The sequence below is a fragment of the Theobroma cacao genome, chromosome 8 (genome assembly GCF_053813885.1).
Source record: "Theobroma cacao isolate CCN51 chromosome 8, ASM5381388v1, whole genome shotgun sequence".
NCBI lineage: Eukaryota > Viridiplantae > Streptophyta > Magnoliopsida > Malvales > Malvaceae > Theobroma > Theobroma cacao.
This window is the reverse complement of record NC_142646.1, coordinates 2,901,233-3,018,845: the sequence shown is the minus strand read 5'-3', so window position 1 is coordinate 3,018,845 and position 117,613 is coordinate 2,901,233. Positions and strand designations below refer to the sequence as shown.

The following is a 117,613-nucleotide window of genomic DNA, read 5'->3' as shown; positions in this document are numbered from 1 at the left end:
TATGGGATTTGCCCCCGCTGTTCTTGGGGATTGTTCTCTTTCCAGAGGCTTCAACCCTCTTGCTAACCAATTACTTGGGCACCAAAAAAAATGCTTCGTTATTGTCCCAGTTTTGGTCTTATTATAGCCTCTAATTGAAAAGGTACATTTTCATTTTACTTGTATATTCTTCTTTTTACTTCAATTCTCCTGCAGATATTAGTTTGCTGAAAAATAAATAAATGCAGCTCTTCCCTTGCAACCGCTCGAGGGCATTTTAATGGCATTATATTATAGTCCACATGATTGTAGCACAACGTTTCTCGCTCAGAGTATAGGATGATTTGAGAGTGTAGTGGCTGTTAGGAGATGCTGACAGCTTTTTCCTCGAGCTTGATCGGCCACTTGAATTTGTGACTGAAATTGTTGTTTTACTTTCTAAGAGGCATATCAAAGAGGTTTTTGATTGATATTATACAGGGACATTGATGCTATGGGGACATAAATGAAGAAATAGCCCCGCATTTCAATCAATTATCTAACAAATTAACATAGTAATAGTTTCTTAATAACTGTTTTCATTTCTATTTGAATGTTAATCTAAGCATAAGCAAAAAAACGTTAAAAGAATAACAGTACACACATACATGCATACGAAAATATAAGACATTCATGATTTATATATAGAACACCCTTACAAGAACATACGTACAAAGGATATTTCTTATTATCTAACTAGTAATCATACGAAGGACATTCGGGCCTGGGTGATTGTTCTTCTTTGTTTATATGTACTTGGGACATGTGTTGGATTCATTGGTTTTGGTTAAACAGAAGACAGTAGTTGAGCTGCTGGTTCTTTTTCTTTAAAAAATCTAACCAGTAAATATTTCTTGCTTCTTTCGCACAAATTTGCAGGAGCAATATTCCGAGCATTAGCCAAGCGAGCTTGGAATTGCTCGGATCGTCAATATTTTTTAAGCACTTTCCATACGATTGGGATCTGGTGGCATTTCTGTTTCAGGAGTTGATATCTTTTTCTTGCTTTGCTTCATCTCACCATAAAAGTATGAAACAAAGCCCCAGACTGAGAGTGCAAGAGCTACACCCTTCTCTGCTTGAAAATTTTCTTTGTAGAAAATTACTGCCAGAATCTCTATTACAGGTAATAGAACTGCAATTTAATACCTGATAGCAAAGATGAAGCACAAAAGATTACTCCTATTGCTCCCAAGAAGAAAAATGCCATATTATTGCACTCCAAATCGCAACAACATAATACATTGTTTCCCCAAGCTCGAATTCCCTTGCTTCCCTTGGAATTACCTACAAAGTATAACATTCCAACGTTGATCATAGCTTAGAATAACAGAAAATACTTTTCATTTCAGAATATGACTCTTCAGAATCAGTATCATGTCTTTAAAAACCCTTACTATCGTGATCAAGATTGATAAAGTTGGCTTTCAGTTTACAGTCCAAAAAGGGACTTCTTGAAAACCTAGAAAAGATCATTAGCTAGTCTGTAAAATTAAGTGGCTTTGAGAGAGAGAAGATTAATTAAGCAAAACTTGTATCTTTGTCATCATTAGATGGAATATTACACTTATTTTGGCAAATAATTAAGAGCAGGAAAAAGACAGACCTTGAAATCGTTGATAACCAGCATCCCAACAGTGCAAAAAACAGTAGCAAACAAACAATTCACCATCTCAATCTCCATGACAAGGGCGTAGCTCATTTCTTGCTTTGTCTTCTTGTACATTAACTCCACCAGGGGCAAAACAAATCCATACAAGGCCGCTGCAGCCAGAGTCATTATAAACCCCAAAGCGTATTTCCTGTTTGATTCATTATCAGGCCGGTCACTGCTTGCTCGCAAAGCTAGAACACCTGCTCCTATAGTTAACAAAAACACAGCGTTTACGGAATAAGAAGTGAACGTTACTTCACCAAAATGAAAGCAAACGCTGCTGTGAAAGCCAGCTGCGAGGCAATGATTAGAGAACAAGTTGAAACGGGGAGCAGGGCCACTCCATAGGCGTAGAGGTAGTCGTCAACGCCTGTAAGAATTCCGATGACTGCGGAGGCAATGAACAAGGGAGGTTTCATGAGGAAAAGCTTGTTTTTTGATGTGGGTTCGGTCCTGCAACGGTACATGTAAGCACAGGCGATGGGGAAAAGGATGATGGGCCAACCACCAGTTGTGAGCCAGCTGGAGAACCAGAATCGTTTCCCACCATGGATGAAGTAGGCGCGCATCAGAAATGGACCGCCGCAGTTGCCTATAGTTAGGACGATGCCGTTTATTACTAGGAGAGCTTTCCTCAGTACGGTGCTTGCCTGTAGTCAGGGGCGGAGCCTCCTTATGTGATGGCGCAAAACTTTTAAAATTTTTTTCATAACATATAAAAATTTTTAATTTTTTTTATATATTCTATTGCTAGCTCCCTCAAAATAATGTTTTATTTAATAATTAATATAAATAGAAAATAATAAAATGATTTCACTTATCTCACTCAATTTTAAATTTTTTTAATTTATATTATTATTATTATTTATATTTATTTATTTTTTTCATTTTTAGTTTATTTGTTCATATGTTATAAGTTTTTATAAATATTCTTTCTCAAATTTCTATAGACCATTAACTATATTCTTTTTTTTTTTTTTTGTTATGTAATATGTGGTATCTATCTTCTACTTGTTATGTTCTTCTTTTTTATATTACATAAATTTTATTTTCTAAGATTTTAATTTTTAAAAATTCATAAATTATTATATAGTTCTCAAATAAAAATTGTAATATTACATTGTTACTTAAAATTTCATCAACGTATCATTTTTTTTATTAATCTTAATTATGTAAGAGGAAATTAACTTGAGTATATTTTTTTTATATGCTTTACATTTTATATTTAGTTAAAATGAAATTCTCTTGAACATGTAGTATTTTAATAATTCTGATTATATAAAAAAATTATTAATCTTATATATTGTTTTTAACTATTTATATTTTATAAATTATAGTTTTATATTTCTATTATCAATATTTTTATTATTGATTGAATATAATATATTAGTTTTAAAAATTTTTAAGTCTTATTTAATTGTGTTTGGCCTCCCAATAAAATTTGACTAATTCCGCCCTTGCCTGTAGTTTAGGTTCCTCAAAGACCTCGATGATTAATTAGCAGAGAAAAATGTCTTGAAAATTTAGAGCATGAGAAAATATTTTTCAGTGGTACTCCTCAATGAATCTGTACAGTCCATATATAGACATGAGTCTAAGGTATAAACCCTATAATAAGCTCTACTCATAATGAACTTTCAACACTTAATGTACAGCTACGTTATCTAATAGGAAAGAATCACAAGATACCCAATATTTTATCAAAGTGAGTGCAGAGTGATCTTTCTCTATTGTCTGTACGTATATATGAAAGCAGAGAGCAAACTCGACGAAAAGATATATGAAAGCAGGTTTGTGTCCAAGTGTGTGACAAAAGGACAGATCGATTCTTTTTCTTTTTTTTTTTGAAAAGCATAATGAGAGGATTTCATTAATCAGGGCTGGAAAGATCACCTCCCAATCATCATACAAAAATCATCGAGAGTCAGGAAGAAGGTTTATGAATCAGTAAGTGAAAAGAGCCAAGCGAGGGTGAGACGAAATGGACAAAAAAAGTTTACATAGTTTTGTCTCGGAACAAGACCATCAATGTTTGAATGTTTGTTAAGCACAACATCAAAATGCCCCAGAGGTCGAGGACCAGGAGGATCAATGAACTTTTTCATAAAGATGAAAATAAATTGAACTCATCATAAATTATAAATTGATACAATAATTGTGTAATAGGGGAACTTACAGAATTAATTAACTATGCATGTGGCTTGGTAACCCAGATTCGTAGAGGAAAACAAAAGAGTGGCAAAGCGACCTGCCGTCTTATCACCTCATAAAGCTGAAAAACATAAGGCATTATGCTGATTGCCCAACGCCTATACATACTGGTATATTGAATACTAGATTCCCAATTGTACACGGCAACAGCAGAACAGAGTATTAGATTCTAACCGTTAAGACTAAGGATATCAACTTTAAAAATATTGGTATTTCTGATATTAGCTCTTCTCTTTAAAACCAAAATTTTTGATTAAATTTTTATAGTTTAGCTAGATTCTTCCATTACAAAGCTTATCGAGGAAAAATAATAGGTAAAGTAAGTTGTTTATTTAATGGGAATGAAGTTTGGAAGAGAAATTGATGAAAATTATTAGAAATAAGTGAAAATGAGATAAGAGTGAAAATGTGTATTTATTTATTATGATTTTCTAAAAGTAATTATGGTGATATTAATGATTGCTTGTTAAATTAGGTATTGTTGAATGTTCTAACTTGTCGTGTTAAGCGAGGTTTGATAAGTTGAAAGTGTTCGAAAAGTATTGTAAGTAGATACATGCTTTACAATTATTTTGGATATAATTAAGCATGTCTTAGAAACTTGAAAAAGTATGAGATTATGAATTATTGATTGGATATGTTTAATGCCAAAGGTTTTGAAGGAAAGTGTTTTGAATGCATATGTGTATCTAAATATGAATACTATATATGTATGTAGTTATGAGAAACAAGCATTTCAATGATTATAAAACGTCGTTTCAAAAAAACATAAAAAATGAAATGAAAATAGTTTAACTTGTCACAATAATTGTGAATATTAAGGATTGGAATAATTAGATGCTTTAACACGTTTGGAATTGTTTGATTCCTTGGCACCTTTGGAATTGTCCGATACCCACTCTCTTACATGCTCATGATCTGAAATTCCAACAGGTCCAGTTCATCAACACTCGTAATGTTGATTTAGCCTGCTAGGCTTTTAAGACTTTTAAGGGTCTATCCAATAAAAATGGAAGAGACCTGTTTCTATTGGTCGTAGAATTAAAAGGCATTAATACTTTAATGGAACCCGTATCTTTTCTATCTTTGACCTTTTTATCATAAAAGATTGTTTTGTATGGCACGTGTAGAATTCTCATTTTATTCAAAGCATCTCATTAATAAAAGGTTGTTTTGGACGATATAGGATATGCCCCCGCTGTTCTTGGGGATTGCTCTCTTTCCAGAGGCTTCAACCCTCTTGCTAACCAATTACTTGGGCACCAGAAAAAATGCTTCTTTTTTGTCCCAGTTTTGGTCTTACTATAGCTTCTAGTTTTTTCATCAATACAATAAATGAAAAGGTACATTTTCATTTTACTTCAATTCTCCTGCAGATTTTAGTTTACTGATAAATAAATAAATAAATAAATGGAGCTCTTCCCTTGCAACCGCTCGAGGGCATTTTAATGGCATTATATTATAGTCCACATGATTATAGCACAACGTTTCTCAGAGTATAGGATGATTTGAGAGTGTAGTGGCTGTTAGGAGATGCTACAACTTTTTCCTCGAGCTTGGTCGGCCACTTGAATTTGTGACTGAAATTCTTGTTTTACTTTCTAAGAGGCAAACGTACTAAAGAGGTTTTTGATTGATCTTATACAGGGGCATTGATGCTATGGGGACATAAATGAAGAAATAGCCCGCATATCAATTAATTATCTAACAAATTGACATGGTAATAGTTTCTTAATAACTGTTTTCATTTCGATTTGAATGTTAATCTAAGCATAAGCAAGAAAACGTTAAAAGAATAAGAGCGCACACATACATGCATAAGAAAATATAATACATTCATGATTTATATATAGAACACCCTTACAAAAACATACGTACAAAGGATATTTCTTATTATCTAACTAGTAAAAATACGAAGGACATTCGGGGTGATTGTTCTTCTTTGCTTATATGTAATTGGAACATTTGTTGGATTCATTGGTTTTGGTTAAACAGAAGACAGTAGTTGAGCTGCTGGCGCTTTGTCTTTAAAAAATCTAACTAGTAAATATTTCTTGCTTCTTTCGCACAAATTTGCAGGAGCAATATTCCGAGCATCAGCCAAGCGAGCTTGGAATTGCTCGGATCGTCAATATTTTTTAAGCACTTTCCATATGATTGGGATCTGGTGGCATTTCTGTTTCAGGAGTTGATATCTTTTTCTTGCTTTGCTTCATCTCACCATAAAAGTATGAAATGAAGCCCCAGACTGAGAGTGCAAGAGCTACACCCTTCTCTGCTTGAAAATTTTCTTTGTAGAAAATTACTGCCAGAATCTCTATTACAGGTAATACAACCGCAATTATAATACCCGATACCAAGGATGAAGCACAAAAGATTACTCCTGTTGCTCCCAAGAAGAAAAACTGCCACATTATTGCACTCCAAATCGCAACAACATAATACTTTGTTTCCCCAAGGTCGAATTCCCTTGCTTCCCTTGGAATTACCTACAAGGTATAACATTCCAATGTTGGTCATAGCTTAGAATAACAGAAAATACTTTTCATTTCAGCGTATGACTCTTCAGAATCAGTATCATGTCTTTCATGATCAAGTTTGATAAAGTTGGCTTTTAGTTTACAGTCCAAAAAGGGTCTTTTTGAAAACCTAGAAAAGATCATTAGCTAGTTTGTAAAATTAAGTGGCTTTGAGAGAGAGAAGAGTAATTAAGCAAAACTTGTATCTTTGTCATCATTAGATGGAATATTACACTTATTTTGGCAAATAATTAGGAGCAAGAAAAAGACAGACCTTGAAATCGTTGTTAACCAGCATCCCAACAGTGCAAAAACCAGTAGCAAACAAACAATTCACCATCTCAATCTCCATGACAAGGGCGTAGCTCATTTCTTGCTTTGTCTTCTTGTACATTAACTCCACCAGGGGCAAAACAAATCCATACAAGGCCGCTGCAGCCAGAGTCATTATAAACCCTAAAGCGTATTTCCTGTTTGATTCAGTATCAGGCCGGTCACTGCTCGCTCGTAAAGCTAGAACACCTGCTCCTACAGTTAACAAAAACACAGCGTTTACGGAATAAGAAGTGAACTTTTGCTTCACCAAAATGAAAGCAAACGCTGCTGTGAAAGCCAGCTGCGAGGCAATCACTATAGAACAAGTTGAAACGGGGAGCAGGGCCACGCCATAGGAGTAGAGGTAGTCGTCAACGCCTGTAAGAATTCCGATGACTGCGGAGGCAACGAACAAGGGAGGTCTCATGAGGAAAAGCTTGTTTTTTGATGTGGGTTCGGTCCTGCGACGGTACATGTAAGCACAGGCGATGGGGAAAAGGATGATGGGCCAACCACCAGTTGTGAGCCAGCTCGAGAACCAGAATCGTTTCCCACCATGGATGAAGTAGGCGCGCATCAGAAGTGGACCGCCGCATTTCCCTATAGCTAGGACGATACCGTTTATTACTAGGAGAGCTTTCCTCATTACGGTGCTTGCCTGTAGTTTAGGTTCCTCAAGGACCTCCGCGATAAATTAGCAGAGAAAAATGAGTGCAGATTGATCTTTCTGTATTGTCTGCACGAATATATAAAAGCAGAGGGTAAACTCGACAAAAAGATTTATGAAAGCAGGTTTGTGTTCAAGTGTGTGACAAAAGGACAGGTCAATTTTATGTATCAATGAGTGAAAAGAGCCAGGTGCAAATCGACAAATAGATTTGTCTCGGAACAAGACCATCGACATTTGAATGTTTGTAAGCCACAACATCAAAATGCCCCAGAAGTCGAGGACGAGGAGGATCAATGAACTTTTTCATAAAGATGAAAATAAATTGAACTCATCATAAATTATAAATTGATACAATAATTGTGTAATAGGGGAACTTACAGAATTGATTAACCATGCATGTGGCTTGGTAACCCAGATTCCATAGAGGAAAATAAAAGAGTGGCAAGGCAACCTGCTGTCTTATCACCTCATAAAGCTGAACAAAATAAAGCAATATGCTGATTGCCCAACGCCTACGCATACTGCTATATTGAATACTAGATTCCCACTTGTACACAGCAAGAGCAGAACAGAATATATCCTGAAACTGATATGATGATCAATACACTGATCTTGCAACTCAGAGATACCATAATTTCCACTTGTGCACAGCAGCCACAGGAAATATATATCATCAATCCACACCTTAACACTATATCACTAACACATCAACACCATAGCATTGACAGCGGATTCATAAGAAAAGCATCAGCTACAGCATGAAACAGGCTAATAGAAGAAGATTTTGATCTCAATTATTGAATTTTAGATTGTGTTAAATGGCTCAAAATCCAAAAAGAGGTTTTACAAATTTTGTTTGAATTTATTTTATAGGAAACTTTTTTCATACTCAAAGTTAATTAACTTTGACTAAGATGATACGCTTATTTCTATGGAAAGCTGATGGATTTGATGAGAGGTTAATGGTAGTAAAGCTTAAGAAACGTGTTTTCTTGGCCTTCATCAGGATAAGATTCATCATGGTTCATGTACGAATAGATTTGGACTGATTCATGCCCAAAGGGTGCTCGTCAACTCTTTTTCCTGACTGTAGTTTGCACCAATATGTACTTTGCTCTGCAAACCCATTATTTTCTCATCGTTCAAAATCTGACTAGCTACATTCAATAAAGACAAATTTCTTCACAATCTTATACCCACTAGAGAGTAGCAAGTCACTCAACATACTAATATCATTTCCCTTTTCCCCTTCAAATCAGATTCCAGGTACCATGAGACCAGTAAAGTTTAAAAAGAGTAGTGTGTTGAAGTCCACCACCCACTTCCCACTTCTCACTTCCCACATGCTCAAAATCTGAAAATATGAACAGGTTCCAGTTCATCAACACTCGTCATGTCGATGTTTCCCCGCTTTAAGCCTGCTAGGCTTGTACCTTCTCCTTTCGGTCGTAAAGTTATAGAGATTAATACCTTAATGAAACCAGTATCCTTTCACCTTCTCTATCGTAAAACGTTGTTTTGATGATGCATGGAAATGGCAATGTGTATAAAATAAATGCAAGTGCTTAGTTAATCATTATAAGAGGTTATGAAAATTAGAATGTAGAGAAAATTAATATTCTTTGAAATTTTAATTTTTAATTTTGACAAAAGTTACATGTATAATTATAAAAATTTGATACAGAGTTAGACCAAGCCCGCACTTGTTGGATTTGAACTAAAAATCTCAATATTTCAAACTCTCTTATTTATCATTGAGATAAGATCTGTTAGTTTCCAAATCTTAAATTAATTATGAATTTATATTTAATGCTTTTTATATATTATCAATTACCACAAAATGCCATTATATACTGTTATTATTCAACGTACATTTATTGATCCAAGCCCATTCCTCTATTTACATAAACATCAGGACGAGGTTTGTCCATCGTCCATGGGCCTGAAAGTTCATATTGCTGTGGAGTTCCGGACGAGGTCCAAATTTCTGAGATAGTTGACAGATGGTATGCATACTTAGGCCATAAGGAAGTTTGCCATCACCATTGTTCATCCACGGAACCCTCTCCTGATTCTTTTAAATTTTTCTTTATGGTGGAAATTTCGGGCAAATACCTTATTCTGACGATAATGGCAATTGTTTTATGCTAACCAAGTTGCATAAGCAAATGCAATCTGATCAAGGGACAGATATATTTCCCTAGTTATGCAAGTAATGAAATATCTACTTTGTTAGACTTATGTAAGGTAATAAAAAATTCAGATGGGTTAACTTGTGAAAGCAGATATGGGCATGTTTTAATGATAACTAAAATAGACAAAGATTGGGATTCAAGTTACTTTCTTCGACGTTTTCAATTGGTTTCTTATACACGAAACCTTACAAGTCATGCTCTAACTTCATATGAATCATATATATATATATATATATATATATATATACAAAGGCTTGATCACTCTCCCCCAAGTTACCTTTTTTTTTTAATATTTGGTGCGGAATCTAGCTGGTGCTTGGTTTTTTATGCTAGCCAAAGATATCATGAAGCTAGTTGAGAAATTGACAAAAGAAAATGATCCGTTAAATTATCCTGAGGTAACTAAATAGATTCAATACTAATTCTGCCTCCAACTGGCACTGCGGGACTTTGGAATGATACAGCACTTGATTCAGGAAAATGCTTCCTTTGCCTATGTTAGACACCATCTCGGTACTAGGAGGATGACCATCTTCACTTTAGCATTATCGATGCCTCAGTCCTCACAACTTATCAACAAACTTGCCACTGATCTCTCAAACCATTAACTTAATAAGCAACCGAAAAGAATTAATGCTTAATCGCACGCCATACCAATAGGGCTTGGACCATTAGCTAGTTACAATCAGAGCTGGATGAGTTGATTCTTAGTGCTTCTTATTTTGCTCGATATATCCTGAAATACTGAACCGGGTCAAATCACAATGTGAGAATAAGTGAAACATGGTATAATGACAACGTCGTCCCCTGTCAAGGTAAGAAGCACTGGATCGGAGTTTGGGGAAGGTCATATCTAGCTAAAACCTACTTGTCGTGGAAGCAAATATCGATCTTGTCCCTGTTTCAGATTACAGTTAATTAGAGACTATCTTGTTTTTTTTTTTCCCTTATTAGTAAGTACTTGCGATGCAAAAAATTCTGTACTGACAACTGGAGGTGGGGGGGAATTACAGTTGAAACCTATGCTTTTTTATAAGGAGAACTGTGGCCATTGGGTAAACTTACATGTCAGACCTTAGGAGAAACAGTTGCTTTTAACATATAAGAAATGGCCAAATAACCTTAGGAAAAAAGTTAGTATAATGCAAATTGACATAGTTTTTGAGAGGATGAAAAAGATGTTAGATTTATTCAACAAGAAATTTTTCTGATATATATATATATATACATATGCAATTGAGAATTTGCTATAATTTGAATCACGTGTGTTTGTATATTTACAGTTGACTGCCCTTTTGCACCAACCAAAACTATCCATGGATTGCACCACAGGGTAGTACTTAAACACTAGTATTATTAAAAATGTAATTTAATACTTGTCCAGCAATACATTTTGTCCTTAATGACTAATTAACTGTTCTGCCCTAATCAATGGAATTCTAAATATTTATTGAAACAGTCTTTATATATATATATATAAAGAATTTAAGAGCTTGAAACAAGGACAGTTTATCAAATAGATTCATAAAATGGGTTGAGTTTGTTCTGTTGTTCATGAGCATGATGCTTATTGTGTGGTAAATTAGTCTATTTAATGACACTAAAGTTTGTAACTTGTCAGATTAATTAAGCTTTAATTTTAATAAACCCATTTTTCAACATTAAGTTGAAAACCCATGCAAGTTATCTAGATTCCCTTTTTTTCTTATACATTGTGAATATTTCAATACATTCAATTATCACATTTTTCTTGACAAAAAAATCAACTTAACTTTTTTAGTATAAATACATATAACTATTATTGAGTTAAATGTTTAAATTCTATGATTATTGATGATATGATAGTACTTAATTTAATGATGACGGCCAATACATATATATATATATAAGTTATTTTGCTTTTGTTTTTTTATACAAAAGGAATTATTATAACTCAAATCTAAAATATTTATCCAAATTCTACTATATCTTAAACTTAAATTTTGTTGTTTACGAGCTGCTTTCATTAATTTAATTTCCATAATTCCTAAAAAACTAAGGTCTTCCAACAACACAGGCCAAGAAATGTGAAGTGAAGCTCATATAAGATTTTGTCAATGAACACAAATCAATAAGAAAATAGTTGTGCTCATATATATATTACACTATAGATTGTCGGGCAATAGAATGATATATAAATGGAAAGTTGGCATTAATAATGTCATCAAACCGATATAAGCAGCAACAAAGCGTTTCTTCTCATCATTCATAAGTGACAAGACCGTAAATTTGAGATGTGAACACGCGTTTGCTTACTTTCAAAGTGATGTGTAATCTGCGTTGGATTAACTCCTTGTTAATGGATGATGCTTCGAAGGTGGGGAGAGCGAAATATGAATATGTCAGCATAATTAAGAAGTTAAATGTTAATATTAAGACTTTGAATACTCAACTCAATTCCAGACAATCCTACTAGTATAAATACTGCACACCCTTATAGCCATTTTATCCAAGCTTAGTGCATTTAACTCTTCTTTAGTTTTCCTTATACAATGACTGGCTACCTATATTACTCCCCACCACCACCACCGCCGCCTCCTAAATGCAACCATACCATGACGCCACCTCCACCTCCACCACCACCACCGCCTCCACCTCAATGCAACCATACCATGCTGCCGCCGCCACCACCCCCACCCCCACCCCCACCCCCACCCAATTGTAACCATACTATACCACCTCTTCCACCTCCAACACCACCGCCATGTTGCGTAAGCCCCCCAATTGAACCTCCAATGGCACCTCCACCGCATTATGGGCCTCCAACACTAGGACCACAACCACCTCCGGGTCCACCTGACCACACGGTTATTATAGCTGTATTCGTCTCACTAGGCGGCGCCTTCTTCCTCGCATTCCTAGCAGTTGGTCTCTTCTGCTTGGCTAAGAAGAAGAAGAGGCCGATTCCTCCCCCTTGCGTTGAGGAACATCGACATGTCGAAGAGACCATCACCACTGGTCCATGCGGGGATCAGACCGTAACTGTCACCATAGACGACGATATTCGAGTTCACGAAGCTGCTGAGGTTGGAGCTGCTGCTGTTGGTTCGCATGCTGAACCACCCGATTGTGATAGGCCGGCGGGCTCTCATGCTGAAGGCCATTTCAGGACTGGCTAGCAAACAAACATATACCTCCTCAAAAGGTTGAACCTATTTAAAACTTCAAACTCCTTGGTTTTCCATAAAAATATATTTATTGTTGTCTTGATTTGCATAAAAGTTTGATGGGATTGGGCTTTATTTGATTGTTTGTTGTTGTTTTTACTTCATGTAAATTGTTTGGAAAATGGTTCAAGGTCGAAACATGGCGGGGTTAATGAGGTTAAGATTGAGCAAGAGCAAAGCCAGGAAATTTCCATCTCATGCAACGGAGTGACGACCTTTTGCTTAGGCTATTGCAACTTACAGTTGGCTGCAGTGATACAAAATTACAAATTGATGTTTCATTTGTGATGATGAAGAATAAATAAATGTTCCATGCAAGAGTTTTTTTCTGTATAATTTTATGTCTATTTTCCTAAACCTATGCCTTATTATAAATTAAGTTGCAACTACCCATAACTCTGATGACAATTTACACAGTAACAGTGACCCAAAGTAGAAAAATGAATATAAATCCATGTCCCTTGCTAGTAATATATATTTTAATGAGTTCAAGTGATAACTGATAAAGATGAGTGGGGTCTAATTGTGTAGAACAATTAGATTCCATTGATAGTACTTTTTGAGATGGCGGCTTGACTAAAGAGCCATCGGCCAATGCTGCCGCAGCAGTGACCTTTGTACATTACTCCCAGTGGCTAATGATGCAGCCTCCCATGCACAAAAAACTTATTACAGACTCATTTCAACAGACATGAATTTACATCCCGACTCATCCCAAGCATCGCAATTATTACTTCATGTTATTATAAGAGATTCCAGAAAGTAGGGACCTGGAAACAGAGCATTATAGGACAGTGTTTCAAGCTCTTACACAGTCTGTCCTGCAATGACCCGCCCCATTTGCAGCCCAACAACCAACATAGTGATGCATACAGCACCTAGCAAATTCTACGCAGATCCCAGTCCTCCTTTATCCAGCAGCCAGACTTAGCACCCAGAAATTACAACAGCTTGTAAGACCTGGAAAATAAAGCATCGCAAGGCTCTGTTTCCCACTCTTACACAGCCTGTTTCAGCAACAACACAAACCACCCTTACAGCACAAAATTGACTTTGCTTTTTAGCCGGAGCACACCCATGTCCCAAAACCTAACATAGAGCCAGCAATCATCCCAACACAAATGTTCCACAGCGCTAATAAACAAGCTAGCTCACACACAACCAACCTACACAGATAAGTTCTACCCGAGATCAGCCATTACCAGCACCACCTTGACATCTAGAGCTCTTTGATTAGAAACTGCAACAGGAGACTTTGTTGTTAATAGATTATATCCTTAGGGTGGTTGGAAACTAAAAAAAAAATTCAAATTAAGACACAACCCCAACTTATTCAACTTTAAGAATTTAAGATACCGTAACAAAGTATACATATAATTGATCCTATATGTTAAAGTGTTTTTTTTTTTTTTTTGAAGGGCATGAACATTTCATTGAAAGAGCTGGCAAGGGGGTTGCCAGAAAAAAGCTGAGAGGGTAGAGAGAATCCCTTCAGCTGTGAATCCCCTGTTACAAAGAGACCAAATGGGTCACAACATTCAGTCATGAAAAAACAAGTAGTCCCTTGGGTCCTAAATGGCAACACAGTTCAGCCACAAAATACGTGAAAAAGGCAAAGGGACATAAAATAGAGAAAATTACAAAGAATAACCTTTCTTGATAAAGGTATTTCAATAGTAACTATCAAAATAAATTTAACTGTTTTTAATTATATTTAGTCATAATTTGATAAAAACATTCTTGAAATTATTTTAAATAAATTAAACCATTCATCATAATTTCTCTCCATTTATGCTTTTGATTTCTCTCTTTCACCATCTCACTCTCTCTAATTTTATCGATTTATCTTTTCGGCATTCGTCTGCTTCTCGATTTCTCTTTCCCGTACTTTTAGATTTTTTTTCCAAGCTTTTAAGATACCAAGTGATGGTTTTGATGTGCTTAGGTAAGTGGTTATTTGAAAATTTTGATTTTTAGGTATTTTAAATAACATTAAAATGGTAGAATTGGTCACAGATGATTGAAAAAACACTTTTAATTGGATTAATTCGGGACCTAGACACCAATAAATTCAAGAATTTGAAATTTATAAACCTAGATTTTCAAAGAATTTTTTTTTTATTTTTAGTCGAAATAGGTGTTTTAGACAAGAAAATTTATGTTTTGATAGAAAATTTGTGTTTTGATAGAAAATTTGTATTTTGATTTATGAATATATGTTAAAAACACTTTAATCGGTGTCAAATTGTAAAAAAAAAAACCAAAAAGAAATGAAGAGAGTTGAGAGGATTTGAAGTTTTGGTTTGCAAGTAACAATAACATTTTAGACATTAGAGTGTAATAAAAATATTTTTGAATATGGTATGTAACAATAATATTTTTTTAACATGACGTGTAACAATAATATTTTTTTAACATGACATGTAATAATGATATTTTTTTTTTCAACATAGCGTGTAACAACTTTTTTTAATAATGACGTGTAATATGTTTTTGTACATGACGTGTCACAATAGTATTTTTTTTCAACATGGAGTGTAACAACCTAACTATGGCATGCCACATGTTTTTGTACATAGCGCGTAACAACCTAACTATGGTGTGTAACATGTTTTTATACATAGCGTATAATATCATAGCGTGTAATTTCATTAAGGGTAATTTTATCCAATTTGATTAAAAATAATTAAAATTATAAAGAGTGTTATTTTTGAAAACATCTTATCTTTAAGGTTTATTTTTAAAATTACTCCCAAAAAATATGCATGCCCACCTGAACATGCAAAAATACCTCAAAATGAATATCCATCATCCATACTAAAAAAAGGAAAAGGTAGGAATGAACGGGAAACAATCATAGATAATTATCATCAAACTAGTGGCAAACAAAGCATTAAAAAACTGCAGAGAATTTACCCAATCGCATAACAGCTGCTTTGGTTAGACTATTAGCCAAGTTGTTGTCTTCTCTAAAAATGTGCTTGAATAAAATAGCTTTGACATCACATTTGAGAACTTCAATGTTGTCAAATAAACTCTTCATACGCCAAGGAGCTGAACTGTGGTTACTCACCTAATTGATGGCATTTCGAGAATCACTTTCTACAATGAAAGAGTGGCTGCTAGACCATGGAGTGGAAAGAAAGAAGTTGATTCCCCTTTTAATGGCAACCAATTCTGCGTAGTTGGAATCCTCAATCCCAATTGGATGAGAGAAGGTACCTTTAATGAAACCTTAGTGACCTCTTAAGGCGCCTCCTATACCTGCAAGTCCAAGCTTCCCCAATGTTGATCCATCAACATTCAGTTTCATAAATCCTTGGGGTGGTCTTGACCAACCTCTATTGTGCCTTTCTTTTTTGTTAACCTTACCACTGATTACTCAACAAGGGTCCGAAAGCATGAGGTTGATCTGCAAGTGATCCAAGGACCATTTTCCTTTGCACTAGTGAGTAAGTCTAACATGGATGATATCTTGGAGTTGGCAAACATCAAGAATCTTGTCTTGGAAGAGAATTTTATTTCTACACAACCAGAGAAACCAAATCGTAGCATAAAACAACATCTTCCATATGTCACTAGTGAGAGGAGGGGCAACATTAATCCATGCCAAGAAAACGCTAGTAGCATTACCCGGAGGGACCCAGTCAATGCCTCAACAGTTGCAATTGTACATTCACACTCTCCAAGCATAATTGCAATTAAAAAATAAGTGTTGAGGGGTTTCAAAACATTACCACAGAGAGTGCAGTTGGCAGAGTCAATATTGAGAAGTTCTCTTTTGTGTAGTTCAAATTTGGTTGCCACTTTCCATTGAGAATTTGCCAACAAAGAACCTCAACTTTTGGAGGGGCGAGTCCTGACCATAAAAGTTACCAAACATTACTTGAGAGCCAAAGAACAAATTGGTGAGTTTTAATAAAGGAGGAAGGAGAGTAAAGCCCACTCGAGGTTTTTTTCCATATAGCTTTATCCTGATCAGTGGGGTGTGGTTGGCTTTTGTTAATTTTTGTAGGAAGGCTACCACTGGTCTGTTTCCCAATCAAAAGGAGGCCTTCTAAGATTGATATTCCACCTCCATTTGTTGCCTTGCCAATGCCCGAAGTCAGCAACAACCCTTGTTTTGCTGGTAGACAATGCAAAAATTCTCGAAAATTGAAGGAAAAAGGGCTGAGTATCGATCCAAATATCATACCAAAAAAAGATTGAGTTACCTTGGCCAAGAGAAAATATGAGATTAGAGACAATCATGCCATGAAGCGGATCACTAGAATTCATAGGACGACATATATTTCTCCAAATGATAGAGCGCTTGGACATTCGACTGAAAGGAAAGAGAGCTTGCTGGTCAAGCTTATTTTTGGAGGCCACTACTTGTCGCCACATGCAATGTGGCTCATTGGCATAACGCCAAATCCACTTGTTAAGAAGGGTTTGATTTTTTAGACCCAAGTCAATGATGTCGAGCCCTCCGCATTCTTTAGGTCTAGTAACCAAGGGCCAATTAGCATGGTGAAATTTCTTTTTAGCAACACCTCCTGACCATAGGAAGTCTCTTTGAATTTTTTCAAGCTTGTTTTTAACCTCCACAGGAATTTTAAGGATGGAAAGGTAATAAAGTGGAAGGCTTTCAAGAATCGATTTGATAAGAGTTAATCTACCACCAATCGAAAGCTATCTTCCCTTCCAACTAGTCAGCCACGTATGGAATTTTTCAATAATCAGTTGCCAGAGTGCAACAAAATTATTTCTAATGCCAAGAGGAAGTTCGAGGTAATTAATAGGAAGGATGCCTGACTTGCAGCCAATAGTCGAGGCCCATTAAGAGGCTATGTGGTGGTCTAGATTGATACCAATGAGATTGCTTTTGAAGATGTTGATTTTTAGTCCAAAGATGGCTTGAAACCCTTTAAGGATTCTGGTAACATTTTGAAGTTGCTCAAGATAGGGTTGGCAGAAGACAAATGTGTCATCTGCAAATTGAATGTGAGAGATAGAGATATCACTGCCATGTAAACCTAAGGCAAGATATTGCGAACATTTGCATTTTTGCATAGAACACTAAAGGACTCAACAATAATGTTCAAAAGTAGAGGAGAGAGGGGACACCTTTGTCTAAGGCATATCTGCATGTGAAATTGTGTTGTGGGTGACCCATTAATGAACACTGAGATTGAGGTTGTGGAGATACACTGATGGATCCCGCCATCTGCTACTAAAGCCCATCAGTTGCATAATGAGATCAAAATAGTCCCAGTCGACACAATCAAAAGTCTTTTCAAAATCGACTTAAAAAAGGATCCCGCTCTGCTTGTTTTTCGTTTGGAATCAATAACTTCGTTTGTAATAAGAGAGCAGTCAAGGATTTGCCTTCCTTTAACAAAAATAAATTGTTTGTTCTTGTATTATTGTTGTTGATATTAATAAATAAAATATTACGTCCGCACACCTGATTTTAACGTCAACTTATGCTTCAATGAGCTATAGTGTTGTCTTACTCTAGTCGCCTAAGTAACAATAAGAATGTGTTTGGTCTTGTTTGAAATGCAAAACCTGTTACTTTAAAGATCAATGCATGAGTACTTAAACCGAAATCTTGATTGAGACGAAGGAAGAAATCCTTATTTATTTATCACTTTGAATTTACTTAGAACCCAAGTATGAAACGGAAGTCACAGTCTGTAATATACTGTGGAAGTCATATATTTTGGCTCCTGTCAAGGTGCTCCCCAGCTTTACTGCTATGGTTAGCACTAGCAGAAGGTCAACAAACACGTTGTAAACAATTAATCAAATTAATAAATTCATGAAACTTATTATTACAAATGCCAACAAACGACAATGAACTGGCACAAAGACAAATTAAGTAGCTAGGGCTACATGCAAGTAGCAATTCAATTATTACAAACCTTGAATAACTAATTAATTTAATAGTTAGCTCGGTGATGAGAAGAACAGCCATCGAGCCCTGGTTCACAATGAGGGCTACCCGAGGCCCCAACATGTGAACCAACAGCGGCGGTGCCTATAGCTTGGTGAATATGAGCGTCGTCCCCAATTGGTACTGCCACAGATTGTTCTGCATATGGGTTTGTTGGGGTTGTCTCGCAGGCTTGTTGATGTTCTTCGTCAGAGCAAGGTGCTGCTGCAGGAACCATCACCGGCTTCTTTTTCTTTTTCGCTAGACAAATGAGACCAACCAAAAGGAATGCGAGGAAAAAGGCACCACCGAGAGAAGCGCACACGACGATAATAGTTGTGTGGTTGCCTCCTGGTGTTGGTGGTGCTGCTGCGTTTGATGATGGTGGCAAAGAACTGAAAGGTGGGGTTGTCTCATAAAGAGCTGGTGATGGTGCGGGAGATAAGCCTCCCGGTGTTGGTTTTGGTGGTGGCACGTAATGAGTTGGTGGCGAGTATGGAGGTGATGAAGATTTTGGTGGTTTAGCTGGCGGTGCAGAGTGCGGTGGTGTTCCCTTGTGGGGAGTAGGAGGTGTTTTACCAATGTATGGGCCTGGTGCAGCTGCTGGCGGTGGCACTTTACATGGTGGCAATTTTGGTGGTGGGGTTGGACCTTTACCAGGGCTTGGTGGATGTGAGGGTTTAGGAGGTGATCCCTTACTTGGAGGAGTACCTGGGGTTGCAGGAGGCGGCAAGGGCACTGGAGCTGGACTAGAAGGGGTACTTGGAGTTGGTTTTGGCGGTGCACGGTAATGTGATGGTGGCGGTGCATTTGGAGCTGCTTTTCGAGGTGATACTGGGAGGGTTGTCGGGGTTGGTGGAGAAACTGGATAAGGTGGTGGCGGGGGCGGGGGTGGGGGTGGAGTCTTATGGTGGCCATGATGATGATGTGGTGGCGATGGCATGTGGTGATGGTGGTGGTGGTGTTTTGGTGGAGGTGGTGCCGTGATATGGTTGCATGGAAGAGGAGGAGGAGGAGGAGATGGTGACGGTGGTGGTGGAGAACTGTAATAATAGGCCATTTTGGTGGAAACGAGATGCTTCCTATCTCCCTATGCAGTACTTACAATTGCTACAAGGGATGAATACTTCGGCTGCGGAGGGCCTCTATTTGTACCACTTGTGGGCTCGGAAGTGTTCTAAGTTTAACATATCACATGCACATTGTGCATATTTTTTAGCTGTCCCTTGCGTTAACAATTGGATGACCTTCGCTTCCAAGGCCGAATTAAGATTTGAGAATCATAATATTTTGAGTAAGTTCCCATGAGGGTGCGCTCCATACCCATTATTATTGGTTGCTGTATATATCTATAGAATAAACCATGCATGACGATATGAAATTAAATACTAAATACTTTAAAATTGGAACCAAATAATCAACAACTCTGAAATTGTTTTTTATTTTTATTCTGGGTTCTTTCAATCTAATCCCTTTGTATTAAAACGTGCTTGCATATTTCTCTTACTAGTACTTATCAATGCCTGTTATTAATTAACAAAATCCATTGATTTTCAATATATATATATCTTCGACTCTTAGTTAGCCCACGTGGTTCAACGAATTTGTTATATATATATATATAAAAGTTTGCTGTGGCTGCTGGCTAGACACAGTTTTTTCCCCCTCAAGTGTTGTTTTTCTTATTTTTGTGGTTAGGTATAATCTTTCATGATTTCTATCATGAGAGCCAGAGCATGAAGTGCCTATTTCTGCTTGGAGGGAATGCTTTAAATCCTGTACATAGTACCTTTCATTAAAGGCAAACACTAATCCATTGCAAAAAAAACCAGAAGACCACAATATGTAATAAAAATTCAGGGTCATTTGCCATGGATGGGGGCTTTCTCCAATTAATCTGGGTTTCTCAATGGGAGAAACAGCACCCAGTTCATCCGGCGATAAGCAGGGCTTGGCCATTGCTGGCGCCAGACTAGTCAATTAGTTAAAGTAAACCGAATCTAATCATAATCATAATAATCAAATTAAATTAAGTTTGTTTCAGGAATATATTAATTTCCTTAATTGAAAATCAAGCCACCCAAACGTGGTGTTAGTTTGTCCGCATGCGTGGTCCAAAGTGTACAACTCCCATCATTTACTAACACCAAACATACCATAATAAAACACCAACTTGGAGGATTTTTGCACAGTATTAAAGAGAATCATGAGTCCTGTAAAGTGAACTGTTTGAAAAGCCCTAGGCATTTTGCATTTGGATATATATATATATATTCTGCTTGATAATGTTTAAAGGAATCAAACTACTGTCACAAAGAAATATGGGACTTTTTGAAAGCTTGCCTACCTGCACTTCACATGCTTAGCCATCACTTTCTCACGCAAAGAAAGCTAAGCTCTTTGCAAACATTTTTTTTTTTCCACTTGGAATTGTATTTTGACCACGCAATTTTGTTGACACTTAGAAGCTTAGCTGAAGGTTAATTTTAAGGATTTTTATTTGATGCATTGATAGGGTATAATTTCTATACACTATCAGTTCACTAAAATGTATCACCTCATTAATGAGGTAAAATAAAAAAGTTTTAAGGATTTCAAATTAAACATTAAAAAATTATAACGATTAATTAAAAAAATAAAATATTTTCATTTTCAATCTCTCTTAATTGTTCTTTTTCTTGTTCTCCTCTTTTCTATTTCTCTCTAACTGCATCATCTTCTTTTTCTCTTCTTCTTTCATTAAAATTAGGTTTTGCAAAATTTTGTAACTTCAAGAGTAATTTTTAGATTCTTTTTTTATTCTTTAGAGATTGAGTAAACAAGATTCAAATAAATAAATCTTATTAGTATAATTTTATTTAGTCAACAATTTTGCTTATAAATAAGACATTAAGTCCAAAATTGTTCTTTTTCCACAAGCATTAGGTTTTTTTTTTCCTTAGAATGCACTTATAAAACTCCAAATTCTTATCAAAACCAAAATTCTTTTGAGGTGTTATTTTACCATTTTACTAAAACCCAAAATGTTAATAAGTTTAAATATGAGATTTTAAAGAAAATCACATGTTTTTTGGTATTTAAACTAAAATCATTGTTCATATGATATCTTATGTAAATATTTTAATTTTTAACAAAACCACACATTTTCAAGATTTTAAATAAAAATCAGTCATATTTTGATGTGATGTTACAAACCATTTTACAAGGGTTTCAAAATTAACTACCTGAGTGAAAGTGAATTTCCCTTTACAACACCATGAGAAAGGAAGGTGTGATATGGCTTCTATAAAAAAGAACAATTTTTTATTTAATCTTGTTAATTAGAAGCAAAATTGTTAACTTAATAAAATTTTGCTTATAAGATTTGTATATTTAATCTTATTTTCTCATTTTTTTTAATATATGTTTTCACAATCTCTGTAAAAAAAAGAATAAGAAAAGAGTCTAAAAATTGCGTTTTGAAGTTATAGAATTTTGCAAAACTTAATTTTAATGGAAGAAGAGGAGAAGAAGATGATGGAGTTGAAGAGATAATAGAAGAAAAGGAGAAGAAGTTGATGGAGTAGGAGAGAGATAAAGATAGAGAATAGAAAAAGAATATAGGAGAGAGATAGAAAAGTGAAAAAAAAAATTGTTTAATTAATTATTATAAACTTTTTAATATTTAATGTTTAGTCCTTTAAGATTTTTTATCTTACCTCATTAATGAAGTGTCATATTTTAGTGAGTTGATAGTGTATAGAAGCTATACATTGTCAATGCATTAAATATTAACCTAATCTTAATACTATCAAATAGAGGAACTTATATTTAATAACATTTTCGTGATATTAATTTAATATTTAATGGGCTTGTAGATAAAATTCTCTTCAAAAGCCCAACCTAGGAGGTCCAGATTTGGCGTTGCAGTCTTCCCTCTGTGACTTGGTGTTGGAAGCAGACTGGCCCATTTTCCAGGATCAATAATTCCAGGCCCGTTAAGGCCACAAATTGAAAGAGGCCTGTTTGCAAAGTCCCTGAGCTACTTACTCAAAGCCTCTCCTTGTCGCATAGCGGCAGAGGCTGAGGTTCACTGCCAGACGCCCGAGACATGGGCACGACCCAGCAAGAACAAGAAGAACCTTTGATTCTTTCAACCACAGACCAAAGTCGACACTTCCACCGCCAACAGCAGGAACCCGAAGAGACAAATCTTATAAGCAAAATTTGGTTCGAGACAAAGAAGCTATGGCTAGTTGCAGGTCCCTCCATCTTCAGCCGTCTGGCCATGTTTTCCATGACTGTCATAACTCAAGCTTTCGCTGGCCACCTTGGTGACCTCAATCTCGCTGCCATTTCAATTGCTACCACTGTCATCATTGCCATCACTTTTGGCTTCTTGGTAACAACTAACAACCCTATAGGCATTTTCCTTATTTTTCTCGTCTCAAAATATCTCCTTGTATTTTGATTTAAAAAAAAAACCCCCAACTTTATAAGCTTGTAATTTTCTTATATAGTTAGGAATGGCCAGTGCATTAGAGACACTATGTGGACAAGCTTATGGAGCAAAACAACACCAAATGTTGGGTATATACATGCAACGTTCATGGATTGTTCTCTTCATTTGTTCCATTCTTTTACTTCCCTTATTCATTTATGCTGCTCCAATCTTAAAGCTAATTGGACAACCAACCAACGTGGCAGACCAAACAGGTTTAGTTGCAGTTTGGCTAATACCATTTCACTTAAGCTTCCCGTTTCAGTTCACATTGCAGAGATTCTTACAGAGCCAACTGAAGACTGCTGTGATTGCTTGGGTTTCTGCGATTGCTCTTGCAGTTCATGTGTTAGTGAGCTGGGCTTTTGTTTACAAGTTGAGAGTTGGGATTGTTGGGACTGCTATCACTCTTGATATCTCCTGGTGGTTGTCAGTTTTGGGACTATTTCTTTATGCTGTTTGCGGTGGATGTCCACTTTCTTGGAATGGTTTTTCTTCACAGGCTTTCGTTGGGCTTTGGGATTTCTTCAAACTCTCTCTGGCCTCTGGTGTCATGCTTTTGTACGTGATTGGTCTTTTATCTGTCCTGATTTATTGATAATTGAATTGGTTATAATGCGAAATAATCTGGGTTTGTGTTATTTTGATGTTTCAGGTTGGAGAATTTCTATTACAGAATATTAATTATAGTGTCTGGATATTTGCACAATACGGAAATTGCAATTGATGCTCTTTCAATTTGGTCGGTTCCACTTCCTTGGGTTGCCTTTTTTTTTTTTTCCAAAAGATTCTACTGCTTGCTTGTTGTTTTCATCTTTTGCTGCATCTTGTTGATAAATTTTCAATTTCCCATTTGGCAGCATATCAATCTTTGGCTGGGAATCCATGATTCCGCTGGGATTTTTGGCTGCAACTGGGTATGTTTCTGGTTGTAAGTCCCTCTCCCTATCTCACAGTACAAGTGCTAGTCAATTCAAATAGGAGTTTCAAAAAATTGGAAGGAGAAGAGGAAGATTTAAGTTGAATCTCAATCTACAGCTGATTAACTACAAAATCTTTAAGTTGTTCATCGTTAATGTGCAACGCAATGTGCAATAGATTTAGAGCTGAAAAGAGTGCCTATGCAGAAATGGTGGCTCATCATAACAAACAACTCCTATTGACTTTTAACTTAAATTTTAATAGAACATTTATCTCTCCTTTAAAACTGAATTGTTCTTATTGATGAATACTTGTGATTTCCTTTTTTATGGTCTGAAGCATTTTACTCTGTAATTTTGGTTTTGATGATGATCTTATTCATTGTAGCGTCTCCAGCAAAATGATGAATCACAATCGCACATTCATATGTTATAAAATATTGAAGCATCACCTATCCATACATCTGGCATTGGATGTACCAAATGCATCGGATTCCCACAGAATCAGTTTTAAGACTTTTTTCCAATTTTTGGTGTTAGTGTAAAGACTCTTTTGATCAGAAATAGAATGGATTCTAGTCTACATATAAAACAAAGATGTATTTCTGTGGAGCATTTGGATCGTGATACAACTGATTTTGAATTATTTATTGGCTTGATTGTTTTTCATCTCTCACCCCTATTTACTCTTTCATACATCCCTGTTTACTCTTTCTAACATGTAGGTTTTGTTAATATAGTGTGCGTGTAGCAAATGAGCTTGGTGCAGGCAATGCAAAAGGTGTCAAATTTGCGACTATAGTGTCTGTGATTACATCTCTAGCAGTCGGATTTTTTTTTTGGTCAATTATTATGGGCTTTCATGAGAAACTTGCAATGATCTTCACCTCAAGTTCTCCTGTTATTACAATGGTTAATAAGTTCTCAACCTTACTGGCATTCACCGTTCTTCTCAACTGTATTCAGCCAGTTCTTTCAGGTCAAAAGCTCAATAGCAAATTGCTATTTGAAATCACGAACAAAAGTTTGTCGTATTATTTTATCATTGTACTAAGTCTTTTCAGGCGTGGCAGTTGGATCTGGATGGCAAGCTGTAGTGGCATTTGTCAACATAGGTAGCTACTATATAGTTGGAGTGCCTCTTGGTATCTTCTTGGGACTGCTTCAATTTGGTATCACAGTAAGTAATCATAAAATGTGAGAAGTATTTGGTAAAAAAGTTCTCTTATGAAAATTATAAAAAATGGACATTACTGTTGAACTAGAGCATGAAACATGACTATATTTGTCCTATTAATCTACAGGACATTGAATATCTAGTGTTTAGAACTAAAGCATTTCAATTTGTTTAACCAGGGTATCTGGGCTGGTATGATCTGTGGAACTGTGGTCCAGACATTGATACTAACTATCATCACAATGAAATGCAAATGGGAAATAGAGGTATGTTGTGAAATTTTGAATACTCTTGGTTGTTTTTCTTTCCTATATAGAGTTATTAAGTTTCGTGTGTCTAAAATCTCATTTACAGGCACAAAAGGCTCAAATGCATATATCAAATGACACAGCTTCCTACTTATAACATCAGTTTGAGTGTGCTTACGTGTGTTGTATTATGATGCTGATTCTTCAAGCTGTGAGTGAATCAAGGTTCTGTCTGGACCTGTTTTGTGAAAATGAAGGAAAGGCATAGCTACAAGGTAGACATAACATAGCTACAGGGATATGTCTGGACCTGTTTCAATCTGTTTTTTATTGCTCCAAAATTTAGCACCCAGAACGTGAAAGAGGGTACTGTTGACCAATTGAAAATGAGTGAAATGCACCATATGCCCGGCTCATATCTACATCTTCCAAGTTTCCATGGATTGGTTCCATAGTTGAAACTAAAAAGGGATATTCTAGTCGGTGCAAGAGTGTCGTTGGAACTTTGAACTTGAGATATTTATTCGAACTTCCACCTCACTAAACCATTCAAGCTAAGCTCAGGTGCTTAGTTTTCTATTTTCATTAATTCCTTGTTTGCTAATTTCCTGGTTCTACAGTACTTGTAAAGCCTGTAAAAACAGTTACATACAGTTGCTGCAACAGGAAACCCGGAATGATAATAATGGATTATTTTGTGATGCACTGAAAGATTGAATACCAGAAAGAGTTCGTACTTCGGCCAAAATTCTTGGGCTGGATTGGGGACCCAAGGTAGTAACCCTGCCTGAAATTTGGAATAGCCATTTAAGCCCAATGAAAGGATATCAGATTTTGTGTTCGCAGGTCCCAGGAATGAGTTGATGTTTATCTTTTCAATCGTGGTCTTTCTTCTTATGCACTGCCCCATCCCCAGCTAATCGCCAATAAAATTATAGCTTCTATTGTACTTTCCCACCTAGTAGGTATAAACGACATACAACAAACTTCCAAAACCTATGATAAAATCATCTTGTAATTTGCTAGCTAAAGGCCGAAGTCACAAGCATTTCTTACCGAATACAACAATGTCTCTTTCATGAATGGCCGTAAATAATTAAATATGTATAAGCTTTGTTGATTAAAAGAATTTAATTTGTCTACCATCACTTTCCACCTCATTAATCTGCCGCTAGCTTCCAGCAGCAAGGAGTCGGAACCCAATTTGAGTTGTCAAATGTGAATTAGGGAGCCAGAAATGCTAGCTATCGCATCCTTTCATGGTTGGTTTTTCATTTCTTGATCGCGTCTTAAGACTCTTTACGCATTTTATCCAAAAGTAAAAAAGAAGAAAGCCCCATTGATGAGTTTACGACTAAGCCCACAGCTATGGTTGCTTTCTGAAAGCTAGAAAGCAAACAAAAAACAGTTTCGCTTTTAAAGTGCCATAAATTATTTTCTCGTACGTGCTTTTTTGTCCCTTTGTTTAGAGAAGTGAACGTACTAATTATGTCCATGGACGAGAGGGGAAAGGATAGAGCTTTGATCGTCCTTGCTTGTTATCTTCTTTTGCATGTAGGGATCGTTACCTTACCCAACATAACCTAGCTTTACAGCCTAGACCTAGCACTTTGCTCAACTTTTCTTCTACCCTTTGGCACGACTTCCTTCAAAGTGAACAGTTCTCCATTCCCATTGTCACCGACTTTTCTTTCCGGGCATTTAAAGCAATGATGACTGCTAATATGAACCTTCTCATAAAGTTGATGTAGTGTACTATAGAAACCTACGACCATTGGTGCACGTGTTGGGGTTTTACAGTGTTAGGTGGGTACCAAAATTGAATTAATTTACAGAAATTACAAGAAATTTTGAATTGTACATTGCATCAATTATTATAAATTAAACATAAAATCAATAGCTCCAAACCTAACATATGTACCATATGAATTAATACGCATTGAGAGAATTGGGTGCATGGATATATGTTAATATCACATTTCATACATGTAATGCACCAGAGTATAAACCCTTAACCCTCATATATGAACACAGGATACATCCCTTGGGTTGAACTCAAAAATCAGTGGGCATCAATTAATCATGGATCATGATGAACATTTATGACCTATTTACAAGTAAATTACGGGAATATGTTGATTCAGACTAGTTATGTTATGTATTTACAATTACATTTATTCATCAAAAAATAAAAAAATTAATTTTTCTTTACGTATGTACGTATGTATAGTTGGATGAAGTACTAGACATGTGACTGCTAATTAATTTGGCTTTCATCTCAAGCCACAAAAATAAATGCCACCTATTGCGGTTTGTGGTTCTTATATTCAACAAAAAAATATATATATATTGGTGTTTGAATATTGTACAAATCAGAAATCATATTTATATTCAATATATTGTTAATGCATAGTTTAATACATTGTCATAAAATCATAAATGGTCATTTATTGTCATCAACATTTTTTTAATTAAGAAATTTGTAGAGTTTGAAAATTCAATATAATTATACTATAGTTTTTGGATTGTGTATAGAAATAATTATACAAAGCACCATCAATTATGAATTATAGATAAAATCAGTGCCTCTAGCATATTAATTGATCTTGGTCTGAAAGGAATACGTACAAATTCAGACAGAGAGACGAAACAACATCATTTTTTACACAAATTCATCAAACTTTTCCCACCTAATTTTTCAACACATCCACGTGAACAGTTGGCCAAGCCAAGAATTGACCATCTTTCTTGTTTGTAACGACTACAAAGGAGCCAATCCCTTAGTCCTGTGGAGTCTCAATGCTAGCCATCCACGTTTTTTTCTATCAGGTACCGTATGTGTGTCCACCACTGCCACCCACTAAATGTCTCTCTCTCATAAAAGGGTCTGGAAGGAATACTGTTCAATAAATTAAATTCTACTATAATCTCTTCCTGTGCTTAGAGTTCGACAAACCCAAGATTCTCTCTAATGGATAGTATCCATAGGAACGGGGACGAGGTCCATCAACCTTTGTTAACAGAATCAAGACCAGAGGATGAATCAAAAGAAGAAGTGGTCATCAAAGATCTGGTACTAAAAAAGGACTTGACTACGAGACTTTGGATTGAAACACAGAAGCTATGGATCATAGTGGGACCCTCCATCATCAGCCGCGTTGCAGCCTACTCCATGAACATTATCACCCAAGCCTTTGCAGGCCACCTTGGTGATGTTGAGCTCGCTGCCATTTCCATAGCCAACACTGTCATAGTTGGCTTTAATTTTGGCCTCTTGGTAATCAATCTCTTCCTCTCTCAAAGCAAGAAAAGATTGTATTCTTTCAGTTTACATTTTACAATTTGTCTCTATTTTTTTTTTTTTTTTTGTGGGGGGGGTGTTGTGTGGTGTGTGGGGATTTTGACCAACAGCTAGGAATGGCAAGTGCATTAGAAACGCTTTGCGGTCAAGCTTTTGGTGCCAAGCAATATCACATGTTAGGGGTATACATGCAAAGATCATGGATTGTTCTATTTCTCTGCTGTTTCTTGCTATTGCCCTTCTACGTATTCGCCACCCCGCTTCTGAAGCTTCTAGGACAGCCAGACGACGTGGCGGAGATGTCAGGAATTGTGGCAGCTTGGATGATCCCTTTGCACTTTAGCTTCGCGTTTCAGTTCCCATTGCAAAGGTTCTTGCAAAGCCAGCTCAAGACTAGCGTGTTAGCCTACGTCTCTTTTGTTGCCTTGGGGGTCAATGTGTTGACGAGTTGGCTATTCGTAAACGTCTTGGATTGGGGTGTTATCGGTGCCTCTGTGGCGCTGGACATTTCGTGGTGGGTCGGGGTTTTGGGGCTTTACGGATACACTGTCCTTGGAGGCTGCCCTTTGTCATGGACAGGTTTCTCTATACAAGCATTTAATGGCCTCTGGGAGTTCCTTAAACTCTCTGCTGCTTCTGGAGTCATGCTATGGTATATCCACTAAAATCTCATTCTTCTAATTTGACCAATCAGTCATTTCTTTCTTCTGGTTCTTTTCCTTTGCAGCTTGGAGAATTGGTACTATAGGATACTGATATTGATGACTGGGTACCTGCAAAATGCCACCTTGGCTGTGGATGCCTTGTCTGTCTGGTATGTCATTACTCGTTAATTAATTCCTGATTCCTCCACTTTGGCTGTGGATGCCATGTCTGTCTGGTATGTCATTACTCACTAATTAATTCCTGATTCCTCCACTTCTTGGTGGTTCCCAGTCCACGCAATATACCTTCATAAATAGCAATTTTTTTGCTTTACTTTTCAGTCGAAGTGAGAGTATGATTAGTCACAAATAGGAATTCTTTCTAATATTAATTACTGATGAATTACATTACGTATTATTGTATCCGATTAAGTCCCTACTTCAACCAGAAAACTTTGGAGAAAATGATTCTGACTCTCGTGCCTTTTGTTATATTTTCTCTAAAACTATTCATTCATCAACGTCTAAATTGGACTCGGTTGTCCTTTGGTTGTTATGATTTGGCAGCATGAGTATCAATGGATGGGAGATGATGATTCCAATGGCGTTCTTGGCTGCTACAGGGTACGAAACAATTCTCAATCCCATTAATTATACACCCTAGTAATTAATATTATAGAGTATTACACACTAATAATATTTGACCATTTGTCACAAAAGTAGAACCCCTTCATCTTTTGGTCAATTCTCCAATCGACTTTCTAACTATCTTTTCATATCTTTGTAAAACTCTAATCTTTCACTTTGTTGACTAAGTTTGATAATAGTAATAGGTAAAGGGGCTAGCAGAAAATTTGACCTCTGTTAGAATGCCAAAAACGAATTTGTCTTCTAAGAGATAGAATTGCATATCTTCCTAGGACAAATACATTCTTCAAGTTCATAATGTCATTATGACTATGAGCACAACATCCGAATGTCAATCCACACCAAACTAGGATCAATAATTAGCATCTATAATGGAATATGACTTAGCCAAAACCAATTTCTCCTTTCACTCGCAAGTCTTTGATCTTAACAAATAAAATTTGAACCTGATAAAACTAATTGTAATTGATATTGGCAGAGTAAGGGTGGCTAATGAGCTTGGAGCAGGCAATGGCCAAGGAGCCAAATTTGCAACAAAGGTTTCCGTGGTGCAATCGACAATCATTGGTCTTTTCTTCTGCGTACTTATCTTCATCTTTCGTGACAAGGTGGCATTGATATTCACTTCGAGTTCTGATGTCCTCAAAGAGGTTGATAAGCTTTCATACCTCTTAGGCGTCACGATTCTCCTCAATAGTGTTCAACCTGTTTTATCAGGTGACTTTCCCTCCTAAGACGGGTCAACTAAGCATTCAATTGATTAATACTAAATTTTAGATACATGTTTTCTTTTCTTCACTGTTTCAGGAGTGGCAGTTGGATCCGGATGGCAAGCAACTGTAGCGTACGTAAACCTTGGTTGCTATTATATTATTGGACTCCCACTTGGATTTTTGATGGGATGGGTTTTCCACTTGGGTGTTAGGGTAAGGCTTATCCCTTCCTTCACCATTGGACTTTGAATATTTCTCTATCTACAAGTATTTGCTCCTAGTGAAATATCTGGGATTGATGTTAACTATTTGCATTGCCCTGGAAATGTTGACAATCTCTTTGTTTTGGTAAAACCAGGGCATTTGGGGTGGGATGATCTTTGGGGGAACTGCTGTTCAGACAGTGATTTTGGCCATATTAACAATGCGAAGCGACTGGGAAAAGGAGGTAGAACTCGACGTCCTGCAACATTGTTGATGTATTTATTTCATTTAAAGAGTGACATTGTCTCATTAGTCATTTGTTGGAATTAATTTTACAGGCTGAAACAGCCAAGCAGAGAGTACAGAGGTGGGGGGAATGATCAATCGGAGGACAAACATTGAAGGGAACTAGTCCCCCTCATGGTAGATGAAATCTTGCAAAGTTATTAGTGCCCTCCGAGTTTGGGAGCTTTTAATTGTTTATGCGAAATTTTGTTACATCACACTCCAAGAAATATATATCTTCCATATCATTGATCATTGTTTTCTTGAATGAAAATCTCCTGCCCCATTTGTGCCCCCTTTCCTACCCCTTCAATAATATTGTGTCATGTGTACTCCCACTAATAATGATTTCAAAACTCATTCAGTCTCATTCATTAGTTTTTTTCCTTACCTTCTCTTTTATATTTCCTCTTTCTCTCTCACAAAACATTACTGGTTAACAAGAGAAATCTTTTTGTGGGAGAGAAAGGAATATGAGAGAGAAAGGAAGGAAAAAAAAATTATGAATGAGAAAGAAAGTTTTGAAAACAAACAAGTTTTAGTATCATTACTAGTGAGAATACAAGAATCCCAATCCTCTACCCCAATCTGTGTTCCTTCTTTGACAAAGTGATATGTATTTATCTTTTTAATTATTAACTAATACATGTTTGGATTTAATCTTTTTGTCTCTTATTTCCTGTTTTCTTCCTCTATCAGCAGATGGTTCATAAATGGTGACCTTCTGCTTGTTTCTTTTGGCAAGAAAAACATGAATTTGTCTTTTTCTTATCCTCATCGATGCAAGATAAAAAAAAATTTTACTGTGAGAAAAACAACAAAAACTCAAATTCTACTCTCAAGATAACAAAAAAAGGAATCAAATTTTACTGTGAAACTAATAAAGGAAGGAAAATAAAGAAAGGGTAAAACCCAAATTCTGCTCTCAATATAACAAAGAAAGGGATCAAAATTTGTTAAAAGATGAATAAAAAGAGAAAAAAAAAAAAAGACAAAACCCAAATTCTACTCTCAAGCTTAGCGATCGCTTTCTCTTCTATTGTGCTGCTCATAAATCCTAAATAAATAAATTCTTTCTTCTCTCTTATCCTAATTCTCCACGCTTATTTCTTCCAAAACAGTTCATGAATCTCAAATTGGGTGGTCATAAGTGAGATTAGGAGGGAGGGATGATGATATAATTGCCTACTACTGTTGGTTTAATTAACAAACCCAATGGATGCCAAATTGTATCTTTTATCGCAATATCAACTAGTAAATTTTTTTTTTCTCAGAAAGGCATTATCCGGTTACTGCTATGCAGAAACAATAGTTTTGTGAGTAAAAAAAATATGAGAAAAAAAAGGATTAAAATCAAACATATATTAATTAATAATTAAAACAAAGACAAGTGTTACTTTGTCAAAGGAACACAGAATTGGGCATTGATTGGGGGCAGAGGATTTTGGATTCGAGAATGCACGTCACATAATATTATTGAAGGGACTGGAAAAGGGACACCCATTGGAGCAGGAGATTTTCATTTTGTTTTACATAAGCAGACCCTATATATTTAACATGATTGGGCTTTAAGACTTACAAATTCGGTTTCGATGGAAGTCTGAATATGGAATTAGACTTCTTTTTGAACACGGATTGGGCTTATGACTGCCAAATGAGCTTTCTGCTTTGCATGGAGTAACCAGGGTGCATGGTCTTTCAAGGTTAAGAAGCAAAAATGCATCCAGTTGTCCGATTCTGTGCCTAAAGGCCACTTTCGTAAACTACTGTATTACCTACTAGAGATCAAGTTACAAGCACAAGTATCTTACTATCAGTTTAAGTTTGATCTTAATTTAAGCATCTTTGCTTCTTACTTTCTGTCAAGAATCAGTTTTAGTTGATAAATATATATAGAAGCTAGTAACAGTGCAAGAGGATCTAGTGTGCCTAACTCTTTGCGGAGAATGTTTGGGCCAAGATCAGTTTGCCTCATTGTTTATGCATCAGCGACTCAAAGCTTCGTTGGCGGATGGTTGTACTATTTATTGGTCAGAGTTCAGTGTCTACAGTGAACTAAGGCACAAATAAAAGAGATCAAAACAAAAAGGAAAAAGACAAATGAACTCCACACACCCACTTCTACGATATTAAGTTCTCAACATTATCAACATGATTATGTGTTGTCATGGGCAATAACCATTCATTCCTATTGGTAGACTGCAAAATTGAAACTTCATTTTCCTATTTTATCCATCATAATCGATTCCAACTGATAATGCTTATTATGAATCTCAACAAAAAAAACAGAGACTTAGAGGTGCTTTCAATCAATCTCAATACTATACATATATCAGGAACCCAGTAGAAAGGATTAGCTGGTGTAAAAATGGCGATAGGAAAAGGGAGAGCTTTTTCAGTGTTCGTTAACAATCTGCCTTAGGAAGCCCACTGGACTTGAAGGCACCCAGATTTGCAAAATCGTTGCAAGAAATGATTGATCGATTCGAATCCATTACACCTGAAATGATTATGTACGCCATTTTAAAAGAAAAAAGAAAAACATATACAGCAAGGAAAAGTAATTAACGGCGAAAAACAGGGGAAGGGTCCCGGTCAAAACCCCACCACCCACCTCCCACGAGGCGCCAGCAGGGTCAAGTTGCTCGACCCGTCTCCGTCACCCATCGTAATCGATAACATTTTCCACTCTTTCTTCTCCTCCATGATTACCACGAGTTTTGCCTTGGTCTCTTGTACCAAATCCCTCAAGTCATCGTTCCTGTTTCTATTCACCAACAGCACAGATATTCTATCCTTGCAATCCTCGAACCTGTTGAACAAGTTTAGGAACCGAGTGCACTCGCCAAAGCTCAAACTCATCATTCTCAGTCCGAGTTCCGCAACTCGGAGAGAGATTTCATGCTGGACTAATCTATAGTTTTCACTGACCGATCTTACAACCTCGTACACCAAACTCTTCCGTTGCAGGTAAAGCGAATGGGGTGCGTTACCTACGTGTTCCGCGAAATCGACAAGAACATCTAACTCGTTTAGTAAATCGGAGTTCCACAAAGCCATAAGCTTGTCTTTTTTATTACCGTCATTCTTCGGGCTTGAAGAATAAAGGTGATAACCTAGGACTCCGGAAATCATCAAATTTAGTTCCAAGACTCCAGCGTACCATCGAACCCATGTTGACATTTCCCACATTTCCGGGTCGGAATCATCTCGAAACATCGATAAATTAAGAAAATTTCGACCCCCAGAGCAAGGATAAACAGAGAGCTGGTCTTTCAAGATAAACGACCCTCTCCCTATGATATTATGGATTGTGTAGAGGCATTTCAGGGCAACATACGCATTACTCGTGCGATGCAGTCGGTCCATGAGAGCTTGGATACAAGCGCATGCAGTGGCGCGTGATCCATGGCCAAGGGCAATAACAGCGGCGATACGGTTATCCGACGGTAAGGCGTAGGGGCCGTGGGTGGTGGCGCGTAGAATCACGCGGCGAACGGAAGATTTGTGGCCCTTCGTCGACAAGGTTGTTTTGATCAATGACGCCTTGTCTTTCAGAATTCCTAACACAATTCTTAGCTTTTTTTGGCACCCCATCGAAATCAGAAAAAAAAAAGATGACAGCACTAAAAAAATCTGGAGTGGAAGAAGATAAGAGAAACCGACCGTTAGGTTCATTAAAAGGACGATAATTTATGACAAACTATATACACATAAAATAGACACGCAAAGGTGTTGTTGATTAATTAAATAAAATAATTACATACTTTTATCGTCGACCCCCGCCCCCCTCTGCACGGTTTTTCTATTGTTATTATCCAATAAAGAAATTGTTTGTCAAATTTGGCCAAAAGGAAAGTCCCGCGATGGAGCGGTTTCACCGTGTTTAGGAATATTTGACATCCGCATAAGGTCTAATTCAACACTCTGAAAAAGAACGAAAAGTTGAGGAAAATTCGATTAATGCATGTTTTTATAATTAACTATAGCAATCTGGGCTAAGTCTATGATCACGAGTATGACGTAATTGTCAATAAAATTATCAGGAAAAAGGTAGTTCTTCACCATTTTTTTCCCCTTTGCTTGCTAATAATGTATCCATCTTGATGGGAAAAATGATTCATGCTACGATTCCTATCTCGCTAGTCGACCTCTCAAGTCTCAAATCTCAAATTTCAATTTTAGCGGCGTTGTTATTTCAATTATCCATCCATATTTCTTGATGGGAACAATCATCATGATGTTACATGAGCAATAATGAGGTTCTTATAAATGAATAGGATGGATATCCTATTCAAAGACGGAGGTGGTCCAAGCAGGATTTCCCATTGAGACTTTTACTTTGTTGAAGCTCCAAATACTCCTTATATTTGATTCCGCGATATGCCGGGGAGAATTGGCCGACAAACTCCGTCACCAGCTCTGCTGCGGGGCTTACAATTGTGTCAAGAGGAGGTCCATGTGCTGTCCCTATCGATATCCTTGTTGCTTTGTCATTCACCACAGCTCTATGCACCACGCTCTTATACTTCCCGTTGGTCAGTATCTGAAATTGACAGGCAGGCCAATGATAGTATCCATTAAACAACACCAGGATCAGCCTAAAATAACTCTCTCAAACCTAATGGTTTCCCCGAAAAAAGTCGTCAACTTTTTCTGTTTCAAATCATGAATACCTTTTTCATATTGGAAACGTATATCATGTTCACTTTCATCAACATAAAACTACAGGATTACTGTAATATAGTATAGTTTCTATGAGAACTCCCCTTCCCCCAACTTAAGTATTAAAAAGGTTAAAAATAAAAATAAACTCTAAAGTTTCTCTGGTATATATATATAGGAAGGCATACCTCCATATGATCTCCGGTGTTGACAAGAAAAGAGTTAGGCAGGGGATTGATGGGAACCCACTTGGCATTGTGCATTACTTGAAGGCCTGCAAGCTCATTTTGCATGAGGATGGTGAGGAGTCCATGATCCGAGTGGGGGGGTAGACCCATCGAAAGCTCCGGCTGTGGACAAGGCGGGTACATATTTGCAACAAGCAGCTGATGGGAGTCAGCAGATTCTACTGCCATTTTCTCATTTATGTAGCTTTCTTCCAATCCTAGGCTTTCAGAGATCCCTTTAAGCAGCTCACTGGCCATTTCTCGAGTTCTTTTGCAGTATTCCTTTAGAACCTTGCTGTTAAAAGCAAGCGAAACATCCGTCATTAAGAGTGACCACTCACTAAACAAAGTAATTAATACTTTGAAGTTTGAACACAAGTAAAAATTTAAGTATCTAAACTAACAAATATTTTTTTTTGCCAAAAAAATTGATAAATATTTTTGGATGTTGGATTGGCAAAACTTGCATGTAGATTAAGGAAGATCGGAGTGGCAATAATGGTTGGTAGCGTATGTGGCCACATGCCACGGGGACTAAACCCGACAACATCTTACCTTCACAAAGTTACAATGCAAAATGAGGCGTCAGAATCTATTGGTGAACAAGGATTTTTGTTTAACTAATTGAATCTTGGTGTGGTGGATGCCAGTTATGATATACTAGTAGTATCATTTAGAATAAGGTTAGTAAGTATTTATAAAAAATCTTGTACCATGTCATGATCAATATAAAATTTTGCTACGACTAATTTGTCACTTTGACTAATTTTTTACCAAACCATCAATTTAATTTGATGAAATAACTTCTGAGTGCTTAATATACATACCTTATCTCGTGTCTATATTATGTAGCTGTCCAATATTTATTTGGAACTGTACTTGTTTTTCGAGGCTCAAATGACTGATCTAAAGCCCGACCGAACCATAGTTTTTTTTTTTTTTCATTAAATTTCTTCTTTTAAAAATAAAAATGGAGTTGTGGTCATCCATGACCCATGTATTAGAGTGTGGGTCTGCCTGTCAAGCCAACACTCAGATGTTGAAACATTACCCGAAGCCAGAAGGCTTGTTAGGAGCACTGAAATGGGGATGAACGTGAGCCTTGAGGTAATCCCTCCAAAGAAGAACCTTATCCACCTTCGGATTGAAGCTCGTTCCACACCTTATCGGATCAAACAGCTTCTTCCCTGTGTACTGTTGCTTTTCCTCCCCTGCTAAATCGAAGAAATCTTTTGTTGCCCTTATCATTTCCTTTCTCAATGTCTCTGGCACTCCATGATTTATTACCTGGAAATTAATTAGATACGCATACTAAGACATTTTCCTCAATAGAAAAATTATATACTGTATAAACTGAACTTATATATCATTTTACCATGAAGAATCCCCACTCCTGGCATGCATTGCGGAGTTCATTGATGACTTCGGACCGCTCATCAGGATTACCGGATGTGAGAAGGGAGAAGTCTATGGTGGGGATTGCTTCTAGTTCTGTGACCATGCAATCATCAGATTCTGTATTTTTGAAGACATACTTGGGAGGAACAGAAGTGAGACAACCTGATTCAACTAGTTGTTTGACAGAAAACATTTTGAGAATATTCTAAGTTAAAATAGAAGAAGCTAGCCCGTAAAACAAAGCTGAGAAGTTTAGGGCTTTCGAGCGACTCTCCCTGCTAGCTATTGGCCTTCTTATATAGAGGAAGTTGTCGGGCATTTGGCTCAGAGAGATGGGACAAGAAGATTGATGGCGATGTGATAAAATATCTCATACTTTACTGTCTCGTAAAAAGTAACATGGTGGCTACATGTAGGCAATGATTTTTTCTTTAACATTTGATAATAATTACTGATATTAAAGTAAGTCCAGTGAATCAGTAGTTTAGATAATACAGTACTATATGCATACATTCTTTATCGACAACTTCTTTGTTTGAAGAATAAAATTAACTCTCACTCTCTGTCTCTCTCCCTCTCTCTTCTTTTATATATATATAAATGGTTCGGGGTAAATCTAAAAAGAAAAAAATAATAAATCTAAAAGCAGTGTTTGTTCCAAAAAGAAAAAGGGTACAAATCTAACAACTTAAAAATCGTCTTATTTCGAAAATATAGAATTGAAATTCACAACAAAACTTTTGACTTACGTAATCCATGAAGGACACCATGCCGTTTGGAGAGACAGAATGTCTATGTCAACGTATGGACTGATTACCATACTGTCGCCGGTTTCAATGTGTTGAACATGTGGTTGCTATTGGTTTGTCATGCAACTTTTGATATGCAGTTATCAAAAGTTAAAGATGTTAACAAGTGAACAGATAAATCTGGGCTACGGGAACCATTCAAATAAATTTGGTGCGAGACAGTGCTATCTTTAATTAATGCGGTCGGCATATGTTTCATGCATGTGGGTCGCAAAGCAACCAAAAAAAAAATCTCATTTTTAATTAATGGATTGATTTTACTTTTTTATTTAAAACCTAATTATATTATAATTCTTATCACATTTTTACTTATTTATTTATTTTTAAATAATTATGTATTCGCTTTTATCATTTGTTTTTGCTATATGTATAAGCTAGGTATGATAAAAAAAAAACTCTTGAACTATCAAGATAATTTAAATATTTTTTTATTTTTTTGTTATGTTCAATGAAGTATTTGTATTTTTATTTTACTTTAAATAAATTTTTTTAATTAATTATAATTAATCAAAATATCATTAATTATTGTATATCACATAACATTAATATGACATATTTAAAGATATTAGTTGTAAACCTTTGACAAAAACATGATGTGGCATGTTGTAAGTGACCATGTTACATCCCGTCGATCACTATGAATTTGGTTGAACTTATTAATCATATGCCAAACTATATTGGAAGATGATGAAGTACGTAGCTATGAACCAAGCACCCTTCAAGAACCGATTAGTCATTGCCCTTTTAGCTTCTTTTCCAATTTCCATGGCAGTAAAATTTGACAAAACCGATATTTCTTCCTCATTTTTATAGAATAAAAACATTATTCTTTAACACATGATCCTAATCAATAAATCAAATAATAGAATACTTTATATATATATATATATATATCATTTTTATTGTCAAACATTATTTTCCTTTCCCTCAATTTCGACTTCTAAACCGACCGTCTTACCACAGACGAAAGTCAAGCTCTGAAGTTTGCCTAACTACTCAGAAACATGTGGTTTACAATAAACCATAGACAAGATTTTCTCATGGGAATAAATGAATCTTATGTTTGGTCTCATTTTTTTGCTCGTGCTCAACGTGGAAATCGAGGACAATACGTGCTATTGACTTGCAGGGGGTTACAAAAATCTCCATCACCAAAACGAATCACAAGTCAAGGTGGGGCAGTACTATATATGTTTGTCTAGTTAATTTAAATACATCTTACTTGGAATTATGACTGTCACAAATAATTTCTATGATTTTTGAGAAGATATTGACGATGAGGACTGGTACTGGTTCGTTACTTTTCTCGAGCCGAGGGTGAGGGGGAGGAAGAAAAAAAAAAGAAAAGGGAAACAAGCAAGACACCAACCAAGCTTCACAAAATATATCTTTATCACGAAGAAAAGTTTCAGAGAATTACATGGTCGAAATATAAGATGTTGTATCAATTATTTGATATATACATAATGTTCTACTCCACTCTTATCATTTTAATTAAGTTTAAATAAGTTAATTAGTTAATTATTATTAATTAAAATAATTATTATTATTTTATATTCACGTGTCAATAATGTAGAGGGTAAAAAATATTATATAATTATATCATCATCACATATTATCATTCATTATAAGAGTCAGTTTATCATGTCAACGTTGTGTGGTATAAAATAACAAATATCATTTCAACTAAATTAACTATTAATAATAAGAATTTATTTTGTTTAATATAAAAGTATAGAGACGTCATTGAATACGACAAAAGAAGAAGAATTTATTTCTTAAATAGTTTAAAAATTTTTTTTAGATATAATACCATTATTAAACATCTTTATTATTTAATTTTTTTCAATAATTATTTAATTATATGCATTGCCTTATGAGAGAACTCATGGAAAGTCACCATGCTAATTAATCCTCGGGCTAAGAAAATTATCGACTCTCCATGCCAATTAGCTTTTTGGTGTCGATTTGAACATGCAAAACCTACTCTTCATCAATCATTTTCGGATCATTTTCACAAGTTAATCATTGACAAAATCTTCTTTTTCCCCACATGCATATAAAGTAGTGTTGAAATTCAATTGCGAAACATTGCACGACATTACACACATGAAATTTTTTTTTTCATCCATTTAATATATTTATTTGTGCAATAGAGGGGTATGAGGCTTAATAATAGGTCATATTAGTGTCATTTCCTCATCATTGTGACTTTGAAAAGATGGTAGTTAAATTGTACAATTCTTGTTTTGGATTACAGATTTATCCCTATCAGTACTATTATGATAAATGTTTTTTTTAAATATATGTTATGTATATAATTGATTCACAATAAGGATAGAAATGTCAAATAATGTCTCATGAACAAGACATACAAAAAGACTCACACCAACATACAAGCCTACATCTACAGGGCCGGCTTCAGCATAAAGCCAGCAAAGCCCTTGCTTTAGGTCTCACAATTTTATAGCTTTCATAATTTTATATAATATACTTAATTATATTATATATAAAAATTAAAATAATTAATAAAATATTTCTTAAATTAAGTGTCTATTAAATATTTATTTTGTTTCACTTTTTACTTCTTATTAATTCTCAACTATTTATCTCACTTCCTTATTTATGTAAAAGTTAAAATAATTAATAAAATTACATATTTTCTTATTTTTCTAATTATATACTTAATAAATTTTTATTTTTTTTATCACTTCTCAATTTCTATAATGTTAATAATTCTCAATTATTTTTTTATTTTCAATAAATGTAATATGTAGTTTTTACTAATCTCCAACTAACGGTAATTTTTTTAAAATTTTAATAAAAAAACCTCATTTAATTTTTTTTTACTCAATAAGAGTCTTCATTTAAATATTTAATTGTTTTAGGCCTTTAAAGATATTGAGCCGTCCTTGTACATCTATGATCTCCAAAAACTCTATACATAAAGACCACTCGATCAAAAACAAAAAAAAAAAAAATCAGTCACCAGTATTATTACGATTATTAAACCGAATTTAATTAAACAAAAAAAAAAGGAAGAAACTATGACCTAACTTGATATGTTGTCATTTATCGACAAGCTTTTGTCCCAAAAAGATTCTTCTATCATTCGTTGACAAAGTTAAAAGAAAAACGTGTATGCATGCAACAAAAGACAATATTAATTGAAAAACTGAAATTAAAAACTTTGCTCTGAAGTCTCACCTAATTAATTTTATTTATAAATATTGATTTAAGCAGTGACCGAGGCAAAATATATATATATACATCAATGGGTCATATAAGAAAGAAGAAAGTTATCAATGGGTTCATAGATAATAACTCACACGATTAGATTTTTGAAAGTTTTAAAACTCATAATCTTGTGTTAAGTCTAAAATCTGTATTTATAAGATCCGACCTCATTTTTATCACTTGAGTTGAATCTAAATACAAAAAATATTTTTGTTCATGACCCAAAAGTGCTTGATAGATGTAATAAACTATATATTATTGATTCATTAAGCAGGGATCGCAAACTCCCAAGAAGTCTAAATAAAAGCCCGATTATGGTACAAGGAATACTCGGTCAGATATAGAGCCCAAAATAAAATGCTATATTGAGATATATATCTGAGTAATTAGACATCACAAGCCCGATCAAATAGCTTGTCTTTGGGCTTAATCATGGACTTGGACCTTTCGAGTTTCAACAAACCCTCAACTCCATTTATAATATCACAAAATAAATTGAAAAAAAGAAAAGAAAAGAAAAGAGTGTAACTTTTCACTCCATTCATATATTCATCGAATGGGTTAGATAATTTAAAAATAAGAGATAAATTACAAATTACTTGTAATATTGTCAAACAAAAGCTTTGAAGCTAATAAAAGTAATGGTAGGCATTTGGTTGCACGCAATTAGAGAAGTGGTTTCAGTTAGATGGTCCATTTTAAGTCCCGGATGAGAGTGCTGCCAAAGCCTTGAACCCAAGGCAGAGGAAATGAAAAAGCGTAATACTTGTAAAAATATGTCACCCCAAGTCCCAACAGTTTCTTCTTTGTTAGTATCTTTTTTGCCATGAAGACATCAATAGGGAACTTGGGCGGTTACCAACGTAGAACTGAGACAGCTCAACCTAAAAAGCCTCTATATTCTTCTTTGGTTTTTTACTTCACATTGTCTTACAAGATAAAGTTTAATAAGTTTTTAATTGAAAATATGAATATGTGACGAGTATTATTAGGGTTTAATCAATTCTTTACTGATATAAGATTTTCATGAGAAATATCAAGATTGAGATAAGTTTAAAACAAAACAAATTCATTTTCTTAATTAGTAGAAGAGTAAGTACAACGAAAACATTGCATATTGAATAGAATAAAATGTCATGAATTCCATTTTAAGAAGAGATAAATTGAGCTTATAAATGAAAAAAATTCCTTTACTTGTGATAAGAACATTAACTAAATAAAACCAGATTTGTATTTTGGCAACAAGCTAGAAAACTTAAAGCACTGGTTTCCATTAGTCAAGCAGACAATTAATCTCAAACAATAATAAAAGCAGAGTTTAATGATACATCCTTGTGCACCCCATCTATCAGCAGAAAGTAGAAAGTGAATTCGTCCCAAATTCCCTCTCGACACTCACTTATACAAACTTTTGACCTAAGTGGAATCAAACATGTTTCCAAAAAAAAAAATCAATTATCCAAATACCTTAAACCCTTTTGGCCTTTACAGCCGACAAGCTGCTTCTTTTGAATGGTGCTGCTAGTGTTCAAACACGTGTATCGGTACAACATCACTTTGCTTATTAGCCGGCTAAGTGTAGGTATGAGGTATCTGGTATTTTTCCTGTAATAAATAAGCCATATCCAAGCTATACCCCCAAGATAAATCAAAAGAAAATGTAAATTAAATCAAAGGGAAGAAAAAATTAAAAATGAAAAAGGGGGGGAAAATAAGAAGGAAAAAAACCACTTATGTACACCTAAATTTAGTTGGTCAAACCTCAAAACCAAAAAAACTACTAAACTTGACTCTCAGGCCGGAGCCTGTCCGATGATTGTTCACCCAAGTTCGCCTCCCCACCAACAAACAGACGATCAAACGGCGACTTAATGGATTTAAACAAACCCTTCGCCGGATTAGCCAACGCCTCATCACTATCCCCACCAGTACCGGCCACCAGTTTTGGTGACCTAAGCGATCCGGTCCTAGAAAAAAACGGAGGAGTCATAGTGAAACCCCACCGATCCGGCCGATCGGACCTCTCGTAGTTAAAATAATTCCTCCCTAAACTCCTACTCCTATAACCCCTTCTCGAACTCCTCGCTCTGGGGAACGCCAAGCAACTATTAGAACGGCTAAAATTCGAGTTCATCAACTCGCTCCGTACATCCTCCGGTAACCTTAGCGTAAACCGCTCACAATTCTCACCCGGCTGAACCAGCAAGTGACCCGTCGAGTGAGACCGCGGAAACAACCGGGTCAACATCCATCCCGTCGACCGTGACCTTGGCGGCCTGTTCTGAATTATCGGCGTGTTTGAATTTACTAAATTCACATCGAGAGGTTCTACATCCCTCCTCTGATTAACAGCCTCAGTACGACTCATTTCATTGCTGGCATTATTGTTGTCGGGTCGGTTTTCGAGCTCTAATTCCGAACCGTATACTGGGACTGTGGGGCAGCTGATGTCCTCACCGGGTTTTGGAGCCAAATTGGCGCGGCAAACGGGACACGTGGAATGTGACAAGAGCCAAGCATCGATACAATCGGGATGAAACACATGGCTGCATTTAGGAATCAAACGCAGAGTTTCGTCGTCTTCAAACTCGTTCAAGCAAACGGCGCACTCCAGCGTGTCATTTCCGATCTTGAGCCCTTTGACCGTCGAGTAAAGAAACGTCGGGAAAGACTCGATCACCGACGCGTCGAGTCCACGCGTCAACCTCCTCGAGGGCCTCCCGAAATTTACAGAGGCATCCCAGTTCCCGCCGCGCATCCTTCTTTGGGCGCACTGCCTGATGTAAACGGAAAAAAATCCCATGAAGAAAAACGCCGTCACTAAAACCACCATGACGATCGCCATTGATGGGTTGAATTTGGGTCCGACCGGCTCGTAGGAATTCGACGGTGGCGGTGGAGCAGGGATCGTTTGGCTTTGCGATGTTGACAACGAGAAGAAACAGAGAAAGAAGAGGATTGAGTTTGCCCTTGCCATGCATGGGAGTCCATGGTTCTGCCTGCGAAGTCGAAGGAATGAACGGCTACAATCTCCTCGATTCATCAGATGGTGAAGAAGATAGCAGTGGGTGGAGGGTTGTTTTTGTTGCTGCTGCTGCTGATGATGCCGCTCATGAGTTTACGAAACATTAGTGTGATTTAGCTGTGCTTGAATGATTTTCTTGTTGCTCAAAAGCAAAGCAAAGTATAAAGCTAAAAATAAAAAGGCCAAATTGAAAAGGAAAAAAAAAAAAAAAAAAGGCTTCGCGCTAATACAGAAAAGGGAGGAAGAGGAAAGAAAAGTACGGTATCTCCTGTAACTGGTAGATATAAAAGAGAGAAGAAAATTGCTCCCACGCGCAATCCATTGCGCGTGGCCTTCGAAATTAGGATTTCGTGGGCCTTACGAGAAAACAAAAAGAGATGTGTTGTTTGATGGGTGGTTTTGGGTTTTGACTTTGGGATCGGAAAGGGTGGCCCACGAGAGGAACAAAATTCCTGCGTAGATGAAGAGGGCCCGTGGAAAATTTTGACACGTAAGCACTAGGAAAGCAGTGTTCGGTTAAGACGAGGAAAATTTGCTAATTCCATTTTGTCTATTTCTACCAACCTCGACATGTATGCGATTGTATCAAGAATTTTCAAGCTTCCCCGCTGCAATTTCACATAAAAAGTTAAATTTGTAGTGGAATTTGGCCAATCTGGGGGAATAAGAATTCCCACTGTTTTTCATTTTCTCCGATAGCCAATGGCTGTATTCACATCTTCCACACTTGAATGTTAGTGTTTGGAACCAATGGTTGTATCGTTTGGCTGTTACTACGGATTGACATGTTCAATTACAAGTTCCTTTCATAGCATCACTTCAATAGAAAATTCATATATTTTAAGAGTGGGTAACGTCAGTTTTAAGCTACATCTTCAATTCTAACGAAACGATGGAAATATTTGATTCTGGATAAGCATACATGATATGCATAATCCAAATACGAATCTCTTTCCGTTTTTAAAATTGAATCATGCTTTCAACACTACAACGGCTTGGTGGAACCTGGACAGGTTCCTGGCACTACTTAGCTACGCAAGTTGGAAGAAAAATCAGGATGAGGGAATGAAGCAGAAGATTCAGGACTGAAAGCAGAAGGAAAATAGAGTGATGAAAGACGCCAAGGAAATTGAATTTCAAGCCAAGTTTAGGCCCCACCTCAGGAAAACTCGAGCCTTGTAATATATGGTAGTCATCTTCAGTCTCGTGCGTCTTCCCAAGCAAATTCAAATACCGCAAATGAATTCACAATCAACAGCGCAATTGATTGCTACGGCTTCAAATGGTAAACCTATACCAGTCAAACTACGAAACTATGTGACCTTCCCGGGAGGTTTCCAGGCATGAAAGTGAATCACAGCACAAATTAATTAGTTCAATGGCAGATATCAGAAGTGATTTTAAAGCGAAGGCAATCAGTATATATTCCCGGGTGTTTACTAACACTTAGATATTGAGTCACTGACTTTCCATCACGAATCCCTATTAACTAAGGAATTACTGATTTGTTTAATGGATAAGCCTACTCTTTTGACTTGTTAAACTATATATGTAGTAAACAATTAATTATTATCCTCGGAGTCAGACCATCATTTCATAATCTTAGTTCAATAATGTTATCCAATCTACATCAAAACAATAAAAAGATAAGGCCATGAGGGGGAACATCCACCATCTAGGTATTCATACCTTAGTCAGACCTGCCTCTTTCTGCTTCAGTTCTGAAGAACTTAATTTGCTCATGCTCCAAAGTTACCATGTCGACAATCTGATAAAATTCCCAGCATTTTATTCGCTGTTTGTACTTAATGCATCAACCTTAAAATTCTAGAACATGAGGAAAAAGTTGACAACAAAACCAACCCATTTCCCATCACTCACAACACAAACATAAAACTTAGCAAGTTTTCTAATAGAGAAAGGCACTGTCTCTTGTTAGGAAGACTGGGAAGAAGAAGAAGAAGAACAGTCCAAGATATTCCAAAGCTTTATCCCCAGAGAAGTCACAAGTCACTGCAGTTATACGTGAAACAACAATCAAGAATCAATCAGCAACAAAAAACCATTAAACCTTTTGATTTTTGTACCAAAAAAAAAGGAAAATTAAATAAAAATAGAAAAGAGAAATATATTTTTGAGAATAATAAATGCTTATTTTCTTATAGTATACAATAAAAATAAGAACCAAAACATAAATCTATGTTAGTTAAAGATGACTTCCTTTTTATTTTTTCTCTATTTATTCGTACTTTTCCATGTTATCTATATGAATTATAAAAATAATTTATTTATTTATTTTTGCATAAATAATATATATAAATATAAAATGAAATGGCTTACCATCCAAATAGTAATTGTTCGATTATTAGATAATCAATGAAAAGTTTCCTTTTATGAACCTCAATTCAGGGCATTAAATTTCTAAAACTTTTGAAATTTTTTTCTAATAAACACAAGAGAATTTTAGTATATTCCCCTGCTTCATTGAAGTTGAATGTAATTTCAATTCACTGCTCTAGAACTAGTCAACAGTCTATAATATAATATAATTAATTAAGCAATAAGGATGAGGAAAGTAGTGAATAAGGCCAGCTTGATGTGAAATTGATAAGCATGGACAGTATTCTAGATGACAAGTGATATTTTTATTTAATATTAAACTGTCCAATTCATACAACAAATAAGTTGATGAACTTGCTTTGAGTCTTGATTAACTATTAATGAGGTAAGGCTTAGTTTGTTGAATTGGCCGAGATTCTCATAAATTTCTCTCATTTCTGATGGTTGAATTTAAGATTTTCAAATTAAAATTTCAATTTTATAGTTTAAACCATTGAATTCCCCTTAAGTTTATATTCATTTAATATGTAAATACATTAAAAAATGACTTTGTCTTATACCTATTCGTCATTAAAAGAACTGTTATTAATATTTTCGACATATTCAATGAGGGTAAATATGATTAAGATGGATAATAGAAGATTTTTTCTTCTTTAAATTCCAAGTGAGGACAAGAGTAACAATAGAAGATTATTGGTACTATCATTTTTCTGGTATATCAAATTGAATGCTAAATAATTTTGACAAAGTCTTCGCATGAGCTGATTATTGTCTCATTCTTTTAACTTAGAGATCACCAGTTGACCAAATCCTTTGCCCAATGGAGTTCCATGATCGGTCGTGATGCATGCTCAGCGTGCATGCCAAACTGAAGAAAAAAAAAGGTGGGGAATCTTTGAAAATAAAGACCTTGTGTTTAACGTGGCACCCTCGTCTCCTTGTCCTGAGTCCTACCGACGATAAGACTGGATTGATCTGATGATTTTCTTCATTTTTGGAAGATGAAATTGTGTGAAAGGATCCTCAATATTGTCTATATGTAAACAACCTTGGGCTCTTGGCATTTGTTCTTTTCTGCTTGGCCTAGTTGAAAGTAACATGGTATATAATCTCATATGTCATATATAGTCCATGGTTTTATGTGGTGTTTTGTAAAGGAAATAAAAGTTTAATGCCAAAGTAAATAATTTATCCCTTTGGTACATTGCTTGCATTTTAGAAGGATGGAAATCCAATATTGATAATTGCTTAGTGCATGTTCATTTAGGATAATAACAGCTTGAACCCATATTCCAGCCCAAAGCAAAACGACGAAAACATGTTTGCCTAGAAGAAGGTTCAGCTTGTAACCTGTAAGCAACACTCAATTGGACCCATGAACTACATTTGAGGCCTCCTTGTCCGAGGCCTCCTTCCTCACTGATTTTGGGCATTTTCTTCCTGCACAACTTGCTACAAGGACAAACCTTCTCGTGGGGTTGGACTTGGATCAAGCATTTTGGTTCTTCAACAAATTGGTCCAACTGCTTGCCCATATCCTTTTGGAAGAAACATGCTTGCATAGTTGCATTGCATCAAATTCCTGAAACTAATAAACAATTATGTTAAGTGACCTGGTTCATACCAACCTACAACACTTTGATTCATTAAATTTCATAATTTTATTTTACAAAAAAAATTTCACAAGTTAAAGATAATATGAACACTTAAAGACACAATCGATATCAATTCATAACTTTTTTCTAAGAGTGTTACATTAATCTTATTGCAAAATTTCATTGTTTTATCCACACATGCAAAAGTGAATCCAATAATGGAGTGAATTTTTTTTCCCTTCTAGTTATAATACACAATATATACATGGATGGGAAGGGAAGTGAATTAATAGTGTGTATGTGTATATAAACAAAGATGTCTTTTACATAGATAAGATAGATACCCAGTAAGAACATAGCTAAGACATTTAACAATATCTTACATAAAAACCCTTTATCAATTCTCCTTTCATTTACATTTAAAAGTCCAGCAACTCCATTATATTTCCATCTAAATCAATGAATAGATAGGTAAAGGGATGGAGGAAAAATTATGGAAATTGGCTACATTATGTGAAAAATATAGTGAAATACAAAAGATTCCCTCACTTCTTAATTATATTATTAGACATCAAGCTTCTATTAATGAGGTAAGCCTCAAATCAACAAACTATATAATTTACTTTCCTTGCAACCCTTTTTGTCCCTTCTTCGTTTTTAAAAGACAAAAACATCCTTTGTATACCTACATATGTTAGAACATGTGCTCATTTGATTCAAAAATCATACAAAAAAGACATATGTTGACACTACCACGTGTCCGACCCAATTCTCAATTTTATCCTTGTCATGTTGTAAAGTTATTGGATACAAACCGTAACTCCCCTTTTTCACCAAAGTTGAAATTTTGATAGCTTTAGCTTTTGGTTTAGGTGAAGCACCCAAGAATAGGCAAAGGGCAATAAAAACAAAGGGAAAAGACAACATGATTGCAGGAAATTTCAAACTCGTACCAAATAAAAAAGAGAAAATAATTCCAGGCAGCACTTCAAAATGGCTTGTAGCTTTTATTTCTAATTTATTAATAGCAAACGGAATAATATTTTATGCAGAAGTAAATCAGACTGATGGTCAGCTTTTAGAACATAGTAGTGCTTACTTTTTCTGTGTATCAGACAATGGAACTAGTACTTGAGATCGTATTTCTCTGTGAACTCGCAGACAAAATAACATGATTTCTTTGTCCAATTATCGACAACGTTAAGAACAAAAATTAAAGAGAGAAAAAAAAATATTTATTGGATTGAGCTCATGTTTTTTTCGTGGCGTGTTTATGTAAGACGGTGAGGCGGTCCAGGCGGCGGCCCCTGGTTTTTGTGGTTCGGGGTGCCGCCGTTTCGCTGCGCTGCAGCCGGGCCCTGACAAGAATCGTGTGGATGAGCTTTGGACCACTTGTACGGCTCCCAATAACCCAATTTGTTCCTTGTTCCGATCGAATCAGACGAATCAGGAGATCATCATCTCATATTCTTTCTGGGGGTTCTACGTACCACAAGCTGAACAGTATTGCCACGTACTCCTTTTTGGCTTTGTTATGCCCCTCCTCTTTTTTTTTTTTTCTTTTTAAATTTTTTTAATCAACAAGATTTATTTATTTATAGTTTATGAGTGGCTGAGTGTTTCTCTGGTAATCTTTAAACCTGCTCACTTTGGGGCAAAGACAAATAAAACTATCAAGTTGGAGCCTACTACACTCCAAAAACACATCTATGATTAGAGGGTTTAATTAGTGGGTCACTTAATTAGGAAAATTGAGAACAAAAACTAGTTAGAAGGGAATTTTCAATCAACTTATTGGCTCATGCCTGAGTAAAGTTGTTAACAAAATGCATGTATAGACTATAGTAGTTCAAACATCAAAACCATTACAGCCACGGGCTTTGCTAAGGGTAGCTTAATAAATTCAAAGGTTTCAAGTAAAATATTCAAATAAGATTTTTTTATTAAAATTAAAAAAATTATTACATTTTATTCTTTTAACTTTTTGAAGTGTAAAATTTTTAATTAAACTTTTATAATCAAGTTCTTCTAATATTTCTTTTTCAATTGATAATATAGCCAATCTATTTAATCTTTATTGAGATATTGTTGATCTTAAATAAGATTTTATTAATTTTAGTTTTGAAAAACTTCTTTCTCCTGAAGCAACACTTACTTGAATTATTAATATTATTCTAAAAATAATATATACATTTGGAAAAGAATCAAGTCTTCTTATATGATTAAGTATGTCAATTTGACTGTTTTCTTCCTGTATAATTTTTTAAAAATTTTTAACTTTAAAAATAAATCTAAACCATCAATATCAGAATAGTTGTTATATTTTAAGTAACATTCAACATTAAGGCAATATTCTTTCAAATAAGGCTCACAACTTTATGAAGATAATAAAAGAATAGACTTGTTGTGTATTTTTTGGAGAAAAATTGAAGTTAAAGGAAGAAAGAGCAAATGAGAAAGGAAGATTTCAAAAGTAGATATTATGCATTGAAAAAAATAATTGGTTTTATATATAGGAAAAAAAATAGTTGTTGGAAATCATTAAATGCGTTGATTATAAATAATAAAAATAAGTGAGAAAAAAATAACTGTTGAAGATGATTAAATATATATGACTATTAATTTATTGAAAATAAGAGAATATAATTGAGAATTAATAGCATTCTAAAAATAAGAAAGTAATAGAAAATTGAAATTTATTAAGTACATAATTAAAAAAGTGAAAGAACAAATAATTTTATTAATTATTTTTATATATTTTTAATGTAATTAATTATATTATAATTATTATAAAATTATAAATTTTTCCTGAAATTGAGGCCTCTCCAAATTGGAGGCCTATAGCCCTTGCTTGGATGGCTTTACCCAAGGGCCGGCCCTGGGCTTTGGCCAGGTAGCTCATCCCCCGATCTTAGGTTTAATATTCTACTACCCCTTACTATATATATCTTTCTTGCATATATACTCCCTGCCATGTCTATGGCCGGACTTGTTTGGTCTGAAAGGTTGGCCTCAATGGCATTATGTAGTTGTAATATGGATTGCTTGAAATGCATGTAGACTCCCCACAAGCATTATAGATTGTCCTTTGCTTTCTTTCTTTTCATCTTCCACTCACATTATTGTGCAACAGACTTATTGAGGAATGAAAAGGAACCTGATGGTTTAAAAGATTGGCAACTTGAATTATATATATGTTAAGCATGATTGTAATGAGTGTAAGAGTGAATTTGATCCGATGAAGCCTTGTTTCAATGACAAGAAGATGTTAAAATTATTAGAATTCTAGGTCAAATCCTACCATGCATACACGAGTATTTTAGACTAATTTAATATTGGGATTTTTCTTCTATCACATGTTGTTTTGTAGGTTTATATGGTTTGTATATTGATTTTTCTACTGATTTTAATAGTTATAGTTTATCTATATTAAAAGTTGTTAATTAGATTGTAATTTTTACATGTGGAAAAGAAAAGAGTATAGGAATGGGGCCAAGAACCTTAAAATACATTGTCAATTATTGGAAGCTCTTAATTATTATGCACTAATGAACAAGTTAAACCTAATTAATCAATCGTAACAAGTTGTTCTCAACTAACCAACTAAGGGAACGTAGATCATTAAAATGGGTATCAATATAATAGTTTTGTTGGATATGACATGCGTAGGGTTTCTAACAAAATTTCCTTCTCAAACACAATATAAAGTAAGAGAGTCTTGGAATCAAGTGCATATAATATTCGAGCTTTTAGACGACAATATGCTTCCCATTAGAAGAAATCTTCAAGCAAAGAATTATATATAAAAAGGAAAGGAGTTTCGATGTGTCTGCACTAACGTATTTATTTATACTTAATGCGTGAATCAAGTTACGTTGTTATCATTTTCTTTTCCCATGGCATGGAAAAGATTTGGTAAAAAGGCTACACATTGCATGTGCCTACCACATATCTACAACAACGACAGCAACCTTTTTAAGGTTCCAAATTCTGTTTTCTTCTATTTGCCTCCTTGCGGCAACGGTGTTTACATCTTTGTTCGTCTCAATAATTGGTCTGCGTGTTTTTAGGTTAATTGAATTTCGCTGCTATCTGTTGAGTCATATAAGTGCAAGCATGACTTTTTTCCTTGTCTCATTTTTTATAAGAATACGATCACGTCTCTTCTCTCTCTCTCTTTTTTTTTTTTTTTTTTATCTTTAAAGCACGCATATATATCTATATATATATAATAAAAAAAAGATATAGCTTGATTGCTTTTTCCTTGTTTCAATCATGTTCATCCAAGGTAAAGTTATGCAATATGAAAATCAACGCTTTAAATCCAAGGTTCTAATCATTTTACCTTAAAATTTCAAAGTATCTATAGCTAGAGGCGGCGAGAGGAGCTATTAGGGGCTTTCGTCTCTCAAAATTTTAAATTTTTTTACTTTTTAACTTTTTAAATTTTATTTTTATTTTCTACAAAATTTTATAAATTTACTTCTACGAATACTAAATTTTTTATTTTCACTCATCAGTCATAAAATTCTTGCTCCATCGTTATGCGCAGCAGTTCCCATTGGTCTTCAGATGCATCAAGGTGCAGCAGGGACCTTCAGTTTGGAGTTTGGACCGATGGAGCCTGAGATGTTTCTTCTGCCCATATCTAGAAGGGGCTAAAATCGATCTTGAATTCGAGATGAGGCCTTTACATTTTGAAACCCAAAAAGCCCAAAGGGAGAGGAAATAAAAAAACAAGAAAGAGGTGTTGAACAATAGTCTGAGCCTCTAAGGCTAAGTATTCCCAACAAAATGAAGAAAAAAAATGGTGACAGCAGGGCTAAGTCCAAGGCTGTTTGCATATAGGAACCAAAACCCAAGCCAGGGGAGAATCTGGATTGCGCGTTGCAAACAAAAGAAGACAATAAGCAGGTTCCCAGAATTTGAGGTCCGTGGTTCCTTTAACAAGTCAACAAGCCCAGTAATAGTTCTCTGATTAAACACATTCAATTAAAAAAAATTCAGTCTCTGATCAAAGCTTAAATTGTTTAACATTATAATTAATCCAGTTGGATTAATGTTGGAACCAGGGTAAGTACGTAATGCCCACATGCCTCACACCATTAGAATTTTTGGTAGCGACCTTTGCGCTCGAAACACATGCTTTGATGATAAACACGGAAAATGAATAAAAAAAAACCAGAAGATAATTAAAGAAAGCTAAGTCTATATCAATCTTGATGTTTCCCTAGGTAATGAGTTGTAATAATGAGGATCCTTGTACGGTTTGATTGGTAGAGAAAAGGCCTAGGTTAGGGGCCTATGGGTTAATTTGGTTTCATGGGAAATGGGCAATAAATCTCTAAGGTTCAGGTCTTGAAACATGTTATCCTTTCATTTGTTTTTTCATTGTTTGTTGCGTTAAGTAAATGAAATAAAGAGAGAGAGAGAGGGACAGAGAGAAACAACTTGCATGGTGATGTACGATCAAATTTTCACCTCACATTTGTTTACAAGTCAAACACAATGATCTAATAAAAACAAGAAATGCTTGGAGTAACAGCCAGTAATAGCGAATGGCAGCATAAATTATTCGAAATACCAAATAAATTACTATATATATTTGTGTTTATATGTAAATTATGACCTTTGTTTTGCTTTTCTTTTTTACTATACCTATTAAGCTAATAACTTTAATTTAAAAGTACTTTTCCAACATTTTAGTGCCGATCTCATGCGACTATAATTGAGTTCTATTATGTGAAATGACTAATTAAGGTCAAAATGAAAAAGTTTATATCACATTACAAAAAAAATAAAAAAATAAATTTTTACCGATGAAAAGAAATTCGTCTATAAAATTTTGTTGGCAAATACCGACAAATAATAAGAGATGTACGTGAAATTTATTTTATATGTTTTTAAGGCTTTTCCCTTCCCACCCATCCCAAACAAATTTTTTTATTTATTGAAAATATCATTTTCATATCCTTTTTATTGCTCATTCAACATTTTTTTTTGTCTCTTTCTGGTTTTTAAATAATCCAAATTAAAGGATAAGTATCCCTATAAATTGAGATGACTTAACATCCAACAGCGCTACCCTATTTTTAGGTAGAAGAAATTATTATTTTTCCATAAACGCGTTTTCCTTCAGCTGATGTTTGGATCATATATAGTAGTCTCACATAAAAACAAAATTTAGCTTAAATTAAAAATCAAAATAATGCACCTTAAAAATTAAAAAAAAGGATGTTCCTATGAGGAATCATTGGTTTTGTCAAATTAATTAATTTGAAATGAATTATTAAATCATATTACTATCAATTTCTACAAAAGAGTAGGAAGATGGACTGTGAAACGGCACCTTGCTTCCGTATTATGAAGCTCAAAATAGTTAATTGATAGCAACCCTTTTTTCTATGTAATACAAATTGCAATTAAATTAATTAATGTCCTTATGACTTGTTTTCTTTGAAAGAGATCTCGAAAGCTAGAAAATCAGCGGATAAGGAAATAACAATTAGTCAAATTGGGTTTTCTTAATTACCCTATTGTTCAAGGAATCTCATAAGTAACAGATTTTTTGTGATACATTCATAAGAATGCCAGTTGGGTTTGGATATTTTAATATTTTTCTTCCTTTTTTTAATATTCAAGAAAATACAAAAGAAAAAAAAGAGTTAAATTCCGACATTAGAAAGTAGAATATTAATATGGTGTTAACAATATACCATGGGAGGAGAACCCAAGAAAGGAGGGAAGGAACCCCTAGAGAATGTCTTATCGAAATTGATGGGGTTAGAGATGTAGCTTCATAACATAACTCGTGATCAAAAGGGTTGAGTAATGTTGGGATTTTCAGGGTGAAATAAAGTAAGTAATAAAGAAAACAAAAAGAGTACAGATTTCTTGGGAAAGAGAGAGAGAGAGAGAGAGGAAGAGGGGTGGGGGGTGGGACTTGAGAGACACACTAGTCTTCGTAGTAGATGATTACAGAGTGGCTCCTTGTATGGTCACATGACATGGATTCCTCTGGACAATTTTACAGACACCTGAAAAAAACTAGGCCTGTTTTTCCTGTTCTTTCTCAGGCTTTTTTCCGCCACCCTTTTTCTTTTTCATTAAGTACTTTCTTTTAGATCTTCATCAGAATCTCTGGGTTATTATCAGCTTTTCGTCATCTTTCTCAATTGAACGTCCAAGTGTCCGACCACATTATTGAATAATGAAAACCGTAGTCACATCTAATTAGGCACCTCTGTTTTACTTGGACAATTGGAAAACTTAATTACTTGGCTACCTGGTTCCTTCAAATAAAAAAATGGTACCCATTTCACGAAATTAGATATGCCTGGAATTGGACCCACTATTTACAATTTTTCTATGTTGTTAATTTTGAGGACTATCCTGAAACAGTTTTGGTCCTCTCTTTCTCTCTCTCCCAAGTGCCATAGAGAATCTCTCTCTGGTCCAGCGACTGGTCTGCAATGTAATCTCACGTGCAGCATGCTGTAGCTTTTGTTTTGGGTTTTTTTTAAGATTAAACATCTTTAAAAGTCGATCAACTTTCTTCATGGGGGAGAGATGATAAAAAGGGGGACTTTGTTTGGTCTTTTGGATGTGTAGCGCTTGGGCTTAGTATTCCAGGTTCCTTCTGCTTTGAACTTTGATTTGGGTTTCTTTGTAGGGAACAGTTCTCTCTCAGCTTCCAGTTTTCTCCTTCTACTGAGGCCCTTAAAATTACGAGTCTCTTTTACTCTAGTGGGTCTATGCCCTAACACCCCCACCCCTCCTCGCTTTTATGTTTTATTTCTACATCTTTGTCTTTCCCTTTAGAAAAGAGAGAATAGACAACACAAACGTGTGTCTCTTTGTGTGAGAAACAAGGACAACTGAAAAAGAGAGAGACAGTGAGAGCAATAAGGATCTGTTTAATCCTGATAAACATGGCATTAGAGGCAGTAGTTTACCCTCAAGACCCATTTACTTATGCTTGCAAGGACTTCTACCTTGTGGGAGGGGGAGCTTGGGGCTATGACTTCTGCTTCCAAGAAGAAGATAAAGCCCTTCTTGGAATTCTTGACAACAACATAGAGCAAGGGAGTAGTCCTCATCTCCATGCAAATTGGGACTCCTCATCTACTTCAGTCATGCAACATGCACAGGAATGGGATCCTTATTCTTCACCTGAAGCTTGCACTGTTGATCAATCTCTCCCTGGAGGATCATTCCCTCCGATGGAAGCTCCAGCAGCTGCCGCAGCAACAGCAACAACGACGACGACGAACAGTAGGCGAAAACGTCGTCGCACCAGGAGCAGCAAGAACAAAGAAGAGCTAGAGAATCAAAGAATGACTCATATTACTGTCGAACGCAATCGCCGGAAACAAATGAATGAGTACCTCGCTGTGCTCAGATCTTTGATGCCACCTTCTTATGTTCAAAGGGTCAGTTTCAATCTCTCTCTCTCTCTCTCTCTCTCTCTCTCTCTTTCTCTGCTCAGCTCTTACATTATGTTTAAGAATTAAGACTAATAATCAACCTTTAATTAGGACAAGTTCACTCGCCAAGATAATAAGTTTTTTCTACAACCCTAATTAATCCCCTTGCATATTATAACCATTTTTTTTTTTTTTTTTGGTTTGGGATTTTCAAATGGTTGTAGAGAATCATAAAAAGGCACTGGCCTGAAAAAGTTTAGAGATTTCTGACTTTCATGAAAACCATTTAGACTTATAGTTCAGCTAGATATCTATATAACTTTTTCTTCCCACGTTCAATTTCTTTATCTGACAACTAAATCATATACGCATTAACCTTTTCAGGGTGATCAGGCATCGATTATTGGCGGAGCGATTAATTTTGTTAAGGAATTAGAGCAGCTTTTGCAGTCCATGGAGGCTCATAAGAGGACTACTCAGCAACCAGAACACAATGGCTACTCTTCACCGTTTGCTGAGTTTTTCACCTTTCCACAATTCTCAACTCATGCAACTCAGTGCAACAACCCCCAGTCCATGGCAGCTGAGCCAATGGCAGCCGCCGAAAGCGTGGCGGACATAGAAGTGACCATGGTGGAGACCCATGCCAACCTCAAGATACTCTCAAAGAAACGACCCAGGCAGCTCCTGAAACTGGTTGCTGGTTTGCAAAGCCTAAGGCTTACCATTCTCCACCTCAATGTCACAACTGTTGAAGAAATGGCTTTGTATTCAATTAGCGTCAAGGTTAGAACATTATAAGCCAATAACAACTATTTCAAAGTTCTTTTTTCCACCATTTTTATCTTTCTATAGTAGTATCTTTTGAGATTGTAACAGCTTTTTTTTGGATGCAATTGGGGCAGGTTGAGGAAGGATGCCATCTGAACACTGTTGATGAAATTGCAGCTGCTGTTAATCAAATGCTGCGCGGAATCCAAGAAGAAGCTGCTTTTAGCTGAGTCATGAAAAGCCCTGATTATGATTTTGTCCTGCTGGAATTGGGGTTAGTTGTGATCTGACTTCCAAAACTGGATGGATCGAAGGGATTCCATTGTTCTTTGCTCTTTAATTTAATTTCTTCAAGTTGCAACCTTTTTCCCCCTTCTTGTATTTTGGAGATATACAGTGTAGTGTGTACAATGCTTTTCCTAATGTTGGGCATATTTGCCTTGCCTTCTAATGGAGGCTTGGACAAACCAAATTATGTGCCTTATTATTAGTACAGGAAAAAAAAACAAATTGCCATAAACTGTGCTCCACTGCTACAGTACAGAAAATAGACAGAATCCTGTTGCAATGGCGTCTTTCCCTTAAAGTTTCATGGTCAAATAAAAACTAAGACAGGATTCCCAGATCTTCCGGCCGGCTTCTTTTGACAAGATAACTTATTTTGTAGTTAAGTGCCACATGAAGAGGATACCCCTTTTTTTGACAAATTGCTAGTATACATGCCTTGGAATTGTGTGAGAAATGGGCTCCTTCTCCTTCTTTTATTGACATGTAAGTTGATCTTTTCTAGAGTTGGGAGAAAACAGATCTGAAATTTCAGTATCATTTTCGAAACGTAAGGTAAATCCCATATGATTAAAGCCCCCATCCAATTTATATAAGGCCTTGATCAAGTTGTTGGCTTTGTGCACATTATGCAAATCTATTTATGTTTGTATATGCATTTCGCAGACAGGTCGACCCTTCAATATTCCAGGATGATCACTGTTATCATCGCCCTGCTCCTTCCAGGAAGGAGCAGAGAGAATAATGTTTCCTTTTCCAATAATATCTTGCTGTTTTCTTGACAAGCCAGAGCTTGCCACTTTCATATGGGATCACCCCTCTTCAGTACGCTTTCTGAATTTAAAATAGCATTACTACTTTTAATTATTTATGTGGGTGCCACATTCCTTTAGCAAACAGTACGTGAACTCCAGATTTGATGGTCTTAGTTTTTTGAATCTTTGGGGGTTGGGGGGGGGGGGGGGGGGGGGGTTGATGATTATCTTCCGCCATTATGTTCTAGCATTGATTGTAAAATTCTTGATTCTTATCCACTTTTTCTCTCCTTTGTAATTACTTATTGTAGAAAACCTGTGAGCTGTTTGGTGGAGTGGAAAATAAGTAAAGGGAATCGCTGTTGCTGCCCATAGAATGTTGCTTATGGTGCCCTTTCTTCTTTTTTCATGAAATATATATTGAATTGCATTCTTCTGTTTTTCCGATCATAACAGCCAATAAATTTGTTTAATCCATGTAAATTATGATCTGGGAAACCATCCCTAAAAGCATCACACAATCGACAGAATGTGGGGAACATGGTATCCAAAACTTGCATGATGAGAGAGCACAGTGATAATATATCTTAAAATTGAAATCACAGGCCTACCATGAAAGATCCAATAGATTTTTGTTGTCACTTTAGGGAAAAAGGAAAGCAATTAAAGCCAGGTAGGAATGGAGAGAAGGGGGCCTAGATATGTAGCTTGCCATGAAAAACTTTAGAAAGAGCCAAGCCTACAACAATCATTTGATTGATGATAAGTATTTCAGATTTAAAATATGCTTTAGGCCCACATTTTTTGTAGCTTTTTTTAAAAACTTTTTTAGGTGTTAAAAGTGATCACGATGGAAGCTCCATACATCATAGTGATTGGAGGACATTATTTCCTCCAATTAAGCATGTTCAAGAAGAAGGGATCCAGCAATTCCCCATTCTTTGAATCAATAACACATACCAATACATTAACAAGTACGAGTTCTAAATTATACATAAATTTGAAATGGGAAGTAATAATGAGCATCTGGTGAGTGATAATTGATTCGAAAAATAATTGAAACGACAGTCCATGTCCTGCTTACATTGCCTAATGTGCTTGTATTTATAGACATTATTGTGCTATCCAATGATAAAATATATATATATTCCAGTCTTCTTTATTTGAAAGAAGTAGACAAAGGCAGATTCATGGAAAAAGGGTATGTCAAACTTGGAATGACAGGAGATTCCTTCACCCGTAAAAAGGGAGAGCTTCAGGTAGGATCGGAGAAGTTTCTTGAAAGGAATGATTGTAAAATCGAAATCATTGTGATGTTGAAGACCATAATAACCGCATGAATGGGTACTATATATATATATATATATATCTCTTCCCCGCATCTTTTCATTTCTACGCATATAATAATTAAGAACAGTGCTACAAATGCTGGCAGATGCCATGATTAACATCAACCCCTAAACCCCGCCCTAAAGATGACAAGTACAGTGACTTCGCCCCTATGGGGAAAGGTCTGCCCGCAATCAAACCTACCCATCATGACTCTCGAGAACTTGACACTCTTTGCTTCACATGAAAAACCTTGATTTTTGGACTTCTTGTTTGGGATTTTACCTTTAGCACATTGAACTAAGCTTTTTTGCATTTCATGACTAACTTGAGTTGGACTCGTGAACGTACAAATTATGCACTTGTATTTGAAAATTAAGCCAGTGTGTCTCCTTGCTTACTGGAATGGAGGATATATTGAATTGAATCACTCCTTTTAGAACTAATTTTCTTGAGGGAATGCCGAGTACCAAACGATTAAATTAAGTTAAAAAGATCTGATATGAGATCTTTCAGTAGTCTTTAAAATAGCTCTCTTCAACAAAACAATCTAGTGCATGCATGGCTGTTATTGTACTTAATTATTATAATTTCCAACAAACAGAAATGCAGCTGGTAGGGAAAGTTTAAGTCAAAGGGCTCTAAAAGAACACCAGAATGAATCGCGAGGGGATTTGTTTATGTGAGGTTTCCATTAACGCCTCCCCTACAAAAGGTAGGAGATAAGAGATTTTCAGTATAATAAAACGGAAGTGTGTCTCCTTTGTGTTTGCACTTAAATATTAGGTTTGACCATGCTTTGGTCTCTCCATTGCCATTGGTTTTTATTAATGGTGTTTCTGTCGAAATGCTCAAGTTGCCTAATTATATGCCCTGTCCGGATCCTTTTGAGAGATCTGGTGAGCACTAGAAAATAGCAGATTTGCAGTTGACGAGAGAGTTTGAAGACAAAAGATGCCCAAACTCAGAAATCTATGAACACTACACGGATTGTAATCACTTAAACAAAAGGATGCTTTATTAAGAAATATATAGTGGTTTATTAATTTCAATAAACAAAATTGAGCAAAAATATTCCAACCTCATTCCATATGGGTCACGTTTAGACATGGGTGAGTACAATGCCTCATATATAGTAGGCCTATGAAGCTCTGTTTCAAAGCCCAAGTGGCTGACCCTGTGACCCACAATGTCAAGAGCTCGAGCTAGGCTTGAAGTTGGGTAAGTTTTTCGAGCTATGTTCAACTTAGTAGCCAACCCGAATCAGAGGAAGGTTGATTTGGTTGGACTCAGTTTGCACTACTTGATGGCTAGAGAAGCAACCATTTAGATTTGTTAAGATATGCAAATCGTATTACTAAGAACGCTGACATGCACAAATTGAGAAGCTATGAGCTGAGATCATCATCTTTAGAGTAAAGAGATGTCGATTGAGCAGATGGCAATTAGCCCATGATGGAAAACTGAATTGGGAAGAAAACCCAAGTCACCAGAATTAGGCAAGCTTTGACTGTTCTTGGTTGCATATACCGGTAACCAAGACAGTGGCAATACCAGGTTTCAAGCAACCTGCAAATTATTGTTTCGTGTCTTGTTGTTTTAAACTTGAGAAAAGAGTACAAGACCTTTCAAACTTGAGGTTTTAAACTTGTTGTTGTAAATTATTGGTTCGGTCAGGAGAGCTTTCAAGCATATAAGCAGGCTTGATTTAGTTAACAGAACGACCTTCGTATACTTTTTAACTTCTCCTCGGTTTTAAACTATTGTTAGTTTCTTTATATACAGCTGCATAACAGCAGTGACATAATGAATTGTAGCATATAGATATCAGTTATGTTTTAGTTTGAAGCTTCAATCAAGTTCTAGTTCAGGAGAAACCAAGGCAAATACATGAAATGTATTCTTCTGAAGAGAACTCTCCTTAAAATTCCTCTCAACATACTCTTGTTGATCAAGAGAACTTCATTCTGATTTAACAGGACATAGACTTGCCAAACTGAGAAACAAACTTGCAGCTGAAGAAGAATTCATAGAAACACACCTTTTTATCTGTTGTATCACTTTAGCCACAACCTGGCTACTGTCAATGCAATCACTGACTACCAAAGCGCCATTTTCCATCATAATAGACACCCTCCTTTTAAAATTCTTTGGTCATTAGCCTCTGGCAATTCACTTGCAGCGTATGATCTGGCCCTGACTTCACAAAGCTCACTGTTCCTCACCAGATTCTGACTAAGTTTACCTCTAATCTCAGAATTTTCTATCTGGTTCTCGAGGACTAGATGACATTATCAGAATTTTGATCCGCAGAAGTTGGTGGGGGCACAAACAGCATCAAAGACAATTAGCGTGAGCCCTTAGCCAAGTATCAATACAGGAAATATGAAAAGCACGGTTGCATTTAAGCAATAACTTGACTGTTTCCTCTTCTGGGTCAACCTTCTTGTACTTACAAACGGTGATCAAATTTATGATTGATTGTTGCAAACCAAGAGTGGTGATGAACCAAACAGGATGATCAACTCGATTCTAATCAAGAAGCTCTTCATCTAAACCATCAGTTTGAGCTGGTGGTTGCCTGTTATTACTTGACCAGCACCAACCAAAACATTACTTGACTATAATGACGTAGTAGCCAATAAGAAGGAAGAAACTGGCTAGTCCAGAAACTAAGATGATCACATAAGGTGAGATCTAATGGTTTTGATCTGAGAAAAAAGCAGGAGGCGGTGGTGGCAGAGGACGTAGATAATAGTAGTCAAAATAAGAGTAGCAGTTGTAAAGGCAGGCAAGATCCCAGAAGTCAGGGCAGTCGACAGTTTGGTTTGTTTTCTGTTTTTCATTGCTATGAAGAGAGAATTGTAGAAAGATGAAAGAAAGAATACCTAATAAGTTGTAAACTTAAACTTTTGTTGAATTGGAAGAGAAGAAATGAAGAAAATTAAGCAGCATGTCTCTTTCAGGGTTTAGTAAGCAGCAGACTGATGTGCATTTAGTATGTGTTTGGTTGTGTTTACCAATTGGTATTATAACAAGAGTTCCAGGTCTCAGTTAGTCTCTGCACAGCGAACATTGCCAATAATTAGCTCATCCTCTAAAGTTTAAATGATTTCTCTCCTTCATTTTACTCTCAAAGTCTTAGCCAAAATCAAAATCATGAGACTGCTATAAAATTTGTTCAGACCCAATTTAATAGCTCATATTGATGCAGAACTATTAAAATTGGAACCAAATTTACTGAATTTGTTTAAGTTCTTCACACCAAAAAAGAGCAACATTCCGATGCAAATAATCTACCAAATTTCTAGCTGCAAGTGACCAATTATAACATTTCCATATTCAAATGGGCTCAACAATCTGAGGCAAGCTTCATTAGATAACATAGAGAGCATTGCTGATCATTTAACAACATAGCAATCCAAATTATCAAACAGTGTCGGGGCAATCATGTATTCATCACACAATGTCTTATTTTTCAACAAAGTCCGAGAACAACAAAAGATTCATAACCCAAAAGTTCTTCAAAGGCAAAAGAAAATGCCTTCAATTCTCTACATACCTATGTAGCAATTATTGAAGATCCCCCGTCATAACAAAGAGGCTATGGTACATAGCACGCAAACCTTATGATACTCCTGCATCAGGAAAATAAGTAATAGTTAGTGACCATCCAAGACTATATTCTTTTATTGAGCAGCAATTAACAAAAAAGCAGCACATTTTACTCAGCACTCGATACAGTTCTACAATGAGCAAATCTTCATGCTCCAAAATTTTCCACCTAAAAGAACTCTAATCTGTATCCATTCATTAAGTTTGTAATTAAAACAATTATCTTTAGACAGATTTCCAAAACTCACGGAAGTAGCCTTTTGCAAATAATTACAAGTTGATAACCTTACCCTTGTTGCGTAGGAGGAGAAAACAAATTCGGCTAAGAGCAACAACAATCAGAGAAATAAAACAAAGAATCCTTTTTTAAAATGTCTTGTCAAATTCATGAAGAAATCTAATTTATAGACCCTTAAAGGCTGACTATCCAATTATCAGGGAATGGAACCATGAAAGTCACCGCAAGAGTTAACAAACTAGATCACTAGAACGTATTGATAAACCCCAGTTGCAGAAATGGACAAACCATAAAGAATAAGTCGTCATTCTCTGGCATACATGTGTTATTAAAGCATATCAGAGTCTTTGAACGAGATGAGCTCTCTATTGCTATGCAAGCTAGGGCAGAAATGTTGGACTATCTAACAACCTAAGGAAACAGGTTAAAGCTTCAAGGATGGACAGGCTTACTACCGAATAGTTAACCCAGAGTAAAGAGTCATGGAAAATCAATCCTGTCAAGGCAGTTGAATATGGTGGCAACAAATTATCAAAGCCTAGCTTCAGATTAACAAATCAATCCTGTCAAGGCAGTTGCATATGGTGGCAACAAATTATCAAAGCCTAGCTTCAGATTAACAAATCAATCCTGTCATGCATATTGGATTGCAGCACTAAGCAGAACAATTCCTATCAAGTTACAATCAGATCCTTTTTCTGACAATAATTAAAAGACAGAGGGGAAGGGAGGAAATCATCAATAATATCAGTAAAAAAGTAATTAAATCCCAAAGCGCAAACACAAGTAGTCATACAAAACCCTAATTAAAGATGATTCCTTTCCTCACAGAAACAAAAAAGAGAAAAACAAAGGAGGATAGGTAGAATACGAACCAGGAGAAAACAAAAAGGGCAAAAGCGAAAGACAACTTATTTGGGGGATTTGTCGTTCTTGGAAGAAGCGTAGTTGGGAGGAGAGTAAATAAGAGCGGCAACCATGGAGCCCGGCAGCACCACGTACTTGGCTAAATATGCCAGCTTTGTCACCAAAGGCTCTCCCCTCATCAAGGCCATGTTATTTCTCTTCGCCTCCGCCGCTAGATCTTCTGATCACTTACTGCTCTACCGGTAGTGTTGGTATCTTTCTTCTTCAATATCTACTACCCTCCACGGAGCTCCAAGTTCCAACTGCTGTCTAAACACTGAATTTTCATATATCAATCAACTCTGAATGTGCACAGCCTACAGGGAAATTGAGGGCAAGCCAAGCCCGCCATCTTGGGCTTTCTCGCTCAATCCAACATAGAATACGGGCTTCATCCAATCTTGGAATTCTACTCAAGTTTGTTTTTGATGGGTCACTCTTGGGCTTCAATCAAAACTTCCGACACAACTCGAGCTTCAATAGGCCTGCCATTTTTGCTGTCCTCTTCTCCATTTTCTTTTCCCATTAATTGCTTTGCATTTTATTACACCGAAAATTAGTATATTACATATTCTGAGCAGAAATTCAGGTCATAAAGCTTATGTCTTTGAATAACAATGAAGATTAGACAAAGAGATGGCAGAAAAGCTTCAGAAGCACTCTTTAGTATTGTAAACAGATTAATACTTACTACACTTGCTATTATATGTACATACTGCAGGAACAAGGAAAGAAAACAAGGACGCACGTCGGTGTGGGTTGTTAAAGATTGAGCCAAAAACCAACTTTCCCTTGAGTAGTTGAAACAAAGGGAGGGGAGCATTATGAAAATTAAAACGGAAAGATGTTCTCAGAATGGGATGATGATGATTGATTAGTTGCTTAGGTAAAGACACTTAATTCATCTGATGTACAATGCGGTTGTGCTCCTTCAATCAGTTTTAGTAGGTTTTGATCATCACGTTGTCTGGATTGCATATGGCATTGAATAAATTAAGGGAAAAAAGGAAAACAGAAAACAAAGAAAATTAAGGTCGCAATGGCCACTCCATAGCTGAAATCAACCGGCAATAATTAAAAGCGACAAGGAGAGAGTCCAACTTAATTAGACTTTGCAGATGACAGTTCATACGTGAAGCTTGATGCATGCGATAAACACATGACATCAATGATAAACATTAGCTAACATGCAAGTGATAGGAAAGTCTTCTTCATCTTTCTCCGAGCTATGACGGTCAGATTTATCATTCTTCTTTTACGAATTACGTGCGGTTAATAACGGAGAAAATAACTATTAGTAAGAACTTTTGTTTTTTCAAAAATTTTAAAATTTCATAATATATATTTGTTCTTTTTAATTTTATAATTTTATTTCTATAATAATTTTTTTATTTAGTGAAATCTATTTCAATAGAATTATTCTCCAAACCCACCTTATCGAATCACTTTTTGTTCGTCTTCTAAGCACAGAATCTTAACTTTGCCAGTACAAGCCGTGTTGTAATTCATTGATGTCAAACTCATTAGATTTCATAACATACATGAATGGAACTATGTAGGAAATGTTGATTATATGAAGGAACAAAAAGAAATTTGGAGCAGGGAGGGAAGAAAGGAGCTATAAATATATAAATATATTGATCAAATTATCAGATATTGAAATTGAGAAATAGAATAACGATTTGATTGAGGGGTTGAGCCTGTCAAGATATATAGTTGAATACTGATCTAGCTTATAGCTAGGGACGTCTGAAATGCTAAGGCAGGAGACAGAGCATGGATCCCGAAATCTAAATTCCAAAAGCGAAGTCATGATATATCTGATATCTCCCACATGTTGGACAAATTTATTCAAAGGAGGAGAAGCGAGAGCACGAGGAGGGCACATGGCCTTGGACGACAGAGAGCAGATTCGGAATGAGCCAAAGATAACTAAAAAAAAATTACGATGCACGACAACTCGCCCCCAAAACTTGCTACACACAAATGCCTAACATGCATGCAAATGCAATACAACAGTGTAGCTAGCTAGACAGTGTGAAAAGTCTCTGCCCCAAGTGGCATGTGCTTTTGTTTTTAACTTTTCCAACTAACTAATAGATTTTCTTAGTTTCTACTTTCCAGTTTCCTAGTTTCTGTTCCGAAACCATGACTCCTAACCTACATTCCTCGCCTGATTGACCAGTCCAGAAGTACCCTTCCCTCCCACCTTTTTGACAGGCAGATTTATACATAGATTTATGTTCGATATCTAGATTGCCCTTTTCCTGCTTTCAATTCTTCTTCTAGCTAGCTTCTAATTCACAAAATCAACTATATTTTTTTCTTTGAAAGGCATAATTTGTATTTCATCTAATTGAGTTACAAATTGCTGCCATAAGACTTAGTTTCTATACATTATCAAAGACTGATTACAGCAAACGACAACCCTGAAAGCAACTCAGAATTGACCAAAACATTTACATACCACCAGGATTGGATCATGGTTGACAAAAATAACACAACCCAATCCACAAAATAATTAAATACAAGATCTTTATTTTTATATTTATGAATGGCACCAAATTGTCATATCAATCACAATGAGAAAGACTTTAAATTTCTTAAATTTGTTTTCCGTTTCGATCAGCATCAAGCACCAAACTAATTAATGTTAAAGATATATAATAACTTCGAAATGACTCAAAAATACCGTTAATATAGCTTCTTTCTTCGTTGAATGAGAAGGAATGCATTAACATGCAATAGAGTTGCTTGATAAAATCAATTATTCTTTATTTTTATACTTCCAATCCAATCTGTGTAGTGTTAGTGTGTAGGTATACGTGTGTTAACATCTTTTTTTACAAAGAAAATATCTTAAAAATAATTCAAAATTTTTTTTTCAAAATTTTTAAAAAATACAATATCTTCTTACTTAACAAAAAAAGAAACCATATTAACAGTACTTTTAGATTATTTAATTAAGAAAGAAACTATATTAACGTCATGTCGAAAAAAGATATCTTTAACATTAATTAGTTTGGTGCTTGTTGCTGATAAAGGAAAACAAATTTAAGAAATTTAAAGTCTTTTTCATTGTCATTGATGTAAGAGTTAGGTGCCATTCATACGACATCTTCCTTGGAATGCAAGGTGCATATAGCACCCCGTACGATATATATATATATATATATATATATTTCTTTATGGCAGAATTGAATTGTATTAATTTGTTTCCTTTTATTTCGAGCAAAAGGCAAAGAAAATCGCAGGGGAAAAATAAAAAATAAAGAGAGAAGATGAGAAAGAAATGAATTTGGGAATTGTGATGTTTGTTGTTTTCCAACGGTTGATGTCAAAGACATTACCCCACAGGTACAGAGAGGGCTGATGCTGACTACCGCACCTCCGTCAATTGTTAGTTCACAGTCACAGAGTAAAGAGGAATAGAAGATTTTTTTCTTTCAAAGTAACAATAAAAATAAAACAATATTTAGCACAAAAGGATCCTTCTCTCTCTCTCCAGTTTATTAGCCATATATTAAGATTATATACTACGAGTACAGTACTAGTGGATTCCAGACTTTTTGTTTTTACTTTTTAAAATTTCTGGTGTGCATGTACCTATCCATGTTTTCCAATTTTTGACAGCTTGCTTCTTTATTTGTTTCTGGTGCAATGCGAATGTAAATAATACTACTAGGCAGTAGATATGCTTCTGTATTGTAAAGACTGAATTCTCTTCTCTTCGAGTTAGAAATTCAGAAGCTTTAATCAGTTCATCTGGGTTTCTGGGTCTTAACCAGAATTGTTATGTTCTCAGCGGAAGTTGGCTGAGTGACGAATGAACTCAGCGAGTGACCTGAGTCAGTTGAGTGACGTCAGAGGCCAGGTACTTAGGTTTGACAAAATGTTGAAGGGTTGTTGAGAACTTGAGAGCGAAACATTCATTGGATTTCCTTTATTTGTTCTAGTATCTAATGCTAACCGCCTCTCTGTGTTTCCACGTCTGGCCTGGTAATAATTTCAGTGCAAAAAGGACTTTTGTTTTTCCTCTCCTTGTCTCCAATATAAAGATTCCCATCGAAGAAGCCCCTTCTTACGCTTTGCAGACGGTTTTATTCACTTGTATACAAAAGGCAAGAGCATTGTGCCGCAAAGCTGTACCTTTTAAGCCTCATACTTGCTTATCTCTTTCTCCTATAAGCAAAAAATAACCCTGTTTTTGCTTCTGCAGCCCCTTTTGTACTTTAAATTCACTGTCTGTGTCTCAAAAGTTTCACTTGACCTTTTTGGCTAACGGTAGGTCAGCAACCTGAGAGATCTAGATTCTTGGGTGTATTAAATTTGTTGTCGTCGATGGTGATTGATGTCCTAGTTTCTTTTACCAATCCAAGTAAAATTGTTTTCTGTTAGTTAGTGAGCATTTGCGGTGATGTGCTAATGTGGTTTATGGTTTGATGCTAGAGTAGACTGCTACGGTAGGTTAATTGATGCAATCATGTTTGGTGTTTTTCTAGTGACGAAGTGTTATTCATTAACTCGTTAGATCTGGGTTAGTGATAAAGATGGCGGATAGGTTGATTTGTGATCTGGGTTCTACTCTGCGTGCAGGTTAGTTCCAGAGAGGCTGTTTGATTCATTGGTGAAGAGATGAGGGGAGCTGCTCTTGTAGCCATTGCTGCTACAATTGGTAACTTTTTGCAGGGATGGGATAATGCTACGATTGCTGGTACTTCTTCTTTCGCATTCATATTGTTGCCTACTTCTACTCAGCATGAGGCAGTGAATGTTTAAACCAGATTTTAAATTTGAAATAAGAATTCATGGACTGCATATTCTTTTTTTCTGTTCAAATCATGGTATTACCTGTGCTTCCTGATATTGCTGGTTGGAATTCAATGGAATGAGAATTGAGTCGTTTCAAAGCTTCTAACAAAGAATATCTAGAACTATATGCTGCTAAGCTGTCTTTGGTTGAATCCTGATGGCCTTTTTTTTGGGTGCTTTCAGGAGCAATTGTGTACATCAAGGAGGACCTCAATCTGGGAACTAGCGTTGAAGGTCTTGTCGTGGCTATGTCACTCATAGGAGCCACAGTTATTACAACATGCTCAGGAGCTATATCAGATTGGCTTGGACGGCGACCAATGCTGATAATTTCTTCAATCCTTTATTTTGTTAGTGGTTTGGTGATGTTGTGGTCACCTAATGTATATGTCTTATGCATAGCCAGGCTATTAGATGGATTTGGAATTGGTTTAGCAGTTACTCTTGTCCCAGTCTATATATCTGAGACTGCTCCATCAGAAATAAGGGGATTGTTAAATACACTACCACAATTCACTGGTTCTGGGGGGATGTTTTTATCATATTGTATGGTTTTTGGGATGTCATTGATGGACTCACCAAGTTGGAGGTTGATGCTTGGGATTTTATCGATCCCTTCTCTCCTATATTTTGCCTTAACAGTCTTTTATTTGCCTGAATCTCCTCGGTGGCTTGTGAGTAAAGGGAAGATGCTTGAGGCAAAACAGGTTCTTCAGAGGTTACGTGGCAGGGAAGATGTTTCAGGTTCGTGTTTTGCTAGCTTTATTGTTCTTATAGATTTCTGTTTCTTTTTTTCTTTCCTCCTCTTTTTTGTGCATGTGTTGCAAATGATGGTACTTGGAAGTTGAATAGTTAGATGCTCTGCTTAGAGACAAGAGCAAGGTTTGATGCTTGCTCTGCTTGAGAGGTGTAATGCACATGGTAATAAACATAACTGATAAAATCTAATGAATTATAAGGTAGGAATTCCGATTTTTCATTGATCTTTTTTACTTAAGATTCAATATATTCTAAAGCAAAAGGCATGATGCATGTAGTTCATCAGAAACTTGAGTAATGTTGGTTAATATTTTGGTAGACTATACAAGAGATTGGAAAGTTTACTGGTTTTATCTGTAATTTAGCATGAACAACCTCTGTTAATTGTGAGGGTTTAGAGCCTATATATAGAGAAATTGTTTTGGTTAGTTAAAATTTGGCAAGCCAATCCAAAATTTTTATTGCTTTCATTGTCATGGTCAGGTGTTCACATCTATGTTATGCCTCTTCCCTCCTGCCCCTTTGAATGCACAGTTGCTTTTATCATTTTTTTCTAACCACCCTAAGTTATATTTGAATAGACTCTAAATGTCTAGCTGAAAATTTTCTGTATGATATGCTAGGTAACTTATGTCACTCTGTCGGACCATGCATTTTCTAAAATTTGAATAATGCCCTGTGCTCCAATAAAAGTATCAATATAGCTTCAAATGTTATCATTGCAAATTGCAGAGGAGCATGAGCATGTTTATACAGAAATAACTTATAACCAGCATAAAAGTGTCTATCAAATAAGTATGGTCGAATATGTAAGTGAAGCTAAGAATTGCATGCTTTTTCCGTAATTTGGTTGGCTTCCTTTTGATAAATAGCAGTAAGGTTGGCATCATGCATGGAGTAGATTTTGGGGATGAGGGAAAGAAGAAAATTAATCTTCTGTATTCCTGTCTTTTGCCTCCTTACATGCACTTGGCTCTCCCCACATCAGAAGCTTTATACCTAACAACAAAGGAGCCTCCATAGCTTTTATGGTTACTTAATTCAAAATGATAGAAATTCCTGTCTCCTCTGAGTTTGCTCTTATATAACTAGTTTGAGACTAATTGAGGGGGTGGATCTTGCTGAGACTTCTTTGATCTGCAGGTGAGATGGCTTTGCTGGTTGAGGGCCTTGGCATTGGAGGTGAAACTTCTATAGAAGAATACATAATAGGTCCAGCTGATGAACTTGCTGATGGTCAGGAACCTACTGCTGATAAAGACAAAATCAGATTATATGGACCTCAAGAGGGCCTGTCTTGGGTTGCCAAACCCGTCACTGGACAAAGCATCCTTGGTCTTGCCTCTCGCCAGGGAAGCATGGTGAACCAAAGTGTACCCCTTATGGACCCTCTCGTGACATTATTTGGCAGTGTGCACGAAAAGCTTCCAGAGACAGGGAGTATGCGTAGTATGCTTTTTCCCAATTTTGGAAGCATGTTTAGTACAGCAGAGCCTCATGGCAAAAATGAGCACTGGGATGAAGAGAGCCTGCAGAGGGAGGGTGATGACTACGCATCAGATGCTGCAGGAGGGGACTCTGATGACAATTTGCATAGCCCATTGATCTCACGTCAGACAACAAGCTTGGAAAAGGACATGGTTCCCCCAGCTTCCCATGGCAGTATTCTAAGCATGAGACGCCATAGCACTCTTGTGCAAGATAGTGGAGAACAAGTTGGTAGTACAGGAATTGGAGGTGGTTGGCAGTTGGCATGGAAATGGTCTGAGCAAGAAGGTGAGGATGGAAAGAAGGAAGGAGGGTTTAAAAGGATTTATTTGCACCAGGAGGGAGTCCCTGGATCTCGACGTGGGTCTCTTGTATCACTTCCTGGTAATGATATGCCTGCAGAAGGTGAGTTTATCCAGGCTGCTGCTCTAGTGAGCCAACCTGCTCTTTATTCAAAGGAGCTTATGAATCAGCATCCTGTCGGACCAGCAATGGTTCATCCGTCTGAAACTGCTTCAAAAGGACCAATTTGGGCTGCTCTTCTTGACCCAGGAGTGAAGCGTGCATTATTAGTTGGGGTTGGGATTCAGATACTTCAACAGGTAGTCAGCAGTTTTATTTTTGGACTTCTTTTGGCCCTTTACCTAGCGTTTCTGTCATCCTGTCGCATTCTCCACATTATTTTACAGATTTGAATGTGCTTTGAAAGTCAAATATGGGCCATACCACTTTAAGCTGCAGTTGGATTAGCATTGATTCTTGAGATTAGAACCGATGATACCTTTGCTAGTAGTATTGGTTCTACAGTATCTTGTTTAACATGAGAGTTATTACATGCTTATAGTTCTTTTTGCCCCTGGTACATAAAAATGGAAGTAGCGGCTTGTTACACATTAATGTTTTGCAATTTGTACTATAAGTAGAGAAGTTTGAATCTTTTTATCTGTCAGTTGAGCTGATTATACTATGATTCCCATGGTAAATTAAACTAGCTTTTCCAATTTTATGTGCAGTTCTCTGGCATAAATGGAGTTCTCTACTACACTCCTCAAATTCTTGAAGAGGCAGGCGTTGAAGTGCTTCTTTCAAACTTGGGCCTTAGTTCAGATTCAGCATCATTTCTTATTAGCGCATTCACAACCTTGCTGATGCTTCCCTGTATAGGTGTAGCCATGAAACTCATGGATATATCAGGCAGAAGGTGATTTCCTTTTCTGAAATATTTTTTGCAACTTGTAATTCTTCGGTCTGGCTCTACTATATTTTAAATAGGAGAATCACTTTTTTCTTAATTTTCTCCATTCGCACTTAGGTTTTTTTTTTCTAAAGAAAATGGACAAAGAAACTAATACTCATGTGTTGTTTGCAGGCGGCTGCTACTGACCACAATTCCTGTGCTTATAGTGTCACTTATCATTCTAGTTTTTAGCGAAATTGTGGATTTGGGTACAGTAGTAAATGCTGCTATCTCAACTGCATGTGTTATCATCTACTTCTGCTGCTTTGTCATGGGCTATGGACCAATTCCGAATATCCTCTGCTCTGAGATCTTTCCAACAAGGGTCCGTGGCCTTTGTATTGCAATCTGTGCTTTGGTTTACTGGATTGGAGATATCATTGTTACCTACACTCTGCCTGTAATGCTCAGTTCCATAGGCCTTGCTGGCGTCTTCGGAATCTATGCTGTTGTATGCGTCATCTCTTTGGTCTTTGTCTTCCTGAAAGTCCCGGAGACCAAAGGCATGCCACTTGAAGTTATTACTGAGTTCTTTGCTGTTGGTGCAAGACAGGCTGCTGCTACCAAGAATGAGTAACTCACTGCTTTCAACGGTCTCAATTGCTCTGCAATTTCAGCTCTTAAGCATTCATCCAACTTCAGTTTGGAGATTTTTTGGGCATCCTTTGTATGAGGGATTTTCTTATTCAAACATTAAAATGATATTTTTTCCCTTTTAATTGGATTATAGTAACATACCAATTTAATTTAAGAGAATGGTAGAGATGGATGTTTCATGACACCTTTTCTTGATCAAGAGTCCACTAAGCTACTCTCCATCTGTTCTTGTCTGGAAGTAGTCTTATAACTAGATATCATAATGCCTGTAATTTAGTGAAAATTCCTTTCAAAGATGTTATAATAAAAAATCCGGTTATTCTTCAGATACAAACAGGCCCAGATAATTGCTATAAAGGATCTTAACATAGAGCAAACTGCATTTCAATAATCATATCAAACACTGCAACTATCTGTACAACCTTGCTCCCCCTTTTACAATTGCACTTCAGGCTTGGGTGTACCTCAAAATCAATTCCAGTGGTAATTCACAAGGATATTATCTTTCATATAGTACAAATCAGGAATTCATTGCAGAAAATGGTATTCATAAACTGATACCAAGGCCACCAGATATTTCAGGGTTTCTGCGTTTCCTCAGAAGACAAGTTGCTTTCAATGGAATTGGAGGCACGCTCTGGTTCAGGGGGTTTATTGTCAACTGCATGATTGTTAGTGGGGCCCTCCTCGGCAAGTTCATCTGGCCTGGCATTTAATTTGAATGGTCTCTGGAAATCTTTAGCATTTCTACTGTCAATAAATAAATTATTCAATTTTTCCTCCTGCATACAAAAACATTCAACTTTTCAAAGAGAAGCTCCAGAAATGAGGCAGCAACCTACAGTATACACTGGTAACCACGTTTACAACAGTAATCAGTAACCCTAAATATGCACAAAGGACTTTGCATAATTATGGCCCCATTAAAACAATGAGTAGATAAAAAGTTATATTGATCAACGACCTGCAGATGTGAATCCCCAACACACTATGCAGAATAAAAACTCATTTAAGATAAGCAGAAATGTAAGAAGAAAACTCCTAATTTCATGCTAGCAACAGTCCTTTATCATACACATTGCAGTTGCCAAAAGAATGTGCAAACAAATTCAGTTTCTTGGTTGATACAAGGCACTAATCTGGTGCATTTATCACTAAGCTTCTCATCCAAAATAACCAATGGTGTTAGCATGTTGATTTCCCAAACAAAGTCAACTACTTGTAATGACTACAAAAGATTATCAATATATAAGCTACCTACCCTGTGAGCAAGTTATTAGGTATAGAATCGTGTTACCACTGCAAGACTTTAAAACTACTTACATTTTGTAGAGCTTCAAGCTTTCTCTGCAGTGCCTCATGCTCAGCTTGAATACGGAATGGAACACCATGTTTTTGGTACACATTGTTTTGTGCCAGGTCTTCATCAATGTCATTAGCAGTGGTTGCAAAAGGATGATTTGCAGGAATCCATCTGACTGTGTCAGGGTCAACATCAGGAGGAATTGAATCCCCCTCTTTAAGGAATATTGTAGGTCTCTTCCACGGGTATGCTCTTGACCTCCTTTTCTGATGGATAGCTTGTTGCTCATTGGTAAGTGTAACTGGAGCTAAGCGATAAAGCTTTCCACACATCTCTACAGTTGAATTACTCTTGCCAACCTTCACAAATGGATTATTAAATGGGTCTTCATACTTGAGAGGTCTTGATCTGTAAAAACCAGATTTAAAGAATTAAACTACACCATTAACACAAGGAATGCACATTGTAGCCAAAGCTGTGAAATGTGACAGAACTGCACATCACCTATGGTAGCAGTAATTAAAAATGATTGATCATATGCAATGAAATGCTAGCCCTTAAGAATAAATAATTATCCCCTAAGATTAAATAACATGAAATTTGCCCAAAAAGCAATAAATTCAGGAAATTTACATCCTTTGCAGAGGCAGCCACAAGGCAAAGGAAAAAGTGTTACAGAACGAAATCATACATGCCTCTTCTATCTGATCTTAGCTGGCCACGCCTTACAAGATCAGCTACGGAACCAGGATGGCTCTGCCTTGACTTCCTCGCCATGTATGCTCTCACAGCAACAACCAGAATTGCAATTGCAGTGCACAACCCAATCGCAAAGTTATTTCCGGGGCATTTTTTCATCTGAGACAAACAAGAAACGGCCATGGCTTTTCATATTAGACTTTTTTTGTCAAGTAATCCATACAACACTGCCTCTACTAGTTTTTCTGACAATGGCAATGAAAAGCAAATGTACCAATGACTAGCAAAACAAAGTAAACAATGATCAATACTGGAGTGATCCTTAGCATCAATAGGGGACCAATGTTAAAAAAATTCTATATAAGCAGTAAATGGTTTCAAGTAAAACTAATGTGCGCTCAACATCTAAGCTAGCAACTACATTTCAGGACCTTAGTATAAAATGAAACCAAAACCTGCTTAATCACCAAGAAAAATTATCCATTTCTTATCAAATTAAATATAGATAACTGAAAATTACCAGAAAAACAACTGGAGGGAAAGATGCAATGGATTCCTGAAAGGTGGAAAGTGGGTCTTTGGAATCTACGACCAGAGTCTGTTTTGCCGTATCAGCCACCTCATTTTGGGCACGCTGGTCCTCATCGGAGCTCACTGAATCATTGATGGCTCTCAGCAAAAACCTTCTGTTAGTTGTTAGCTGAATCCAGCTTAGCTGTTGGCTTAGGCTACGATGTAGCAGGAAAGGTGTTCCATCTGAAGAAACCCGGTCCTTCCACCCCCGAATTGAAGGCTGTTATCACACAGTTGACCCCCCAACACACACAAAAGAAAAACAAAAACAATTCAATGACAGAGAATATGTAAGAGAAACCATTAGGAAGAAAATTTTGGGATTTACCTGGAAAGGAAGGGAATGGAAGTGTAGACTCCAAACTGATGCCATTAGGATTTCGGAGATAGAAATTTCTCGTACTGAAAGACAAAAACAGAGGGGTATTAGCAATCCCCTCGAGATTTAGTAGATAACAACAGTGCGTTCAGGTTACGATTTGACAAATTACCGTTGAAAAGAGGTCACCAGCAGACTCCTCACATTTCAGTTAATCACTCACTATGCTTCGCACTCCCAATGAAAGCTTCCCGAGTGTGTGACGAACTGTAGGCCTTCGGTCTTGGAGAAACGCCCAAAAGGAGAAATCTCCCAGCCTTCATGGAAGACTGAACCAAAATCCAGCAGGTGGATCCGTGGCGCAATGGTAGCGCGTCTGACTCCAGATCAGAAGGTTGCGTGTTCGATTCACGTCGGGTTCAAATCCCGCCACGTTTTTCTTTTTTTATTTTTTCTTTAATTTTTTGGTTGCTTGGTTCACTGAGGAATTTTTTCTAGGACAAAGATGCACTTTGTACGAGGACAAATTTAGGTCAGTCCAGTACATGGATGTCAATTTTGTATTAGGTATGTTTTTCGACTCCTCTAATAAAGGATGGTTTTGCAGGTGTTGCTCTTTTTTCTCTTTTGAAAACATTTTTGAAGCATAAATACCAGAAATGATTGCTTTGAAATTCTTATGACCCTTCACCATCACTTACCCACTAAGCAATACTATAGAATTTCCCTAATTCTGTACTATATATTATAAATATTATCATATATATCCTATTAGTCCCACTTGACCTAGCTAGCTACTCTCAATGTTGGCTAGCTTAATTAATTAATAAAGAGTCAAGCAAATTGCTCAACGTCCTAGATGCGCATTAAGGTCTTTAATTCATATCCTCCTAGTTAATCAAGTTTCTTTTGAAAAAGAAAAACAAATTTAAGCAGCTAGGACTAATTGACATCGTCTTGCTACATAGAATGCAGACATGCACGCCGCATGAGAGTTGAGCCACACTCTCCCCCCCCCCCCCCCCCCCCCCCCCCCCAAACCAAAACTCAATATTTCCATGCACCATCTGAATTATCTCCACTGCTTGCCTCGCCTTCTTTTATTTCTCTGATAACGTTTCTTCCGTGTGAATGTGAGATATATATATATATCCTGTTGTGGTAAAAGACCGGCCGGCATGAACTCCCGGAGTGATGGGTTAATCTGGTACTCTAGTGGACCATCCACCTTATTTTAATGGACGGCTTGAAAATAAAAGGAATATATTATAAGGTTTTATTGATAAACAAATGGTTATATACCAGCATAAGGTACACTAACACCATCTTTGTTAGGTCAAGACAAGAAAGAAGATAATCTAGTTTTTGAAAATTTTGGAGTTATCTTTATGTGAACATTAAGTAAATAATTAACGATATCTTAAGACATTAATTTACTCATTTTTGTTCGGAGTCTGCCAGTGGGTGTCACAATCTTGCTTCCATCACCTGTTTGTAATAAGAAACAAAGTTTGATAGTTAGTGATCAATTCAAAACCAACCCCGGTTGCCATTTTTAGCCATTACCCACCTTATGCATCGGCAATACCTTTGGCTTTTCGAAATGTTAAAAAAAAAAAATAATGGAAGCAGTTCGGAAGCTGCCAAAATGAGTATTTAACTTGAAATATAATGCAAAACGACGGCATGGTGTTTTCCCCTTTTTCAATTGGTGAAATCATTGTCAAACGTCAACTGACCCTTTTTGTTTATTGCTTGCACTCAATGGACTTGGGAGGTCGGCACATACCGCCCCCTTAGATTACTTAATTAATTACTTACTGGAGGATATGGTTTTGTCATGCGAGAAAGCAGGTTCTGACGTATGATTATAGTGGTGAAACAGGAGAGAAATTTCTTAAAAAAATTCATTCACCCCAAGTTGATAAACAAGAGGAATGTCTTTGGTGCTCTTTAACCCCTAGTCAGTGAAGAGAAAGTTGCAGCATTGCATGCTCCTGGACGTGGAACGAGAATCTTGACACCCAGACCTACCAAATAAAAAGAAAAAGAAAAACCCAAAAGGCAAAAGGGCAAAACAAGTTGTTTAAACATGCGGCAACCCACTTTATCTTGGCTTATCAGGTATAAAAGTAACCGGGGAAAACAAAAGAGATCGACTGTTAACAGCATCAAAATCAAAATGTAACAGGAGGCGGTTCATGAATGGGCAAATCTTTTCCTTTCAGATTGGATGATCGTCCTACACAAAAGCAAGCAACAGACCTCTATTACAGGCTCAAGTGCTGGAAGTGAAAGGACTCGTGTTTGACAGGTGCTCCCGCTTTCGGAATTTTGATTCTCTTCTGTTCATCACTTTAGATGGTCCTCCTGCCATCTTGAAGGGGTCCCATTTCTTTCCACCGATTCCATGGCCCATTTTACTTTTTGATTTGTTTTCTTTATTTCAAGTAACTGTAATAAGAATTCAGGCAACGGGAAACAAAAACCAGCCCCCAGTCTCATTGAGAATTTGAGATGGACATTAATAATAAAGAAAGAAAGAAAGAACGTGCAACAAAAAACACTTCAACATGAAAGGACCATTGCGAAAGAAATTCCTGAACTGAGAGTTCAATAATTTTCTTCTGGTAAAAGCGAAGAACCAGACTTTAACCAAAGAAAAAAAAAGAAAAGAAAAGGAAAGTGACGAACCAGACCAAAGTCCGAACAGAACAAAAAGGCAGCAAAGCAAATCAACATACGGGGCACACTTACTTTAACTTCAAAACGTAGCTTGGATCAGCTCAGGCTGTATTTATGATTTAATGCAAGCTGTTCAGGGTTAAGATTCAAGTGTTGGCATCTGGGATTTTTAGTTCCAGAGAAGTATTGATGACTAGACAAAATGGAAGGGAACTCACATCACTGAAAAGTTGCTCAATTTTCATTCTTGAACCATTAATCTTTTTTGTGTGGGTACTCTGAACTAATTATGTTCTTACAGGAATCTGACATTCTGAATTCTGCCTATATTTTTTACATACATAAGTACCACTTAACTTTACATACATACACCAAATCAAATACTACTACATAGAAATTCGAATAAAATCCAAACCTAAATGCTAGTAGTAGTGGTAGTAGTAACAATTCAGGAGGCAAGCTAACCTAATAGAATTAACTTTGAAAAGAAAGAAAAAATGGGGAACCCTGAGACTGAGAGGCTAGGGCAAGAACCTATTGACCTCATCTTCACGCTCCTTCAATCTGGCCTCAGTGTCAGTTCCCGAGGTTGAAGCCCCCGGCCCGGGTAAACCGCCGCACTTGTGGCATCTGGCAACTACCAGAATCTGACGGCAGGAAGGGCAGGAAGAATGGGACCCCAGCCACATGTCGATGCAGGCCACGTGGAAGCCGTGGCCGCACTGCGGCAGCACCCGGATTTCATCGCCCACCTCAAACTCCGCCAGGCAAATTGCGCAATCGGAGAATTTGGCAGAGGATTCAGCTGAAAAGGTGGCCTTGGGGAGGGATTTGAGGATCTTCTTCTTGAGGCCCTTGTTGGCAGGAGGCGTAGGACGAGGTGTATCTGCTGGGTTGGAGGCAGAGCTGCCGGAGAGTCGGCGAAGCCAGGCGCAGCGTGCGACAGCGATGAGACCCAGCACGCAGATAAGGGCGCAGAGGAGAGCTGCAAGGATTACGACGAAGTCGGAGTCGACGGTTGCCCCTTGTTCAGGAGGCGGCGGCGGCGGCTCGCTAGTTGCCGAGGAGTTGGCGGCGCCTAGGAGTCTGAAAGGACGAGTCATGTGAAGAGAGAGAGAGTGAGAGAGATTCGTTTTTGTACTGTAGTGTTGTGTTGTGTTGTGTCCAGTTGTTCTAACGTTTTCTGTTGAAGTAATGATTTTAGATGGGGTTTTATAGTAAATCAAGAATCTCTTTCGTTTCGCGGTCTAATTTATGCGTTAATTACTACTACTAGAATAATTAATTACCACCGTTTTTATTGTTTCCTTTCCATGAATGACCCTCTGTTTTTGCTACTCATTCATCTACACCCCTGCATGCAACTCTTCTCATTTTGGACTTCCGTATCATCATGTAACAATTGTCAAATTCGTTTGAAAGACCTTTCTTTTCCTTCGATCCCACCCTTTTTTTCATTCTACTGATACAGTTTAAGATCGAAAGTCAAATTTTTGAGTTATGTAGGTCATGATTTTCCTTATTTTGGTAGTATGAATGAGCAAGAAAGAGGAAGCCCAATACTTTGCTAGGCAAAAGAGAAGCAGATTAAAAAGGTCTTGTCTTTGCTCTTGCCAAACCAAAAGAAAAAAAAACAATGACGGAGGCCAAAGATGGCAAACAGGCTACTTAGTTCTTCGATTCTTCATTATTTTTTTGGGTTCCCTTTCTTTACGCTTTAGGTTACTGCAAAAAAAGCTCTTCGTATTGTCTTTTCGTGTCAGCCAAAAGAAACAGAGAAGTTGCAGCGGCTTATGGTTTTGTACCATTAACGCTGGTACGCTGGGGAAGTAGCTTCATATTCTGCTCTTTGTTCTCAATTCTGCTTACGCGTGTCGAAACTATTGCATGTGTTTCTCTTAGGGACAAATTTTCGGTCACCCTTTGATTCGTTGTCACTTGTCAGATAAACAGGGTGAAAGCACAATATCTTCTCTACGTTTCAAGATTCGATTGCTTCTTGTTTTGAATGATTCCGGTTAATCTGATCATTCATCTATATTTTTGCTTTAGTGAGCCGTTGATAGAAAGAGCACACAACACAAGGGACAAAAATGACAAGTGACAGGAATTTCCCTGAAAAACAAAACAAAAAGAAGTGGTAGGATTTGAACCCAAAACTATGTATTTTCAATTAAAAGAAATGATAGCGAAGAATGTAGTCCACTTTTGTTGACCAAACCGCAACGAGCGCCACGGATTCCCATTCCCCATCAGGTATGATGATGGAAACAGTTTTTAATTCATTTATTGCCCATAGCCAACCTTGGGTGCATCTGTCCGTGCGTGTTTCCTATTCCCATTTTGTTCTTTCAATCCAAACTTTTTTCTTTCAAGGTGTTAACGTTTTGAATGATCACACTACACACACGTGTATATTAACAGATGGAAAAGTGGTTACATCTTTTTTACGTATTCATCCACGATTTCTCATCATCTAAACATGTTGAAAAGTGCGTGGGAAAAGTTTGTTTTCAACAGTATTTCCCACGAAAACGTTGCCCAGGACCACGAGGGATGAGCTTTCCAACTCTTCGCTTTCCAGATTTGGACACCAAGTCAAAGTCTCCGCCCAACTACACATGCTTAGGCAGCGAGCATCGGACAAGTTATCTCTCGTGACGTGGGAGTCAAACTAGAAAGTTGTGAGCCATTGCCATTCTCATCCTCGTTCTCGGTCGTGATTATCCTTTTGTCGACCTCCTTAATATCTTCATGCTCTCCCACTCCCACTACCCACCTTCTGTCTTTCAATGTTCTTCTAGCCTACTCAGGTGAACTACCGTTTGAATACGCCTCTTGTTTGACTCGACCAGTGCACGGTTAGTGGAACAACTTGGCTTATGGTCTTTCCACTAATTATTTCTACCACTTTATAGGTTTTGATATTTAATTATTCAATCCCTTGCCTAGTATTTTTTAATCAGATTTATAAACAGAACAAGGTCCACTAGCACAGACCCCTTGCACCTTGATTCTGGGAAGTGCCCAGACAGGTTGAGTGGCAACTGCTAGGGGACAACGACACGTCCCTTCTTGCTTTGCTCTTTCCTTGTTGGAACTCATGGCCCCAGCACCGGCTATATCTTTCTCTTTTTCAGTTTTTCAATTTCCGTACCCTCTCATATCAGGATGATTTTTGTGAGTTATACAAAATGAATCAACCATGGTACGATGGTGGAGAATCGATGATCAAAATTTTATTGAAATCAAAACCATATCTAAGACCTGCAAGATGTGGCATCCATCTTCCAGGCATATAATTCAGCATGAGAGTTGTATCACCAATTCCCGACATGTGGCCCGTTGCCTACATGGATTTTAGTCAAAAATGCATCTAGCCTAAAATCCGGTTGTCATTTTTTGAACCCTTCCCCTTGGCTGTACAAAAATTCTAAACCCATTCAATCACCATGACAAGGCAGAAGGATTCGACTAGAAGAAGAAGAAAAAGAAAACCCCAAAAGGGAAGAAACTAGTCAGTGAACCATGACACCAATCAGCCTCAACACAGCTGTCTGTCCATCAGAATCAAAATGAACATAATGTTTTTGGGACTCACATAGCTCACCACCAAATGAGCTCAATCTTGTACATTCTCACAAATCGTATCTTATGTTCCATCTACCATTCATGTCAGCGTTGAGGGTCCAATTATTTTCCCTAATCTGCATGTATGGAACCTGAAAGAGGAATTTTCACCAAGAAATTAAAAAAAAGGAGAGCTTAAACAAAGGAACTTCTGAAGTTAACAGGAAGAAAAGATACAATGCATAGATTACTAGGAGGAAACCACTTGACCATTGAAGCAAAAATTGACTCAACCGTTCTCGTTATTCATATTGAATGCTTTCCACATCAAAATTAGTAAATTTTGTGCACAAATTGTAAAAAGTAATCTCATGTTAAAAGAATTTCCTAATGTTACAGTGTGCTAAGATTCCAAGTGCTCTAAAAGGTTGCATTTGGGTGAGATACCAAGATGTCGCAAAGATGACAGTTGGGTGGCACATGGAATTGATAATTAGATGTTTCACTACAAACATGACTTGGAAAATAAAAAATGCAATTAAATCCCAGACTAAGACTAGTGCACCTTAAGGCTCTCTCTGAAAACAAACTGAAACATGCCCAAATGATCAAAGTGATCAAGATGATGGGCAACACTAAAAAAAAAAAGCAAATATAGGAATAATCAAAATTAAATGCATTTCCCTCCCAAAGATCAATATTTTAGATGTTCAAATACCATTTATAAAAAGGAATTACCTTGTCAAATACTTCGTAGCCAAGTTTGAGTCTAACATCTTGGTCTTTCTGGAAATTGAATATGCTAAAAGAAAATTCAGCAGCTCCTTCTGACTTCCTCTGTCATGATAGTTGCATAAACTATTAGCAAGAAAAGCTAGAGCTATGTGTAAGTTAGGATATGGATTACACTCATGGGAATAAATAACTGCAGTTATCTCCCTAAAGAATCACTAGAATTAAAGAAAGCTTTGACGGCATCATTCCAATCAAAAATAAGAAAGAAGGAAGAAGTATGTAAAATGTACTCATGGGCATCAATTCAAAATGGTTTTTTGAGGAAAAATTGAATCATGTGAACCAAAAATTAGCAAGAATTATTCTTCAAATATCAAGCACTGAATAAATGCTCTGAAAACTTAAAGGCAGCACCAACCCCCTTGAATTCTTGGTCAACATCGTATCTTCCCTTGACAATGAAGTTTACCAAACCATTGTTGGTTACAAGAAAAGACTTTTTTCCTTGCACTGTGTACCGCACCTTATCACGCTTATCATAGCGCATTCCTACACCAAGGCTTGTAAGTAACTACAGAAACTTATCAGTCATGTTAATAAACTTGGAAAACAAAAAGCTTAAGTTTGCAAGTGAATGTTCATAAAACAAGAGCATAACTATTGGGGACAACATACATCAGGATAGAAGTGCCTTATCATAGCACATAAGTTACCCGGGGCCCCAGTTTTTGTGTCTAGCTCGCCACGAACCTAATGTATAGATACAGAAGATGTAAGAAAACAATTACTACAATAAAATGTCAACAAAGATTGCTCAAATAAAATGGATTCAAGATGTATACATGTACAATTCTCCCTTAATAACGACAAAAGCATAAGGTCACTTAAAAAAAAAATTTCCTTTTGGGTATTTGCAATATCTCGCATTCACGTTCAAATCTCAATTTTGAGCTGCCCAAAGGGGTGAAATTTTGCAGGCTGTATAACACATTTAATCTACAGAAATTGCAGGAATTCTAGCACTCTGTTACGCAATAAGGAATTAACAGTCTGGGCAAGTTAAGCAAGGAACACACCAGAAGTCAAAGAAATGATAAACAAAAAGCTGGAAAGAAACCGTGAAATTTCAATCTTTAATTATATGTCTAGTAGTGAAATCCTACATCTCAGGGATAGAAGTAAAAGGCAAAAACTGAAAGCGCAAATCAAAGCAGAAAAGCCGAAAGCTTTGAGAAACAAACCTGCAAATGGGTTTTGGAATCGATAGGGAACTTCTCCTTGGCGTGGATTCTTAGAGCTTTGGAATCTCCACCGTACCTCAACGATGTCTCCATTGCTTTCTTTCTGCGGTTCCTATCTAATCTAATTTTCTCGTTTGTACCACTAATTAACGCACTTGTTGAAAGCCAAGGTACCAGAAATATAGAGCAAAGTGTCAAACTTGTGGGCTGAAGGAATTTGGGCCTGGTCCTGGTGAGCTCGTTGAAAGCCCAATTTTAGGTGGGGTAACATGAGCCCATTTTTATAAACGGAACCCGACCCTGCCATCTAGCAGTTGGAATTGAAGCACGTTGTAATAAGAGTAAAACAGAAGAGGAAGAAAGTAGGAAAAAAAAAAAAAAAGAGTCAGGCCGAGAAAGTCTGAGGTGAAGTCAGAAGTGCATCTGGTGGGGGAGAGAGTGGGCGATAATGGAGATTTCGAGGTTTGGTTTACTTGTGTTTACAATCGCAATTCTGGCATCACCGGCACTCTCCGATCTAGTCCTCTCCAAAGTCGATCGACGCGTAAGTTTCCTCTTCTCTTACGTTTCTATCTTCTTGTCGATTCAATTTTTCATTTCCCCGTGTTCTTTTTCTCGAGGCTTCTAGGGTTTGTAATATGTTATCCTTGTAAGTTCCTTTTCTCTGATTGATTCACTGCTTCTTGTTAGTTTCATTTTTTTAAGCTTCATTTTCCTGTTTCTGGAGTTTTTTTTATCGATCTCAGCATTCGGATCTTTTGGTTGACTTGCCCGTATCTCTTTGATCTCTGCAAGCTGTAATCTTTATGCTAACGGCGTTTCTTGTGGTGTTGCAGATTTATTTGACATCACAAATTGTACGGATTTCTTCAACTTTAAAGGTGCTTCACTAATGCTTATTGCTCACTTTTCCTTCCGCTCTGCAGTTGCTAAAGCTCTCAACTATTTCTCTTTTTTTTTTTTTTTTGAATCTCGGTTCTCTAACAAGCGCTGTGATATTGTCTTCTAGGTGGAGAATGCAGGTTCTGAGATGGTGTCTGAGGTTCTGTTGGCTTTTCCCGAGCTTCAAGCCAAAAACTTGGCATATTTGATGGCTGCCCAACATGAAGGGAAAGGGAAAGCAAAAAATTCTGTGGTTGCTCTCTCTGTTGAGGTCGCCAGCCCGAAAGACATGCCTCCTGCTTTAACATTCTATTCAGTGTCATTGCCTAAGGGATTAGCTGAGGGTGATAGCTTCACTTTTGATGTCTTGGCTGTATATACCCATGCCTTGCAACCTATTCCTGAGCAAATCACTCAGGCTGATATTCAGCTTGTAGTTTACCAGGAAAGTGCATACTATCTATCTCCTTATGTTGTCAGGGTCCAGTCCCTAAGCATTAAATTGCCTGATTCTAGAATTGAATCCTATACAAAACTGGAGAACACAAAGATTCATGGTTCAGAAATCAAATATGGTCCTTATGAGAATCTTCCTACATTCTCGTACTCACCCATAGTAGTTCATTTTGAGAGCAATCAACCCTTTGCTGTTGCTCAGGAATTGGTGAGAGAGATAGAAGTTTCCCATTGGGGTAATGTGCAGGTCACCGAGCATTACAAGCTCGTCCATGGTGGAGCCCGAAGCAAGGGTGAATTTTCCAGGTTATTTCTCTTATGTTTCCTTTTTATGGATTGTGGTGAGTGCCACAGGAGGTTGGAAGTTTGTTTCTGACTTCTAGCCTTGATTCTGCAGGCTTGATTTCCAGGCTAGACCAAATCTTCGAGGTGCATCAGCCTTTAGGTATCTTGTTGCAAATTTGCCACCAAGGGCTCATTCTGTTTATTACAGGGATGAAATTGGCAATATATCAACATCTTATCTGTGGGGTGACTCCAAAAAGGTTGTAATGCAGATTAGGATTTAAAGAGTATCTATCTCTGGGTATTTTATTTTTACTGAAGTGCTATTTGTCTTTGCAGACTGAACTATTGATTGAACCAAGGTACCCCATGTTTGGTGGCTGGAAAACTGCCTTTACCATTGGATATGGCTTGCCACTTCAGGACTTCTTGTATAAATCAGAGGGGAAACGCTTTCTTAACATCACTTTTAGTACCCCAATGGTTGAGTTGATTATTGATACTCTCATTGTGAAGGTTGGTAGCATGTAGATATTTCGATTTAGATATCTTTCTTTAGGCCTCAGAATGATGGTGGGTTGGAAATTGATTGGGAGTATCTATCCCAACCTTGCCTGAAACTTATATTAAAAAGTGTATTTAAGTACTTACAACTGTTATTCTATTAGGACATGATATATTTCTTAGTTATTTATTATGTATAAGACATGTTTTCTTCGAAATACCGAAGATGCAGTATTATTATGATCCTCAGAGCTAAGATATGCATGTATGATATATTAGTTGCAGGCTGGTGAATAACAAGAAAATTGCTTTACTAGCAGCCTTACCTTGACCTGGTATTTTGATTTACAGGTTGTGTTGCCCGAGGGTTCTAGTGACATATCTGTATCAGCTCCATTTCCTGTGAAGCAGTGGCAAGAGGTATTAGAAGGCTTAAGATTTTCTGTTGCTATTGACCATATATTTTTATAATTTAGGGTTCGTGTTTGTGCAGAATTTGGAATCTGAAGGCTGTGGTTTTTTATATATAATGTGCTTATGGTTGTATGCAGACCAAAATCTCCCACTTGGATATTGATGGTAGACCGGTAGTTGTGCTGGAAAAGACTAACGTTGTGCCGGAGCACAATCAATATTTTCAGGTATTGATGCTTTGTCCATTTTCAATCTGAATGACATGCACACTGGTTCTAGCATATTAGCGTAAGGCCTCAACTCTGATATCTCCAAATGAAGAATATTGGATATTAGGATATATAATAATCTTATATTTACTGAGTTATGTACTTTAATGGATTGATATTATACCGCTCTTCTTGTTCTGATATTTGTTTACTTTTCAGGTCTATTACAAGTTCAACAAACTATCGATGCTTAGAGAGCCACTGATGCTAATTTCAGGATTTTTCTTTCTTTTTGTTGCTTGCATTGTTTATATGCATGCTGACATATCAATCTCCAAGTCTTCTGCTTCTTATTTGGCTAAACAGCAGTGGGAAGAGGTGAGTAGGATGACACTACACTGTTTACTTGGCTCTCCCCATAATCATCATGTACAAGCACATCAGTTATAGACTTTGTTTTCCATAATTTCAGGTTCAGGGTGCAATTCAGCAGGTTCAGAATATCATGAGCCGATGCTTGACAACACATGATAAGCTGGAAGCATCACTACGTGATCTTTCTAGGACAGGGGATGTTCAAGCCTGTAAAGCTGCTCGAAAAGCAGCTGATGGTTTGTTAAAGGAGCTGTCAAAAGAATTGAAACCATTGCTGACCTTCTTGCATTCTTCTCCATCAGCTGCTCAAATATTACCCAAGGTTCACCTGTCTTTTACTTTATTGGTGTTTTTGCTCAGCTTTTCTAGATCAATTTGAATATGTGTTTTTGACCTTTCAGATTTTTCATTTGTTGCAACACCTTATTTTGATAAAATTGGTTAAGCCTTGATTTCTGACAGTATTTTTAGTCGAACTTGACTGTGCATGACTGAAATATTCTGTTTTGCTCTGGATGTCAGTAGCATTTGTACTGTCAAGTTTCATTTTGCTTTTATAGACTGTTGGTATAAGTCATTTCTTTTGGATGTCTGTATAGGTGGAAGAGCTGGTGGCTAAGGAGAGAGAATTGCAAGAAAAGGTGATGGCAAAGCACTCTACAGTGGTGGATGGCTATGAGAAGAAGTCTGGGGCACGGGATATTGAGAACCGGGTGGCGTTGCAGCAACAGAAACTTACAGCATTGAGGCAGGAGGTTGACAATCTTCTTGAGTTCATTGATGAAATATAAAGTAGGCATAGTATATTGCTCCAAACTGATGACCTTGTCATTTGTAACGCGGGGGTCAGAATTTTGTTTAAGGATTATAGATGAGTTAACCCTAGTTTCAATGTTTTCTTCTTTTGTTTATCTCTGGAACGTTGTTTCTTCCTTAATCTATATGACTTTTACATACAATTCAATATTGAATGCTTAAATCTCTGCCCAAATTTCCTGGAAAGGGAAAAAGAATTAGTTAGCCAGGATGATTGGCTCCAAAATAATCAAGTTTTATTTAAGTCAGCTCATAATCGGAGTTTCTCAGGAAAAAAGAAACAAACTGATTTGTGTTATCATTGATATTTCACCTAGGATTTAAAATTGACGTTCCTGACAGGACATCAAAATAAACAGGCCTGTACAAATATCCATCCAAAGCAAAATCTTGTTCAGGATTGGGCCATAAATTACAACGAACAATCTCAGTTAAAAGGGCGAGAGACCACGACTGGAGCAATGGGCGCAACTGGAATGTTAAGGCTTTTTTCACTGCCATGCTATTTCCAGGAGAAGGTAGAAGTGAAAGGCTTTACTTCTCTTCGGGCGGCATCACTTGCAAAAGCTCGATGTTTAGCTCGAATGTGCCTCCTGGCTGCACAGAAGATATATGAATAACTTTAGTTTGGGTTTTTATAACTCAATTGCTGACCCGACAGGTTTCTTTGTCTCCAAAAGAAATATAATATATATGCTGCTGAATGAGGCAGGATTTCACAAATCTGCCTATTTATTTAACTACTACTATTACTACTACCATATCCAGTCTGAAGACACATAGCAACATTAAAGAATTCAAATCTGCGGATCATGGAGAAAAGCTATAGCTTCACCAATTTTGTCAGCCATGGAAAGAGCTACATAACATAAGACACAGACAAGGACTTTACCGGGATCTCATTCATTCCTTTCTCGCCATAGCCCGCCTCTGGAGGAACAATGACAGTCCTCTAGAAAACATAATAGGAGAAGATCAAACAAAAGCTTGTAAAGTAATAGCTGAGATGATAAGAGGGAAAGAGGAGATTTAGAGAAGTTATCAAAACCAAACGAATAAGGAAAGAAAGAGGATACCATTACCTTTCCCCCCACTTTCATTCCTTCTGTTATTGAGTACATAGCTGGTGGGGGCTTTGGTGCAGCTTGTGCAGAAAACAAACCATTTGGGTTGTCTACAAAATCTCGTTTCCTTTCTTTCCCTGGAGTAGCTCCAACCTTGAATTCATATGGCTGAGCAAAGAATGACACAATGAGTGTTACAAGACCATATTTTTTTTAGGAATTCTTGACATCTCTGGGAGAAAATGCTACTTGTTTTGATTGAAGAAAAATAGTCCTTAGTGCTACCCCTGCTCCCAGACACACATGCTATATATGCATATAACAGGATATAACCTGGGCAATGATACGATTCCCAGCTAGAAGTTTAGACTCCCGACTTGAAACAGCAGTAATACCACGATATATGCAGTCAAAGTGCACCTGAAACCGAAAGAGAAAAAAAAAAAAAAAGCCAGGGAAGAGGGTTAATATGAATCCATAACTATGGAATAGAACGCATTCATTTACAAAGAGACCTGTACAGTTGATCCTTTTTCTGCTACAGAACCCTTTCCTTCGACAACATCATAGTATTTCAATCCCTCGGCTGTTGATTCAACAACACAAAGCAAAAGGACAGTTATTTTCAAATGCTCATCAAGACCAAGTTTCAAGGTCTCTTCTCACCAGTTGCGCAGCATTTGCCATATGCCAATACATGAAACCAAAAGTTGACTTGTATGTTCTAATTTCGGTAATTTATGGACTGAAATTAGCAACCAAAGTGAATTTGATACTCGAGATTATGACAAAATTGAAAATTGTTGAAGAAAAGCGAAAGAATTGGATGCACAAAAAGCATAAACGATCAAAATCTAAAGGAAGGGAGCAACTAACGGGTGGTGAGATAGTCTTCAATGGGAATGGTCTTCTTGTTGCGTCTCTCTCTGGCCTCTGAGAACTGGGGCAGTGAAACGAGAAAGAAAGGCACTGAAGAGACTAACATCGCACACCTTCTTGAAATGGGTATTGATAAAACAACTTGCTTTGTGTTGTGCGTTTGATTTGCACTGCATTTTGAGCAGATTTTATGACAATCAAGGTTGCATCTCTGTAGAATTCTTACTGATGCCATGACCACCTGGCCCTGTTGCAGTTTCGAAAAGCCTAAGGTCGTTAGAAAACCTGCAAAGCCCACCGACCTCTATCCATTTCAGTCCTCCAATTACCTTTATACCCTTAACCGGTCAATCTTTCCCTCCGCCGACCGTTATCATCACTTCTCAATTATATTTGGCCCACGAGTCCAAAGGAGCCTGATCCATGTTGGACTTAAGCAAGCTGGGGTCTCAGGTCTGTGATGTATACATTTTACTTGTTACTATCATTTTCAGAACGTTCCTCGTCAATTCAACAGTAAATTTTGAAGAATGCATCAAACCGTCCCATGCATGAATGCTGAAAAACTGTTGATATATAGTAATTAAAATTTCAGGGTCAAAAGTGATTAAGTTGTCTTACTAATTCTGATGTAAACCAGTGTGTATGGTACTACAGAACTATGTAATGAAAATTACATTACAACATGCTGCACCCATCAGCTACAAGTAATGCAGTTTGAGTTGTATCACATCTATGATCTATCAGGTAGAGAAGGGATAGTTGTGGCCAAAAGATTGTAAGACTATTCAATTTCCTGTTTCTTCCAATATGAACCCAGAGCAAGTTTGGTGTCTGCTGGTTATAGAAAATATGCCTGATTCTGAAACGAAGGAAAAGCGATACGCCCGTCTGTTTTACTGCATCCACCATCAAAGTTATGATACTCATGGTCCAGTCAGAAGGTCATGCTGACCTCCATTCAGATCCACACTAGCTCTGATGTTTGCTGTCCGATTAGGGGTTGATGTCTCTGCTTCAATAGCAACATCCTGATCATCTAGACGATCCATGTTCCCAGCGGCAGAGCGTTCATGTAGCGGGGAATTCTCAGGGCTTCCACCCAATGTTCTTGTACGAGGGGCTTCTGGCTTCCCATCGCCCATCTTCTTCACAGCCTTCATGTGCCACTGCTTTAGGGCCTTGGAAGTTTGTTCATCAAAGATTGACCTCTTCATGGTTGATCCCATCTGAACACCCCATAGAAGAATTAATCAAGCAGAGAGACTAATATGAAACAGAACGGAAAACAAGAGCTTCATGGATAAGTTTCGTTATTGTTATTATGGGTCCCAAACTTGTCTTGGTTTTATGAAGTCTGTCTTAGATTTTCAAAGTACGTTCCTCTCAATCTTATAATAAATTACTTCTGCTTGTCTAACTTCAAAATTTCAGGTCGCAAAGACAATCACATAACCGAGCAGAAGAGCAATTAGTATTATGAGTGAACCTGAGTAACAAGGGCATAAAGTGGAAGTGTGATGTAACTGCACATGAATTGGACTACTACCCTGCCAAAAAAATTTCAACATTAGGAACAGAAGATTAATGCATACAGTATGAATTCACAGATTTACAATGGTAGCTACTCTGTAAAAGCTGTATATCAAATGTTCTGCTTAACTGAAAGGTAAGCCATGAGTTTTATTATGGTTGGATGGTTGTAACAGCTGAAAGGACTCTTTTTAAAGTTGCTTCTCACCCAGGAGAGAAGTATGGCTTACCCAAGAATAACTCTTGCAAATATAAGACGTAAATCCTGATGAAAACATGACTGTAGGCCGAACTCATACTGCATCAGGAGGAAGCCTTAGTAACTTTCCAGTACTTCTGGACACAGGAATATGAAGCAGAAAGAAGAGAACAACATCATTACCGTTATCCAGAAGAAATATGTGATCTCGAATGCATTCTGGAGATCAGAGACATACAGAATGTCAGAATAATTTTCAACAGTACAGAAAGCCCTCAAGCTATGTGCGTAAGCCACGTTAGAATCTATTATTATTTTGAAGAAATGAAAGCTTCAGTTATCATTTTACAAGAAAGAAGATGATGTTCTGTAGAACCGGCTAGTGGTGCAAACACAGTAAGAGAACGTAATGGAAAAAAAAAAACGAAGTTCCATAAGGCGAACAACAATCATTAAAAGAAGAAGAAGAAGAAGAAGAAGAAGAAGATTGTAAAATACCTGAAACAGCACAAAGTGGATGAGATGAAGGACTAACCGAGGCCAAGCAAACCAAAAATGCCCGTCAGAGACTTGCACAAGAGGCATCCCTTGTATTACAGCATGTTTTTCTACTATTTCAATTGCCATTTGAGCTATAATTGCTTGAAGCTTGGTTCCAACTGCTAATGTTACCTTCAATAAAATTCAAAGGTTATTCCTTTACATAAAACATAAATGGCATGATTAAATGGAAGTTTTCCACGGACAATCTCTTACCACTAGAGGAATCATGGATAGAAAAAACATAGCATGCCATCCTGAAAGGATCAAACCAGTATACATGAATCACTCAGCGTATAGGAGGAAAAAGCAGTAAATATGGATAAAAGAAAGACAAATAAAAGTAAAAGAGAAGGTAAAAAGGAACTAACCATTAACATCCAGAAGGAGAAAGATCACTGCCGAAGCCCATAACATCGGACTGCAATCACCAGGAGTATGAAAGTTAGTAGACCAATGAAAGCTGCTCTAAGCTATCCAGATGGGTTTCGTAAGAGCGTGGCAAAGGTGCTAATTGAACTAGAAGTTCCGGAAAACAAAGATCAGAATCTCACCTAATTCCAACGACAACCTTAAAGTCATCCTCTAGTGATCTTTTAATATATTTTTGAAAGTCAAACTTACTTCCAGGTGCTAAATGAACCTACAAGAATGCAGTAATTAACTCATAATCTGGTATTGGTAACAGCAAAAAGGTAATAACAGAACTTCTTCGGCGGTAGGAAACTCACAGTGACGAATCCATGGCGCATTGTTAAATAGTCAGCCTTGCGAACAGACCTGAAGAATTGTCGCCAGAAGCATACCTGGAAGAATTTATTCCTTTTAACAAGTGTAGTTGCAATCTGCAAAGCTGATTGTTTAAACCTTCAAGCGAACAGTTTATGACATCTTACGAAATAAAAGGAGAATTTTGTTTTTGTCCAGGGCCTGGTGTGGTCTCTCACAAAGGATGTCTCATGAGTGAGCCTAAACCTTGAAGGATCTACAATTAGCAAGCACCAGTACCAAGTCAGCATGTGAAGAATTTAAAACTTCAGGCAAGAATTTACCATCGATGAAGCTAGAAGTTAAAAACAAACTGATGATTAACTGTTACATCAAATTTTGTACCATTGAATTCATTAACACCAGTACATTCCCGTTCCCACTCCTTCCACCCTCGTGTCTGCATTACAAGAGATTCATACATGAACAAGTATTAACTCCATTCATCACTGAGAGGGAAAAGAAACTGAACAGGATAGCCACCTTTAATCTTCCAAGCAGCATTGTTATGGCGCTGTATGTCACATGGAAAACTGCTAAAAAGAATATGAAAATATGCAACTGGTGTAATCCATTGACAGATATTAGTGGCACGTACCCCTACAAGTACAGATTGTAAAGCTGCTTTAGATAGCAAGTCGGAAGAGGAGATAGTTAGAAAGATTCACAGATATACACATAATAAAAACAGTATAAACATGAAGGTATACACATACTGCTGTGCCAAAAAATGGAGCAATACCCCCTTCTCTTTCTAGTGCATTTTATGTTAATCAATTGGCTAACTCATTTGCATTTTTTAACTCAAATTATACACCAGACTGAGCTCATCATCAAATAATGTAACATATATATGTACTAAAATTTATAGTAATTTGTAAACCAAGATGCACTTACATGCTCGCACGCTGCACCTTTGCTAGCACCACCTAAAAATCTACGCTCATAAAATAGCAGTCTCCGATGTGCACTCTCGCCACCATGTTGTTGCTCAGGCTGCTTATTCTGTGCTTTATGATGTGTAGTATCAACTCTCTTGGGGCAAAACAGCATAGTATCCGCAACCTTTACTGGAATACAGATATTGGAGATATAACTCTGCCCGAATGTCAGAAGCAGAGAAATGAATCCCAAAACCATAAGTTCTGAAAGAAGACAAAATGTATATATATGAAAATTGTTCAACAATCTGCAGTAGGTACCATGTGAATTGTGAAAGCAGGAACTAGTACATATATTATTCTAGAAGGACCAGGAATCAAAATTTGAGTATCAGGTCGGGGAATTTTACCGCCTTTAACTTTTTGTAGAGCCTCGTACAAAGCCATCTTTCTTCTTTCTTCGAACCACTGGAATGAAACATAATCAAAAAAGTACAAAGTAATAGGTAAGAAGAGGAATATATATTCAGTTACCATAACAAATTAAAAAAAGGGTTCTCTCTTCTGTTAGTTTGATGCCGAAAAATGGCCATTTCTATGGCGGTTGCCTCACCAGGAAATGAAAGCAACAAAACAATGCATGTAAACGCTGGTAATTAATGGTTACCTCCCCAATTGCATGGAGAAGCTTTTCCAGGACGATTGAAATAACAACGATGACAGCACAAACAACCGCCACAGCCCAGGTTGGCGTTTGGTCAAGCTCCCTCGCAGCAGCACCGCCTCCTTCACCTCCCCCCATTAATAACTTCCTCAAAAAACCGCTCTGCTCTATTAGATATGCAACAACAACCTCAACTCTTCAAACACTATCTACCTATCTATCTATATCTAATTGTTATTTTTTATACATTAAGGGTATGCAGCTTCAATTAGAATTGATTGGAAGAAATATCCATCTCCCACTTAAGCAGGCAGCTTTGATGGGTCCGATCCTGAAGGCCAAACTTTCATCGTAAAAATCAAGTTTTGAAAAGTGTCATGGAGAATTCAACCTCTGGGGAGAAGGTGGTTTCCTTTCCTTGTTTCCCTGTTGTAACGGTATTGAAGCGGGAATGTACGGAGAGGAACAAGTGGCGGTTGGTCACCCAGGATTTGCCCATTCCTGTCCCCTCGAATTTCCAGTTTGCCCCTCTTCAACCTGTCAACGGGAGTGCATGCATGTAGGAATTTAGTTAGAACTAGGTCAGCATATGACCACAAAGACAAACTATGAACTTTTTTTTACTAAGTAAATTTAGACAAATATCATGCATATTTGTCTAAAAATTCGAGTCCTCATACTTTCTCTTACACCAAAAATAAAAAAATAGACAAATATCAAGTAGTCCATGAGTTAACCAAAGGGTATGTTCCCAGGGAGGTCTACTCAATCGACCTTGTCTTACCCCAATCAAACTGAGTTATGTTACAAATTGTTTAGGCTAAGTTTTTCTTTTTCTCATTATTTGTGAATGATCGAAATGTTGATTAATTAATATAAAATTTCAAGGCCATGAGGAGAAAATAATGAGAAGAATATGGAGGAGGACCAAATTGAACTGAGTTACTATTAATTAGGGAGGTGAGACCAAAAGTTATTAAAAGATAAGAGTTGAAGTGAGAATATACCGCTTAAAATCCTTAGGGAGAAAGAGAGAGAAGGGGGAAGTAAAGGCTTAATTAGGAGAGAAGTCCTAGAGTGCAAAGGGAACTCTATTGCATATGATAAGAGGAACTAGTTAGCATCAACAATCTAATCTAATGTTCCAGAACCCCATTTCTGAATACCCCACTTTCTTTGTTCACCATGCATGAGAAACCAAGAATTCGTGATTCATCCCAAACATATTTATCTGCATGCCTATTGAATCTCTAGTTCGATCAAATGCGTGAACAAGGAGTGTAATGAGATCATCTCCAATCCCAGGTTTGCAGCCGTTCATGCTGCCAGAACTCCTTCGAAGGTATACTTGGTTTGTGCTGCGTCGCATATTCTAAATTTCTAATCCTGGAAACATGGTCTACATCCCTCTCTACTCTTAACAAAAACCCAACTATTTCTTGGCTCCCCCTTCCTTTGAAACTTCTTGCAATGGGCTTTTTCTTCACGTTCCCTTTGAAACTCCCGAGTTTTTCACTGTTTTCAATCCCACAACCAAAGTTTCAGCTTATACCGAGGCCAAAACGATATTATCCCCAGTGCTAGAATAGACACAATCTTGGTCTGGCCTACGATCCCATTCTTATCTCCGGGCATGACTACAAGATAGTTCATGTCTTTGTTATTGATGAAGATCAAGAGTATGGGTTTGAGATATTCTCATCCACTCTCAACTCATGGGAAAAGTCCAACCCAAGACTGAGGTGTGAATCAATATTTGAAGCCTCCCGAGCTGAAGCTGTGTACTTTAATGGATCTCTTCACTGGATTAAGCAGGGTGGCAACATTGTTGCCTTCAATGTGAAGACAGAAGACGCGCGGATCATTCCCATGCCAGATAAACTGGTACTGAAGATGATAAAGTCCCAACAGAAAGAAGCCATGGTTCGGCCTTGTCAAAGGGTGTTGTGTATTTTCAAGATTGAAGGATATTTCATATGATGGAAGAATTATTATTAGTTCAAAAGTTATATTACGAAAAGTGACATAATGTGTTTATTAGATATAGAAGTGAATAGTTATCATTTCAATATATAATTCAAAAGTGTAGAGAGTAAGAGTAAGAAAGTGTTATATTTTATTATAAACACAAATACTAAAGTTTTTATCATTTTCAAGATATTTCGAATTTCTTATCATCTAATTACGGTAAAAAGTTGGTAATAAGGTCAAACGATTTTGTAAACCCTCGAGTGTATCTAGCGGTCTTCTTCGTAAGTGTAATACGAAAGTTAGACGAAAGTTAGACGTTGACTTTATTGTATCCTTGAGACTATTCGTGTTATTTCCCTTTATATATCCTTTGCATATCGAGTGATGAGAGCGAAATAAATTTAAAGATAGACGTCTATTTGAAAAGCTCGCTTTGAAGCTAATTTTGTCTATTCTTAAATACCGTATCAAAATGTAGTTTATCTTTCAACGTTAGAATTTTTGGTTTGGGTCCTCCACGATTATGATAACTGCAAGGGGGTTAGTCCGAACCCCGTGTAGCATCTCTACCATCTGGAGACGATTTACATGTCATATTCTTTGACGGTAAATGGGTTGTTTCTAAGGGACAGAAAAGAAGAGGATTCACATGTATAACATAAAATCAGATGAGTGGAAGAAGATCGAGGCAAAGCAGCAGGACCAAACATGTTTTGAGGATGAGGAGATTGATTACATCTACGTTCCGTTTATTCCTTCCATAGTTAGAAATGAATAGTAATTTATCAACTGCAGATCGTTCTATTATCTTTGCAAAATCTCCAAATTCCAGGACAGAACAGACCAAGAGGAGGAAAATAGTATGAGACCATAAGGTAGACCAAGGAAAAGTGAGTTGAAAGCTAGCACCATGTTTCTTGCTGTATTTTCATTTGCAACATCTAGAAAAGCTCTGTTCTAGGGAAAATCATGAAGAGATTTGTCTCTTTAGAATTCTGGACCCCTTTTTTTCCGTAATATTATAATATTTTGCATCTTGAACGCTGCTATAATCTGACTTGAAACAAAAGAAATAAAAATAAAAATATATAATAATCGTGCTCCACTTGAATCAGAATTCTTACAGTTACAGATCCTGATTATCAACAGCACACAGTGATTAAATGAAATTATAATTCCTATACTATAATTAACTGGTAACTACAACGATGGAAAACCCTTTGGTTAACAAGGCCATGCCCCATGCCCGAATAAACTGTTTGATTCTGTAAAGCTAAATAGTTTCAGTTTGCTCTGCAGAAAAAAAAGAAGGTAAAGAAACTGCCTTGAATTGACAACTAAATTGCATTCAAGCATAGAACCTAAACCGTGCAGCAGATATCCACAGGCTGCACAAGAAAATAAACTAAATTAAATGAAAATTTTAACTTCTAACACAAGCTATCTTGAAAACCAAATTAGTTTCCCTTATTTCGGTGCTCAAGGCAACCTAGATGAAAATTGCTTTTGTTGAGAATCACTAGGAACAAACACAGGTAGCTGGCCACCTCTCTGTGATCTACCCTGCTGATAATGACTTGATGTAGAACCTCTATCCAAGCCAACAGACAATGAACTACCACTCCTTGTTCCTCGGTTAAGCTGCTCCTTCATAAGAGGACCACCAAAAAATATCGATTGACCAGTATATAAAAGCTCTGTTCCAGGAACCTGCAAAGAACCAGCACTTCTGGAAGATGAAGAAACGAAGCGCCCAGCTTCTGGATCCCAAAATACTGAAGTTCTTGTGCTTTCTGTAGCACTTAAACTTTTTCTGAAAGGATATCCAGCAGCATTTTCTTGTGCAGCATTTTCTTGTGCAGCATTTTCACGGGCAGCATTTTCATTCTCTTCACTTTGTTTAGCTGACAAAGGAGATTGATTGGCTGACATTTGGTACATGGGGTTGAAATGTTGTCTATTTGAATCTTGTTGTGCCAAAGAGGGGGTTATGCTGGAAAGATGAGGACTACTAACATTGCCAACACTGTGGCCACATGATTCAGCATCTTCTCTGCTAGCACGACTTGGAGGATATGAGCTCAATGCCCCTGCTCTAGAATTTTTACTCTGAAACCCAAGATCAGTACTGATGGGACTGCTTCTTCCGCTCACATTACTACTAGATGGTTGATCAACACTGTATGAATGATGTCGAGACCCTATTGGACGAAGGACAGATGACGATGCTCTAGCTTTGGCAGCTGCTTTAACTGCCTCATTGGAATCTAATTTTGCAAGTTTCCATGCACTAATTCGGACAGGACGTTGGGGTAATTTTTTACCCTTGTCCAGTGAGTGTACTGCATCTGGGTCTACTGTGGATGGCAAGCGCCCTGGCTCCAAATGAGGGATGATTTCATCCTTTGAGAGACAAATAATCAGTTTTAATGTGTAACAGAAAATCCACGACAGTTGATCACCATATGAGTGCATATACAGAACCATGTTTAAGATCTTGTTCCTTTATAATAATAATAATAATAATAATAATAACAACTACAATTTTGAATTCATATTTATAGTCACAATTTGTCAATGCAAAGGCAGTCCTACTCTTTTAACGTACAAATTGAAACTGCAATTTATTAAGAAAGAGTATATTCAGTTGATGGTATTAGAATATATATAGGGATCGAATAACAAGAAGCACCCAGCTGAAAAGCATATAGTAGTTATAACAACTAAGATAAATAAATCCACCTCATCTCCAACATAAAATAGCTGATTATTCAAGTCTGTAATTAAAGAAATAGTGGTACCTGGTGGTCCATGAAGATTCTTGGTGGGGTACACCAAGCACCTTTGTATTGCAAGCTCATTCCAAGAGAGCTTCTTCCACTTATGGCAGTCACAGCTGAACTTGTAGGTGACGAAGGCATACTCTGCTGATCTCCACCATCTGCAGACTGTCCAGGTGGTTCGCTTTGTGTTCTCATTGCAACAACATATTCATATGTTGTGATACCCTGCAGTTGGAAACAACAATGATTCAGTACTAAAATATTATGACAGGCTGAGAGAAAGAGAGAGAGAGATGGAGAGCGAGATTTAAGAAAACACCTTCCGAATCAAAATTATATGGAAAAAGAATAGTTCTCCCAGGGGCACAGTGGCAAGAAAAGAAACAACTGTGCAGAGGGCCTGTAAACATTTGTGTAAAAAGGTTAAAGCAAAACCCACGGCAAACAAGGTTTAAACATTTGTGTGAAAAGGTTAAGGCAAAACCCATGGCAAACAAGGTTTAAACATTTGTGTAAAAAGGTTAAGGCAAAACCCACGGCAAACAAGGTTTTCTTTCATTCTTGGAGAAGTGAACACTAGCAGTAATGTATGTAAACTTAAATCGCAAGAAACTGGAAGCATACATGCATTCACAGAACAATTTGACGCACCAATCAACACAATTCACTCCTTAAACTAACATACCCAAGAAAAGTTGAGGTTTAAGCGAAAACTCACAGAACAAACCAGTAGAGTTCATGATTGCCAAAAAAAAAAAAAATTCACGCAAATATTCTATGATTAAGCATCTTTGTTTAGGGCAATAGATGAAATCAACAACGCTACATCCTCCTGATCAACCCACGCTGCTCTGTCACATTGCAAAACGACAGAAACAATCTGAATTGTTAGATAGAGAATGCAGAAAACATACCACCACAGTAGCGAAGGGGGGACGGGAGAATCCAACTCCAAGTTTCTCACTTATCTCACTTTCTGTACCTTTTCTATCAACAAAGCATCGAACAAGGACAGCAATGCCAACACCAAATTCAACAATAAGCTGACAACCACAAACACGCATAGGTACAGGCAGATAAGCTCAGTTCTTGTCAGGAGGTTATAAGTGAGTGATATGAACCATTATCCAAAAATTATTGTAAGAAATTTACCCAAACAAGGCTAGCTGCCATCAAGCACACGAAAGTGATGTAATTTTTCCTCCCCACGCAATTATTCAACCACTGGATGCAAAGCAGTAAAATGTTTAGTCATGCCCAATAATATATGAAGATCTAAATCATTATACAAAGACAAGATGGTTTTTAGAACATTAGTGAGGAATTACTAATTGCAGAGCAAAAAACAGAAACTACAGCATAAGGCCCAGGCACTACACTTAATTTTTTTGTCAACCAGAAGCCCCAGGTGACTTTCATGTCCAGTTACATAACTTACATATCCTGGCTATGCAATTCTTACCAGTTTCTCAAAAAGAAACTTAGCCTCATGAAATCAGGAAAGTGACAGAGATGAACATTTAATAACTCACTCGACAATGATGATCAAATCCATCAACACATTTGTCACAACTTCTGCAATGCTTGCTGAATTTTCGCACCTGCAAAAGGTGAGTTGAAAGGGGCAAGGAGAGAGTTATTATAAATCAACACCATGCAATCTCAAACAAGCTTCATTCAGAAATAGCAAAATGTGCTAGCCAGTTGTTTCAGAAGCGTGGCAACTCTTAGAAACTAGTATGAATTCATCCTATGGATATTTCTTGCATGCATCACCCAGGTGTGTCAAAAGAAATTAAATGAGAAGAAGGTGAAACGTTATGTCTTTTCATCATCTAACAAGAGAAAGCTATGTCAGAACACGGTTTTTGTGTTTAAGCATGCACCTGGCTAAGAGCGCTAACGCACAAGTTTGGGCTAATAGTCAAACCAGATACTGCAGTGTCTTAAGTTTTCCTATTGCTAATTTTGATTATTAAAAACAAAAACAAAAAAAACATCTTTGCCTTGCTTACTCATTTCTCTTATTTCTGTGAAAAGACATGAGAGAGTGAGAGGAAACAAAAGGAAAAAGGTTCTTTTCTTTGAGGCGCAGGGTTGGGGGAGGGGAGGACTAGCTGCGAGTATGAATCTTACCTCTGCATTACACAATGTGCAGAATAAAGCATCTTCTTCTCCATTTTGTTGCTGCAACAGGTCTTCATCTTTGCGGCAATCCCCTCTTACAAGACAACCACAAAAGAAACCTCCTAGTTTGGAACACCATGTTGAACCATGCCTATCAGATTGTCTTCCATACTTTAATCCTATCTTGCTAGGTTCTTCAATAGAAGAAGAATTCCCTGGTTGAACAGCATGAAATCTATGATAAATTGAGAAGAATAAAGACCTAGAAAGAAGCTCATATCTTAATACAGGCAGCAATACAACAATTCTCATATGCTTATTCTATCAATCAACCAATTAACTTCATAATTTCCATGCAGTCTTATACGGAAAAACCACAAGGCAATGGAAAAAGTTACCTGGCAGATCCATTTCATTATGTGATTTATAAGCTGATGTCTTGTCAGCTTCAAGAAGAATTCCAGGATCAGCAGGATCAATGGCTGTGCATCGAACGTAAAGAATGAGAACAGAGAGTGCCTGAAAATGAAAATCAAGTATTAAGATAATAACTAAGAAAGCAACCAAAGAAGTTTTAGATTAAAGCATTAAAGACTTCAGTAAAACTAAATTAAAAGGTTATGTGCTTACCAGGACAGAGTAGACACTAATAGCCACATATTCATAGATGTCCTTTCCAAGAAAGGGAGCAAAGAAGGCATAATATGCAACAGATAGCAAAAAGAAAACCGTGATAGCCACAACCTGTCCACCATTTAAAAAATAAACAAAAACAAAATGCTAATTAGTTGTTGTTGAAATAACACACATGCCAGAAATTTACACCATGAATTTTCTTAGAGGCTAGAGCTTACAAGAACACGGAACCAATAATACTTGATTATTACCAAGGCAATGAAAAATTGCTAAGTTAAACATCAAGTCTACCATATATGGCTTTGTAGACTATTAAGATTCTCTTCTACAATCATGACTTGGTTTCCAAATAAGAAAAAGTGGAACTTAGTTCCTAAAAAGAAAAAATCTGAAAAATCTCAACAAATCAATGAAGGCTAATGTAGAGGGTTCTTTTGGTTAGAGAGAGAGGACGTGTTGCAGTGAGTGAATCGGGATGCGCTAGAGGCGGCAGAGAGGAAGACTGGAGCAGTCCTTGAAGTGTAAGTACTTTAAGTGGCAAGTGGTGAGGGATGAGAAAAGGTGGGAGAAGAAGCGAATAATGACGATTGGGAAAAGCTGAAGAGAAAGAATGCTTGGAGGAATCCTGAGAGAGCTTTCAAAGTAATCTTTGCTGGGTCTCTAAAAAAAATCCAATCTTACCTTTCAAATTCTTATATTTATACTGAGTAGGAACGCTTTCTTAGGAGTTGTTTAGGAGAGCACGTTCAATCATGGAAAAATGTGTTTGTCACGGAAAAACAATTAAAGAACGGTTTACAAAATATTAAAAGAATGATCACGTAATTAGGTAATGGGTGTAAGTTTTGATAAATGAAGCAGTAGCATTTAAAAGTACGTCACATGTATTTTTAAGGAGTAAGGAAAGAGAAAAGGATAAAGTACATGTACTTCAAGGAAAGTTTAAGATGAAGTCCTCTTAACTATCTCCCCACCAAGCCAAACTCTCTAAAATATCTCAAATGTGAAAGTAATTCATGAACCCTGTCTCTTATTCTGAGTTACTTTCACTTTTCCATACAAATAGTTATTCTATGCTTGTTCCTGTGTGCTTTTGTACATGGAACGCTCTTTGGGCACTTTCGCGCTTGGAACGCCCTGGGCGCATGAAACGCCTCTGGGCGCTTCCACATTTAGAACGCCTCTAAGCGTTTTTACGCTTTGAACGCCCACGGGCGCTTTCGCTCTTGAAACTCCTCTAAGTGCTTCCACGCTTGAAACGCCCTTGGATGCTTCCGTATTTGGAACAACCCTTATGTAATTTTGCTATAAAGAATACTTTAAAAAAATAATAATTAATCAAAATTGAGCATCTACAGCTAACAAAAACAGTACGCATCTCAAACAATAAAACTCCAGTTAACCTGTATTCATTTAAAAAAAAACTTGCAAATATAGGACATAATTGAATGCAAAACACACGAGGAAAACCTACTCATCCACAAAGAGAATAATGTACATAAATGTAACGAAAATAAAACATACACACAATAAATGAAAATTTGTTCAAGTATTAAAATGCATAACCTTACAAGCAACGACCCCCATAACTATAATCAAAAAGTCACCAAAAAGGCTACATTTTCGAAAACAATACTAAAAGAAGCTGCTGGCTGAATAATAAAAAGGAAGAAATGAACCTGAAATGTGTGAGCTGGCAGTTCCCATCCATGACGCCTCGCCATTTTCAAACAGGTGCTCTAAACTCCTTATTCACTGCTCCAAAGAACCACCACATTTGACTAAACCCATCGTGAGAACCCCTTAAACTAAAATCTCAAAGCCATTTGCCTCACAACTGGTCTGGTCTGGTCTGGTCTTTTTTTTATCTTTCTTTGGCAGCAAAATCTTTGTTTTCGATCACCTCAAAAAGAAAGGGTTCAATCTCGACCCACTAGCAGTAAACCGGTTTTGAGATGACCCATAAAGTTGGTATTCGGTTTTAGGGTTTGTGGAGTCGAACACATCGATCAGAGAGCCCTTGAAGAAGGAGAAGAAGAAGTAGAAGAGAAGGAGGAAAAAAGAGGACTGTGTCGGACCATTTTTCCATTTTTTATTTTTTAGATAACGAGATTCGCACACACGACACCGTTTTATCTAATACTTCTGTTCATGCCGGCCATGTTGTTTCTCATTTTTCATTTTAGGTCGCTGAAAAGTTTAATTTACACAAGGGTAATGTACTCCTTGAAATTACCCAAAAGGGACCCTTGATTTGTGTTAAGTTTGTTGATGCCCTACCTCCTGACCTGAATGACTGAAAATAAAAATCTTCCATTAAATTTGGGAAAAAAAAAACTTTCTGTAGAGCATAGAGAAACTTCCACTTCCATGGCCTGCTCCTATCTGTCAAATGAATCACATGGCCATGCTGTGATGGTTCCATTGATTGATGGTGAATTGTGCCCTTTTTTATTCTTTTCCTGTCGTTTTCCATTCTTTTTTTTATGGGGTTTGGTGGATTTATTATGTCCAAATCAAAGTATTATGCACCCTAAAACAAATTGCACTGCTTCTACCGGTTTCAATACCTTTTTTAGAATGAAAAAATAAAAAAAAATCATAAAAAAATAAAATATATAAATAAGGGATGGAAAGCAATCTTTAAAACTAAAATCCTAGATCCTGATAGGTATATTTGGTATTATTATCAACTATTCCTTGACATAGACAGACTAGTTTCCCAATGTTGTGGTGAATTTAAGGTGGCTGCAATGTTTTTGTTTGACCATTGACAAAGGGTACATGCATATTACCGTTGCCCCCATTGGAGGAAACATGAAAGGAACGCCCATGTCAATTCGCATTTCACAAATTGTGCAAGGCCCCCTAAAAGATGGTAAATTCTAAATACGCCTAGAATACTCTTGGAATTGTTCAAATTGAACCATAATGTGGAAACTATTGAGATTTTGGTAAACTTAAGAAGCATTTTGACTTTGCCTAGGTGCTTAGCTCCATTGATCTGCCTTAAGCATCACATTACTGTTTTGTTCGAACATTGACTTAGGTTTTTGTCCGAAAGGTTCCATCCTTTAATTTCTTGCAAATGCTTGAACAAAACATGAACTTTCGTTAATTATTTAATACAAAAATAATAATATAAATACAATTTTGTCTATAAATACTGTATACTATATGGGCTCCAATTAATATTTTAAGGCTTGACGAAGGTAAAATCAACGCTATGATCTGTTGGTTTCCCTTGATGTTCAAGTTTTCTTGTTTCTTGAGCTTGGCGAGCATGGGCGGAGCCCTCGATATCGGAGAGATCGGTGTCGGACGGGTAGGAATAGGAAACAGGGGAATTAAGAACGCTATCCATGTCTGCTTGGCTGGACCTCTGTCCGTGTCCGTGATGGTGTAGCAAGTGCAAGGGCGATGTACCTTGGCTCGGTGTGGTTTCCCCACTCGCGATCCCTGAAAACCCATCAACCCCTCCTCCTGCTGTTTTCTTCTTGTTTCTCTTCTTTGCAGCCCTGTGCCAGTTCTTTAGAGCCCTGGCTGTTTGCTCCTCGAATATTGACTTTTTCATGTGAGATCCCATCTGCAAGCATAAAACAAATACAAAAATGCAACAACGTATTTAATTAAGTACCAACTAAGCTTAATATTTAAGAATATGAACCTAATTGGTAGACCTTTTCCAACATGTCCGAATTTTTTTTATTTTAATATGTACGTATTAGATTATTTTATTTTAATAAAATATATTAATTTATATATTTTTTAATTAATTACGTATCCTATTATAATTGCGTTAACTAATGCTGCTACTCACTTGCGTCACCAAGGCATATAGAGGAAAGGTAATGTAGCTGCAAAGTATCTGGAGGCCCACGCCAAGCATAACCCTTCCTAAAACAAAATACAATTTTTCATGGAAACAAGAGCTGATGGTGTATTTAAACTGCAAATTGCACAAGATGTGATTGAATTAGTATTTTCTATGTCGTCTTGGCAAATGGAAAAAGAAAATCATTTATTTAACTATATGGAATTTGAAAATAAAGAATGAAATCGATCTACTTACCACTACCCACAGAAAATATGCCATTTGGAAAGCATTCTGCATATATATATGTATACCAAATCAATAGTAAGTTTGGTTGAATTAATGATTAATTACTGATAATTAAGACTACTAATTCGTATATAATAGTACAGGTAAAGTTCGAATTGTTTACCTGAAACAGTGTGTAATGAATTAAGAAGAGTATCCACTGGGGTCGATTAAACCAGAAGAACTTGTTATTTGGCTCCACAACCGGAGCGCCTCTAACCACAGCAGTCCGATCCTGGATTTCTTGAGCCATTTCCATGATGATTAGTTCAAGCTTTGTACCCACTAAAAGGAGTATCTGCCACAAATTGAGCAATTGATCATTCCCATTAATATATAACCAATGCGATTTAGGAATTACCAGTTGATAAGAATTATGAAAAGATATGATAGATTGGCTGTTCTTCTTTAACCCGAAATCAAAGATTCTTTTCTGGTTAAAACTTAAACTACATACTTTCCATTCTTAGTAAGTAAAAAAGTATAGCAGTATCTGTGTATATTTTTCCACCAAGCTTAAGGATGTGTGTCTTACCAACAGGGGCATCAAAGACAACCAGGTGAGAGTTTGCCATTCTGCACCATGAATGTTAAAACATATATAAATTACTTACTTCATCATCCCATCCATCATGCAACAACGAAAGTTGTACTAATTCAAAAAGGAAAGGGATGGAAAGGGATAGAATGATTTAACTGTAAACGTTTAGAAGCAAGAAGATGATAGCACAAACCCATAGAGGGGTGCTGCAAAATCAACAGTGACTTGTAATTAATACTGATAATTAGTGTCAGGTTCTTGGGTATATCCAAGAAAAAGAAAATTGAAGAGAGAAATTGGACAGTGATGGAGGAAGATAAGAACAGACCTGATACCGACAACGACCTTGAAATCGTCTTCCATTGACCTTTTGATGTATTTATGGAAGTCAAATTTGCTGTTGGGGGCAAAATGTGCCTGCATTGTCAAAGTGGAGAAACAACAATTATTAATAGTAGAATCTTTCATCATAGTTCTATTTAAAATATAATATATGTTGCCGGCTTACGTTGATAAATCCATTGCGCATGGTCAGATAGTCCACCTTGGTCACCGAACCAAAGAATTGCCTGAAGAAGGCCACCTGTAAATTAAGATGATATTGAAGTAATTAACTTACCAAAAATAATCTGCATTATTCAAATGGGATTTTAGTTTAACTTGATTGATTAGCAGGAAAAATGCGTCTTACTATCCATTTTATGCCAGGAGTCGTCGAGAAACCAGAATGACGTTTCACAAAAGAAGTTTGATGAGTGAATCTGAATCTTGCAGGATCTGAAATATCAAAACATAACATAATCATGGGACTATATTAGAATGAAGAAAATTTTTGATTTTGATGGACTGGCTCTTGGCCACAAATTTGTTTAGGATTTTAACGTGTATTCGAGACACACAGCTCTTCGGATTGAATGGACTTCAAATTTAGATGTTATTAGAAAGCAAGGTCTGAACAGGCAAAGCGTTACCGTTTGCGTATTGATACTCCAGGGTTGATGTTTCTGATTCCCAGGCCTTCCATTTCTTCATCTGATCAAATTCAGTTACCAAAACTATAACATTAGCTTTAGGATGAAAACTCCACGGGAATCAAATCCAAGTTCAATATCGGATCAGTATGTTAGGAAAAGAAAAAACTTACTTTGGCCTTGGCCAGTAGAATTGTGGCTACACTGTAGAGAACATGGAAAACAGCAAGCGCAAATATGAATATGTGCAAGTCGTGCATCCCGCTTTGTGAAATCAGCGCAACTTTCCCCTATAATTTTATCGAAAAGGACGTTGGGAAAATTGGTTATTACTTTGTTAAACTAATAAAAAAGCTAACAGGCAGCAGATGTTAAAAAAGAAAGAAGGCCGGAGTACTTTATCGCAAGAATCTTTTTCCTTGGAAGCGGCCAAGACTCGACGCCATATCAGATCTTTATCATAAGAAAGTAACTTTCTCCTGCCATCATTCCCATCGTCGCTACCTTTATCTTTACTACCTGCATAACCAGACTTTGGTTTGCATGGAAGCATCGAATTTCCTATCTTTTCAGGGATGCATATTTCTGGAATGTAATAGGTACCCACTGTAAGTAGCAACGATATGAAGCCCATTAGCATCAGCTCTGCAAAAATCAAAATGAAAGAATCATCATTAACTCAGACTGGAGTTTGCCTTGTTTGGCCAAAATGAATGCAATAATATATAGAGAAAGGAGAAGTAACCAGCTTTTATTTTCTCCAAAGCTTCCATCATGGCTTTCTTCTGGCGTCCTTGAAACCACTGTCATAAACCCAGGTTGTAATCATAATTAAATAACAAAAACTTCTAAAAGAAACATTTGCAGACAACCCCAGAACCTGTCAACGAAATCCCTTGATTTACCTTTCCGAGGGAATGAATTCCATGTTCTAACAGTATGGAAATAATAACAAATATTGCACACACAGCTGCAACAGCCCATGTTGGTGTTTCCTCCAGTGACCTACCCTTAGTGGCAGCCATTGTTCACAAAATCAAACGCTCAGGAAACCAAGAAAAGGAGGCCAAGTTAACAAGATTGTCTGGAGGGAGAGAAGGCAATAACTATGTGGTGCAATTACTTAAAAGAAAGGCAAACGATGGCGCGTTTTCATTTGGCACACGCTTCAAACTTGTCATATTTTGCATGTTTTTTCCGCAACGAGAAAGAACTGTACGACTGTTTTGCAAATGCGGTGGTCGTCTGACGTAGAGGTATATTAAACAACTACCCCGAAGACAATATGGAATCAAGCCGGCCAATGCAGCCGAAAGAGAGAATGTGATAAAGAAACATATCCTTGGGCGGGTATGCAATGATGATCGTATATGAACTACTATATCTATATTTAAAATTAAAAGCTCCATTCTTTTCGATGCACGATTATTTTTTTTTATTTTATTTCGTAAATTAAATATAATGTGAAATATTTGACCGTATAATATATTTAATCTAACCTTCTCCATCGATACATAGAACATTCGCTAATTCAGCAATAACATAGGAGTTAACTATGGAATGGATCTTTCAACTATGCTTTATTATATCGTGGAGGAGAGTTTAGAAGACAACGAATTAAAGGATACTCTCACCCACCTCTTTTGTTCTTAATTTTTCGTATAAGAACAGTATTTTAATCCAAAAGATGAACCTTAATTTATTTAACACGAGGAAAAAGCGAATCAACTTTGAAATCTTTCCTTGAAACTAGTAACATTTTATGTCTCAAACTAAAGCATAATCTTGTCAATATTATTGTCTTTTATATATATATAATATTCGCCATATGTCTTGCAATTATTATTATAACATGTTTTGCATTTTAATAATTAATTTTGTAATTGAGGTAGAGCTTTTTTTTCATATGTTTAATTTTCTAACTGGATTTTTATCGAAATCAAAGTAATCGAATTAAATTAAATTAATTAAATCGATTAATTATTTGGATTTCCATTTTTATGAATCAAATGATTGGGCTAGGTCTTTTCTGATATTTCAAGAAAGCAGCTAAGTACGAGCATTACTTGGGCCGGGACCTAAGAAGTTAGGGGCTGGGCCAAGAACAGCAAGGGGCGGAAACGAACGGCTAGGAGAGCAGGGGATCCATGATTACATTTCGTCGTCAATGTGAATCAGGCATAGATATTATCGAACTCGGAACTCAGAAGTAGCAACTTGTGCTCGTTTTTATCGGAGTATTTCTGTTCCCTCAACTCTCAACTTCCCCATTTTCTTGCGCTTCTCTCACTTGTATTCTTCACTCTTGGAAAATGACTAGCCTTTCAAATTCTTTGGTTTTGCCGAAAAATCGTGGAATCCAACTATCGTCTGGTAATAACCCCATTTCACATCTCGTTTCTTGATCTCTGTTTCCTTTCCTTTTTTTTTTTGCTGTTAATTCATTGTAAGTAATACGATTTACCCCTTTTTTTTTATGATGGAATGCGATTCAACTTCTAATGCATCATAATCTTCTCCTTTTTATTGTTTAAACCATGGGATTTATTTGGCCGTAGTCGAAAATTTTTAGCAGCGATCAGCTTGAATGATTGATTATTACATTAGTAGTTTTTGTTTCATGTTTCATCTTACAAGACTTTTTATGTTGACTGCCCAAAGTTGTACTTGTTTCTGTTTTTTGTTCTGTGAAATATATATTAATGGAGAAAGAAAATTTAAAGAAAAATAATCCATGTTCGCTGCTCCCGTGGACTTTGGTTCATTTGTCAATATTGAAGCTGCGGGTGGGTGGTAGAATAATTGCGGTAGGCCTCTGAGTGTGTTGATTTTAAAGTAATTGTATTATAGCCCTGCAGATTCTTATGGCGGTTGAAATGTCTTGTGTAATGGTGTTCGTATTTATCTATGAAAGCTTGTGATTTTGTTAATAACAAGGTCAATCAGGGCCTGCAGGCTGCAATAAGTTGTATTCTTCAAACCTTTTCTTTCAAATTGTTTCTATCAAACATACTGTTTTCATCTAAATGGTTGGATTGTCCATTTTCCTTTAACATGGTTATGCCCCAGCTTTTGTTCTTTAAACCTCTCTGATGAGGAAAATTTTAGATTGCTACTCACTTAGATCAATAAAAATTGTTTGTGATTCAATTTATTTTATTTCTTAGCATATTTTGGAAATTTTTTATTTGGTTTGTCATTAAACCTGAGGGAAATAATTGACAGCAAGTGGAAGAAAAAGAGAAATGGTCATTATTTTTCATTTTAGTTCAGCACTTTAAATCTTTTGCTGCAAGAATCGGGGTTTAGCATTAATTCTAATTTCTGATATCAGAATTTGTTAGATCATAGCAGCAGCATCATGCTCTAGTCCATCCTTTGAAATCAGAAGATTGTTTATCTTTGCTCTTTGTTGTACACGAACACAAAAATAAGCAGACATTAATCCTAATTTCTATCACATGTCTACACCAAGGCTGTATTTCTGTACATTTGCAAGTAAACCATCTGTTCAGTTTTAAAAGACTGTTCATTACTTTCTCTGCCAAATTTGTTTTTCTAGGCTCTCATCTAAAGGCAGCAGACCAAAGCTTTGGGAGTGCCAGCCCTACCAACTTGTCATTCAATTCTAATCGTGTGGGCAAACTGCAACTTTCTGTCTCTAGAAGGCCACTCATAGTTCAAGCTTCATACAGGTATCATCTTAGAAAATTTTTGAGCATAAGAATGCATGATAGCACTTATTCATAATCCTTTAACTGGGAGCTTTTGAGAAAAGCTTTAGAACCTATTTGGATGTTCTGTTGGGAACTTTAACATGTAATAGTACCTAAGTACTCAATGGAAGTCTCTTGCTGCTTTTGTTCTTACAGTGATGGTGGAAGGCCAAGCAGTGCAAGCATTTTTGTTGGAGGTTTTGTTTTGGGAGGACTCGTGGTTGGTGCACTTGGATGTGTATTTGCTCCTCAGGTGATATTACCTTTGCAAATGGATGTAAAATTGTACTAAAATATCCCCTTGTTTCTCAACTATGTATGTTTGTCATTTATTATCAAGTAAAATACACCCATATGTTTATCAACAGGTTGCACTTCTACGTCTATGGTTCCAGTCTTAAGTAACTTTATCATTCGTGATTTTTCCCTTTTAGATGATTAAAACTACAGTCCTTAACTGAGGAACTATTATGTGTTTGGCTATTCATAGTGCTGTACTGTTCATTTTCATGGCTTATATGATGGTCATTTGTGACTACTGAAATACTTCTCCTGTTTGCCTTCTATAGATCAGCAAGGCACTAGCTGGAGCTGATAGGAAGGATCTAATGAAGAGACTGCCTAAATTCATATATGATGAAGAAAAAGCTTTGGAGGTGAGCACTTACTCTTTTCAGAAGTATTGCCTTCTAAGGAATATGGAATGGCCTGAATATTGTGTGCTTTAAAGTCTAAAGCACCAGCATTTATCATGTTTTCTTTAGAAACAGAATGATAGTGACTGGCCTTTGTTCTGCAGAAAACAAGGAAGGTTCTGACTGAGAAGATTGCTCAGCTGAACTCTGCTATTGACGATGTTTCTGCTCAGCTCCGAACTGAAGATGCCCCAAATGGAGTTGCTGTGAACTCCGATGAAATTGAAGCCGCCATATGAATTGCCTTGCTGTTCACATTGCGGTTTAACTGGTTGTGTTATCCATGTTAAGAAATAATAGGTGCATTAGTGTAATTTTCATGTTTTCTTGGTGAACAGTGTAACTCTCTTTTTTGGATAAGTTGTGGTTGTTGCACAAATAGATGAATACATATTTTTCGAAGTACATGATGGTAAAGATGCTCAAGGTTTTGCGCCAACTTCCGAAGAGTAACATTTGAGGCGTTTCCTACTTGTACAAGTTGGTTTTCTAAAACTTAATTTGCTACTACTTGGAACAATTGGAGCGATCTATCTTCAAATAAATATTTTCTTTCCCAACATCTCCCGCAATTGATGCATCATTTGGGGTTTGGGAGATATTCTACATTGGGTACACTGAAATGGACATTTGTGCTTCAGTAAAAATGTACTCATGAAGAGAATAGATGTATGAATTTGCATTGCTCCATCTTTGTCCTATGCCACTGGCTCTTTATCCCTATAATTTTAGCTCCTTCCCAGCTCAGGCTTGGCTGGCGTTAAAGGCTTTACAGCTGAAGTAATTCGCATCTCTAATCTCTTTGTTCGGAAATAGAATGTTCCTCTCTTTCTCAGTCATATACGTATGATCAGAAAGAATGGCCTACTTCTGCTGGACAAGAACCTAGTTATGGGTTTTATTCGTCTTGTTGTTAGCCTCAAAATGATTAACTATCCTTCGAAACGTGAAGTGACATAGATATTAAATTTCCTTTGAATCTTCACCACCAGCAGAAATGATGTCCTAATAGCCAGAAAACTGCTTGTAAAAATCTGTTGTTCGGGTCCCATATTCCCATTGAGCCTGAGGCCTTTCTCTCTTGAATTCAGAACGCACTACGTGCGATACGTATTTGTTTGTGGTGATTAAACTTGGTCATTCTGAAAACAGTGCAAGGGCACTTTAGGAAAAATAAGAACGGATGAAGGAGCTGTGGCTCAAATCATGAGCTGAGTTCTCGAACGCATATCCTATCACATGTTTATCTGCATAGGCCATATTCACCACACATTCCTCTAATTCACTTTCAACCATAATTTATATGCTTAGAGGGCGTTGAACAATAGTATATTAACTGTATAAATAATACTGCGGGAAGTTGATCGTTTAGTTTTACTGGCAGCCAATAGCCATGGCCACTCACGCAGCTCTAGCTCCTTCAAGAATCCCTGCCAGCACCACGCTTCCATCAAAGAGCACTCACTCTTTCCCCACTCAATGCTCCACCAAGGTCTCTCTTTTTCTGTTGGCATGTAGTTTTGTTGCTCTTTTGCTTCTGGGATATTCACTCTCAGCTTTGTTGTGCAGAGACTGGAAGTTGCTGAATTCTCTGGGCTTCGATCCAGCTCACGTGTGACCTTTGCCAGGAATGTTGGAGAAGCATCCTTTTTCGATGTGGTGGCTGCCCAACTTACTCCAAAGGTTCATTCATTGTTTCACCGTTTTTTTTTTTTTTGAGTTTTTTTGGTAGTTCTTATTCTCTTCATTTGTAGAGATAAGAATTGCTTGTTGTTTTGTTGCTCGTCGTCAGCAAAGCAATGTTTCATTGGATAATATTCAACGTTATGGATATCTGGGTCCATAGGCTCTTGGTAGTCTTTGCTTAAGCTTGACTTAGGTATGTCCAAAAGTACTGAATTCTGATGCTTCACCAAGTAATTTGCCAAGATATTAATACTTTCTCCAACATCGTCAGGTTGCATGGGCTTCACTTTCAACAAAAAGGTTGATTATGTAGTTCACCATTAGATAACCAACAGAAAAACTAATAGGAATCTATGTATTGATTTATTTTTCTTCAAAGCACCCCATTCTTAATTCTTATATGTTGCTGATAACTTGAAACTGCTTTGAAATTTAGACTGGAGGATCAACTCCTGTTAGGGGAGAAACAGTTGCCAAATTGAAGGTTGCAATCAATGGATTTGGACGCATTGGTAGGAACTTCCTCCGATGTTGGCATGGTAGGGAGAACTCACCCCTCGACGTGATTGTTGTAAATGACAGTGGTGGTGTCAAGAATGTAAGTAACTGTGACTTGCCAGATGCTTTTTAAGAGTCAACCTCTGAAGTTTGATTAATATCATTTATTAACCAATGATATACAATGTAAAACACAGGCTTCACACTTGCTGAAATATGATTCAATGTTGGGAACTTTCAAGGCTGATGTGAAAATAGTTAACAATGAAACCATCAGTGTTGATGGTAAGCCCATCAAGGTTGTCTCCAACAGGGACCCTCTCAAGCTTCCTTGGGCTGAACTTGGCATTGACATTGTTATCGAGGTAAGTCCTTGCACTTAATGCTCTGAGATTTTCGCCTCCAAAGAATGATTGGTATTGCAACCATAAAGAATTTCAAAGCATGGATATACCATACAATTTATACCTGATCTCCTGTCATCTAGTTTACCTAATTTTTAAGAGTATTAGATTGATTATTGAATAATTTTAGGTGCATTCTACAGGGAACAGGAGTCTTTGTAGATGGCCCTGGAGCTGGAAAGCACATACAAGCTGGTGCCAAGAAAGTTATCATAACCGCTCCAGCTAAAGGTGCAGACATTCCAACCTATGTTGTTGGAGTTAATGAAGGGGATTATGACCATGAGGTCTCAAACATCGTAAGGTCAGTTCTGAAGAAAGAGTCCCCTGCTAATAAAGCAGTCATGGATAATCATATCCATTTCTGTATTGTTCTAGTGGGTTAGAATTTGATTGCTGTTTCGTGCTTGCAGCAATGCTTCATGCACCACCAATTGCTTGGCTCCTTTTGTGAAAGTCATGGATGAAGAATTTGGTAAGCATTGTTCATATATCATTTCACAACTTAAACATTTGGAGATGGACTTCTTTCAATATAGCCTGTGTTACAGTTTGAAGTTTTCTTTCTTTAACTATACCAAAACTAATTTGCAGGAATTGTCAAGGGAACTATGACAACCACCCACTCTTACACCGGTGACCAGGTAATCACACTAATTAATCAAAGGCTCTACTGACGAACTCAAAAGTTGTATATTCCCAACAATTAGTTATGTTTTTATGATAGGTTATATGTTAAATAAATTGCTTCAGCAAAAAAAAGAAAACTAAATTATTGCTGGTGGATTGTCCAGAGGCTCTTGGATGCTTCACACCGTGACTTGAGAAGAGCCAGGGCTGCAGCATTGAACATTGTACCAACAAGCACAGGTGCTGCCAAGGCTGTCTCTCTTGTGCTTCCCCAGCTCAAGGGCAAGCTCAACGGTATTGCACTCCGTGTGCCAACACCCAACGTATCAGTTGTTGACCTTGTTGTGAATGTTGAGAAGAAGGGTATTACCGCAGAAGATGTGAACGCTGCCTTCAGAAAGGCAGCTGAGGGGCCATTGAAGGGGGTGTTGGACGTGTGTGACGTTCCTCTTGTCTCAGTGGACTTCAGGTGCTCTGATGTTTCTTCCACCATTGACTCTTCATTGACCATGGTCATGGGAGATGACATGGTCAAGGTGGTGGCCTGGTATGACAATGAATGGGGTTACAGGTGAGCTTCAAGCAAGCAGTCTAAGTAGTTAAAAAATGAGAGCTATATCTTTCAATCATGCCACTAATAACCGTTGTGTGGTTGGCATTTCTTATTTGCAGCCAAAGGGTCGTTGATTTGGCACACTTGGTGGCAAGCAAGTGGCCAGGCGTGCCTGCAGCAGGAAGTGCTGACCCCCTGGAGGATTTCTGCAAGACAAACCCAGCTGACGAGGAGTGCAAAGTTTATGAAGCTTAAATTGTTGCAATTTTCATTTTTCCTTCTTGTTGATAAGGTATAGTGGCCAAGGTTTTTTGATGTTCATGTTAACAAAATTATGCTCATTTTGCAATGACAGCTGAGTGACATGCACAGAATTTGTCAAATAACATTTCAATGAAGCCATCAAAAGCTGCAATAATCTTTGGATTAATTTGTACTTGTAGCTATGGATGAGAAACTTGGGAGAAGGGGCTCCTTGTGTGAATTGCAAGCCCTGTTTCTTTGACCTTCTAATTTCTAAATCCGAGGTTAAAATCTCGCATAACCAATGACGATTGAAGAGTAAAAACAGAGGCTTTATGGGAACTAATGAAGCGCACGCAATTTTGAGACTCTGGAATTACAAATCTTGTCTTCTCCCCATGCAATGTTTTACTTCATCCCATGCATACCTCGACTAGGTAACCGCTAACCAGTTAAACCTGGCACTTCAGGATGTCCCAACCAACCTGATAATGGACATCGATTAGGTAACCAGTTGGAATAAGACGAAGCAAAAGCTCAAAACCCCAACCCTTGTGTGTTTAAAATGAAGAGAAGAAGAGACCAAACCATAATCCGAAGTCCCGAATGGACAACAGATGA

The 117,613-nt window shown here is 36.9% G+C and overlaps 20 protein-coding genes, 1 long non-coding RNA gene, 1 other non-coding gene and 2 pseudogenes across 34 annotated transcripts; 9 read left to right on the top strand and 15 right to left on the bottom strand.

Moving 5' to 3' along the window:
- Positions 1-956: 956 nt before the first annotated feature.
- LOC18591757 (purine permease 1 pseudogene) lies at positions 957-3,989 on the bottom strand (annotated as a pseudogene).
- Positions 3,990-5,964: 1,975 nt separating this feature from the next.
- LOC108660443 (purine permease 1-like) lies at positions 5,965-7,363 on the bottom strand. Its single transcript, XM_018125636.2, has 2 exons — positions 6,677-7,363; positions 5,965-6,372 (listed from the first exon to the last, which is right to left on the bottom strand). The coding sequence occupies exons 1-2, from the start codon at positions 7,361-7,363 to the stop codon at positions 6,022-6,024; spliced, it is 1,038 nt and encodes a 345-aa protein (XP_017981125.2). The 3' UTR covers positions 5,965-6,021.
- Positions 7,364-12,084: 4,721 nt separating this feature from the next.
- LOC18591756 (uncharacterized) lies at positions 12,085-13,124 on the top strand. Its single transcript, XM_018125472.2, has 2 exons — positions 12,085-12,766; positions 12,920-13,124. Exon 1 carries the CDS (start codon positions 12,114-12,116, stop codon positions 12,738-12,740), a length of 627 nt encoding a protein of 208 aa, XP_017980961.2. The 5' UTR covers positions 12,085-12,113; the 3' UTR covers positions 12,741-12,766; positions 12,920-13,124.
- Positions 13,125-18,564: 5,440 nt separating this feature from the next.
- LOC18591754 (uncharacterized) lies at positions 18,565-19,964 on the bottom strand. Its single transcript, XM_007018068.3, has one exon. The coding sequence runs from the start codon at positions 19,766-19,768 to the stop codon at positions 18,716-18,718; it is 1,053 nt and encodes a 350-aa protein (XP_007018130.3). The 5' UTR covers positions 19,769-19,964; the 3' UTR covers positions 18,565-18,715.
- A 2,798-nt stretch (positions 19,965-22,762) lies between these two features.
- On the top strand, positions 22,763-26,238 carry LOC18591753 (protein DETOXIFICATION 27-like). Of its 8 annotated transcripts, none has more exons than XM_088808759.1 (9): positions 22,949-23,089; positions 23,208-23,277; positions 23,466-23,749; positions 23,844-23,930; positions 24,049-24,105; positions 24,849-25,087; positions 25,173-25,288; positions 25,465-25,551; positions 25,640-26,238. In XM_088808759.1, exons 2-9 carry the CDS (start codon positions 23,251-23,253, stop codon positions 25,688-25,690), a joined length of 948 nt encoding a protein of 315 aa, XP_088664885.1. In that variant the 5' UTR covers positions 22,949-23,089; positions 23,208-23,250; the 3' UTR covers positions 25,691-26,238. The 8 variants fall into 8 exon arrangements, with proteins under 8 accessions (XP_017980772.2, XP_017980771.2, XP_007018129.3 ...); XM_088808758.1 differs by having other exon boundaries at positions 23,454-23,749; XM_018125283.2 differs by lacking the exon at positions 23,208-23,277 and having other exon boundaries at positions 22,763-23,089.
- A 2,165-nt stretch (positions 26,239-28,403) lies between these two features.
- LOC18591752 (protein DETOXIFICATION 27-like) lies at positions 28,404-31,988 on the top strand. Its single transcript, XM_007018065.3, has 8 exons — positions 28,404-28,810; positions 28,945-29,486; positions 29,562-29,648; positions 30,046-30,102; positions 30,605-30,843; positions 30,934-31,052; positions 31,198-31,287; positions 31,382-31,988. Exons 1-8 carry the CDS (start codon positions 28,505-28,507, stop codon positions 31,421-31,423), a joined length of 1,482 nt encoding a protein of 493 aa, XP_007018127.3. The 5' UTR covers positions 28,404-28,504; the 3' UTR covers positions 31,424-31,988.
- Positions 31,989-33,569: 1,581 nt separating this feature from the next.
- On the bottom strand, positions 33,570-35,035 carry LOC18591751 (putative clathrin assembly protein At4g40080). Its single transcript, XM_088808806.1, has 2 exons — positions 33,943-35,035; positions 33,570-33,828 (listed from the first exon to the last, which is right to left on the bottom strand). Exons 1-2 carry the CDS (start codon positions 35,004-35,006, stop codon positions 33,747-33,749), a joined length of 1,146 nt encoding a protein of 381 aa, XP_088664932.1. The 5' UTR covers positions 35,007-35,035; the 3' UTR covers positions 33,570-33,746.
- Positions 35,036-35,392: 357 nt separating this feature from the next.
- On the bottom strand, positions 35,393-37,868 carry LOC18591750 (2-oxoglutarate-dependent dioxygenase 19-like). Its single transcript, XM_007018063.3, has 4 exons — positions 37,596-37,868; positions 37,272-37,507; positions 36,182-36,515; positions 35,393-35,874 (listed from the first exon to the last, which is right to left on the bottom strand). Exons 1-4 carry the CDS (start codon positions 37,809-37,811, stop codon positions 35,623-35,625), a joined length of 1,038 nt encoding a protein of 345 aa, XP_007018125.3. The 5' UTR covers positions 37,812-37,868; the 3' UTR covers positions 35,393-35,622.
- Positions 37,869-42,911: 5,043 nt separating this feature from the next.
- LOC18591749 (RING-H2 finger protein ATL11-like) lies at positions 42,912-44,913 on the bottom strand. The gene has a single exon (XM_007018062.3). It carries the CDS (start codon positions 44,705-44,707, stop codon positions 43,445-43,447), a length of 1,263 nt encoding a protein of 420 aa, XP_007018124.3. The 5' UTR covers positions 44,708-44,913; the 3' UTR covers positions 42,912-43,444.
- Positions 44,914-56,042: 11,129 nt separating this feature from the next.
- On the top strand, positions 56,043-58,341 carry LOC18591748 (basic helix-loop-helix (bHLH) DNA-binding superfamily protein). The gene is made up of 3 exons (XM_007018061.3): positions 56,043-57,056; positions 57,435-57,836; positions 57,956-58,341. The coding sequence occupies exons 1-3, from the start codon at positions 56,556-56,558 to the stop codon at positions 58,049-58,051; spliced, it is 999 nt and encodes a 332-aa protein (XP_007018123.3). The 5' UTR covers positions 56,043-56,555; the 3' UTR covers positions 58,052-58,341.
- Positions 58,342-61,920: 3,579 nt separating this feature from the next.
- On the bottom strand, positions 61,921-63,094 carry LOC148761116 (RING-H2 finger protein ATL16-like; annotated as a pseudogene).
- Positions 63,095-63,565: 471 nt separating this feature from the next.
- Positions 63,566-65,253, bottom strand: LOC108662992 (uncharacterized). The gene is made up of 2 exons (XR_001928906.2): positions 64,919-65,253; positions 63,566-63,828 (listed from the first exon to the last, which is right to left on the bottom strand). It is a non-coding gene; the product is annotated as an uncharacterized LOC108662992 (long non-coding RNA).
- Positions 65,254-68,500: 3,247 nt separating this feature from the next.
- On the top strand, positions 68,501-74,026 carry TMT1 (tonoplast monosaccharide transporter1). Of its 5 annotated transcripts, XM_088808995.1 has the most exons (7): positions 68,847-69,070; positions 69,169-69,233; positions 69,546-69,663; positions 69,945-70,505; positions 71,664-72,610; positions 73,022-73,209; positions 73,378-74,026. In XM_088808995.1, the coding sequence occupies exons 3-7, from the start codon at positions 69,585-69,587 to the stop codon at positions 73,820-73,822; spliced, it is 2,220 nt and encodes a 739-aa protein (XP_088665121.1). In that variant the 5' UTR covers positions 68,847-69,070; positions 69,169-69,233; positions 69,546-69,584; the 3' UTR covers positions 73,823-74,026. The 5 variants fall into 5 exon arrangements, with proteins under 5 accessions (XP_017981447.1, XP_088665121.1, XP_007018121.1 ...); XM_018125958.2 differs by lacking the exons at positions 68,847-69,070; positions 69,169-69,233 and adding an exon at positions 68,501-68,823; XM_007018059.3 differs by lacking the exon at positions 69,169-69,233.
- Positions 74,027-74,189: 163 nt separating this feature from the next.
- On the bottom strand, positions 74,190-77,100 carry MCD1 (multiple chloroplast division site 1). Its single transcript, XM_007018056.3, has 6 exons — positions 76,909-77,100; positions 76,746-76,819; positions 76,365-76,637; positions 75,837-76,003; positions 75,166-75,553; positions 74,190-74,624 (listed from the first exon to the last, which is right to left on the bottom strand). The coding sequence occupies exons 2-6, from the start codon at positions 76,788-76,790 to the stop codon at positions 74,421-74,423; spliced, it is 1,077 nt and encodes a 358-aa protein (XP_007018118.3). The 5' UTR covers positions 76,791-76,819; positions 76,909-77,100; the 3' UTR covers positions 74,190-74,420.
- On the top strand, positions 77,087-77,158 carry TRNAW-CCA (transfer RNA tryptophan (anticodon CCA)). Its single transcript has one exon. It is a non-coding gene; the product is annotated as a tRNA-Trp (tRNA).
- A 2,569-nt stretch (positions 77,159-79,727) lies between these two features.
- LOC18591745 (RING-H2 finger protein ATL80-like) lies at positions 79,728-80,617 on the bottom strand. The gene has a single exon (XM_007018055.3). It carries the CDS (start codon positions 80,522-80,524, stop codon positions 79,943-79,945), a length of 582 nt encoding a protein of 193 aa, XP_007018117.1. The 5' UTR covers positions 80,525-80,617; the 3' UTR covers positions 79,728-79,942.
- Positions 80,618-82,908: 2,291 nt separating this feature from the next.
- On the bottom strand, positions 82,909-85,128 carry LOC18591744 (outer envelope pore protein 21, chloroplastic-like). The gene is made up of 5 exons (XM_018126405.2): positions 84,968-85,128; positions 84,402-84,476; positions 84,145-84,297; positions 83,730-83,828; positions 82,909-83,143 (listed from the first exon to the last, which is right to left on the bottom strand). Exons 1-5 carry the CDS (start codon positions 85,058-85,060, stop codon positions 83,060-83,062), a joined length of 504 nt encoding a protein of 167 aa, XP_017981894.1. The 5' UTR covers positions 85,061-85,128; the 3' UTR covers positions 82,909-83,059.
- A 190-nt stretch (positions 85,129-85,318) lies between these two features.
- LOC18591743 (Ribophorin I) lies at positions 85,319-89,051 on the top strand. Its single transcript, XM_007018051.3, has 10 exons — positions 85,319-85,511; positions 85,804-85,848; positions 85,977-86,611; positions 86,703-86,850; positions 86,930-87,106; positions 87,446-87,514; positions 87,646-87,735; positions 87,937-88,095; positions 88,190-88,414; positions 88,692-89,051. The coding sequence occupies exons 1-10, from the start codon at positions 85,416-85,418 to the stop codon at positions 88,881-88,883; spliced, it is 1,836 nt and encodes a 611-aa protein (XP_007018113.3). The 5' UTR covers positions 85,319-85,415; the 3' UTR covers positions 88,884-89,051.
- Positions 89,052-89,183: 132 nt separating this feature from the next.
- Positions 89,184-91,175, bottom strand: LOC18591742 (FKBP-like peptidyl-prolyl cis-trans isomerase family protein). Its single transcript, XM_007018049.3, has 6 exons — positions 90,849-91,175; positions 90,488-90,558; positions 90,306-90,392; positions 89,991-90,140; positions 89,801-89,860; positions 89,184-89,505 (listed from the first exon to the last, which is right to left on the bottom strand). The coding sequence occupies exons 1-6, from the start codon at positions 91,084-91,086 to the stop codon at positions 89,443-89,445; spliced, it is 669 nt and encodes a 222-aa protein (XP_007018111.3). The 5' UTR covers positions 91,087-91,175; the 3' UTR covers positions 89,184-89,442.
- Positions 91,176-91,777: 602 nt separating this feature from the next.
- LOC18591741 (MLO-like protein 9) lies at positions 91,778-95,574 on the bottom strand. Its single transcript, XM_007018048.3, has 15 exons — positions 95,440-95,574; positions 95,183-95,240; positions 94,789-95,036; positions 94,375-94,491; positions 94,237-94,291; positions 94,020-94,108; positions 93,855-93,929; positions 93,678-93,766; positions 93,495-93,544; positions 93,340-93,380; positions 93,082-93,255; positions 92,767-92,802; positions 92,615-92,682; positions 92,341-92,401; positions 91,778-92,080 (listed from the first exon to the last, which is right to left on the bottom strand). Exons 1-15 carry the CDS (start codon positions 95,572-95,574, stop codon positions 91,778-91,780), a joined length of 1,599 nt encoding a protein of 532 aa, XP_007018110.3.
- Positions 95,575-98,477: 2,903 nt separating this feature from the next.
- On the bottom strand, positions 98,478-105,039 carry LOC18591739 (DHHC-type zinc finger family protein). 2 transcript variants are annotated; one of them, XM_007018046.3, is made up of 10 exons: positions 104,633-105,039; positions 102,948-103,061; positions 102,716-102,836; positions 102,327-102,532; positions 101,723-101,791; positions 101,343-101,414; positions 101,105-101,233; positions 100,510-100,590; positions 100,209-100,415; positions 98,478-99,810 (listed from the first exon to the last, which is right to left on the bottom strand). In XM_007018046.3, exons 1-10 carry the CDS (start codon positions 104,675-104,677, stop codon positions 98,887-98,889), a joined length of 1,968 nt encoding a protein of 655 aa, XP_007018108.3. In that variant the 5' UTR covers positions 104,678-105,039; the 3' UTR covers positions 98,478-98,886. The 2 variants fall into 2 exon arrangements, with proteins under 2 accessions (XP_007018108.3, XP_017981238.2); XM_018125749.2 differs by lacking the exon at positions 100,510-100,590.
- An 884-nt stretch (positions 105,040-105,923) lies between these two features.
- Positions 105,924-109,644, bottom strand: LOC18591738 (MLO protein homolog 1-like). Its single transcript, XM_007018045.3, has 14 exons — positions 109,473-109,644; positions 109,313-109,370; positions 108,965-109,212; positions 108,741-108,857; positions 108,568-108,628; positions 108,288-108,373; positions 108,105-108,179; positions 107,925-108,013; positions 107,753-107,802; positions 107,591-107,631; positions 107,180-107,353; positions 107,026-107,061; positions 106,774-106,902; positions 105,924-106,539 (listed from the first exon to the last, which is right to left on the bottom strand). Exons 1-14 carry the CDS (start codon positions 109,590-109,592, stop codon positions 106,150-106,152), a joined length of 1,674 nt encoding a protein of 557 aa, XP_007018107.3. The 5' UTR covers positions 109,593-109,644; the 3' UTR covers positions 105,924-106,149.
- A 1,104-nt stretch (positions 109,645-110,748) lies between these two features.
- Positions 110,749-113,417, top strand: LOC18591737 (inner membrane localized protein). The gene is made up of 5 exons (XM_007018044.3): positions 110,749-110,940; positions 112,130-112,262; positions 112,440-112,536; positions 112,853-112,939; positions 113,083-113,417. The coding sequence occupies exons 1-5, from the start codon at positions 110,880-110,882 to the stop codon at positions 113,215-113,217; spliced, it is 513 nt and encodes a 170-aa protein (XP_007018106.3). The 5' UTR covers positions 110,749-110,879; the 3' UTR covers positions 113,218-113,417.
- An 891-nt stretch (positions 113,418-114,308) lies between these two features.
- On the top strand, positions 114,309-117,179 carry GAPB (glyceraldehyde-3-phosphate dehydrogenase B subunit). Its single transcript, XM_007018043.3, has 9 exons — positions 114,309-114,470; positions 114,548-114,661; positions 115,101-115,262; positions 115,360-115,527; positions 115,710-115,870; positions 115,980-116,041; positions 116,161-116,210; positions 116,361-116,767; positions 116,869-117,179. Exons 1-9 carry the CDS (start codon positions 114,372-114,374, stop codon positions 117,002-117,004), a joined length of 1,359 nt encoding a protein of 452 aa, XP_007018105.3. The 5' UTR covers positions 114,309-114,371; the 3' UTR covers positions 117,005-117,179.
- The last annotated feature ends 434 nt before the right edge of the window (positions 117,180-117,613 follow it).

Bases quoted from the DNA above. Each gene is read 5' to 3' on its own strand.
- LOC108660443 (XM_018125636.2), bottom strand. From the start codon at position 7,363: ATGAGGAAAGCTCTCCTAGTAATAAACGGTATCGTCCTAGCTATAGGG. The intron at 6,373-6,676 runs GTCTGTCTTTTT...TATACCTTGTAG, and splicing joins TGGTTAACAACGATTTCAAG to GTAATTCCAAGGGAAGCAAG.
- LOC18591756 (XM_018125472.2), top strand. From the start codon at position 12,114: ATGACTGGCTACCTATATTACTCCCCACCACCACCACCGCCGCCTCCT.
- LOC18591754 (XM_007018068.3), bottom strand. From the start codon at position 19,768: ATGGCCTATTATTACAGTTCTCCACCACCACCGTCACCATCTCCTCCT.
- LOC18591753 (XM_007018067.3), top strand. From the start codon at position 22,799: ATGGGCACGACCCAGCAAGAACAAGAAGAACCTTTGATTCTTTCAACC. The intron at 23,090-23,207 runs GTAACAACTAAC...TTTCTTATATAG, and splicing joins CCATCACTTTTGGCTTCTTG to TTAGGAATGGCCAGTGCATT. The intron at 25,289-25,464 runs GTAAGTAATCAT...TTGTTTAACCAG, and splicing joins TGCTTCAATTTGGTATCACA to GGTATCTGGGCTGGTATGAT.
- LOC18591752 (XM_007018065.3), top strand. From the start codon at position 28,505: ATGGATAGTATCCATAGGAACGGGGACGAGGTCCATCAACCTTTGTTA. The intron at 28,811-28,944 runs GTAATCAATCTC...TTTGACCAACAG, and splicing joins GCTTTAATTTTGGCCTCTTG to CTAGGAATGGCAAGTGCATT. The intron at 29,487-29,561 runs GTATATCCACTA...TTTCCTTTGCAG, and splicing joins GCTTCTGGAGTCATGCTATG to CTTGGAGAATTGGTACTATA.
- LOC18591751 (XM_088808806.1), bottom strand. From the start codon at position 35,006: ATGAACCTAACGGTCGGTTTCTCTTATCTTCTTCCACTCCAGATTTTT. The intron at 33,829-33,942 runs GTGGGTGGTGGG...TAATCATTTCAG, and splicing joins CTGCTGGCGCCTCGTGGGAG to GTGTAATGGATTCGAATCGA.
- LOC18591750 (XM_007018063.3), bottom strand. From the start codon at position 37,811: ATGTTTTCTGTCAAACAACTAGTTGAATCAGGTTGTCTCACTTCTGTT. The intron at 37,508-37,595 runs GTAAAATGATAT...ATTAATTTCCAG, and splicing joins AGGAGTGGGGATTCTTCATG to GTAATAAATCATGGAGTGCC. The intron at 35,875-36,181 runs GTATGCCTTCCT...TGTCAATTTCAG, and splicing joins ACACCGGAGATCATATGGAG to ATACTGACCAACGGGAAGTA.
- LOC18591749 (XM_007018062.3), bottom strand. From the start codon at position 44,707: ATGAATCGAGGAGATTGTAGCCGTTCATTCCTTCGACTTCGCAGGCAG.
- LOC18591748 (XM_007018061.3), top strand. From the start codon at position 56,556: ATGGCATTAGAGGCAGTAGTTTACCCTCAAGACCCATTTACTTATGCT. The intron at 57,057-57,434 runs GTCAGTTTCAAT...TAACCTTTTCAG, and splicing joins CACCTTCTTATGTTCAAAGG to GGTGATCAGGCATCGATTAT. The intron at 57,837-57,955 runs GTTAGAACATTA...CAATTGGGGCAG, and splicing joins TGTATTCAATTAGCGTCAAG to GTTGAGGAAGGATGCCATCT.
- TMT1 (XM_018125958.2), top strand. From the start codon at position 69,585: ATGAGGGGAGCTGCTCTTGTAGCCATTGCTGCTACAATTGGTAACTTT. The intron at 69,664-69,944 runs GTACTTCTTCTT...GGGTGCTTTCAG, and splicing joins GGATAATGCTACGATTGCTG to GAGCAATTGTGTACATCAAG. The intron at 72,611-73,021 runs GTAGTCAGCAGT...TTTTATGTGCAG, and splicing joins GGATTCAGATACTTCAACAG to TTCTCTGGCATAAATGGAGT.
- MCD1 (XM_007018056.3), bottom strand. From the start codon at position 76,790: ATGGCATCAGTTTGGAGTCTACACTTCCATTCCCTTCCTTTCCAG. The intron at 75,554-75,836 runs GTATGATTTCGT...TGGTTTTTACAG, and splicing joins AGATCAGATAGAAGAGGCAT to ATCAAGACCTCTCAAGTATG. The intron at 74,625-75,165 runs GTAAGTAGTTTT...TTTTGTATGCAG, and splicing joins AGCTTGAAGCTCTACAAAAT to GAGGAAAAATTGAATAATTT.
- LOC18591745 (XM_007018055.3), bottom strand. From the start codon at position 80,524: ATGACTCGTCCTTTCAGACTCCTAGGCGCCGCCAACTCCTCGGCAACT.
- LOC18591744 (XM_018126405.2), bottom strand. From the start codon at position 85,060: ATGGAGACATCGTTGAGGTACGGTGGAGATTCCAAAGCTCTAAGAATC. The intron at 84,477-84,967 runs GTTTGTTTCTCA...TCTATACATTAG, and splicing joins ATTCCAAAACCCATTTGCAG to GTTCGTGGCGAGCTAGACAC. The intron at 83,144-83,729 runs GTAATTCCTTTT...TTCCTCTTTCAG, and splicing joins GCTACGAAGTATTTGACAAG to GTTCCATACATGCAGATTAG.
- LOC18591743 (XM_007018051.3), top strand. From the start codon at position 85,416: ATGGAGATTTCGAGGTTTGGTTTACTTGTGTTTACAATCGCAATTCTG. The intron at 85,512-85,803 runs GTAAGTTTCCTC...GTGGTGTTGCAG, and splicing joins TCTCCAAAGTCGATCGACGC to ATTTATTTGACATCACAAAT. The intron at 88,096-88,189 runs GTGAGTAGGATG...CCATAATTTCAG, and splicing joins CTAAACAGCAGTGGGAAGAG to GTTCAGGGTGCAATTCAGCA.
- LOC18591742 (XM_007018049.3), bottom strand. From the start codon at position 91,086: ATGGCATCAGTAAGAATTCTACAGAGATGCAACCTTGATTGTCATAAA. The intron at 90,393-90,487 runs GTCTCTTTGTAA...TTTCGGTTTCAG, and splicing joins AAAAAGGATCAACTGTACAG to GTGCACTTTGACTGCATATA. The intron at 90,141-90,305 runs GTTATATCCTGT...TTCTTTGCTCAG, and splicing joins GGAATCGTATCATTGCCCAG to CCATATGAATTCAAGGTTGG.
- LOC18591741 (XM_007018048.3), bottom strand. From the start codon at position 95,574: ATGGGGGGAGGTGAAGGAGGCGGTGCTGCTGCGAGGGAGCTTGACCAA. The intron at 95,037-95,182 runs GTAAAATTCCCC...GTCTTCTTTCAG, and splicing joins TCTACAAAAAGTTAAAGGCG to AACTTATGGTTTTGGGATTC. The intron at 94,492-94,788 runs GTAAGTGCATCT...CTGTACTTGTAG, and splicing joins AAGGTGCAGCGTGCGAGCAT to GGGTACGTGCCACTAATATC.
- LOC18591739 (XM_007018046.3), bottom strand. From the start codon at position 104,677: ATGGCGAGGCGTCATGGATGGGAACTGCCAGCTCACACATTTCAG. The intron at 100,591-101,104 runs GTATGTTTTCTG...AAATGTTTACAG, and splicing joins CCCCCTTCGCTACTGTGGTG to GCCCTCTGCACAGTTGTTTC. The intron at 100,416-100,509 runs GTGTTTTCTTAA...TTCCAACTGCAG, and splicing joins ATATAATTTTGATTCGGAAG to GGTATCACAACATATGAATA.
- LOC18591738 (XM_007018045.3), bottom strand. From the start codon at position 109,592: ATGGCTGCCACTAAGGGTAGGTCACTGGAGGAAACACCAACATGGGCT. The intron at 108,858-108,964 runs GTACTCCGGCCT...ATAAAATTATAG, and splicing joins AAAAAGATTCTTGCGATAAA to GGGAAAGTTGCGCTGATTTC. The intron at 108,014-108,104 runs GTAAGCCGGCAA...TTGACAATGCAG, and splicing joins TGCGCAATGGATTTATCAAC to GCACATTTTGCCCCCAACAG.
- LOC18591737 (XM_007018044.3), top strand. From the start codon at position 110,880: ATGACTAGCCTTTCAAATTCTTTGGTTTTGCCGAAAAATCGTGGAATC. The intron at 112,263-112,439 runs GTATCATCTTAG...TTGTTCTTACAG, and splicing joins ATAGTTCAAGCTTCATACAG to TGATGGTGGAAGGCCAAGCA. The intron at 112,940-113,082 runs GTGAGCACTTAC...TTTGTTCTGCAG, and splicing joins ATGAAGAAAAAGCTTTGGAG to AAAACAAGGAAGGTTCTGAC.
- GAPB (XM_007018043.3), top strand. From the start codon at position 114,372: ATGGCCACTCACGCAGCTCTAGCTCCTTCAAGAATCCCTGCCAGCACC. The intron at 114,662-115,100 runs GTTCATTCATTG...TTTGAAATTTAG, and splicing joins CTGCCCAACTTACTCCAAAG to ACTGGAGGATCAACTCCTGT. The intron at 115,263-115,359 runs GTAAGTAACTGT...TGTAAAACACAG, and splicing joins ACAGTGGTGGTGTCAAGAAT to GCTTCACACTTGCTGAAATA.